The 144,179-nt window shown below is 36.6% G+C and overlaps 1 protein-coding gene, 1 long non-coding RNA gene and 2 other non-coding genes across 4 annotated transcripts; 1 reads left to right on the forward strand and 3 right to left on the reverse strand.

Moving 5' to 3' along the window:
• Positions 1 to 2,740: 2,740 nt before the first annotated feature.
• On the reverse strand, positions 2,741 to 118,931 carry LOC141717396 (uncharacterized). Its single transcript, XR_012573632.1, has 3 exons — positions 118,629 to 118,931; positions 116,592 to 116,641; positions 2,741 to 2,923 (listed from the first exon to the last, which is right to left on the reverse strand). It is a non-coding gene; the product is annotated as an uncharacterized LOC141717396 (long non-coding RNA).
• Positions 33,870 to 33,976, reverse strand: LOC141722890 (small nucleolar RNA R71). Its single transcript, XR_012575888.1, has one exon. It is a non-coding gene; the product is annotated as a small nucleolar RNA R71 (small nucleolar RNA).
• LOC141716741 (uncharacterized) lies at positions 83,935 to 85,634 on the forward strand. Its single transcript, XM_074518928.1, has 2 exons — positions 83,935 to 85,076; positions 85,439 to 85,634. Exons 1-2 carry the CDS (start codon positions 84,015 to 84,017, stop codon positions 85,478 to 85,480), a joined length of 1,104 nt encoding a protein of 367 aa, XP_074375029.1. The 5' UTR covers positions 83,935 to 84,014; the 3' UTR covers positions 85,481 to 85,634.
• Positions 118,932 to 123,872: 4,941 nt separating the features above from the next.
• LOC141723155 (small nucleolar RNA R71) lies at positions 123,873 to 123,979 on the reverse strand. Its single transcript, XR_012576145.1, has one exon. It is a non-coding gene; the product is annotated as a small nucleolar RNA R71 (small nucleolar RNA).
• Positions 123,980 to 144,179: the final 20,200 nt, after the last annotated feature.

Consider the following 144,179-nt stretch of genomic DNA (forward strand, 5'->3'; position numbering starts at 1 on the left):
TAAAGATTGATTTTCAGATCTTAAACTGTTTGTATGTCAACAACATGCTCTGATATCAATTGTTAGGTCCGTAATCAATTATAGAGGGGGTGAATACAGTATATGTAAATATTTCGACAAAGCTTCAATAGAATCAATAGTTTTTATATTAACTGATAAAAACTGATTAAAACATACTCTCTCAAAAGGATAAACAAATATCCTTGACAGCTGCTAGGTTATGTGAATGATATAAAAATGTTCATAATGCTTATAACATGAACCTAATGTGTGCTTTATATAGAGAACAGTTACACAATCAACAAGGAATCCTATTCTATTACAATAAGAAAAGCTATTACATATCCATGTATGATTGCTTCTGAGATAAAGTCCTTCACCGCCTTGAATTCCTGTGTTCCTTTTCCTCCTCGAATATCTACTGAGGTGACAAATCCTGATGACATCATTTGCTGATCATCAAATACTGATATAAGTACTAATAACGTCATTTATCAATAAATATTGATATAAATAGACCTAAAAAAATGTGTCTGGATCCGAAGAACCGAACTGAAATTCATGAAACCGAGATCCGAATCATACAATCCGATAGTTATCTGAAAACCAATTTAAACCGATCTGAAAAATACACGAACCGAAAATTTAACCGAAAATTATCTGAAATACAAGATCCAATTATAACTTGGAACCGATTAAAACCGAATAATATATTACCTGAACCGAATATGACCTGAAATAAGCAAAATTTATACTTTAAACAATTTTATGTTTATGCTAACATACTTATTTAATCATATTCTTCTGTAAAAGTATATTATATTATTTAAAAAAGACAAAATTAAATAAAAAAGATATTTTTAAATCTCAAAAATTGAAAAAATAATTAAGCAATAATCCAAAAATATCCCAACCGAATTTAATACAAAAATTTTTTTATCGGATTTTAATCCAAATTAGACCCGAACCGAATCACATCTGATCCGAATGGTCTTTAAATATATCATAATCCGAAAGTAGATCTGATCTGAAATTGATCTGATCCAAAACTGAACCGGTTATCCGAATTTCCAGGTCTAGATACAAGTCCTGATAAGAATTTCTGATAGTTTTTGTCCAGATATCAACAATTATATCTAAAAGTATAGCACATACAATGCATTAAAAGTACTATATGAATTCAAATTTACTAGTTGACCCATTTCCGCGCTTTCCACATCAAGTCATAGTGAAAGAGCAAAACATCCAACCTTCGTTAGTCAATCTAAAAATAAAACACAATTACTAGTTAACAAAAATTACTAATTAAATAATAAATTTTTAATTAAACACAATTATTAATTATCATAGGTTGAAGGATCATATGCAATCTCAGTGCCATAATCATTTAGAATATTAACAATAAAGCGATCGTTGCCCTTATTGATAAACATTACAATTATACCATATTTTCTTTGGTATTTCTGGAAAAATACCCCGAAATTCTTAACATTCCCTATTCCTTATCAAATCTGATACATGTCTGTTGACCATTAATAAGCTCAAAAATTATGAGTTCCGGAATCTCGTCTCCATACTCCACTAAAATTCGCGGAGGTAAGTTTTGCATAAAATTATATAAGATTATACATCTTGTATTTTACTACTAACTATGTGCATATATCATATTACTATTTCATACAAATTTATTGTGCATTGTAGCAGCACCAGGTAATATCGGTTTGATAAAATGCAGAATGTTGTGATTTTGAGCATTTATCTCTATAAAATAAATAAAATAAATGTTAGATACATTTTTTGCATACAGTTAAGTTTTATTAGATAAGTTTGAACTGTTATTTTGTACAATTCATTGATATATTTGTTCCATTAATATTTCATTCTTATCATACTCAAGTTTTCAAAATCAAAGGCGTTATGAACTACCCCTACTCAAGTTTTCAAATATCCAAACACTACATTACAAATGCATCAAATCATTCATCAAATCTACAACCTCAATTAAAAAAATTTAACAAATTTGCATTTCTCCAATTTTATCTCAAATTATCGATTAAATCTAACTTTTTTAATAAAATAATATAAACTAAAATACAAACACTACACATATATTAATTAACTACAATATAAACTATACCAATGAAATATTATATTTATAACACAGTGCGTATAACTTGAATCCCTAAAACTAACATATATAATCCCTAAAAGTAGCATATAAACACTATATATATATATACATACATATAGAACATAGTGAGAGAGATAAAGAGAAATAACATAGTGAGAGAGATAAAGAGAGATTCACCGGAGTTAAATGGAGAGATGATAATGGAGTTTCAAAAGGATCTTCGAGGGTGAGAGATCCGAGCAATATCTATAATACAATTGATTTAAAAATATTAGAGAGATAACAATTATAGTTTCAACTTTTTATAGGCGCAGGGCAAACACTGATTGCGGATTCAATCTGTACTAAATGGTCAAATTCGGTTGGTATAACAACATTTGGTCGTTAATAAGCGATAGGTTTTGGACTATAACTTTTAAAAATTAAATCGATGGCTAAAAGAGTTTTAGCCCAGTGGTTCAATTTTTAAAATGTTAAAATTATTACAAACCAAACATCCAAATTAAATTTCTAAGTTCAAATTTACAAAACCAACATATAAATTACATAAATTTACAGAAACACGTCTCCATGATCATAACATATCCTGAGACTCATAATTTCCACGTGAGCATTCCTCACTTTCTTTTTAAGGGCCAGCTCCTTCACCTTCAACTCATCGATCCTTTTATGCACCGATTGACTTTCGATGACAAACTCACACAGCTGTCGTTCGAGTTTGCATTGACTGCCTTCATCTCCTGTAGTTCTTCGGCCAAACGTCTATAATAAACATTTATAGAACCCATGTGCCTACAATACCAAAATAATAAAGTATGTTACATTAACATTGTTAGATTATTTGATAATGTCATGACTAATATGATTTATGTTTAGTTTTCAGATCTTACTTAACAGGACAAATCAGTACTTAATTGGGAATCAGTATTTATACTGGAAGTCAGGACTTAAGGAGATCAGTACTTATATTATCAGGAGATAATCATCAGAAGATGGATATCAGAACTTAAGTGCTGAAGGACGTTCAGATAAGGACATTAGCTGATTAAAGGAAAGAAGATCGAGATAAACATAAGAAGAGATATGCATGAAGAAGGAATTCTATGAAGAATAGAATACTTGGAAGAAAAGATATCTGATTGATATATTTTAGGAAGCAGAATTATATTCCATATCAATTAGCGATTATCTTGTAACTGTGTAGTATATAAACACAGACATAGGGTTTACACTATAAGTGTTATCATATTCGAGAAGATTATTTATTTGTAACCCTAGCAGCTCTCGTGATAATTGTTCATCACTGAGAGGTAACAGTTCCATACTGTAACAGAGTTTATTATTTCAATAAAGTTTGTTTTCTGTTACTTAAGATATTAAAGATCGATTTGATTGTATTTTACACTGTATTCACCCCTTCTACAGTGTGTGTGACCTAACAAGTGGTATCAGAGCCTATCTGTTAAAACACATACAGTTAAAGATCCAAACACAATCATGTCTGACACAGATACTCCAACTAAGCCTACCAAAACTGAAGAACCTCCAAAGACACAAATTCAAAGTCGGTATGAAACCATCAGAGTTCCCATACAGAGACCATTTGAATATGCCATATGGAAGGTGAGGATGACCATGTTTCTGGAAGCTACAGATCCAGAATATCTTGATAGAATCAAGGAAGGGCCTCACAAACCAACCAAGCTCGCTATTACAGTTGCAAGTGAAGCAGCAAAGACCGTACCAAAGAAAAGAGTGATTATACTGCAGAAGATATCGCATCAATTGCTAAGGATGCTAAGGTACGACACTTACTGCATAGTGCCATTGATAATGTAATGTCAAATAGGGTAATTAACTGCAAGACTGCTAAGGAGATATGGGATGCTCTGGAAACAAGGTGTCAGGGAACTCATACAATTAAGAAGAACGGGAAGACAATACTCACTCAAGAGTATGAACACTTTGACTCAAAGGCTAATGAATCATTGACTGATTTATATGATAGATTTGTCAAACTCTTGAATGATCTGTCACTGGTTAATAAGGAGTATGATCTTGAAGATTCAAACCTTAAATTCCTGTTAGCTCTTCCTGAATGTTGGGATTTGAAGGCAACAACAATAAGAGACAACTACAGTCTTGATGAAACAACTCTTGATGAAATTTATGGAATGCTCAAGACTCGTGAACTTGAGATGGAACAAAGAAGCAAGAGGAAAGGAGGAAAGTCAAGGACAGTTGCTCTTAAGGCTGAAAAAGAATCCCCCAAGGCAGCTTTCTCAAGGAAAGACAAGGGTAAAGCTCTTTTCACAAAGTCTGATACTGAGTCATCAAGTTCTGAAAGTGATGATGACTCAGATTCTGAAAGCTTTCCTGAGAATGATGCTGATGAGGAGATGATGAAGCTGTGTGCTCTTATGGTAAAAGGGATCACAAAGATTGCATACAGGAAGTTTAGGAAGGGAAAGAAGTTTTCCAGGAAAGGCATAAGTTCTGATAAGAAGAATTTCAGAAGATCTGAAGGAAGAGGAGGAAAGTCTGATAGAGGAGATTATACCAATGTCAAATGCTATAACTGTGGTGAGAAAGGCCACATATCTCCTGATTGCAAGAAGGTAAAGGGTGACAATTGCAAGGCTCTTGTCACAAAGTAGAAAAGCTGGACAGACACCTCAGACTCTAAAAGTGAGGAGAACTATGCGTTGATGGCAAATGCTGATAAAGAAAGTGCTGAGAGCAGTTCTGAAGCTGCTGAAACAAAGGTACCTCAGACTACTTATGCTTTTCATACTGATGATATTAATGAGTTGAGAAGATATCTTAAAACCATGTTTGTTAGTTATAGAGATCAAACTTTAACATGTGAAAGATTAACTTCTGAAAATATTGCATTTAAGAAAAGAAATGATTTCTTAGAAAAAGAGTTAGTTATGTTCCATCAAACTCAGAAGGATAGAAATAATGCTTTTTATGTTAGGGATGAAGTGCTAAAAATGAATGAATCTCTAAAAACTGAGTTAGAAAAGGAAAGAGAGATAATCAGGACTTGGACTAACTATGGCAGAACAACTCAAAATTTGCTAAGTAGTGAAAATTGGAAAGAGGGCTTAGGTTATGGAGAGGATAAGAATGATAAAGGAACTGTAGAAATTAAGCCTGTTATTAAGCAAAAGGCAAAGTTAAAACCTTTTAAGTTTGTAACTGTAAAGTCTGATAATGAGAAATCAGAAGTTAAAGTGGAATTAACTTCTGACAAACTAAAACAGGAAAATACTGCTGAAGTAAACGTAGGCTTAATGACTAAGAAGCAGCTTAAGCATAATCTGAAAAATGTTAAGAATGCAAACAATGTTAAATCACCTAGGAAAAATAGGAATGGAAAGGAAGGTGCAAATAAAGGCAATGATTATAAACTTGTTCCTGATGCTCCTAGGAAAACATGTCATAACTGTGGAAGTTCTAACCATCTGGCTTCTTTTTGCAGGAAGAATAAGAACATAAACTCCTTACCTTCAAAATCAGGAGTTAAGAGTCAGTCTGTTAGATTTAAACCACAAAATCCTTGTTTTCATTGTGGTAGTTTATGGCATTCCATTTATACTTGTAAGGAATATCATAGTTTGTACTATGATTATTATCAATTAAAACCTTCTTTGAAGAAAGTTTCCATTGTTCTTTCTAGTGTAAATTCTGATTCAAAGTCTGATACTGTAAGTTCTGATAAGAAAAATGTTAACATAAATTCTGATGCTAAATCCGCTGTAAATGTTAATAAACTTGATAAGGCCAAAGGATCCAAGCAAGTATGGGTCCTTAAAACTAATAATTAATGGTCTTTGTGATTGCAGGGCAACAGGAAAAATATCCTAGTTCTGGACAGTGGATGTTCAGGACATATGACTGGAAATAAAGCCCTGCTATCAGACTTTGTGGAGAAAGCTGGCCCAAGTGTTTCTTATGGAGATGGCAACATTGGAAAAACATTGGGATATGGAAATATCAATCTTGGGAATGTCATCATTAAAGATGGAGCTCTGGTCTCAGGACTTAAACATAATCTGCTGAGTATAAGTCAAATCTGTGACAGAGGTTATCATGTTGATTTCTTTGAAGAACACTGTGAAGTTGTGAGTAAATCCAAAGGCAAAGTTGTTCTAAAAGGATACAGGTGTGGTAACATTTATGAAGCTAAGCTTTCAACAAGCATTGATGGTTCTGCAATCTGTCTGATGAGTAGAGCATCAATTGAAGAAAGCTAAAATTGGCACAAGAAACTCTCTCATTTAAATTTCAACAATATAAATGATCTTGTCAAGAAAGATCTTGTGAGAGGACTGCCAAAGTCAGTATTTGCTCCTGATGGCCTTTGTGATTCTTGTTAGAAGGCCAAGCAAAGAAAATCTTCATTCAAGAGCAAGACTGAATCATCAATTCTTGAGCCTTATCATCTACTACATGTTGATCTATTTAGTCCAGTGAATGTCATGTCTATTGCAAAGAGGAAATATGCATTGGTCATAGTGGATGAGTTCACCAGATACACATGGGTGTATTTCTTGCACACAAAAAGTGAAACTGCATCTATCTTGATTGATCATGTCAAACATCTGGATAAATTGGTCAAAGATTCTATGAAAACAATAAGGAGTGATAATGGCACTGAGTTCAAGAATTTGATAATGGAAGAGTTCTGCAAAAACCATGGAATTAAGCAGGAATTTTCTGCTCCTGGAACTCCACAGCAAAATGGAGTTGTTGAAAGGAAGAATAGAACTCTCATTGAAGCTGCACGTACAATGCTTGAAGAAGCAAAGCTTCCAACCTATTTCTGGACTGAAGCTGTGCAGACTGCTTGTTTTACTCAAAATGCAACACTCGTTAACAAGCAAGGAAAAACATCATATGAGATGGTGAAGAAAAAGAAGCCAAATCTGAAGTACTTTCATGTATTTGGATGCAAGTGTTTTGTTCTCAAGACTCATCCTGAACAGCTATCCAAGTTTGATCTAAAAGCTGATGAAGGAATATTTGTTGGTTATCCACTTTCCACAAAAGCCTTCAGAGTCTATAATTTGAGAACAAAAGTGGTCATGGAATCTATCAATGTATCTTTTGATGACAAGAAGATTACTGGTCTTGAAGATTTTATTGACCATGATCAGCTGAGATTTGAAAATGAAGACTCAAATTCTGATACTGAAAATCCTGACAGTCTAAGTCCTGATATTGTAAACTCTGATGGATTAAACTCTGATGTTATTGAAACTGTGGTGACTACACCAAAGGAAGATGCACCTATGTAGGGGGAGCATACTCAAGATCTTACCACATCTCAAAAAACATCAGAACATACATCTGGCTCTTCAAGTTCTGATTCGTCAAGTTCTGATAAGCCAAGTTCTGATAGTGCTGAAAATCTAAATTCTGAAGAATCCAACTCAGAGAGCATAGTTTCAGGGGGAGCATCAGAAAATGAAAATGAAGACAACATGGATCATGGGGGAGCATCCATTTCTAGAGAAAACCTTCCATCTGCAAGGAAGTGGACTAAATCATATACACCTGATTTGATAATTGGAAATCCTGATGCAGGTGTTAGAACTAGAACAGGTACTGTTAGGAATATATGTGCATTAGTTTGATGATATGTTTAACAAAACACTTAAGTAGAAATCTAGTGTTTGTAGCCTCAACGGATAAGACCATTTTGGCTATCCGTTGATGGTGTAGCTTTACTTAGAAATAAGTCTAGTGTTGTAGCACATTTCAGTCTCTGAATTTGAGATATAAATTCTTAAATGTTGAGGGAAATTATAAGTCATGTTGACTACTAGAGGATATGCAGATAGGAAGGCCAGTTGTAAGTATTTCATGCCTTGTAATTTTGTATAAATGAAATGGTGTCAACGGATAACTTAAAGACCTTCAACGGATGAGAAACAAAGCTTCAACAGATGTCTCTAAAGCTTCAACGGATAACATCCTTCAACGGATGAGTGCATCAACGGATAGAGCTTCAACTGCTAACACATCAACGGATAAAGCCATCAACGGATGAAGGCTTCAACGGATGTTCTGTTAAATAGCAGTTGACAAGTGGTAGTTGTACCTACAAACAGAGGCACATGGGTTGACAGAGACAACTGAGATGTGGTAGCCTATTTCAGGAACATCAGAAAAAGCAGCCGTTCTACTCTAGTACAAAGAGGCAATAGTCAACAAAGTACTTGAGTGATATGGAGAAGAAACAAGTGGAGAACTTATTTTATTATTGTATTTTTATCTTTGTCTTCACTTGTACACTTGGTGATATATAAACCAAGTAGCAGCTAGTAATTAGTAGAGAATTTTTCCAGAGCTGTTTAGAAAAATCTTGAGAGAAAAATTATCTAGTTTGTACTAGGACGCAGCTGTGATCAACTTCTTGAATCACAGATTTTCTGAAATACCATCTCTGGTGGAACAACAATCCACCAGAAAAGTTTTTAAGGTCTGTTGTGTTCTTTACATTAGTGCTTGAATATATATCTGTCTGTATTAGCTTAAAGCAATTCACACACTTGTTTATCTTGAACACAAAGCCTTTAAAACTGCTCAAAACTTGAAAAAGTTTTGAGATTTACATTCAACCCCCTTCTGTAAATCTCATTGTTAGTCCACTAGGAATAACAATTGGTATCAGAGCAGGCTCTTGACACACAAAGAGTTTAAAGATCTTGGAAACTAACAAAGATGAGTAAGAAAGATATTGGAGTAAAAATCCCAGTTCTTGACAAAGACAGTTATCACCATTGGAAGGTGAAAATGCACCTTCATCTACTCTCCCAAGATGAAGGTTATGTAAACTGCATTGAGAATGGTCCTCACATTCCCCACAAAGTAGCCACAGTTGCTATGACCACAATTGCTGTTGGTCAATCCATTCCAAAACCTAGAGCAGAATGGACAATGGAAGACACAGAAGAAGTCCACAAGGATAAGAAGGCTATGAACATTTTGTTTAATGGTCTTGAAAAGAATATGTTTGATAATGTGATAAATTGCACAACTGCCAAAGAGGTTTGGGACACAGTTCAGCTACTGTGTGAAGGTACAGAACAAGTAAAAGAAAACAAAATGCAGCTTCTCATTCAACAGTATGAGTATTTTCATTTTGAAGAAAATGAATCTTTAAATGACACATTCAATAGATTCCAAAAGCTGTTGAATGGACTGAAGCTGTATGGTAGAGTGTACCAGGTGAAGGATTCAAATCTTAAATTTTTAAGATCCTTGCCAAAGGAATGGAAACCCATGACTGTCTCCTTGAGAAACTCTCAAGATTATAAGGACTTCACTCTTGAAAGATTATATGGAATCTTGAAGACTTATGAACTAGAGCTGGAATAGGATGAGGTATTGGAGAAGGGAAGAAAGAAAGGAGGTTCAGTTGCCTTGGTAGCTGAAAATGAGAAAGAATGCAGACAAGAAACTGTGAGATCTACATCAAACTCCAAAGATGGCACAAGCAAATCAGAACCAAGCAAGGGTAAGGAGCAAGTTGTTGAGAATGAAGACAACTCCAGCCAAGATGACTCTGATGGTATTGATGAGCATCTTGCATTTCTGTCCAGGAGATTTGCAAAGATAAAATTTAGGAAAAACACTAGAGCCACTAAACCTCATAAGAACATGGTGGACAAATCCAAGTTCAAGTGTTTCAATTGTGGTATAAGTGGACACTTTGCAAGTGAGTGCAGAAAGCCAACTTCTGAAAAGAAGAAATTTGACCAAGTAGATTACAAAAAGAAATATTTTGATCTGCTCAAGCAAAAGGAGAGGGCTTTCATTACTCAAGAAAAAGACTGGGCAGCTGATGGAGAAGAAGAGGATGAAGATGTGGAATATGTCAACTTGGCTCTCATGGTTGATTCTGAGGAAAATGAAGTTAGTTCATCAAGCAACCAGGTAATCACTACTGATTTAACATAGCTTACTAAAGAAGAGTGCAATGATGCTTTTAATGACATGTCTACTGAATTGTATCATTTGCGTGTGTCTCTTAAATCTCTTGCTAAAGAAAATAGTAGGATTAAAGAGAACAATCTGTTTTTAAGTAATAGAAATGTTGTGTTAGAAGATAAGTTGATTGACCTAGAGAAAACTAAGCTACATTGTATATCTGTTGAAAATGAACTAGCTGAATCTGTTAAGAAAGTAGAAATACTTTCCAATCAATTAGAGAGAGAGCAAGAGGTGATTAAAGCCTGGAAGACATCTAGGGATGTTAGTGCTCAAATTTCCAAGGTCCAAGGAATTGAATCATTCTGTGAGACTGCCTGGGATAAAAACAAAAAGAAACTGGAATTAATTGATGAGCTGTCAACGGATGTGGAATCAACGGATGATGAAAATTATCCGTTGAAGGAAGAAAAGGAGCATCCGTTGAAGGTTCCTCAATTAAAACAGGCAGATGTTTCTAAAAGTGAAAATCTAAAGAAACTCAACAAAAAGTTTGGTTCAACTTCCAAGAACTTTGTCAAAGAAGAAGCAAACACATCCAAAGATTTCAGTAAGGTGAATATAGGACACATGACCTTAGAACAATTAAAGAATAGGCTCAAAGTGGTTGAGGATAAAAAGGAAACTAAAAGGAAATGTAATAGAAATGGGAAGGTAGGGGTTAACAAACATAACAATTACACACCTGATAAGTATGCTCCTAGAAAAAGCTGTGTGCATTGTAGTAGTGTTAATCATCTATCTGCTAATTGCAAATCTATTAAGAAAACTCCCATACCTGTGCCCTCTTCCATGCCTAATATGTCTGCATCACCTCTGCATGCTATGCCTGTTATGTCTCAACAGAATCCTTATGCGCATTTTGCAAACATGCCATATTTTAACAATCCTTATCTTGCTGCATTTAGTATGCCTCAAATGCCATACAATATGCCAATATGGAATAACATGCTTGCACAATCCATGCCTTATCAAATTCCAAATGTGCTAAATGATTCTGTGACTAACCCTACACCTCAACCAACTACATCTAAGATCAAGGTTGACTCAAAGTTACCTAAGTCTAAAGATGCAGGAGGAATGAAGTCTAGGAGAAAGGCTAACAAGAATGGACCCAAGGAAACTTGGGTACCAAAATCAACTTGATTGATTTTATGGTGTGCAGGGAAAAAGAAGAAATCTATGGTACTTGGACAGTGGCTGTTCAAGACACATGACAGGAGATTTCTCCCTGCTTACAGAGTTTAAGGAGAGAGCTGGCCCGAGCATAACATTTGGAGATGACAGCAAAGGGTTTACTATGGGATATGGCTTGATTTCAACAAGGAATGTCATAATTGATGAAGTTGCATTAGTTGATGGTCTCAAGCACAACTTACTGAGCATCAGTCAACTATGTGATAGAGGGAATACAATTTCCTTCAATTCAGAAGCCTGTGTTGTCACCAGTAAGAAAGACAACAAAGTGGTTCTAACTGGAGTTAGAAAAGGAAATGTGTACTTAGCTGACTTCAACTCTACATATGCAGAATCTATTACTTGTCTCTTCAGCAAAGCAAGTTCAGCTGAAGGTTGGCTATGGCACAAGAAGCTATCCCATTTGAATTTCAAGATAATGAATGATCTAGTCAAAAAGGACTTAGTTAGAGGAATTCCTCTTGTTGAATTCTCAAGGGATGGTTTGTGTGATGCTTGTCAGAAAGGAAAACAAAGGAAAGCATCATTCAAAAAGAAGCTTGAAACAATAATTGATGAACCATTACAGCTGCTACATATGGATTTGTTTGGACCAGTCAATGTATTGTCAATTGTAAGAAAAAGATATTGCTTGGTGATTGTAGATGATTTCTCAAAGTTTTCATGGGTCTATTTTCTTGGATCAAAGGATGAAGCAAGTGAAATCATTATCAATCACATCAGGCAAGTCAATAATCATCCTGACTTGAAGGTTAGGAATATCAGGAGTGACAATGGAACTGAGTTCAAGAATTTGACAATGAGGCTATTCTGTGAAGAAAATGGAATCATGCATGAGTTCTCAGCTCCAAGAACACCTCAACAAAATGGGGTAGTTGAAAGAAAGAACAGATCTTTAATTGAGGCTGCTAGAACAATGCTTGAAGAATCAAAGTTACCAACATATTTTTGGGCTGAAGCTGTTAATTGTGCCTGCTACACTCAGAATATTTCTTTGATCAATCAAGCTAAAGGCATGACTCCTTATCAGTTGTTCAAGAGAAGAAAACCAACTCTAAACTTTCTTCATGTCTTTGGATGTAAATGCTTTATACTGAGAAATTAATCTGACCATAAAGGGAAGTTTGATGCAAAGGCTGATGAAGGGATATTTGTTGGTTACTCAGCTGGAAAATCTTATAGGGTCTATAATCTAAGAACCAACGTTGTTATGGAATCTGTGCATGTTGTGTTTGATGATAAAAAGATTATGGACTAATAGATGAGGGACACCATGAAAGACTCAAATTTGACAACATTGAGATATATTGTGATGATAGTGAAGAGGAGATTGATGGAGATGACACTTCAAAAGGGATTCAAGATATGCCCTTGGATAATGCACAGAATTCTGCATCCGTTGAAAGAGGCAATGCAGTATCCGTTGAAAGACATAGTGCATCATCCGTTGAAGTACATAATGAAGCATCCGTTGATCATAGTTCATCAACGGATAATCGATTTACATCATCAGTTGATAGAACTCCAAGTTTCCTGCAAAGGACCAACAACTCAGGGGGAGTTTCAACTGATCAACACTCTATCTCACATCACGACAATACTGAGGCCACCTCATCTAGAGCACATCTTCCACCTGAAAGGAAATGGACCAAGAATCATCCCTTTGAACTGATCATTGGTGATGCATCATCTAAAGTGCAAACAAGAAAAGCTACTCAAAATGAATGTCTGTATAGTAGTTTTCAATCTCAGGAGGAACCTAAGAAAGTGGAAGAAGCCTTAATGGATCCAGATTGGATATTAGCTATGCAGGAAGAGCTGAACCAATTTGAGAGAAACAAAGTTTGGAAGCTGGTACCCAAGCCAAAGAACAAGAGTTCCATTGACACAAAATGGGTATTCAGAAATAAGATGGATGAAAATGGCATTGTCATAAGGAATAAAGCCAGATTGGTTGCTAAAGGCTATTCTCAACAAGAGGGAATAGATTTTGATGAAACATTTGCTCCAGTTGCAAGACTTGAAGCCATCAGAATCTTTCTAGCCTATGCAGCTAATGCCAATTTCAAAGTCTATCAGATGGATGTCAAGAGTGCATTTCTAAATGGGGAATTGGAGGAAGAAGTTTATGTAAGCCAACCTCCAGGTTTTGAAGATCAAAATTTTCCAGACCATGTGTATTATCTGTTGAAAGCACTCTATGGACTAAAGCAAGCACCTAGAGCCTGGTATGAGACTTTATCAAAGTTCCTTCTAGATAATCATTTCACAAGAGGTACTGTTGACAAAACTCTCTTCTTTAGAAATGTTAATGGCTCTAAGATACTTGTACAAATTTATGTAGATGATATTATATTTGGATCTACATATGATAAGCTTTGTAAAAAGTTTGCTAAATTAATGCAACGTAAATATGAAATGAGCGTGATGGGAGAGCTAACTTACTTTCTTGGGTTACAAGTAAAACAAGTTAGTAGTGGAATTTTCATTAGTCAAACTAAATATATTTATGATCTTTTAAAGAAGTTTGACTTAATGGATTGTTCACCTGCAAAAACTCCCATGGCCACTACCACTAAGCTTGAATTAAACAAGGCTGAAAAGTCTGTGGATATTACAAGTTATAGAGGCATGGTTGGCTCACTTTTATATTTAACTGCTAGTAGACCTGATATAATGTTTTCTACATGTCTCTGTGCTAGATTTCAAGCTGACCCTAAAGAATCTCACTTAGTGGCCATTAAAAGAATTTTCAGATATCTCAAGGGGACTCCAAATCTAGGAATTTGGTACCCTAGAGAGTCTGGTTTTGATCTAATTGGCTACTCAGATGCAGATTATGCAGGTTGCAAAATAGACAGGAAAAGCACAACGGGCACCTGTCAATTTCTAGGGAACAAGCTTGTATCATGGTTCAGCAAGAAGCAGAATTCTGTTTCCACATCAACAGCTGAAGCTGAGTACATTGCAGCTGGTAGTTGCTGTGCACAAATACTATGGATGAGGAACCAGTTATTTGACTATGGTATGACTGTTGACAAAATTCCAATATTTTGTGACAACACAAGTGCCATTGCCATTACTGAAAATCCAGTGCAGCACTCAAGAACCAAGCACATTGATATCAAGTACCACTTCATTAGGGAACATGTGATGAAAGGTACAGTGGAACTTCATTTTGTTCCAAGTGAACAACAAATTGCAGACATATTTACCAAGCCACTTGATGAATCCACATTCACAAGATTGGTAAGTGAGCTAGGTATGCTTAATTACTCTTAAAATTCATGTCCTTATTGCAATTTGAATTGAAGCCTGAAATGTATTAGCTGCAAGAACAAATTTGATTTTTAACACAGATTATTCCATCAACGGATATTCCCTATCCGTTGAAAGTCAAAATTGTTCTGTCAACGGATGTTCATTATCCGTTGAAAGTCATATACATTTCTGGAATTTTTATCCGTCAACGGATAAAACTGAAGTGCTCTTCAACGGATGACAGTTTACCTTATCCGTTGAAATATCACATCAGTCGATTCAGGTGTTTCACAGCCGTTGATTCTATTGTCTTAACCGTTGATACTCATACATACAGCTGTATGTATTTGTTTTAAAGGTAGTTTTTAGAATACTTACAGTTTATTCTTAAACGGCTGAAATTCACTTACATATATTTATTGTTTAATCTCTTATTTATGCTTTTTAATTTGAGAAAGTATATAAGCCCTTCTGATTTTTCATTTTTTACTTTACGCTTTCTTGAAATTTCAAAGCTTTTACCATTTTCTCTCTGCAAAACCTTCAAGTTATTCTCTGCAAATTCTACTCACAACAATGGCACCAGTAGTAAAGATTATGTCTCAATCCGGATTCATCTATGAGAAGAACAATTTCATAGCTTTGGTAGAAAAGAATGAAGCCCACTCCGATTATCACAAAATGATGGACTTCATCAAAAACTGTAAACTTAGCTATGCAATGCTGGAAGCCCCAACGATTTACTGTGAAGTAGTTGAGGAGATTTGGACAACTGCTGAGTTCAACTCAATAGATATGACTATCTCCTTCACTCTCAAAGGTAAAAATCACTGTGTTAACTATGATGATTTACTAGCATGTTTTAAATTACCTGAGAACAATGTCATGACACCACACACTGATAATGATGTATCCAGCATGTTAGATTCCATAGGTTATTCTCTTAACTCTGCTAGTTTAGGGAGTATTAAAAGAAAAGGCCTTAGGAAAGAATGGAGTTTTCTTGGGGATGCCTTTATCAAGGTTTTCTCTGGGAAAATTAGCAATTTTGATGCCATAACTTCATCTCTTGTTAATATGCTCTATATGCTTATTTCTGATAGGTATTTTAACTTTAGCAATTATGTTATGCTAGAATTGGGTACTAGATTAGGTAACAAAGCTAATAGACCTAATAACATCTATTATGCTAGATTCTTTATGTTATTGGCTAACCATGTTGCTGAAGGTTTGGTCATAACCAATGAGAATAACAAACTCAAGTGCTGGGCACAAGAGAAAAGAGTTCTTACAGATTTATTGATAATGGATCTCAACAGCAGTGTACCATTGGTATATTTACCAATCATGGATGCACCTCAGGTAAGTGAGGTAATTGTTTCTACAACTCCTACTTCTTCCAACCCCTCTATTTCTTTATCTTCTAGTGTGGCCATGGAATCTGTGATAATGCCCCAACAGATTCCTACCAAGGTCACCAAAACTAAACTTTCAAAATCAAAGACAAAGAAAACCACCTCTGTTGTTTCTCAAAAGACAATAGTTGTAACACCTACCCTTAACCCTGAGGGGAGTGAACAGGGTGTGAGTGGTGAGGGGAGGGGTGAACATCAAAGAAACCCCCAGGATAAGGAAGGAGAGATAAGTGTTTCCCAAGCTAGCCAAACCATAGTTTCTCAAAAAGCTGTGGTGGTTGAAAAGGTTACTAGCACATCCCTAGCTGCATTCTCCCAAAAGGATGTAACTATTAAAAATAGTTCCCAACCAGGAACACAGAACAAATGAGGGAGGGACACTAAAGCCAAACACTCACCAACAAAAGCCTTTATTAGAAGAAAGAGAGCAAGAACCCAATCTTCTACACAGGGTGCACACACTTCACAGATACATCCATCTATATCTATGCCTTCTCAAACTCAGTTTGATGTGGCTCCAACAAATGTGGAGTCACAGCCCCATTCTCTCACAATTAACACACATCAATCACCACACACTTCTTCACCATCTCTAGATATGGATATGTTATTCCCATCAATTTCTGATTCTCCCTCTTTACAACTCAGGGAGGAGCCCCACTCAAATACAGGTGATCATCATCTTTTAGATGATTTGTTGGATCACCCGCAAATTCTTTCAGATGTAATTGAAGGATCTGTGTCACCAAAACTCAAATCAATCCACACAGATTCAACAGTTATATCACTTTCAATTTCTACTTCTTTTCCTTCTTCAACGGATATCACTCATTCGTTGACAAGTGGTTGTTCTTCAACGGATAAGCTTAACAGTAGTTATCCGTTGATACCATCAGTGTCACCTTCAACGGCTATTTCATATCCGTTGATAGTCTCTACATACACAACTGAAACAATTCCAAGTGTAGAAGACTTGATTACTGTACAATCACTTCTAGGACTGAGGGAAGGGAGTGACAATTTGAGTGAGAGGCTGGGTTGCTCCCAGGCAAAAGGAGAGATTGAGAGCTCAAACATGCATGCTATTTTTTCCAGCATGGCAAAAGTAAGTGAGAGGAGTACCACCTTAGTAGGTGAAGGTGAGGGAGTGAGTTGTGTGAGCCAGGGGGAGCCCCTGATGCAAGAACATAGAGAAAATGAGAGAAAGGCAGGTACAGCAGAAATAAGGATGGATCCAACCATTGCTAGTGAGTCAATGATTGTGAATGATGCTGAAAAGGAAAGACAATTTCAGCAACATTACAAAGCTGTTATTGATAACATTTCCTTGGATGCTGACACTTTTACTCATCCTGTTTCAGCCTATCAATTATTGGCTGCACAGGGCAATGTGGAGGCAGACAAGACACTACATCTAGTACATACAACAGCATCTCTTCAAAGGGACAAAGCTGCTATTAACAAGATGCCTTCAACAGCTGGTGAGTCATTTGAAGAATTTGGAGTAAATTCTGATGATGATGACTTTATTTCTTCTGATGGAAGCATGAACTTAGGGGGAGAAGAAGGCCCTAGTTCTATTCCAAATCTACCTGAATGGGCCTTCACAAAGGAGTCTACAACAGGGCAATTCAATGTCTCCTTAGTCAAACAAATCAGTACTATCAAACAGGCCATTCAGAAAACTTCTCATGCTGGTATAAAGGCTATCCTTACAGCTCACTTGGACTCACTGCATCTCATGAAGTTGCAGCAAGTAAGACAGAATCTGAGTGTGGATGAACTCAGAAAGGATATTGCTGACTTGAAATCCTACAATTCTGAAAAATTGGATTCAGTCATGCCCTATGGTACAATGCAGGACATTTTGTTGAGATTGAAAAAGGAATCACATACTGAAAAGAGGCTGGCCAAATTGGAAGACAGAGTTCAAGTTATTGAAGATTCTGTGGCCACCATTCTTCACAACCAACAATCTCAAACAAATCTACTTATGCAGCTGGCAAAAGCACAGGGCTTGACCCCTCTCCTTGATGATAACAAAAAGGGGGAGAGTAAAAGGGAAGGGGAATGAGAGCCATCTACAAAAATCCAAATATCTAAAGTGCTAGTTCCTGCCATCACTACTTCTCCAATCATTCAAATCAAAGGAAAGCCTGATGGAATTGATTTAATCCAGCTAGCAGCAGCTGAAATTCAAGTGAAAGAGCAAAGGAGGAGAATTGATGAAAGGATGCAACAACTGTTTGGCTCTACACAAGATAAATCAATATCTGTGAAATATAGCACAAAGGTTGAACCAATCAATATGGAGCACAAGCCAGAAAGGAGAAATAAGGTTGGAGAGACTTCTTTCAAGAATCTAAAACCTATGGTTCTCAAGCCCAACACTAGATCCAGCAAGGACTCCACAAAGAACCCTCTAGACTTTGCTCAGATGAAAGAAGTGGACTTTCCTCTTCCAAAGCCTGATGAAGACAAAGTTTTGGGTACTAGCATCATAAAACACAAGGAGACCATGGATGAGGCAGTAAGGAGAAACATGGCTATTATCTTTAGAGAGGGAAAGAGCATATGTGTGATGCAAGGACATCCCAAATTCTCAATAGCCAAGAGGGAAGAAACCAAAAGGTTAAAGAAAGAAGCTGAAAAACTCAAGGCTGACAAAAGAGCACAAGCAAAGCTTGAACAAAAGCTAAAGTCAAGTCTAGTTGAAAATGAGAAAGGAATTGAAGTTAGGGGTGAAGACAAGATTGCAAACTTAGATGAGGTTTTTGGGAGTATATTTGGTGAAAGTATGGAGGAAAAAGAGGAATGGCAGAAGGGAAACAGAAGAAAGGCCAAGGCACATAGAAGGAGTGAAGGCAACACTGAAGAAACTAAATCTCTACCTTCCATACCTGAACCCTTTGTTGTTGATCCCACTATAAACATCCATGGTGAACCAATCATCCCAAAAGAGGAACCTATTGATTGGGACACCATCAATTTGCCTACCTTTTTAACCACTCTTCCACTACCAAAGAAACAGAAAAGAAAATCCAAATCTACACCTCCCCTAAACTCTAAGAAATTCACTCAAAAACATAAACCTAACCCTAAGCCACCCATTTCTAAAGATGATTATGTTCACATCTGTGACATAAAAGAAATTTCAGACATTGAACTCTATCTGGATGAGCTGGAGGATGTAAGGGGAATTGCTGCTTACAGACAGCTACCAGAGAGATTGGTGTTCAGATACAAAGGAGCTGGGGAAAGAACATGGCCTCTCTACAGGATTCTGAATGAAGGCTACTCTACCTTGATCAGAGTCTTTTCAGCCATACAAAAGGATTCTGGCTTTACTAGGACTGCCAAGACTGAAATTCTCAACAAGATTGCCAACATAAGGAAAACTTGGAGGGAGCCCAATGCCTTGCCCATAACCTTACTTTTTCAAGAAAGGGGAACTACAATTCACAAATCACCTCATTGGTTGATGGAATTCAGAGATGATGAAGGAGTCAGAAGATTTTTCAGACTTGAAGACCAACTCAAGATTGCCAGCAATGAAACTCTCAAAGAAATGCAATCTAAGTTGGATATCAGTGATGAAGATGAAGCTGAATTCTTCAGACAACTCCAACTCCAAATTGAGGAAAATGACAAAGGGCTAGGAAAGAAAATCAGGGATCAAAGAAGAAAAAGATGATTTGCTCAGGCTAGAGGAGCATCCTTGGAAATACTGTAAATCTTCAATTACCTTCTAGTACATACACTTTTGCAGCACTTTTGAATTTCTACTTAGTTTCAGTTCATATATTTGTTAAGTGTTTTGTTATCATCAAGTTAACCTTGAATTTATGTCTACAATTCTTATAGACATAAATAGGGGGAGATTGTTAGGAATATATGTGCATTAGTTTGATGATATGTTTAACAAAACACTTAAGTAGAAACCTAGTGTTTGTAGCCTCAACGGATAAGACCATTTTGGCTATCCGTTGATGGTGTAGCTTTACTTAGAAATAAGTCTAGTGTTGTAGCACATTTCAGTCTCTGAATTTGATACATAAATTCTTAAATGTTGAGGGAAATTATAAGTCATGTTGACTACTAGAGGATATGCAGATAGGAAGGCCAATTGTAAGTATTTCATGCCTTATAATTTTGTATAAATGAAATGGTGTCAACGGATAACTTAAAGACCTTCAACGGATGAGAAACAAAGCTTCAACGGATGTCTCTAAAGCTTCAACAGATAACATCCTTCAACGGATGAGTGCATCAACGGATAGAGCTTCAACTGCTAACACATCAACGGATAAAGCCATCAACGGATGAAGGCTTCAACGGATGTTCTGTTAAATAGCAGTTGGGAAGTGGTAGTTGTACCTACAAACAGAGGCACATGGGTTGACAGAGACAACTGAGATGTGGTAGCCTATTTCAGGAACATCAGAAAAAGCAGCCGTTCTACTCTAGTACAAAGAGGCAATAGTCAACAAAGTACTTGAGTGATATGGAGAAGAAACAAGTGGAGAACTTATTTTATTATTGTATTTTTATCTTTGTCTTCACTTGTACACTTGGTGATATATAAACCAAGTAGCAGCTAGTAATTAGTAGAGAATTTTTCCAGAGCTGTTTAGAAAAATCTTGGGAGAAAATTATCTAGTTTGTACTAGGACGCAGCTGTGATCAACTTCTTGAATCACAGATTTTCTGAAATACCATCTCTGGTGGAACAACAATCCACCAGAAAAGTTTTTAAGGTCTGTTGTGTTCTTTACATTAGTGTTTGAATATATATTTGTCTGTATTAGCTTAAAGCAATTCACACACTTGTTTATCTTGAACACAAAGCCTTTAAAACTGCTCAAAACTTGAAAAAGTTTTGAGATTTACATTCAACCCCCCTTCTGTAAATCTCATTTTTAGTCCACTAGGAATAACAGGTACTTCAAACGAATGTCTTTACAATTCTTTTCTCTCTCAGAATGAGCCAATGAAAGTGGAAGAAGCTCTTCAAGATGCTGATAGGATGCAAGCAATGCCGGAATAGTTAAATGAATTTGAAAGAAACAAAGTCTGGACCCTAGTGCCAAGACCAAAGAATAGATCTGTTGTTGGTACAAAGTGTGTATTCAGAAACAAAACTGACAGTGATGGTATAATTACAAGGAATAAGGCAAGGCTGGTTGCAAAAGGATATTCTCAACAGGAGGGATTTGATTATGATGAAACATTTGCACCAGTTGCTAGGTTAGAAGCCATAAGGATATTTTCGGCTTATGCTGCTCACAAAAAGTTTACTGTCTTTCAAATGGATGTGAAAAGTGCTTTTCTCAATGGTGAATTGGAGGAGGAAGTATATGTTGAACAACCTACAGGCTTTGTAGACTCCAAACATCCAGATTATGTCTACAGGCTTGATAAAGCACTTTATGGACTTAAGCAAGCTCCTAGAGCATGGTATGAGACTTTAGCTCAGTTTCTTCTTGAAAGTGGATTCAACAGAGGAACAATAGACAAAACACTGTTCTACCTCAACCATGCAAAGGACTTACTTTTGGTCCAGATTTATGTTGATGATATCATTTTTGGGTCTACAAATGACAGACTTTGCAAAAAGCTTGCCAACCTGATGCAGTCAAGGTATCAGATGAGTATGATGGGGGACTTAGCTATTTTCTGGGCCTTCAAGTCAAGCAGAATGAAGAAGGCACTTTTATTTGTCAAACTAAGTACACCAGAAACTTGTTGAAGAAATTTGGAATGCAAGATTGTTCAAGTGCATCCACTCCCATGGCCACTGCAACAAAACTGGATAAGGATACTAGTAAATCAGTAGATATTACTGATTACAGAGGTATGATTGGCTCTCTACTCTATCTAACTGCTAGTAGACCTGAAATCATGTATGCTACCTGTCTTTGTGCAAGATTTCAAGCAGATCCAAGAGAACCTCACTTAACAGCTGTGAAAAGAATTTTCAAGTATCTTAAAGGAACAGCTGATCTGGGATTGTGGTATCCTAGAGAATCAGATTTTAAACTAATAGGTTACTCAGATGCAGATTTTGCAGGTTGCAAAATTGACAGGAAAAGCACAAGTGGAAGCTGCCAATTTCTTGGAGGCAGATTGGTTTCTTGGTTCAGCAAGAAACAAAAGTCAATTTCCACATCAACTACAGAAGCAGAGTATATTGTTGCAGGAAGCTGTTGTGCACAGATTCTTTGGTTGAAGAATCAGTTACTGGATTATGGGTTAACATATTTCAAAATCCCTATTTACTGTGATAATCAAAGTGCTATTGCTATGACAGGTAATCCAGTTCAACACTCTATGACAAAGCACATCAGCATCAGGTACCACTTCATAAGGGAACATGTGGATGAAGGTACAGTGGAATTGCACTTTGTTCCAACAGATCAACAACTAGCAGATATCTTTACAAAACCATTGTGTGAAGCCACTTTTACAAGATTGGTAAATGAACTTGGAATGGTTTCAGGTTCTTTCTCTAAATCTGCTTAGTTTTGTTCAGTTATATCAGACTTTATGATCAGTATTTACAGAATTTAATCTCTTTGTGTATTTTGTGCTTAATTGACAAATGTGTTTAAGTACTGACTGTTGTCTGATATATGTTTCTAAACTCTGATAAGTGATATGTCTATTTAAGTAACTATTCAATCCTATGAGGATAACTGTGCTAGATGCTGACCCAGTAGTCTTCAATAAACAAGGGATCCCATGTAAGAAGTAATTATTTCTGTGGACATCTAATGACATAAGCAAATTCTGATAATTGAGCTTAGTTGAGTTTACTTTGTCTATCTTATTACTAAGTCACAAACTAAAATAATGCTACTCATCTGTTAAGTTCTGATGCTAGTAAATCTATTAAATATAGTAAGTGCTGATAAACCTCACTAATCAAAAGAAAAAGAAAAAGAATCAAGGATTAAAAATCAGGTACTCCTTTGAGATCTAGAGTAAAAATGTGGAAGGGAAGACCCAAGTGCATTGCTGGTATTAAGTAATATGCATCAGAAAAGCAACTAAAATATTTTCTTGGTGACTTTTCACACTCTATGATTACTGGAGAAATACTCTGATAATAGCATAAATTCTGATAAGCAGTCGTGACTCACTTACACTGAGAAGCCACTGTAAAATGGAATTCAAAAAGATGCATAAAATTAGCACACAATAGTTGAGGTGGACTCATGCATGAACTCATTCAACAGTAGGTTTCAGAATAATGACAGCTCTTTAGCAAAGTTTTAGTTATGCCTTATTTCTAATATGTATTAAAGTGAATCAGACTTTACTCTTTGTCTGATATTTTAGGTTAATGTACACACTAATCACTCCATATGAATGAAGAAAATTACTGTGGTGATCTATGTTGTTTTAGAGGAACAGTCATTGTGTCATATTGCACAAATTCTGAGGACAAGTTCTGGTTGCATGTTCTGATGATTAAGTTCTGAAGAATATAAATCAGAACTTGTATGAGGACTTACTAAGATAGGCATTCCTTTTTCGAGTTAAGAAATTATGTTCTGATGACTGTTAAGTTCTGATATAAGTCTAAGTTCTGATATTACAGTCTAATTCTTTACTTGACTTATCTGTGAATAAAATTTGATAACAGTCTCGGTTCAAACTAGAATATGTTGAAGTGGAAGATTAATAGTCACTATGGTTAGGGTTAGTGGTACTCGTACTTGAACAGCCAACTTTTACTTGCTTCTTGTGCGCATTAAACCATGTTTTCTCTTTCCAATGAATGTTTTTTCTTTTTCCAAGTCTGGGGAGACGAGGTAGAATTAATTCTACCTGTCAACATTAAATTTCTTTGCGTCTCCTGGCATTCTCCTGCCTTTATAAGCAACCACTTCACATCAGCCTTCCCATCAAATCTTTTCTCACAAACTTACCTTCATATTTTTTCTATCAAAAACACCATGGTCAGATACAACATGTTTTTGAACTACGAAACCTTCAATATGGAGCTAAGCTCTGCCGATTGGCAGCAGGAATGGTACGTCACTGCCATTCCTGATGAGATATGGGACTATGTCCCACAGGAGGTACTCACCCACCTCCTGTTCTTCTATATGGATTACCATCGTCATCTGGAGCGATTGGAGGAGGAAAGGCTGGAAGCTCTCCGCCAGCAAGAGCGAATCATTCGACTCGCTATTCTGTTTGTCGAGAGTAGGAAGAAGAAATGATTTATTTTCTTCTTCCTGTTTTTTTTCATCATCAGCCTTGCCCTGCTTCTTGAGCTAGGACTAAGGCTGTTGATGTTAGGTTTAGCAGCTTAGGGAAATCTTGTATAAATTCTGATGTAATTTCAATTTCATGAATGTATTATCTTGATATATTAATGAAATTTGTTTTTGTTTCAAGATTTTATCTCTGAGATAATTTGTAATGCACTGGTAAATTCTGATAAATAATCATATTCTGATGACCACGTAAATTCTGTTTTAATTTAAGTTCTGATTTTCCTTTATCAGTACTTACTCATCTGATTTATTTTGGTCATTTTCACTCAAATTTATTTTCAGAATATTGATGTTGCAGTGAGAAATAATTAAATAAGTGGGAACAGTTTCAATTTTGAATTAAAACTGTTTCACCTTGATTAATGGAATATCTGGGTAAGTGGAACGGTTTTTCCTTAAAAAATGGCAAGTGGGTAAGTAATGATTACTGTTTTCTCGTGCCCAGTAACTATCCGTTATTACTGCATGTCTAAGAGGTGTCCAACGGTTACATTTTTTTTAAAGAGTATAAGTAAGACAGAGAGAAGATTTTCTTTAATCTTTTATTTTCTTTCATACTTTTTCTCTACTTGCTTTTACTCTCTTTCTTCTTCTCACGTTGGTTTTTCATACAGATATTTTATCAAACACCTAACAGGCACTCTTAAATCTCAATTTTTCACATGGCACCTAAGGATTTAATAATTGATGGAGCTAAGTTTGTTCCAAATAACTATGCTGCAATTCTTGATCATGTTGAAGTTTCATCTGAACTGCATTTTGTGCAAGATCTTCTTGCACATAGTGAAATTGGGTATGCATTGACCCAACCTTCAGTCTTTTCAAGCCAACAAGTTCTGACGTTTTAGCGGACTGGGCACTTTGATAATGGTGGTACACATGGTACTCCTAGTATTGTTTTCAAAATGGGTGATTCTTCATACGCAGTCACTCCTGGTACAATACGCAAGGCTCTACATCTCCCAGAAGGATGTACTTTTTCAATTCCAGAGGAATCAGCTCTTCAGGAGTTAATGGCCAGTTTGGGGTATGAACAGAGTTTGGCAAAGCTTGGGCAGTTGAAACGGGCTCATATCAGAAGGGAATGGAGCTTCTTTTTCGACTGCATCACTAAAGCTTTTGGGAACAAGTGTTCGAATTTTGATGCTATTCCTATTATGAGTCAGCACATCGGGTATGCAATTATAAACCAAACTCATTTTGATTTTGCAACTGCTATAATTGGTTTTATTGGGGATAGGATGACAGAGGATAGGAATGTTGTTTACTTTGCTAGATTCTGTCAACTTATATATAATTTTTGTACTGATGAACCTCAATTAGTCAGTTCCTCCACTCCACCTTTTAAGGTTGCAAAATGTTACTTTAATGACCTGATAAATGCTGACACTAAGAAATCAGTGGTTAGACCTTTACAGATTCCTCAGTCTGTCAAACAGATCTTAGTAAATGCTGATCCTGATATTTATAGATCTGTTTATTCTGATGTCCAACCAACAACAACCTCCCAAACACCACAACAACCATCAGCACCTACCACTCATTCTACTCAACCTACCCTCAGACAATATATCAAATCCTATCTCTCCACTTCACAGACAGTTCAACCCTCATCCTCAGCACCTACTGTGAAGCCTTCATCTTCCAAACCTAAGAGGACAAAGACTGCTCCTCAAACACCTCCAAAGAAAAGGAAGATTGCTTTAAGAGATGAATCTGATACTGAGGAACAGGTTCCTTCTTCAGAACCTGTTGTTGAAGAAGCTGAGAAAGTGACTTCTCAGAAGGATTCTGGAATTGGGGGATCTAGGCTTCTCAAGAGGCTTAGAAGAATGAATGTTCCTGAAACTCCCAAGGAATCCAAATCTACAAAGAGATACAAGAAACAGAGGGCAAAAAGACCTGTTTCAGATGATGAAGAAGCAGCAACACAGGAAGGGGATCAGGAATCTCTGATTTTACAAGAATAGGAATTTGCTAAAGTCACTTCTTCTCCATCAACTCCATCTCAGGAAACTGTTTCTGAAAAGGTCAACACACCATCTGTATCTCCTGTTGATCCAGGCACAAGTGCTGATATTGATGTTCAAAACTTGGTTGTGCCTGAAATAATTCTCTTAGAAGCTCCAACAGCAAATAATTCATCAACAACACCTATTACTGATGTTGTTCAAACTTCAGAGTTATCTACTACACCTTCTCTGCATCTAGATGCTGATGATCAGAATACAGGTGAGCATCAGGATATGGCTGTTGATCAGAACTTTGAACCAAATTAATTCTAAGTAAAAATTGGTTGCTCTAGTCCTGACTAATAGCTTGTCCGGACTAGTGGCTGCTTTTAGTTAGAAAATTAATTCTAAGTAAAAATTGGTTGCTCTAGTCCTGACTAATAGCTTGTCCGGACTAGTGGCTGCTTTTAGTTAGAAAATTAATTCTAAGTAAAAATTGGTTGCTCTAGTCCTGACTAATAGGTTGTCCGGACTAGTGATGGTTTTTGAAAAATATGCAAGTTAAAAAGAAAGCTTTTCATTGATCATTCATACAATGTAGAAGGAGAAACATTTTGGTTGTTTGCCATATTGGCTACAAGTTTTTTGGTTGCTTTGTTTGCTTTACTACTGGTAGAATTTCCTTAGCCTTACTCCATGCCAAGTGTTTGGGACTTCTTAGTCATCCATGTTCAAGAGCTTGTAGGTTCCTGGCCTGAGAACTTCTTTGATCTTGTATGGTCCTTCCCATTTGGGCATTAACTTTCCGGTGTTTGTGGGATCTGATGCTTCAGTGTCTCGAAGGACTAAGTCTCCAACTTGGAAGTTTTTGACTCTTGACTTCTTACTGAAGTGGTCTCTTGTTTTCTCCTTGTATTTTTCCATCCTTTGTACAGCTTGTTCCCGGACCTCATCAATTAGTTCCATGTTTGTTTTGAGTCCTTCTTCGTTTGCTTCTTCTTCAAAGTTTATTGCTCTGTGTAAAGAAGAGCCCACTTCAATAGGCAGCATTGCTTCTATTCCAAAGGCTAGTTTGAATGTAGTTTCTCCTGTGCTTGTCCTTGGGCTTGTCCTGTAAGACCAAAGTACGCTTGGTAGTTCTTCTGGACACTTACTTTTGCTTTCTTTGAGTCTTTTCTCGATACCTCGGAGCAGGATTCTATTCGTTACTTCTACTTGGCCATTTCCTTGGGGATATGCCACTGATGATTTTTTGTGCTTGATCCCGCGCTCCTGGAGGTAGGACTCAAACTCTGATCCAATGAATTGAGGTCCATTGTCTGATACTAGGACTCGTGGTATCCCTAACCTCATCAAAATGTTGTACATAAACTGTGTGCAGTCTTGTTGATTGATTGTCCTCATTGCTTTTGCTTCAACCCATTTTGTCATGTAGTCAATAGAGACTAGTAGGTACCTGAGGTCTCCTTTTGCTCGAGGGAAGGGTCCCATGATATCAATACCCCAAACAGCGAAGGGGATAGGTGATAGGACTGAGGATGGTAGGACTGGGCTTATCCGGGACACATTGCTGAAGAGCTGGCACTCCTTGCACTTCTTGACGTATTGTATTGCATCCTGATGAATTGTTGGCCAGTAGTAGCCTTGTCTTATGATCTTATGAGCTAGGGCTTTTGCAGACATGTGGTCTCCACATATTCCTTCATGCACTTCTGCCATGCACTTCAGGATAGGAGATGAGAAGGTCCTGCGGTAGAGTACTCCTTCTTCGAGGAAGAACTTGGCTGCTTTTGCTTTCAATCTTTGAGCTTTTCCTTTATCTTCTGGGAGCTCCCCTTTGTCCAAGTAGTTTATGAAGGGAGTCATCCAATTTTGAGTGCTTTCTATTTCCAAGACCTCTCCGGATTCAATGGATGGTTTATGTAGTTCTTCGAAGTAGACTGAGCAGTCCAGATCTGATGAATTCCGGACTAATTTGGATAGGATATCCACTTCTTCATTTTCTTCTCGGCATATCTGAATGACTTGGTGGCTTGGGATTGAGGCTAGGTAGCTCTGAACCAGTGCCTGGTACTTCGCTAGAGTAGGGTCTTTTACTATGTATTCTCCATTTGTTTGCTTGACCACTATCTGGGAGTCGCTGTAGATTTTTAAGTCCTGGACCCTTAGAGTCTGGGAGAGCTTTAGTCCTGCGATCAACGCCTCATATTCTGCTTGATTGTTTGTTGCTGGGAAGTTGAAGGATATAGCTGTCTGAATTTTGAATCCTTCTGGACTCCTGAGTATGAGTCCGGCTCCTGACCTCTCGGTTGTTAAAGAACCATCTACCTTTAAGGTCCAGGCTCCCGGACTAATTTCCTTTTTTGGCTCTTGATCCGTGTCCATTGTTTGTTGGTCTTCTTCCGGGAAGTTACATTCGATTATGAAATCTGCAAGAGCTTGAGCTTTGATTGCAGTCCTGGGAATGAAGCTTAGGTTGAACTGGCTCAATTCCATAGCCCAATTAACAAGTCTTCCCGAGATATCTGGCTTGTGGATTATTTTCCTTAGTGGTTGATTTGTCACTACCCTGATTTCCCTCCCTTGGAAGTAGTGCCTGAGTTTCCTTGAGGTTGTAACCAAAGCGAAGGCAAACTTCTCCAATCTTGGGTATCTTGTTTCTGCATCTTTTAAGACCTGGCTTACATAGTAGACTGGTTGTTGTGTTCCATTCTCTTCCCTGATTAGGGCAGCTCCTACGGCTTGTGCTCCCGCTGACAAGTATAAGTAGAGAGGCTCTCCTGGCTTAGCTTTAGTTAGGACTGGTGGCTGAGAGAGGTAGTTTTTGATTTCCTCGAATGCTTTCTGGCACTCCGGATTCCAGTTTACCTCTTTCTTGTCGGTTGCTCCTTTGAGTAAATCAAAGAAGGGTAGGCACCTCTCTGCTAGTTTTGAGACAAATCTCCTGAGTGCTGCTAGTGATCCTGCTAGATTCTGCACATCTTTTTGGGTCCTGGGAGCTAAGTTTGAATAAATGGACTCTTTGAAGAGTTTGTTGATGAAGATGAATCCAGGGGCACCGAGACCCAAGGATGGAGACCCCTCCTTCTAGCACCAAATGTTAACTCCTGGTGGCGGGGCTGCTCCTTCGTCGTTGTGCCTGGATCCTTCGCTGTTGTGGTGGTGTAGCTGTTGTGGGGCTCCTACAAAACAACACCGGAAGGGGGGTTTGGTCACGCGGCGCCTCCGGCGTGAGAGTAAGAACTCGCTCTTGGGGAAAATGAAGATAGTAAGGAATGAGATATGGCTGAGTGTATATGTCAGTATGTGAGAATGATTAACCCCAAAACCTCACCTTCTTGGGCTATTTATAGCCCAAGGATAGGGTTTTGGGGTTGGTACCTTCTAATCGTAGCCATTGGTTCTGGGAGCGGAGGACACCTGGCGGGAGTGGATGCTTTACACGTGTCAGCGCGGGACTGGTCGAGGAATGTTCTGAGGATCCTCTGACACGTGCCCTGATTATTCCCATAATTGATGTGTGATAGTTGTCCCCGTCACGTGCTTGGGCCAGCGTCTCACGTGCTGGGGTTTATCAGGGTTCTGCTTGCGGGACTGCTCTAGTCGGGAGTGGTGCTGCGCGGGACTACTCCTTCTAGGAGTCGCGTGGAGTTAGGGGCTTAGGAGTAGTCCTCCCAGGAGCTGTACGGGGTTGAAGGCCTAGGAGTGGCCTCCCAGGAGCTATATGGAGTTAGGAGCTTAGGAGTAGTCCTCCCAGGAGCTGTGTGGAGTTGAAGGCCTAGGAGTTGCCCTCCCAGGAGCTATATGTACTATCAATGGTATAGTGGCTTTATATCACTTGATAAAACTTACTATATCCTGAGGTTACATGAACCATCCACCTATATTTTTTTGAATGAGTCGTCCACCTAAATTCTTGGCTCATCCAGCTAACAAAAAAATTTATCGAACAATCTGAACAGGTGATTCAAGCCTCGTCCAGTACTTTTGGTATGGTACAGGGTTAACAAATGACCCCCTAAATATTGGCATTTTCCAATGTCCAACTACATAGCAGGGGAAACAGAACGTAGTAGTTTCTTCCCTTTAGCTCTTAAGTAACCTAAGAGGCATGACCATACATGTTACTCTTTACTTTTTCAATATCTCAATCAATTTTATATATTTTAAAATTTATTAAAAAAATTATAATATAAAAATTAACTACATCCATTTACATTCACTATTTTTTTCCACTACATTAGTTTTATATATTAAAATTGATCGGTCTCACTACTGCACCCACTTTTCTTATTTTTTGTCACAATATTTCATTTTTTCTTAAAAAATAAAATAAATCCTGATTGCGTAATTAATATCGTATTAATTATACCCAGTTTAATTAGTATACAACGAGGAAATTAGTTATATTAATATCACAATTGTGCATGGTATTAATTATATTAATATCACTACTTTTTAGATAAATTGTTTTCAGTTTAATCCTGATTGTGGTCCTTCCTTCTAAAGTTGTAAAAATAAATGAATATATGTAAGTTGAAATGAATTTATGTCAGTGGAAAGTATTGACAGCTCTAGGGCATGCATCAATGGAAAAGGCAAAATATCGCATATTTATGTGGAGACATGTATATATTTGGAAAAAAAACGGTGGGAGCGTCGAAAATATATAGTTTCCTTTGAATACATATAAAGTAGGAAATTGAGAACTTCTCAATAGTAATGTGGCTAATTCAAGTGACCCATATATGTCTTTTATATATATATGGGGCGGTTCCCGTCATGGATAGAAAATATTGTTGGTGCAATATTGAAATATCGAGGTAGCACTAAATTGTTGTAATGAAATATTATGGCAGCCAACATCATTGAGGCAAGTGTATGCCAGCCAACTTACACTACAAGAAAAATGTTAATACACATCACACATTAGACATCGGTTATGTTTGCCACTGATATTAAAAGAATTTATAATATCATCCCGTATTTTTCTGAGGTCATTGTAATTCGAAGACAACAATTATTTTAAAACCGATGTCTAAAGTTACCTAAAAAAATTTAATTCGCGCCCATCTTTATATTCCCCCCTTATCAAAATTTTCACCCATTATCCCAAAATTTCACCCCGCTCATTAGTCAATATTTTGGTTCATCCATTATTTTCCCTCTTCGGACATAACAATTCTTCACCATTTCTCTCTTAGCACTCCTCTCTCTCTCGACTAAACATTCCTCTCCCCCATTCACTTTCACCTCGATAGCTGACTTCACCATCTGAATTCCACTCATCTCACCTCTTCTCACCATCTCACCTCCGCTCACCATCTCTCTGTGTTCATAATCTCAATTTAGCTAAAGCTCGGTTGTTAAGCTTTGTAAGCTTATCTCATCTCTATTCTTAAATCGAACTAGTCTTCTCTACATGACGACAAAGTTTAAAAATTGGGATTTTTTTAATCAAAACCCTAATTTGTTAAATTGGGGTTTTTTCAAATCGGAACCCTAATTTGATTATATGTCCTATGTATAGTGCTTTCATTTAATTCAATGTATTTTGGAGTTATTAATTCTTCTCAATTTACTGTATATATATGATAAGTGGATTTTATATCCACTTGGAACGCTTTATTACAGCTTAAATTGCTGTTTTGGACTCAAGTTGTTGGTATTTTGATGTGTTTTTGTGTTATTGCATTTCAGGTATCAGTTAAATGAAGAAAGGAGTTTTTAAAGGAAATATGATGCAAAATTATTAGATTTAGAAGCCAAGGCCATTGTCAAGTTGTAGAGAATCTCGTTAGTTTCGCGTGGGCAGTTGAATCGCCTAATTCTGACGAGTAGAACTCAAGTTATGGCCAAAACAAGATTCATCAGAATTTTTCCAGACAGGATTTAGGCGCCCGCCTGCTGGTGGAGGCGCCCGCCTGCTGGTGGAGGCGCCCGCCTGCTGGTGGAGGCGCCCGCCTCTGCTGCCGCGCGGCCGCGTGCTGATGCGCGGCTGATTTCGCTGAAAAAGCCTTTTTTGAGTGGAATTTGACGATTTTAAGGGTCCAGGTCCAATATGGGCTTATATATACTTTAAAAAAAGGGTTTTCATCATCCGGGAAGATTGAGATACCAAGAAGAAGACCTAGAAGCACAAAACAACTCCGAAAAAAAGATCTTGTTTTCAATTTGTGATTCTTTGAATTAGTTGTAACTTTGGATGCTCGTTTTCATTCTTGTTGAACCTAGATCTCGTTTATTCGTACTTTAATTGTTATTCAGTTTATTAAGACCTTGTTTAAACAATGCTTTCATTAGAACCCATGGTGAGGATGAGTTCAATTATGGGCTAATCGTTATCATGGGATTCTAGCGGATTTACTTATGGATTTCAATAGTTAATTGTTTCGATATCTTGGTGTATGGTGATTGATTGATATCCTAGTATTGGTTGTGCTTATTCGTCTTATGTGCGTAGCTAACATATAAGATAGCGTGTTAATCTATATTAAAGCCACAATGAATATAGAGGTTTATAACTTTCCATGCTAGCATAGGTTCATGTATTTGTTATGCATGATTCGTAGGTAATTTTAACCATCTTATTTGCCCTATGTAATCATGATAGATAAGTTGCGCATTAAACCGTTATGTTTTCAATTCTTATAGACATGTAAGGACTAAGCATAATTGGTGTCTATTCAACTTCTATCTCTTTTGTGGATGCTTGGTAGTAGGGTATTCGTACAACGAAAGTTGACGTTTATTAGTTTCGTGTTATCTGATTAGTGTCATCACCATCACATGCTAAGTTTAAGAACGAAAAGGCTATTGAATGAAGTATTTAATGAAGTTAGGATCTCATATTTGTCATATATATTAATTCAACCTCAATTCTCTTAGTTAATGTTATTTAGTATAATCTCTTAGTTTGATAAAAACCTAATTTGTTATTTGTCTTAGCATTGAGCGATAACCATACATTGTTGCATAGGTGCATAAATTGAACTTAACCTAAACCAGTCTCTGTTGGAACAAATCTGATTTATATCTTATACTACTTGTGAACGCGTATACTTGCGTGAATTTTAGCGCGTGTTTTCGCCCTAACAAGTTTTTGGCGCCGCTTCCGGGGACTCGGTGTTAATTTTTAGTTTATGTGCTTGTCGTCAGTGGTCGTTAAAGTTCAGTGACTCATATTCTTTTACTCTCACGGTTTAATTGTTTATGTTTCAGGTACTCATTACAATGGGAGATCCAATAGCACGAACGAAAGCCTTGATGGATTTTTTAGCCCAAGATCAATGACATTCAATCTAGCATTGTTTGGCCAGCTATCACAACTGATACCTTTAAGATCAAGCCTGGCATAATTCAATGGGTGCAGAATTCAATCCAGTTTGGGGGTTCTCCAACTGAAGATCCCAATATGCACATTAGGGATTTCATTGAGATCTGCGACACCTTCAAGTTCAACGGTGTTTCTGAAGATGCTGTGAAGCTGAGACTGTTCCCAATCTCTATGAGGGATAAGGCTAAGAGCTGGTTACACTCTCTACCAGCTGGTTCGATTACTACTTGGGAAGATCTTGCTCAGAAGTTTCTTACTAAATTCTTCCCTATGGCGAAGACAACTGCAATCAGGAATGCTCTTACTCAATTTGGGCAGCAATCAGGAGAATCTTTATATGAAGCTTGGGAGCGCTACAAGGAGATGCTTAGGAAGTGTCCTCATCATGGAATGCCTGATTGGATGATCATCAATTATTTTTACAATGGGTTGGGAGCACAGTCTAGACCCATGCTCGATGCAGCAGCAGGCGGAGCATTATGGGAAAAGAGCTATGAGGAAGCTTATGATCTAATTGAACTGATGGCTGCTAATGAATATCAGTATCCAACCCAGAGATGTCCACAGGGCAAGGTAGCAGGAGTTCTTGAAGTGGATACAGCTAGGCTATCACTGCTCAACTAAAGGCGTTGTCTATGAAGATCGATTCTCTGGCTAACTATGGTGTTAACCAGATAATTAGTGTTTGTGAGCTGTGTGCAGGTCCGCATGTTACGGAGCAATGCGCTATATCTAGTGACTCAGCTCAGTTTCTGAGCAACTTTCAGAGATCGCAGCAACCATTTCCAGACACTTATCATCCTGACAACTGGAATCATCCTAACTTCAGCTGGAGCAATAATCAGAATGCGATGCAACAGCCATTCCAGCAGTTTGGAAATAAGCTATTCAACCCTCCTGGTTTTCAGCAACAAATTACACCAAAACAACAAACATATGGTGCATGTCTATCTTCGAATGAAAAATCTGAATTGGAGGAGTTGCGACTTATGTGCAAAAACCAGGCTCTTATATTCCAAAGCCAGGTTGTTTCTATCAAGACTCTGGAGAACCAAATTGGGCAAATTGCTAATGCCTTATTGAATCGACCACCAGGAACGCTTCCTAGTGATACAAAAACAAATCCAGGCAAGAGGGAAGTTGAAGAACAGGTGAACGCCATCACCTTAAGGTCTGAAAAGGTCGCAAGCCCCCAAATTCAGCAAGACGAAGAGCCTGAAAAATCTCAAGTTTCAAAAAATATAGTTGCGGCTGAAGAAGAAGTGCCGAAGGAAGCTGAGGTGGAACCAAGGAAGACTACTGTGGAACACACTCCTTCTGAGGGTAATACAGGGGAGAAACAGATCTATCCTCCACCTCCTTCTCTCAAGAGGCTGTAGAAGAAAAAGCTGGATAAGCAGTTTGAGAAGTTTTTGGAGGTGTTCAAGAAACTTCATATCAACATACCTTTCCCTGAAGCTCTTGAGCAGATGCCTAGCTATGCGAGGTTTATGAAAGGTATTCTTTCTTAGAAAGTGAAGCTCGATGACTTAGAGACCGTTGCTCTAAAGGAGGAATGCAGTGATGTGCTGTAACAGAAGTTGCCTCCGAAGCTTAAAGATCCTGGAAGCTTCACTATTCCTTGCACCATCGGAAACTTGTCGTTCGACAAGTGTTTATGTGATTTAGGAGCTAGCATCAATCTGATGCCCTTATCTATCTTCAAGAAGCTTGGTCTTCCTGATCTGAAACCAACATACATGTCATTGCAACTAGTTGACCGTTTCATCGCTTATCAACGAGGTATAGTGGAGGATGTCTTGGTCAAGGTGGATAAACTCATCTTTCTTGCTGACTTTGTAATTCTTGATTTCGAGGAAGATAATAAGATTCCCATTATCTTGGGAAGACCATTCTTGGCTACAGGCCGAACTATGATCAATGTGCAAAAAGGAGAGCTTTCGATGAAAGTTTATGATCAAAAGGTTACATTTAATGTGTTCAAGGAAATAAAGTTACCCCAGCTAAAAAGGAGGACTTTAAAGTAGAGTGGGTCGACTCTGTAGTAAATTCAAAGCTTGAGCAATTGCCAAAGTCAGAGCCCTAGAGAGATCCTTAATGGGCAAATCAGTTATTGATGACAAGGAAGGAGCAGAGTAACTGCAAGTTTTGAATGCACCTTCATGGATGAGGAAGTTGGATATGCCATTCGATTCTCTTAGGTTAGCAGAACTGAAAATTTCTCAGGAGCGTTTTGAACCATTTCTTCAAGAAGCTCCCACACTTGAGCTCAACCGAAAGCCAAATCACTTGAGTTATTCATTCTTAGGTGCACCCCATGATAAGGGGTTGGGATATATTTTTCATGATGTAGATAGTGGCTGGACGGATCTTCCAGTGCCTGCAGAGGGTTCTTCTCATGCGCCACAGACAGTTGATCGATTTGGTCTTGGTGATGAGCAGTACAGGCGAGTGACTAGGCGTATGGAGGCCATGCATGACATTCACCATCGTTTTGCTGAAGATTTGACACACGCTTTCGGTACTATTGTCTGAGACACTAGTGGCGAGGTTGATTGGCCACCTGATCCTCCACCCGACGAGGGTGACTCTCGCGCTAATTAGGTATTCCTGAAATCCTTATTATTACCTTCAATGAGGACATTGAAAATTTTAAGTTTGGTGGTGATAATGTAAGGATTAGTAGTGTGTGTCCATGTAGATTCATATAGATTCATATTGCAAGTTTAGTTGTAGTTCATTCATAATTTTGCATAGTTTATTTATTTAGGATATATTTGTTTGTTTTTATGTGATTTCATATAGTTACATTTGCAAGCATATTTAGCATGATCCCTGAAGATGAACTATGATATTTGATAAGTTAATGCTGATTGGAGTGTGGTGATGACGAATAGAGGGATGTTTAAGTCCTAATGAATTGATTTGTATGCCAGAAATAAATATTTTTACGAAGTCTTATAAGTTTGCTTTTGATCTAGATCATGATCATACTTGTTTGTTGTTGAGATTTAATCACTTGGTTATATTTAGAATTTGTGATATTCTCGTAATGACATAAAAACACTAATTTTTTTATTTGGAGAAAAACTTGGATTTCATTGCTAGTTGTTGTAAGGCTAGGCGTCAAATGGCTAGTAGCCGGCTCATATTTTTATGAGTAGTCTAGGGTTGAATGAGATGGAGCGAAACACACTCATTCAGAAATTATTGAAAAGAAAATGAAAAAAGAGAAAAAAGAAAAAGAAAAAAAAAGTATGTGTATATGCATAATTGATCAAGAGTGAGCTCTTTAATACTCGGGTTATTAAGTTCTAGGGGACTTTGTGCCTAGTAACCTAAGGCTTTTATAGTCTTGGATCCACTAACCTAACGCTCGCTACATGGGTATTATTGCATAAGTCTTTTGGGACCTCATTCATTTCACGGTCAAATAAGCATCTTTGTTATGTGTTCAATAATAGTGTGAATCCTTGTATAACTCTAGTAGAAAGGAGGTGTTTTGAGTCATAATGCATTTATTATCTATTCCGTTTATAAACTTTTGATTGTTTCGATGATAGATAAGTTATGGTTATTGATCTAGTATCGAGAGATATCTATTAAGCATTCCACACACGCACGTTTCGGGTTTGTGAGTTGGTTTATGGGATTTATTCGAGCTCTGTTTAAAGTCATTGCATTCTTAGAGGCATTGGCTTATTCATTTGGTTATGGTTATTCTGAGGGGATCGATTGCATTATCATTTAGTTGCATTCACGTAGTTGCATTCATGCATTAGGTTTGTTTTGTAGTTTTGAGTCTGTTTATGCTTGAGGAAAGGCATCGATTCAAGTTTGGGGGTGTGATAAGTGGATTTTTATATCCACTTGGAATGCTTTATTACAAGCTTAAATTGGTATTTTGGACTCAAGTTGTTGGTATTTTGATGTATTTTGTGTTATTGCATTTCAGGTATCAGTTAAATGAAGAAAGGAGCTTTTAAAGGAAATATGATGAAAAGTAATCAGATTTGGAATCCAAGGTCATTGTCAAGTTGTAGAGAATCTCGTTAGCTTCGCGTGGACAGTTGAATCGCCTAATTCTGACGAGTAGAACTCAAGTTATGGCCAAAACAAGATTCATCAGAATTTTTCCAGATAGGCTTCAGGTGCCCGCCTGCTGGTGGAGGCGCCCGCCTCTGGTGCCGCGCGGCCGCGTGCTGATGCACGGCTGACTTCGCTGATTTCGCTGAAAAAAGCCTTTTTTGAGTGAAATTTGACGATTTTAATGGTCCAGGTCCAATATGGGCTTATATATACTTAAAAAAGGGGTTTTCATCATCCGGGAAGATTGGGATACCAAGAAGAAGACCTAGAAGCACAAAACAACTCCGAAAAAGAAGATCTTGTTTTCAACTTATGATTCTTTGAATTAGTTGTAACTTTGAGTGCTCGTTTTCATTCTTCTTGAACCTATATCTCGTTTATTCGTACATTAATTATTATTCAGTTTATTAAGACCTTGTTTATACCATTCTTTCATTGGAACCCATGGTGACGATGAGTTCAATTATGGGCTAATCGTTATCATGGGATTCTAGCGGATTTACTTGTGAATTTCAATAGTTAATTATTTCGATATCTTGGTGTGTGGTGATTGATTGATATCCTAGTATTGGTTGTGCTTATTTGTCTTATATGCGGAGCTAACATATAAGATAGCGTGTTAATCTCTATTGAAGCGACAATGAATATAGAGGTTTAGAACTTGCCATGCTAGCATATGTTCATGTATTTGTTATGCATGATTCGTAGGTAATTTTAACCATCTTACTTACCCTATGTAATCACGATAGATAACTTGCGCATTAAACCGTTATGTTTTCAATTCTTATAGACATGCAAGGATTAAGCATAATTGGTGTCTATTCAACTTCTATCTCTTTTGTGGATGCTTGGTTGTAGGGTATTCGTACAACGAAAGTTGGCGTTTACTAGTTTCGTGTTATCTGATTAGTGTCATCACCATCACATGCTAAGGTTAAGAACGAAAAGGCTATTGAATGAAGTATTTAATGAAGTTAGGATCACATATTTGTCATATATATTAATTTAACCTCAATTCTCTTAGTTAATGTTATTTAGTATAATCTCTTAGTTTAATAAAAACCCAATTTGTTATTTGTCTTAGCATTGAGCGATAACCATACATTGTTGCATAGGTGCATAAATTGAACTTAATCTAAACCAGTCTCTGTGGGAACGGATCTGATTTATATCTTATACTACTTGTGAACATGTATACTTGCGTGAATTTTAGCGCTTGTTTTCGCCCTAATAATATACATGACCTTTTTTTGCATACAGTAGTGGATTTAATCTTTAGGTATTCACTTGTTTAAAGTAGGATTAAAAGTTGCGTTGTGTTACTCATTGGTTTATATTTTTCTGTTGGCTAATTATGTGATTATGTTGTTGTAATTTTGGTTGAATGTGATATGGAACTGCATGACCAAATTTCAATCCGGAAGGATTGACACACGGTGCTCCTGAAGATAAAGTCTGTCATGCAGGTGACATGGGAAACATTATTGCTAATGCCGATGGTAATGGACTATTCAGTTGCTCTGCTCAGATTGGTTATTACGGACTAGTATTGATAATATGCATTCGACAGATTAGTGTATTTAACCTTGAAATAGCTTTGAGCAAGTCAATTACGTGCCTTAATTAGTATTCCAATATTGCACTTTATTCCTAGAAATAAATAATAAGAATCTTTCCAGGGCTCTCCATTGTGTGAAACTAAGATGATAAGAATTATGCTCAAGATTAACATTGAGCACTCAACTTTGTAATATCCAGGATATCGCGTGTAATGATTTTATCAATAAATGATTATTATGTGAATATTTGGTGAATTATCTATTGGTTGATATTGATATTTAGATGTTTAAATGTGATAAAAGGCGCATTAGTTAATTTTAATATGTCCAGAATAAAATACAGATAAGTGTGGTATTTTTCTGGTAATTATAAGGATTGTTATATGATTTGATATTAATTCACGAATTTATTAATTATTTTCTGAATAATTACAAAACTATTTTATAAAGCCGGAAATCGTCCAACCTCAACCTTTTTTACGTCTTTACAACCCGAAACTCTTCCGAAAACTCCTTTCTAACCTAATCTGGTAATTCCGGATATTTTTCGTGTTTTGACTTTTTCGATCCGGATTACGGTTTGACCCGTATGCGTCCCGGCGTAAATTTTTTGATACGATAATCATTTCGATAAATCAACAAAACCCGTATTCTCAAAAGACGGGATATTATAACATTATTTTCATATAAAATATTTTATAAGAATCCCGGTTTGGATAATTATTCATTACGGGTATCAAAACGGATCGTTTTTGTAGTTACTTAGCGGCGAAGTAACTAATTTATCGATCCAAAACGATCTAACATGAACCAATATTCCATAAATATATATAGTCCTTTTATTATTACATTTTATTCGTATAATCATAAACAACCAGTTAAACCTATTAATTTAAAGAGAAAAACCCTAAAAATGTTGCGTTCTTCATAATTAAACCCACGAGCAAAGATGTTATCGAACTCCGATTCAAGCGTGCGATATATCAAATCGAAACTCTCGAAAAAATCTTTCTGAATCAACAATCCATTTTTGTGCAGAAATCAAGGTATGTTCCTTACTTAATTATTTTATTTCGAATTATTTATGGATTAAATTGTGAAATTTTGTTCTTGATGTTGTTGATATGATTTGATGCTAGAATCATGTAGATCTTTTCTTCATGGTCAATTTAGTATATTATATGTCAAAAATAGAGTTCAATGACATTTAGAAAGTGATGTTTGATTCTGGAAAATTGAAATTAGGGTTTTAGTGGTTTGAATGTTCTTAATTCGAAATTGGGGGTTTTAATTTCATTGATTCTGGGAAAAATCTGTTACCGCCACTGCATTCTGGACATTCCCAGGAATCGAGTCATAATTTTTATTTGATTTAAGGAGTCTTATTCGCACCCCTGTAGTTTGGGAAAGATACAGTTTTGACACCAAACTTTTCCAAACTTGCGATTTACACCCTCGTATAAACTTTTAAATATTTACACTTTACATCTTTTGTAAATTATTTGTTGTTATTTATTTATTTTAAATTCAAAAATACTTTTTAAATTATTTTTAATTCTTAAAATAAATCTTAATTATTTAATTAAATAATATTAGTTGATAATTAATTATTTAATTAGTCAATTAATTTAACTATTAATTGATTAATTAATTTAACTATTAATTGATTAATTAATTTAATTATTTTATTAATTATTTTTATTTGATTTAATAATTAGATTTAATTATTTATTTGAATTTAAAAATTTCCAAAAATAGTTTCGGGCTTTCAAATATTATTTAAAATTATTTTCAAGACTCGATAATTATTATAAAATTATTTTAAGGTCATATTGGGTGTTCGAACTCTATTATTTAATTATAAAATGATTCGGAGTCTCGTTTAAATTCTGAAAAATATTCAAAAATTCGTATTAAATACCTGAAAAATCATTTTAACCCCGAATCTTCTACAAATAATTATAATTGAATATCTTAAATGCTACGTGTTATATGTGATTTGATTGATGCATAATATGGTTGTACGAGCATTGTTTGACTGTTTTATTCATAACTTTCAATCCGTACGTCGGATTTGGGTAAAACGAAGGGTAATTAGAAGCTTGTAATGAATAGAATGAGATGAGAATGAGTATTGATGTATACATGTGAGATTTAACAGAGGAAGCGAGACGTAGAAAGGGAAAGCAAGTGATTGATGAGTGGGAACCAACTGACAAGTGTTAGTAAAGTAAAAGCGGATTGATAATGCAAGTATCCCTGAACTTTCTTGTACTATAATCGCAAGTATTCTCAAACTCTCTTCATTATGTTACAATTATTCCAATTAGTTCTTATTCTATATTATAAGTACTTTGAAATACTTAACCCTAAACTCTAATTCTTATTGATCTTGAGCCGCAAGCCCGATCTCTTGTAAACCACTGATTATTGGATTCTTGGATACGAGCCATACCTATACGATACTACTCCATAAATACATATCTGCCACATAATGATTCTTGATATGAGATTGCTTCACATACCAACCTTTATGCCTTGTATAACAGAATACCAATTCTTGTAACCGTTGAACTCTCGGTATTCTACTTTCTGATTCTTTACTTGATTAAAAGTTAATCTTTATGATTTCCTTGTTATACCTTCATGGAATTATATATCACCCTATGCTTCGAGATAAATGTTGTTTATGATTCAGTTTATTAATTCATATTGTTTATCATATTGTTATTCTAGAATTGGATTATTTTAAATATGGACCAGATTCGTGGTCGGACCAGATTCGTGGTTGTAATAGGCCAATGTGTGCCTTGGATTCAGTATATAGAGCAAAACTAGGAGCCTTGCTCGGGGTTAATGCGTGATTGATCAGCAGTTTAACCTTGGTTTTTAAAATAAAAGTGAATATCCAATTCCAATCATTGTTTATCAGAAAACTTGATTCCTTATATCATTTCAATTGATCATTGTTTAATCTCAGTGTTGTCATTGTGACTTGCTGAGCTAGTTAGCTTACTCTTACAAATCTGTTTATATTCTTTTCCAGTGAAAAAGGATCCCCAGACAAATGTGCAAGCTAGGTATCCAGGTTAAGATGGAATAAGCTAACAGATGATGTTTGGCTTAGTTTGTGTCGATAGTTTGTAATAAAGTTTACTTCTGTTGTAAGATAAATAAACTGGGATTTGGAACGTTGTAATAAATAAGGTTGTGGCTTGTGGGCATACTTTAAACTGCTTTGATCCGTGGATAATGGTAAGTAGGGTCATTGTATATATATATTATTATATTCATAAACAGGTTTAAATACGGTGTGTGTGCGTGTGTGTGTTGTGGACCCCAAACTTCTGACCCGGGTTTGGAGGGCGTTACAATTAGGGTCCATATTGTGGCTGCCATTCAAATTTTTGTTTATAAACTTATCCTTAATGATACATTTGCCTTCTATGTAATAAATGCAAGTGTGGCAAAAGCAACAATTATCGACACACGGGTATTTCTCTAGACCTTGGTAATTTTATACTTTGATATGTTCTAATTCATTCTTAGTTATACGTGAATGAGATATGTAGATACCACTTAGTGGGCCAAATGCAGTAATTAGAAGAGCCTTGGTTGTTCATGAACTTAAGGATGACCTCGGAAAGGGTAATATTTTATTTTTCTCATTTTGAACTTCTACTTTGCATGCCTGATATAATGATATGTGAATATTATGTATAGGAAATTAGGAACAGATTCAATATACCTTTTGTGTGCAAAGATTTGTTTATTCCATGTTCTCACTTGCATTTGTTTATTCCATGGGCTAAATCGAAGGGACGTTTATTAACGCGATGTGCATATTCAAGGAGCTATCGGCTAAGTCTGTTATAATTATAGTTTATTTTTCACAAAAAATCAGGATTTTTTTGTACTTTATTCTGACCTTATAATTTAAAACAAATATTTTTAAATGAGCCATTGAACTGTGAAGAATACCAAATATATTGATATGTGGATGTGACCAAGTTTAATGAGGATAATACACGCATCAAATGCACATAGTCATTTGCCTTTGATCATATATATGCTTTGAATCATCCCTGATTTATTAATGACTTAATGTATATATGTATACTAGAGCTCATCCATTCAAAAGTTTTGGGATGAATGGTTATATCTTATTTGTGTTGCAACCAGAGTTATTTACTTGTTCTTGATATTCTGCGTTTGTCAAATGTTGCAGGGTTGTAGAGTTAGCAATACCTTTAAGCCTTACTGTTATTTATACTAAAACAAATATATTTTGTTGGTCTAGGATGCACACTGTATGTAGATAGCATGTAACTTTTGTCAGTAGTGTCATAAACTATACTTTCTAAGTTATAATGTAGCCCTTGTTCCTACATCAAGCCTGAGTTTTGATTTTATCATTATTTATAAATGGCAAGAGTTCAGTATGATGTCTCTAAAGGTCTATGATTTATCAACATGACTTTTTCTAAAGTTCCTCAACAGCTGTCCTTCATCTCAGTAGTGGGCCTGTTGAAAAGGCTCTCAGCTCTCATATGGAATCAGTCATCTGGTAGCAAAGCGGCTTATTTTTTCTCCTGCCACTATAATGTGGAAGGGGATTACCATATTCTCGGTTATATAAGACATTTAGCATGGTAAAAGATTTCTTTACCCTCCATATAATTGGACCTCGTCATCCTTAGTTCCTCCCACACCAGTTGTGAAGGCTGATATTAAACCCCGTTATTAGTTTGGTGCTTCATTAGATATTCTTGATGTTGAGATGATTTGTAGACGTTAATCATCCCAAGTCCCTAAACTAACAGTTCTTGTGCCTTTATATCAGTAATGGGCTTGTTGGACAGAGCTCCCCTGGATTTAGGCATATTAAACAAAAAGTTTATATATATTTTGTGTTTGTATGTTATATGATTTAATTTGTAAGTTAAATTGTGTTTGTCAATTTGGGGATACTACAAATGGGTGTATGTCCACAGGTTGGATTTTTTATGTTTTTGTAGCTTTGATTAGGCATTTTTGTGTTTTTTTGTTGGCTAATTATGTGATTTTGTTGTTGTAATTTTGATTGAATGTGATGTGGAACTGCAGGACCACATTTCAATCTGGAAGGATTGACACACGGTGCTCCTGAAGATGAAGTCCGTCATGCGGGTGACTTGGGATACATTATTGAAAATCTATTTTATTTTCGTACTGAGGTTTCTTTACAGTAGACTTTATATCTGGATTGCACATGTACTGAGGTTTGTAATGTGTTGCAAAACCAGCTTACTAGTGCACACAACTTTGTATCAAAATAGGGGAAACTAGTGTGACTCGTGATTTGGTTGATCTGATCTTGCTAAAAATCCTTTAAATATTTCGTCAAAGAATCCTTGTAATTTGTACTGGCAGTGTATAATTTCAAATATATATTATTCTCAGATCTCCCATTGCAGCATCCTATTCAATAACAGAAATAGTGTTGAAATACTCAGATGCAAACACGCACTTTAATGAATTAATACTGATATCAAAAAAAACAATTGTACATGACTTTTAATAAATAAATATTGATATCTCAAAAGCAATTGTACATCACTTTTAAAAAAGAAAAACTGATGTCAAAATAGTTAATGTACATCGTTTTTTTATAAAATATTGATGTCAAAGACTGACATTTTCAACTCTAAATGATATATAGACATCACTTTGATTAAGATAAAACTGATGTCTATTTTCCAGTATAGACATCACCCTTTACTTAAGAAATTGATGTTTAATATCTTATTTTACATCACAAAAATGAAATTATTCGATGTCTATGTGGAAAAAACATAGCTCATTATATGTTTAATATTTTGTAATAGGTGTAATTTATTTATAAAATTATTTATTTCTAACATTTTTTGTAAAAAAAACAATGTATGGACATCAGGTTTTTTCCAGAGGTGATGTCTAATCGAGTAAAGACATCGGATTTTAACCGATGTCTAGAATAGACATCACCGACATCAACATCGGTTGCTAAACAACATAGACATCAGCCAAAAACCGATGTCTATTGACATTTTTCTTGTAGTGTTAGTTGGGGATAATTTGTCATATATAGAAATATGAAGAGAGATTTTATAGAAGGTTAGATCTTAGATGGGTTTCCTTTTTTGTGAAAGGGACAGGAGGAGAGTAATCTTGGTCGAAAGGAAGGAACATTAGCTCATAGGTTCATAGCCACAAAGAGTAGGCCTCTCACTACTATGATCGTCTGTAATTTTTTATCTCCTGGATAAAATAGTTGTCCTTTTGCCTCTAGGGCTATACATGCCTATGAGTTTAATGTACATCCGAAGCAATTTAAGAAAATATGAGATAATGTACATCCGAAGCAATTTAAGAAAATGTCTGATGCTTATGTTAAATTAAATAACTATATATTGCTATATAAATTATGAAATTATAAAAATGAATTTTGATATTAAAATGTGGACTTATAGTATGAATAATAAGTTTAAAATTTACCAAATAATTTCAATATAACTATATTTCAATTTTCTAATTTTAAATCAACAAAAGTATAGTACTTTATTTACTCACTCCTATTCATTTTGGTCCGGTTAGCCATATTTATATATCATTTTTTTGTATTTTAAAATCAAGTTTATCATTGCATCTCAAATGAACAAAACTATTTTAGTATTGCATCAAAAATGTTTTAGCTAATAATTCGCTATTGGTGTGTTCAAAGGGGGACTCAGCAGAGGACGACTGGGGGCTATAACATCCATTGAGATTTTAAAAAACGTTCAAATATTTTTTTTTACACATACAAAATTTTCAAAAAAAATATTTTAGCCCCTACTAATTTTAAGAAAGGAAGTTAAATATTTAAAATGCCAAACTTTTAAAAAATAATAGATTTTCTATTTAATCTATTATCTTTTTGTATTCTTTAATTATAATAAATTATGTTTCCAATTTATATTCTTTTTTAGTTTATTGTATATATTCTACTTATATTTTATTAGGATTGTTTGAACTTGTACATCAGTTTCTAAAGTTAGGTGTAGTTTTAAATACAAAACATAAATATCCATCTTTCTTCCCTGTCTTTATTCGAATATCCCTTTTCTTCCCGTACAAACCTAAATCCAAACAAATCAAGTTTGGTAACTAACAAGATTCAAGAGTGAGATTCTAAGAAGACTTAGAGAGTATCAAGTGCCAATATCATTGCATGAAATCTTCAGTAACACGTAAATTACACCTCTCAATTTCCCCCATTTTTTTCAGATTTGTTTCTACATGAATTGATGCTCTATTTTTCTACTTGCTAACTAGGTTAAATTAATTATTTTCTTAATATTCTTTATGTTTACTTTCTAAATGAATGATTGTTTAGTTGCATATATTGAAAAAGATGTAATGAGTTCAGTTAGTGTTGATGATGTTATTATAAGGTTACAGAATATATGGCACCTAGGAAAATGCTATTGTAAAGAAATATTGATATGGAGGCATTGTTAATTTGTTCCTTTTACATTTTTTTGCATTTTAATTTATTTTCTTGCACCTGTGAAAAAAAAATTCACTTAGGTTTTAAGATAGCCCCCTTTGAACAAAATTTCTGGGTCCGCCTCTGGGTGTGTTGTACAGTGTTTTAAATCATTTTTTCGACATATTATAGTTATGGGTGAACAACGCGTCGGAACCGAACCGAACCAGAACCGATAACCGAAATAGGAATATTTTAAGAACCGAACGGTAAAATTCGGTTCAGTTCGGTTCTGAACCAAAAGAACCGAATTTATATTTTTATTTCATATATATTTATTTTTGCAAATTATTTTGCATTCTAACTTTTGAAATTTTGACTAGTTTTTATTATGTATTCACAATGACTTAGTAAAAGAAGATTTTTATTAGTGGCATATCATTTTGAATTCGATTACTTTCTAATATTTAAGAAGAAAAATATTTATAAAAATATTCAAAGTCCATAAATATTTAAAGAAACGAGTAATACAATAAAATTTATATTTTTCTTAAAATTTATTAAAATATTATAAATAAGAAAACATAATACATAATATAAATACATATATTTATATATATTTGTATTTATTCATTTATATACGGTTCGGTTCGGTTCTTACGGTTCTAGTATGTTAAGAACCGAACCAAGAACTGAAATTTCTAGAAAATCAAAAACTGAACCGGATCTGAATTAGTTAAGAACTGAACCGGAACCGTAATTTTTGATCGGTTCAATTCGGTTCTCAGTTTCGAACCGGGAAATACTCACTCTTAATTATAGTACCTAGAACCTGTTAAGACAAGCATGAGTTCAGACAATGCTACTGGCATCAGATAATATCTCCAATAAATAGAAGACCGGGTGAATATAACTCTCGGATAGTTGTGTAAGATAACTATTGTTTAGTTATAGAAGATAATTTTGAATGTATAGATAAATAATAGAAGTAGTTAACCGTTGAATTAGGAAACAGACCATATCATAAATGAGAGGAAGAGGTATATATGTATGATGGAAATATCTTATTGAGGAAAATAAACTTAAGCATCAAACTTAATTGTTCTTATATGGTATTAGAGCCCCAACGGTTTAACAACCACATACGTTAAATTCTGAATCACTCATCTGCACCACGTTACGAATATTACCATTGAACCGACTTTCACCATCAAAACTGAAGTTATTCCATTGAGTGTAGCTACCCACTTACCCACCAAACTCAATGAATAAAATTTTAATGTTTGGAAAAAAAAAATTAGAAACATGTCTTTTTGGCTACAACTTGATTGGCCACATCGATGGCCAACTTCTCCGCCTATCAAAGAACTTGACTGATAAAACCGAAAATCCTGCATATCATATCTGGAATCGTCAGAATCAACTTATTTTGAACGCTATGTAGGGTAGTTATGCGGAAACTATCCAACCACTTATTTTAACAGCTGAATTTTTTTAGAGAGACATGGTTGAGTCTCCAAAAGATGTATGCAAACAAGTCTAGATCGCGCGTACTCTCTCTAAAATCCAACCTAATACAGAACCCTCGAAGAAATCGCCTAGTTCGCGAATACATTAAGGATATAAAGTCTGTAGCTGATGCATTGGCTCTCACTGACAACCCAGTATCTGACGAAGATTTCTTTCTGAACATTATCAACCAACTTGGACCAGATTACAAAGATCTCGTTTCTACATTACGAGTTCGAGAAACACCCATCTCTCATGATGATCCCTTTGACCAGTTAACCGCAGTTGAGGCACAACTTAAGAAAGACACTTCTCCTGTGATGGATTCTCCGGCTCCCTTGGCAATCCCTACCACTAACTATTCCAATCGCAAACCCACTCAATATCAAACGTTTCATGGATCTGAGCATCCCAACAATCCACACAATTTGTTCAACACAATCATTGGTGTCAAAGCAACAATATGACACCTAATTTTGGGCATCTACCAAGAACTTCCGTATCAATTCAAAATTGGAACCAATCACGTCCATTTTGTCAGTTTTTTAATAGGCCCGGTCATTCAACAAAAGAGTGCCTCTAGTTGGCGAGATTTCTTTTAGATAACGATGTCCAACCTATAGCAAACTTTGCTTCCGTTCATCAAGCACCTGCACAGCCTTGGCTCTTTGATATAGGCGTGTCCCATCATGTAGCATCCAACCCCTCTAATTTGTCTGAGTATGTTGATTATAGAAGTCCAGATAAGATAAATCTTGGTAAGGGTACAAGTTTATAAATTACAGATACTGGCTCTGCAACCTTGCAGTCACTACCCTACACATTCATATTAGATAACATTTTGTGTGCACCTGAGCTAAATAAAAATTTAATTTCTGTTGCAAAATTTTGTAAGACTAATCATGTCTCACTTGAATTTTTTGCTTCTCATTATGTTGTCAAGGATTTATGCATGGGGGCGCCTCTTCTTCGGGGAAAGAATTTAAATGACGTTTATTATGGACCTTATTCAAGCTTTCCACAAATAAATCATACTTCAACAACTTCTATTCATACATGGCACAACAGACTTGAACATCCTTCTGAACGCATTCTACGACATGTTATTTCCTCAACTAAATTATGTCATGTTCTTCGTATTTCTCATTATTTTTCTTGTAATTCTTGCCAGTGTAATAAAAGTCACAAACACCTGTTTGGACCAAATTCTTTAGCTAGCAATCATCCACTTCAGTTGATTTATACCGATGTATGGGGTCCTTCAGAATTAACAATTAACAAATTTCTCTATTATTTAATCTTTGTTGATCACTATTCAAAATATATTTGTTTGTATCCTATGCGAAAAAAATATGATATTGCTATACTTTTCCCGCAATTTAAATCCTTGGTTGAAAATACTTCCAATTACCAATTATTGCTCTTAATTCAAATAACAGGGGAGAATTTGAAGCTCTAACCAACATTTTTAAATCACATAGCATCTCACACTTCACCACACCACCACATACCCCTGAGCCAAATGGCACAGCAGAACGCCGTCATCGCCATATTATTGAAACATGCCTTGCACGCATGCACCAAGCCTCATTGCCTCATTCATATTGGACATACACTTTTCAGACCGCAACTTATCTCATTAACCGACTACCATCACCAATATTGTCCTATAAATCAACTTTTGAAATATTGTTTAACTGTAACCCAAATTACCAAAGACTTAAAACTTTCGGGTGCTTGTGTTATCCGTGGTTAAGGCCATATTCATCCTCAAAGTTACAACCTCGCTCCCATCCATGTTTATTTTTGGGATATTCCACCTCTAAATCAGCTTACATATGTTATGATTTTTCCACAAAATGAAAATATTTTTCTCGACTCAGTTGATCGCTACAAGGCAAGATTTGTCGCCAAAGGATTTAATCAACGCCCAGGTGTAGATTTTACGGAAAAAATTTCCCCGGTCACTAAGCCGGTAACGGGCAGGACATTTTTGTGCCTTGCGCAATCAAAAAATTGGGATATTCCACACCTAGATATTAATAATGCTTTCATTAATGGCACCCTTGCAGATGAGGTTTACATGATTCAGCCACCTGGATTTATGGATTAGCGATACCCAAATCACATATGTCATCTCATAAAGTCCATATATGGCCTTAGACAAGCCTCATGGACTTGGCATCAAAAAATTCGCCAGTTTCTAACTGATTTTGGGTTTATTAATTCTACTGCAGATGCTTCACTGTTTGTTTATAATTGTGCAGGCATTGTCATACATTTTCTGGTTTACGTGGATGACATACTCATCACTGGATATAATCATTCAGCCATCGCTGATTTTATATGGATACTCAACAACCGTTTCTCTCTCAAAGATTTAGGAATACTACAACATTTTTTAGGTGTTGAAATCATCCACACTCCTGATGGTCTTTTTCTGAGACAACATAGACACATCTCTGATGTCTTATTAGCATATAAAATGGATGGTGCAAAATCTGTTTATACCCCTCTAAGCACAACTGATAGCTTAGTCTTGTACGATGGATCACCTCTTGCAAATACTACTTGCTTCCAAAAGATAGTAGGTGCTTTACAATATTTGTCAGTTACAAGACCAGATGTATCATTTACGGTTAATCGGCTTTCACAGTTTATGCATCGACCTTCCATAAAACACCTTGAGGCTCTAAAACGTGTTCTTCGTTATCTAAAATATACTATTCATCATGGTCTCTATCTTCATCGCAACCAACCTCTCACATTGACAGCCTTCAGTGACTCTGACTAGGGAGGCTGCAAAGAACTTGGAAGGTCAACCACATGATATGCTTTGTATCTTGGACCCAACATTATTTCATGGAAGTCAGCTCGTCAAAAATCTGTGTCCCTCAACTCTACCAAAGTGAAATATAAGGCTTTAGCTTATGCATCAGCGGAGATTATGTGGGTATAATAACTTCCCCTTGAGCTTGGCGTCAAATCTTCTTCAATTCCTCGCCTCTTTTGTGATAATACAGGTGTTATATATCTCAGTTCCAACCTTGTGTTCCACTCAAGAATGAAGCACATTGCTCTGGAATATCACTTTATCCGAGAACAAGTGCAGAACAATGCTCTTCAAGTTCATCATATCACCACCAGGGAGCAGACAGCTGATATTCTTACTAAACCCATCAGTAGACAACAATTTGAGTTTCTCAAGTCCAAGATTGGAGTCACAAATGGTACCTCCATCTTGCGGGGGCATGTTAAGAAAAGCACGAGTTCAGACAATGCTACTGGCATCAGATAAATATCTCCAACAAATAGAAGTCCATCTAAATATATACTCTCAGATAGTTGTATAAGATAACTATTATTTAGTTATGGAAGATAAGTTTGAACATATAGATAAATCATAGAAGTAATTAACCGTTGAATTAGGAAACAAACCATATCATAAACGAGATGAAGAGGTATATATGTATGATATAAATATCTGATTGAGGAAAATAAAATTAAGCATCAAACTCTATTGTTCTTATAGAACCACGGTTTAAAATGTAAAATTGTATTTATAAACGCACAGTTCAACCACCCAATACAAATACATCATTGTTTTCCTCACTCTTCACTCCCTCCAAAAATATATATTGATGCTATGGTGTAGAGGATATGCAGGGGGAATGTTATTTTCAAAGTGAATGGTACTTCACTTCAAAAACTTCAAAATCAAGAGTCTAAAGCATTCTATTTTACAAAAAAAATTATGATGAATAATTTATTTATTATTATTTTATTAAAATTATGAAATTCTACTCACCTATTTAGAAGATGTTATTATTTATCCATGTAATTTTTTTTTTACTTTTATGACGAATATGTTCAATTCAAATATTAATGTAGTGGAATTCCTTTAAATTAATGATAATAAACTGATCATTTCTACAATTGATTTTGTTGATCATTTCTCACTACACCAGATCCCATTACTACCGTAAAAACATAGTCATTTTCACTTAATTACAATGCATTTAGGTCATTTTTAGTTTATGCAGTTCAAATCTATGAATTAATGAAAACATCCAAATCCTTATGTAGTATAGCAAAATAGTGTCTCCTCTCTAATGTAACAATATAATTAACAATGTCCAGGGGCTCATTTGTTTTCTTTAACAAAAAGGGCTCATTTGTTTACTCACTAGAATTTTTGGACAATATTTATCATCTCATGCTAGGACTATACTGATAATCCGCTCAATCACACCAATCGCTCGCACCGCTCATAAGCGCACCGCTTGTTGAAGATAATCGCAAAATGCAGATCGAATGTGAATTGAAGATATAGGAATAGCAAATCCGTGGATTGACTGTAGATTTGATTTTTAAATAATCATAAAAATCGAATCGCAACCGCAAACTGCTCTATATATATCAAAACTATAAATATATAATTATATATTATAAAACAATGTATATAAAAATTATAGAACTAAATGTTTAGGCCTTTGGGGTATTGGACTTTGGAGTACTATTTTTTTATTTTGTTGTAGTATAGTATTGGATGTGTTTTATAGTTTACAGTACATTTTAGTTTTATAAAAAATCTAAGATTTGACATGTATATTCTAATGAACTATTTTATTTATGATTTATCATATAAGTCAGTGGTTGAAGCACAAGTCGATCCGCATCAACCGCAAAGTTACGATTGAAAAAATCGCGAATAACCGCAACCGCAATTGCGACTGAGATTGAAGATTTAAAAAAACTGCTATATGTGGTTTGATACGATTTTGACCTTCCAACCGCACCAAACCTAACCGCATACACCCATATCTCATGAAGTTCAGATTGTTTAATTAATTAGTAAAATATCTTGATGATAAGAAAAATTGCTGGACGCACCGCCAAGAAAAGTTACAGCTACCAAGCTAATGATTACTCCATTTTGATTTGATAATTGGAGTTTATAAATTTTTCAAAAATATGTTTGTTATTTATTTGTTTATAAATTTTCATAAATTTGTTATATATTTATTTATATATTTGAAATTATAATTCACTACATTCAAAGAAAATATTGATAAGTTGATCCAAAAATATTAAGCACCGAGATATCAAAATCACTGAGAAATTTTGGTCTTGTCAAAAATTTAGGTTCAAATTTAACAAATGATTCATAAGTAATATTTTCTTAGTTGAATGAACAGTACTACCTTCAATCGGTTTATGCCGCAATGCTGGGATTTCGGGGATTAACTATTAGTTCAATGGTTCTTTGATTTACCTGGCCCTGTATGTGGGCGATATATTGATAGCTGCAGAGAACAAGTCTGACATTCAAAAATTGAAGGGTCTTCTTAGTGCTAAGTTTGAGATGAAAGATTTGGGTACGGCTCGAAAAATTCTGGGAATGAAGATTTATAGACATAGAAACAAAAGAAAACTCTTCTTGTCATAAAAGGAATATATTCTGAAGATTTTATGAAGGTTTGACATGTATGCAGCAAAGCCAACAGATACTCCTAGTGCTGCAAATGCACATATGCCTGTTGTATATGCACCAAAGTTTGCTGAGAATAAGGAGTACATGTCTCGAGTTCTCCATGATAGTGTAGTAGGAAGCTTGATTTATGGGTGATCTAGGAAAGGAGTATTGGAAAGTTGTGAAGAGGGTTTTTCAATATATAAAAGGTACGTATGATGTTTGTCTCATTTATAGAAGTGATATCAAGTGTTTGATGACAGGATTTTCACACTCTAATTATATTGGAGATGTTTACAGTAGAATATTTATGATTAATTATGATTTCACTCTAGATAGTTCAATTGTCAGTTGAAGAGCAATTTTGCAACCTATAGTGACTTTGTCTACTACAGAAGCAGAGTGCATGGCATTGACATAAGCCGCAAAAAGAAGGAATCTGGTTGAAAGGTCTATTAAGTGATTTGGGTCTTCATCATGATCAGGATATATTTTATTGTGACAGTCTCGGTACAATCTGTTTAGTCAAGGATCATGTACATCATGAGCGGACTAAGCACATAGATGTAAAATATTATTTTCTGAAAAGTGAGAAGAGAATCAAGGTGAGAAAAGTGGATACTACTAATAACCCAACTGATATACTTACCAAGCCGGTTCCACATAGCAAGTTACAACATTATTTCAACTTGCTAAATGTTCGGAGTTGTTGATTGCCCTTTCCGGGTAGTATCCGAGGCAGGAGAGTTTTTTCTAGAACATCTGGCATAATAGCATTATTATTATGTATATGCTATATCTGTTTTTGTGAGAGGATTCAAGTCAAGGTATAGATTCATTATAAAATGCATTGAATCGCGTATAGAGTATAATTATATAAACTCTATACGACACTTATACGGCATAACCTAAAGTATGTCGTAATCTATATCCTCAAAATCAATAAAAAAAATTCTCTTCTGCCTATTTGTATTCTTTTTTATAAGTTTATTATAATTTTTCTTGCTACCGTTATAATAACTACAAATTAATTTTGAATAAAGTTAAAGGGGTGTGAAAATTTACCTAAGATACACTTTGGGATGATTCTACACTGAATCTAGATGTTACATACTTTTATAGACTATCAAGTATCCCAGGTGATCTTTTCCATCAGTATATTCACAGGCCGTGCCTAAATTTTTTAAAAAAGATTTTAGGAGCATTTACAACTACATTAAAAGCTATTATATATAAGACATGGGTCATTATTTTAATTCAAACTTGTATTTAAAATTTACATATTTTAAAACTTAAGTAACTAATTATTTTTAAAACATGTGTTTAGCCGAACTAATTATACTAAAAAGTTGTTTTTGTTAAAATATCTTAAAACTATTCTAATGTAAATTAACCTACATATTTTTAAAAACAATTATTAAAAACTTAATATGTAATTGAATAGGCCTAATTATATTATAAATATATTCATATCCCGAACATAAAAATAACTATAATTTATAAAATTATTTTAGGTTAAACGGGTTACTATGCTTTGTTAAAAAATTATTCTAAATTGATTTAACACAACAATTAGAAGTTAAATCAACAATTACTAGTAAAATAAATGAGAATATAAATAAAAAATTACATAAACCTAATCGAGTAGAAACTATTAAAATAAACAAGTGCTAAATATAAGCTACTTACACAAAATATATACAAAAATCCGACCGTGTTTAGAAACCATTATAAACTCCATTTAAATGAAATAAAATTAAAAAATACATACTACCCTACCCTCACAAGTTATAGTTATATCATGTACAATTTTTATATGTGTTCTTTGGAAAATTTTGTAAATACCTTATATATTTTATGTTGTTGTCATCAATAAAATGGGACATGAATATAAAAATTATTTTAAATATTATTATTATTAATTAATTGGATGCTTGCTGTTATGGATTAAAAACTAGATCGTATTTTTTCTAGGGTTCGTGATCTTCGAGACTCGATTTGACTGTTCTTGTGTTTCGTGACTCAATCTGCCTTAACAAGATGCCTACGTACCTCGTTGTATACCAAGGATCAAGTCAAAAAATGTAGTTCGGATGGGAGGGGTGAGACCCCTTATATAGATATTGGGAGTCCTTGTATTGGACTAGGGTTATGAGACTTGGGGGACAAGTCTCAGAATTTGGATAGACTTTGGAGTCCTATAACAAAGGAATCAGACTCCTTGTTGGTTTAGATGCCCTCTAGGCTATCTATCATAGAGTTATATTACTGATTGTACTCATTTAATGAGCTGTTAATCCTCCCTATTTATTAATTACAAAATTAATTAATATTCAAGGCTATTGGGCCTTCTTTGTTCCATCAGGCCCGATCAATGTGTTAACCTTCTTGGGCCTGATCAATATGTTAACCTTCTTGGTCTGACCGTCATACACAGCTTTAATGGGCCTTGCATCCCTAGATGTAATTAATGCAACATTAATTAAGGTTTATTTTATCCCCTATCATTTTCCCCCAACTTCTGAAAAATCGTAAAATATTTTACAGAAGTTAAGTTCATTTAATCCCTTACAGGGTATCATTTTCTGCGTAAAGTGTGGAGCGACCTACACATTTACAACGATTTTCCTTGGCTTTAGGATATCTCTTGAAACCTCCCTATTATTTTTCTCTCCTTATTCCTATTTTTTAGGAATTTTCTGGTATTTTTCCTTGATTTCTGGATTTTTTTCGTAATTTCTTAGAAAATACTTACGATTTCTCTGAAATTTCCTTATTTCTGCCCTTTTCGACCATGACCCTAGTCGTTCAAATGAACTGGATTCTAGTCAAAATTTTGGCCAGCCCCTGGGGTCTAGTCTAACATATTAGACCAGGATCCATGACCAGGATTTCTGCCTTTTTCGACCAGGATCCTAGTCCTAGAAATTACCTGGATTCTAGTCGAAATTTTGGCCAGCCCTTGGGGTCTAGTCTAACACATTAGACCAGGATCCACGACCAGGATTTCTGCCTTTTTAGACCAGAATCCTAATCGTAGAAATAATCTGGAATTTGGTCGAAAGTTTGGCCAGCCTCTGGGGTCTAGTCTAACACATTAGACCAGGATCCACGACCAGGATTTCTGCCTTTTTTGACTAGGATCCTAGTCCTTGAAATGACCTTGATTCTAGTCAAAATTTTGACCAGCCCCTGGGGTTTAGTCTAACACATTAGACCAGGATCCACGACCAGGATTTCTGCCTTTTTCGACCAGGATCCTAGTCCTAAAAATGATCTGGATTCTCGTCGAAATTTTGCCCAGCCCCTGGGGTCTAGTCTAACACATTAGACTAGGATCCACGACCATGATTTCTGCCTTTTTTGACCAGGATCCTAATCCTTGAAATGACCTAGATTCTAGTCGAAATTTTTGCCAGCGCCCGGGGTCTTGTCGAACACATTAGACCAGGATCCACGACCAGGATTTCTGTCTCATTCGTGGTCTTATGCATGGTCTATTTTAGGGCCTTTAGTCGAAGTTTTTTGACTCGGATCCATGACCTGAATTTCGCCCTCAATCCTGGTCTTATGGATGGTCTAGTTTAGGACCTCTAGTCGAAGTTTTTCGACTCGGATCCACAACCTGAATTTCAACCTCAATCCTGGTCTTATGCATGGTCTATTTTTGGGCCTCTAGTCAAAGTTTATTGACTAGGATCCACTGTTATTCGCTAACAATACAATAAGAATTACAGAAGGGGGGGTTGAATGTAATTCTGGCTACTTTTTAAGATTTTAAAAAATGTTCTAACTTAATACATATAACAGTGTTTGATTTGCAGAAGTACGCAATGGAAAGATAGTTGAAATCAAAACACTAAGTAATAAAACACAAGGCTTTAAAACTTTCTGGTGGATTTGAATGTATCCACCAGATATATATATATATATATATATATATATATATATATATATATATATATATGAAATTGAGAACTCTATGAAGCTTTGAATAGCTCACAGCAGCTTACAAGTTTGAACAACTAAACTTCAGAGAAATACTTACAGAATACAGCTTGATATGTTTCTCTGGAAAAATGTATTTATTTAGTTAATTGTTCTACTTGCTACACTTGGTTTAGATATCACCAAGTTTACATGACAATAAGACAAGATAATAAAACAAAACATATCTAGTTTATCTCCATGCTACTTCATTACTCTATTCCAACATCTTTGAATATCTTCACAATTACATGGAAATGGTAATGCTTCTTTGTTCTCGAAATCCTGCTTAACAGGCTGCCACATTCCTTTTACAAACACCCAACACATGTGACTGTGTTGTCACTGTCAACAACTATTTGAATTTGATCATCCGTCGGGACTATGTTTGTCATCCGTCGGGAGCTTTGTTGATCATCCATGACTTAGAAAACCTTACGAAATCTACTTGACTAATACATGTTGTTTGCAGAAATGTGCTACAATATTTATTTGTTACATAAGCTACTCACTCGATGGATGTCAATTTGTCATCCATCGGGACTATAAAGTTCATTCGTCGGGACTATATTAGATCATCCGTCGAGTGCTACAAAATTCACTAAGTTAAATCTACTAAGGTGTTTTGTTTAACTTATCATCAAGTTCACGACATATTCCTAACAATCTCCCCCAATTTATGTCTATTGGAATTGTAGCCATAAATTAAGAGAAACTTGATGATAATAAAACACCCTGAAAATACAGATTAAAAAGTAGTAGATAAAACTGATAAATACTACAAAATTTATTGAAAATTGAACAAAGCAAAGTGTACAAAGAGTTCTCACAATCATTTTCAAGGTGCTCCTCTAGCCTGAGCAGATGATTCTATTTCCTTGATTGTCCGGATTTCTTCCCAAGCTTCCTATTGTATTCTTCTATTTGATTCTGGAGTTGTCTATGGAATTCAAGTTCATCAGCTTCAAATAGATCCATCATTTCTTGCATTTCCAATAGAGTCTCATTGCTAGAGATACTCAATTGATCATCCAGTCTAAAGAATCTTCTTACTCCTTTATCATCCATGAATTCCATCAGCCAATAAGGCCTCAAATGCACTCTCTTTCCTGTGAAGGGGATTGTAAGAGTTCTTAGAAGTGCATCCTTGGTTTTATTACTCCTCAGTTCTTCTATCTTCTTTAGAACCAGTTTCCTTGCAGTTACATTGAACCTAAAGTTCTTCTTGAAGGATGAGAAGACTTTTATCAGAACAGACTGGCTTTCTTGAAGAATCCTATGATGTGGCCATGTGATTTCTTTCCCTCCCTTGTACTTGAATACCAGCCTTTCAGGAAGATATCTATGAGCATCAATCCCTCTTACTTCCTCCAATTCATCCAGGTAGAAGTTTATTTCAGAAAATTCCTTGATGTCACAGATGTATAAGAGATCCTCCTTGTTGACTGTGGGTTGAGATTTGGTTAGGATCTTGGATCTAAGAGTCACAGGCTTCACTTTCTTGATTGCTCTAGTTTTTTTTCTTTGTCTTGTTGAAGATAGGTAAGTTGAGTTCAGGAATTGGAAAACTTTCCCAGTCTATTGGCTCATCCTTGGGAACTATGAGCTCACCATAAAAGTTCTTTGTTGGATCTACCTTGAATTCTTCCTGTACCACTGGTGGCCTGGATGACTGAGTTGTAGATGTAGACTGTTTGGGAAAGTAGTCTTCCATTTCCTCATCACTAAAGTCCAATTTTCTCTTGATTATTTGCTTGTACCTTGGTTTCTTTATCTGTTGGGGTGCATCTTGCACTTTCTGATCTTTAGCTTCAGTAATCACAGATGGTTGTGCAGAAATCTCTATTGTAGTCTTCACAGCTTGAAGTTTGGCCAAGATAGCAACTTGCTCCTTCTTTTGTTTGAGCTTCTTAGCATCTAGAGTAACCTGCTTCTTTTCTTGTTTGATCCTTTCTTTTTCTTCCTTATTAGCTTCCATAAATAGAGGGTGTCCAGCCACCACACAGATTTCCTTACCATTTCTGTAGATTTTGGCAATTCTTCTTTTAAGTATTGAATCAGTTAGATCCTTGAAAAATGCAATTGACCTAGCCAACAGCTTCTGTTCATCTGGTCTAGGTGTCTCAAACACAAGATCCACAGGATTTTTTTCTGAGAACTTTGAGTAGTTTCTTTTAGGATTCAAGACCATATTTGCCTTTGGAGATTTGATGCAAGACGTTTGGCCTTTTTCCAAGTTGCCTATACTCATTTCATGTACTGAGATGTGTTTGACTTGAGAATGGTGATGAAAGGTCTTGTCTGGCTTCTGTAGCTGGCCAAATTTCTCCTAAATAGCTGTATCAATATTCTTCCATTTATCATCTAGTTCCTTCTCAATATCTGCAATATCAAGCATCTTGGAGTTTATCTTTGACTCAATTTTAGCAGCTACTATTTGGATCAGATCAATAATGTCCAATACTGGTCGTTTTGGCAGAGTAATTTCTGGAACAATTACTTGACTGATCTGAACATTTATCACATGCTCCCCTCACTGGTTGGCTCTGCTTGACTGACTTGAATTGTTGATTCTTTCTCCCCCTTTCTGTTATTATCAAGTAGAGTGGAGGTAGAAGTTTGTGCGGCCACCAGGTTTTGTAGCAACTGAGTTTGCTGTGCTTGATGAAGATGAATGGCTTTTAGAAAAGGCTTCCACAGCTTTTAATCTCGTGTCCAAGGAATCCACTTTAGCTTCAAGATTTGAATTTCTTCTCAACTGTCGATTGATGTCAAGCATTGTTGTATTTGGAAATGTAGCATCCAATCTTTCAGAGACACTCTTCTTGACTTGGTCAATCTCTATCTTGATGGAAGTGACATCTTGGTTGTGTTGAAGAACTTGGATTTGATGGAGTTGCAGAGAGTTGAGATGTGATTGTAGAAGCTTCTTGGTGCTAGCATTGGTAGTAGCTTGAAGAGCAATTTTTGTCTATTGAATGATGTGAAAAAGAGTTGTCTTGAAATGATGCTCATCACACTCTTTAGAAAACACCCAAGAAGGAATGTTTGATCTAGAGCTAGGGCCTGCTTCTCCCCCTATGTCCATGAGCTCCTCACTATCATCACCATCATCTCCAAAGAAATCTGCAGACTCGCCAGTACCATAGTCAACATCATCACCAACTCTAGGTGGCATGGCTGTGATTGCATCCTTTGCTCTTTGCATTGATTGAGTAGTATGCACCAAGTTCAACATCTTTTCTGCATTTTCATTGCATTGTCCAGCCAAAAGTTGATATATTGGAACAGGATGAGTAACGGTCTCCGCATCCAAAGAGATGGAATCTATGACAGCTTGATCATGCTGAGATAGTTTCTCTCTGTCTACATCATTGACATTCATTGACTCACTAACAATGATGTCCATCCTTATTTCTCCTGTACCTCTATTTCTCTCATGATCTCTCTTTTCTTGCATCAAGGGCTCCCCTTGGCTCGCCACCCTCACCTTCACCTACTAAGGTGGAACTCCCATCACTCACTTTTGCCAGACCTGAAGAAATGGTCTATATTTGATCACTCATTTCCTCTCCTTTTTCCTGGGAGCAACCCTGCCTCTTACTCAATTCACTCCCTACCCTTAGTCCTAAGAGTGATTGTACTACTACTAGGTCATCTGCACTTGTGACAATAGTTGGGATTTGAAGTTGTGCAGAGAGTACCGATGGATGAGGAACATCCATCGGGATAGTAGTTTGGATAGCCGACGGATGACTGCTGTTAGGCACATCTGTCGGGATACAATCACTACTCGACGGATGAACAATATACACCAGGATAGAAGAAATGAATGAGTTTGAAGTGGAGACTATTGTAGACTCTGTGCAGGTTGATGAAAATTTGGGCACAGATGTCTCAATAGACTCAGAAAGAATTGGAAAGTGAGCCAACAAATCATCTAAAAGATGGTGCTCACTTGCTTGGATTTTTGGCTTCTCCAATAGAGCTAAAGATGGAGAATTTGGAAGTGATGTATGAATCATGTCTACATCTAGTGAGTGTGTGGGTGAATTTGGTGTTTCAGGTGCTTCAATTATCAATGATTTTGGCTGTGACTCCACATTAATTGCAGCCACATCAAGCTGACTTTAAGATGATGCAATGACTGAGGCTTTAGCTCCAGTTTGCACTGTGTGTGTTCCCTGTGCATCCCCAAGGGTTTTAGATCTTTTCTTTCTGGCATAAGTCTGTGGTGAACTTGTGTCCCTAACTCTCTTGGCCTGTACTCCTGGTTGGGAGCTTGTTTCAATAGTAACATCCTTTTGTGAGGATGAAACTAGAATTGAGCCAATTTCCTTATTAACAACCACAGTTTGTTGGGAAACTGTAGTGTGGCTAGTCTTGGGTACACTAATCTCACCAGCCATATCCTTAGGGTTTCTTTGATTTTCACCCTGTTCCTCACCTAACTCACTCTCCTTCACACTCCCCTATTTGTGTTTGATAGTTTTTGCAACTGGTTTCTTTTGAGAGAAACCAGAGGGGGCTTTCTTAGCTTTGGATTTTGAAATTATTGTTTTGGTAGCTTGGGTAGGCATCTATTGGGTCATTAACACAAATTCCATAGCTACACTTGAAGGCAAAGAAATTTGTGAGGTTGGAAGAGCAGAGACAGTGGTGCTTACCTCACTTACCTGAGGTCCCCCCACGATTGGAAAGTAGAAGAGGGGCACCTCTTTGTGGTGACTTGCTCTGTTGAGATCTTCAATGATTCTCCTTTCTTCAACCCAATAATTCAGTTTGTTGGTTGGGTTCTCAATAAGATGGTTAACAAGCATCATAAAGAATCTAGCATAATAGACACTTTTACCTCTCTTATTAAGTTCCCCTAACTTATAACCTAACTTAACCATGATCATGTCACTGAAGTTAAAGTACTTATCAGTAACTAGCATATAAAGCTTGTTGAGCATGGCAATGTTAACAGAATCAAAATTACTCACTTTACCAGAAAATACTTTGGTAACTACATCACACACATAACTCCACTCTTTTCTAAGACCTAGTCTCCTAATCTCACTTAATTTAGAGGTAGGGAGAGCATAGCCAATAGACTTAAGCATGTTAACTAAATCAGTATCTATGTGTGGAACAGTAGTAGTGTTTTTAGGAATTTTAATGCAAACTTGAATTGTATCACTGTTAATACAGAACTGCTTACCTTCAAGAGTAAAAGTTATGGTCTTGTCAGAAGATTGGTACACAGCAGTTGTCCATATCTCCTCCACAACTTCACAGTAGATTGTGGGTGATTCCAGCATAGCATGACTGAGTTTACAGCCCTTCACAAAGTCCATCATTTTTTGAAAATCTCCAGATTGTTGAATCTCCTTGTTCACAAGAGCTACGAAGTTGTTCTTTTCATAGATGAATCCAGACTGGGACATGATTTTGACTACTGGTTCCATTGTTAAAGTATGGAATTGATTTGAGAATGCGTTGGAAAAGAAATGATTTAGAGCAATTGATTTGAGAATGATAAAAGAATAGAATAAAATTGAATTCTGTTTTTATACTATCTCAGACATAAACTGTCAAAAATAATAAAGTGAAATAAAGTAACCAATCAAAATAGCCCAAAATAGCCGTTTAAAATAAATAAACTGTCAAAATTCTGTCAATTACCCGCCATGTTGTACTTACAAACTGTAAGTATACCCGATGGATAATGTTCAGAGTTTTAATGGCTAAGATTGAGACAATTCGACGGATGAGAATAAAACAATTATTCGTTGGGTTATAAAATAATCCAGAATAGTAATTGATTTTTAATAATAAATACAATTCCGACGGATGATCAAGTTCGATGAATAAAGAGCATCCGTCGGGATGTAAATTTTGAGTTAGCCAAAATTTCATCCAAAACAGAAAAATCAATTAAGTTTTTGGCTACATTATAATCTTGCAAAAATCTGAAATGATTCAATAATAATTAAGCATACCTAACTCACTTACTAACCTTAAAAAGGTGGATTCATCAAGTGGCTTGGTAAAGATATTTGCATGTTGCTTTTCACTTTGAACAAAATGAAGTTCCACAGTACCATTCATCACATGTTCCCCAATGAAGTGGTACTTGATGTCTATGTGCTTTGTTCTTGAATGTTGTACTGGATTTTCAGTGATGGCAATTGCACTTGTGTTATCACAGAAAATGGGAATTCTGTCCACTTGTAGACCATAGTCCAACAATTGGTTTTTCATCCACAAAATTTGTGCACAACAACTACAAGCAGCAATATATTCAGCTTCAGCTGTAGAAGTAGAAACTGAATTTTGCTTTTTACTGAACCAGGACACAAGCTTGTTCCCTAGAAATTGACAGGTTCTTGTTGTACTTTTTCTATCTATTTTACAACCTGCATAATCTGCATCTGAATAACCAGTTAGATCAAAACCAGAATCTCTAGGGTACCAAATGCCAAGTTTTGGTGTTCCCTTGAGATATCTGAAAATTCTCTTTATAGCTACTAAGTGAGATTCTCTAGGATCAGCCTAAAATCTAGCACAAAGACAAGTAGCAAACATTATATCTGGCCTACTAGCTATTAAGTACAGAAGTGAGCCAACCATGCCCCTATAGCTTGAAATATCCACAGACTTTTCAGTAGTGTTTAATTCAAGTTTAGTTGCAGTGGCCATGGGAGTTTTTGAAGATGTTCAATCCATTAGATAAAACTTTTTTAAAAGATCATAAATATATTTAGTTTGACTAATGAATATTCCATCACTAACTTGCTTAACTTATAAACCAAGAAAGTAAGTTAGTTCTCCCATCATGATCATTTCATACTTACTTTGCATCAATTTGGCAAACTTTTTGCAAAGTTTTTTATCTGTAGAGTCAAATATAATATCATCTACATAAATTTGAACAAGTATACTAGAGCCATTAACATTTCTAAAGAATAAATTTTTATCAACAGTACCTCTTGTGAAGTGATTTTCCAAAAGAAATTTTGATAAAGTGTCATACCAGGCTCTAAGTGCTTGCTTCAGTCCATAAAGTGCTTTCAAAAGATAGTAGACATATTCTGGAAAATTTGGATCTTCAAACCAGGAGGCTAACTAACATGGACTTCCTCCTCCAGATCTCCATTTAGAAAGACACTTTTGACATCCATTTGATAGACCTCGAAATTGGCATGGGCTGCATAGGCTAAGAAAATTATGATGGCTTTAAGTCTTGCAACAGGAGCAAAAGTTTCATCAAAATCTATTCCCTCTTGTTGACGGTAGCCCTTAGCAACCAATCTAGCTTTGTTCCTGACCACTATGCCATTTTCATCCATCTTGTTTCTGAATACCCACTTGGTGTCAATTGGATTCTTTCCTTTAGGTTTGGGTACCAGCTTCCATACCTTGTTCCTTTCAAATTGGATTAGCTCCTCCTGCATAGCTAAAATCCAATCAGGATCCAACAAGGCTTCTTCTACCTTATTTGGTTCTTCCTTCGAAAGGAAGCTGCTATATAGACATTCTTCTTGAGTTGCTTTCCTTGTTTGAACTCTAGATAATGCATCACCAATGATGATCTCAAAAGGGTGATCTTTAGTCCATTTTATTTGTTGAGGTAGATTAGCTCTAGATGAAGATGTTAAATCTATCAAATCTTGGCCCTGTGTTTTATGATATTAATTAAAATAGTACGAATAGAACATTAACCTTAATCGCTACGGCGCAAGCGATTCAAATCCACGTCTTCTACTGTATTCCCTTATTCTCCTTGGACGAAGTGTGGGCTTCGATTTCCCTAATTCCGTAAATTAATTATTTAATCGGCTTCCATATTAATTGCTTATAAATTCCCCATGTTTAAGATATCGCATGTCCATTAATTAAATTAATTTCTCACAATTAATTTAATCAATATCTTTTATCCTTGATCATCCACTCAACCTTATAATTATGCAAGAATAAATATGCCTGTAGGACTAAAGCATAATTATCTTTATGAGCTTTCAAGAGGACATCATCACCCGAATATATTTTTCGGAAATAGTTTCCTTTTATAGTTAATATCCCACTCTAAATATAATGTCATTGCCCAATACATAAGTTCGTAATTTAAAATAAATTACTTAATGTATGAATCAAGGCATGTACATTAAATACAAGTGTCAATTACTACATCCATATTAAGAACCTAAGCAATAATAATATTGTAGAATCTTAGTTCTTCTTTATTGTCAGAATAAAAGAAACAAATATTCTACTATTTTGATCCCGTTCAATATACACAAAGTATACAAGTATTATTCAATAGTCAAGATAAACTATTTCTAAATAATACTTCATCCGTTTCAGTGGTTTTTCTAATACAACTTAGACTGTGAACCTTTATTATATTATATAAGGAGTTTGACAATCTAATCTTCTGCTATCCCATTGGATACTAGATTGTCTATAATATATAATATACAGACTATGTGAAAACATGCATTCAAGATTCTCAAATAATTTATTATTAAAGTATATACTTCAAATGAATATTTCAGTATAAACCCTAACAATCTCCCACTTATACTCAAGATATTCTTTGAGTATATCAGTGTTTATAATAAGCAATCCACTACCAACTATATAACTATGTGACCAAGTATCTGACTCCTATCGCTTCCACGTGCTCCTGAAAAGCCTTAGCTGGTAAGCTCTTCGTGAAAGGATCTGCGCGGTTATCCTTTGATGCTATATCAGCCACAATGATATCTCATCGCTTAACGCACTATCGTATGAGGTGATACTTATGCTCTATGTATTTTGCTGCCTTATGGGCCCGTGGTTCCTTGGTATTTGCCACAACACCAGTATTATCACAATAAATCGTGATTTACCGTGGCAAATTAGGAACCACATCCAAATCCAGCAGGAAGTTTCGGAACCATATAGCCTCTTTGGCTACCTCAGAGGCTGCCACATATTCGGCTTCCATAGTTGAGTCTGCAATGCATTTCTGCTTCACACCCTCCATATTACGGCTCCACCTCCCAAAGTAAAAACACATCCCGAGGTGGATTTTCTCTTATCCTTATCTATTTGGAAATCTGAATCAGTATATCCCAAAGGAAATAAATCAGGGGACTTGTAAACTAACATATACTCCTTAGTCCTTCGCAGGTACTTGAGTATTGTTTTTACTGCATTCTAATGTTCTTGTCCTAGGTTTGACTGGTATCGGCTAACCATGCCCACGTCAAAGCAGATATCAGGCCTCTTACATAACATAGCATACATTAGGCTTCCACATGTCGAAGCATAAGGAATTGCCTTCATGTTCTCTATCTCCTTAGGTGTCGAAGGGCACTGACTCTTTAATAGAGAAATTCCATGTCTGAAAGGTAAATTACCCTTCTTGGAGTCCTGCATTTTAAAACGAGCTAATACGTCATCTATGTAGGGCTCCTGAGATAAAGCCAACATCATTTTCTTGCGATCTCCTATAACTTTGATCCCAAGGATGTATGCTGCTTCACCTAAGTCCTTCATTTCAAATTGTTTGAACAACCATGCCTTTATTGAAGACAACATCTTAACATTATTTCTAATGAGTAAAATGTCATCAACATATAGTACTAGAAAAACCACTGCATTTCCCTCACATCTCTTATACACGCATGCTTCGCTTGGACTTTGATCAAATCCTTACGACTGGACTACCTGATCAAAATGAATGTTCCAATACCTAGAAGCTTGTTTAAGTCCATAAATAGACCTCTTAAGCTTACATACAAGATGCTCTTGGCCTTCTTTAATGAATCCCTTTGGTTGCTGCATATAGATGGTTTCTTCAAGACTTCCATTAAGGAAATCTGTCTTGACATCCATTTTCCAAATCTCATAATCGAGATGAGCTGCAATAGATAAAAGAATACAGATTGACTTAAGCATGACTACCGGCGAAAAGGTTTCCTCATAATCGATACCTTCTTTCTGAGTATACCCTTTTGCAACAAGTCTTGCTTTCCAGGCTTTCACCTTTTTATCTAATCCCCTCTTTTTCTTATAGATCCACTTACATCTAATAGGTTTTATACCTTTGGGTGGTTCCACGAGCTCCCAGAACTGATTAGAATACATTGATTCCATCTCAGATTATATCGCCTTTTGCCAAAGATCTGCATCTTTGTCTTGTACTACCTCTTCGTATGTATGGGGATCATCATCATGTTCGCCAAATGAAGACTCTCCCAAAAACATAAATCTATCAGGCTGTTGAACAACCCTCCCACTACGACGAGGCACTGGTGCGGTATTAGTGACAAATTGTACATTTTATTATGGTCGTTCTACATGTACTACAGCTTCATGGGTATTATCTATCCCTCTCACTAGTTCTTCAAATATGACACTACTCATGGGTTTGTGATTCATTATATAGTCCTCCTCTAAGAATCTTGCATTGGTGCTAACAATGACATCTCGACTCTTCGGACTGTAAAATAAATAACCTTTAGTTCCCATGGAGTAGCCTACAAACAACTTTACTTTTGTACGAGATTCTAACTTAATCGCGTTCTTGTTCAGCACATGTGTTGGACAACCCCATATATGAATGTGTCTTAGACTCGGTTTATCCCTGGTCCACAATTTTAAGGGGGTTTTAGGAACCGACTTAGAAGGTACTAAGTTCAGAAGATAAGCTGTTGTCTCTAAGGCATGTCCCCAAAACGACTTGGCTAAATCCGAATAACTCATCATCGATCTCACTCTCTAAAAGAGTCCGGTTCCTTCTCTCTGCTACACCGTTCTGCTGGGGTGTGCCTGGTGCAGTTAATTGGGATTCTATCCCATTTTCTGATAAATATTCCCTAAATTCTCCAAGCAAATATTCGCCACAATGATCTGATCGTAGTGACTTGATACTTTTATTAAGTCGCTTCTCCGTTTTAGATTTTTACTCTTTGAACTTATCAAAAGCACTCAGAGTTACGGCGCAACAAATAAACGTACCCATATCTAGAATAATCATCAATAAAAGTGACGAAATAATCATAACCACCTCTTGCTTGGATATTCATGGGTCCACATAAATCAGAGTGAACCAATTCTAACACTTGTTTGGCTCTATTCCCCTTTCCCTTGAAAGGCCTATTAGTCATTTTACCTTCCAAGCAGGATTCACAAGCTGGAAATGCCTCCACTTCCAATGAGCTTAAAGGCCCATCTACTACCAGTCTTTGAATCCTCCTCAAGTTAATATGACCTGATCTCAAGTGCCAAAGATATGTTTGGTTCAAACTAGAAGGTTCTTTTCTTTTAGTAGAGATAGAAGATGTGTTGTTCAATTCCCTATATTGCAGTTGCAGTGCAGGCTGACTAGGATTAATTATATACAAATTGTCTTGCAATGTACCAGAACATATAATTCGTTTATTTATCATAACAGAAACATTACGATCCAAACAAACATTATAACCATCTAAAGCAAGTTTAGAAACCAAAATTAAATTCCTTCTAAAAGAAGGTACATAAAGACAATTATTCAAAACCAAAATCCTATTAGAACCAAAAGATAAATGAATAACTCCTACTGCAACTACTGCTACTTTCGTAGCATCTCCCATGAACACGTATATCTCACCATCTCTAAGCATTCTGGATAGTTGGAACCCCTACATAGAATTACAAACATGATCAGTGGCTCCTGTATCTACACACCAAGTGCTTGTAGATAGAGCCGCTATAAATGTTTCTGTAACTAGAGAAAAAGACATACCAGTATTGTTTGTCTTCTTAGGAAGAGGACAATCCTATTTCCAGTGACCTGACTGTTTGCACCTGAAGCACTTTCCCTTAGGTTTTTTCACACCACCTTGAACTCCCACTACCTTCACATCTTTCTTTGTCTGAGCCTTTTTCTTCTTCTTAATACCTTTTGGCTTAGAGGAAGAACCTTTCTCAACCACATTCACTTGAACACTCTGCCGAAATAATCCTTCAGCTGCCTGAAGTTCTGTCAGCAATTCCGCGAGACTATACTGCCTCTTGTTCATTTTGTAATTCAATCAGAACTGCTCAAAACTCTTGGACAAGCTCATAAGGATAATGTCAATCTGGGTTTCCCCGTCAAGTTCAGCACCAAGGATCTCTATCTCATTCAGATGTGACATCATCTTGAGAACATGATCCCTTACAGGTGTTCCTTCATCCATCTGAGTGTTCATTAAAGCCTTTATGGCTACTTTCCTAGTAGCCCTATTCTAATCTCCAAAAAGTTCCTTGAGATTAAAGCGCATATCTGAAGCAGTGGCCATAGACTGATGCTGATGCTGTAAAACACCCGACATTGCTGCCAGAATGTAATATCGCGACATCTCATCAGTCTTAATCCACCGCTTATAATACTCTTTCTCATCTTCAGGAGCATCAGCAGCAGGCTGATCATGCCTGGGTTCATAAGTGCAAAACTTGTACTCCTCAGCAGTCAACACAATGTCCAAATTTTGTTTCCATTCAATATAGTTAGGTCCGGTAAGTTTATTATCCTTAAGTATGGTGAATAGTGGATTAAAGCCCATTTTATCCTGAGAATCATGCATAAAAAAAACATCATATTACACATAAAAAGGGTGCATTAATATTAAGACCTATTGATTCCTCTAACAATTATTAAAATTAAATGCACTAACATCTAAACACCATAAGTTTCTGGTACGCCACGATGTGTGACATGTATACCACCTAAATTTGTTTAAATGTTACTTCGGTCCTATTACTAAACAATATGCCACGTTGGGGTGGTCTATATTATTTTTCATAGCTAAGTGTATACCATCATCAAATCTTAAATTATTCGAAATCTATGGAACTGGTACGCCACGATGGGTGGCGTGTATACCTTCCAATATTCGTAATTTTTCCTTGAATAGAATACTTCAATTCAATATTCATCATTGGTTTAATTTCCACGTAGTGGAGGAGGCACATCGGTCTCACTTAATACCCACAGCCTTACATACTAGACATATTAATTTAAGAAGTTTGTTCAAGTAATTTCTATAACATTCTAGACACCATAAATTACATGCCATGATGGGTGACGTATATATAATTTATATTCGTCTTTATGTTAAATTACATATAAACAATAATGGAGACCATGGGATTTAATTTCATATTAATTCCCTCTCCCACTTAGTATTTACTTTGAGGATTTAATCTAGATGCATCGTCCTATGTTATTTCTTCGAAGTCCACATATATTATAACAACACAAAGAACACATAACATAGCAGCATACTATCATGATTAAAGCATTAATAAAAACATCCCTATGTCCATGTCATTCTAGCATGCTAAGGGTTAGTATCACATGGCATAACAACACAGACAAGAAACACATAGTAGCAATAACCAAGAGAAGCAGAATTTATATATAAAACATAATAAAACACATCCACTATTATGGCCCTATAAAAATAGCTTCGAATTCATCCTTCAAAAAATTCTGGAAATCTTCGAGAGCCCGGTTGGAGGCCTTGAAATAATGGTTCAATGGTATTTATAACCTTTGATCCCTGATCGTCTCGTTATGCCATTTCTGAAAAAGTATCGTATGCCCAAATTGGACATCGTATGCAAAATCTGCAGCCAAAACAGCGAAGCACCCCGAAAACAGAATGCAACAGCGGAAAATCTCTGTTTCTTGCAGCTTCGTTGATCAAACAATTACATACAAAATAATACAGATGAACCAGCCTATTCTATTACATCAGATCATAATCTAAAACAATTACAAATTAATTTACAAGATTACAAGATTACAAGATCAGAATAGGAAAAAACAAAACTTTCACGATCAACCCTCACGATTTACAACAAAACCATGATAAACCGCGTAGAATCCAATCATAACAAAATAACCACGACTAAACCACGTGGGATCCAAACACATAATTAAAACATGGCCATAATAGTGAATAATAACCTGCACCACAGAATCGATACAAGCATACCACTATATACATACATATATAATCATGACATGGACAACATATCATAAAACGCAGAACCTAGAACCAGGCTCTTGATACCAGTTGTTGGATCTATCAAATCTTGGCCCTGCGTTTTATGATATTAATTAAAAGAGTACAAATAGAACATTAACCTTAATCGCTACGGCGCAAGCTATTCAAATCCACGTCTTCTACTGTATTCCCTGATTCTCTTTGGATGAAGTGTAGGCTTCGATCTCCCAAGGTGTACCTCTCCCAAAGATCCAAAATTCCAAAACCCTAGCAGGCTCCTTGAGAAAAATGGTTGCCTCTCTCAAACCCTAGGATATGATTTCATTTTATGTGTGTTAACCCTAGCTTTAGGAGAATGAGAATATTTATAGGCTACAGTAGGGATCATGGACCATTATGTCAGGCCTTCTAATGACATTCCGGGCCAAGCCCAATGTCATTAAATATTAATTCAATCCACTAAAAAATTAATTTTTGCACTACCTTTCCTAATTCCGTAAATTAATTATTTAATTCGGCTCCCATATTAATTGCTTATAAATTCCCCATGTTTAAGATATCGCATGTCCATTAATTAAATTAATTTCTGACAATTAATTTAATCAATATCTTTTATCCTTGATCATCCACTCAACCTTATAATTATACAAGAACAAATCTGCCTGTAGAACTAAAGCATAATTATCTTTATGAGCTTTCAAGAGGACATCATCGCCCAAATATATTTTTCGGACACAGTTTCATTTTCTAGTTAATATCCCACTCTGAATATAATGTCATTGCCCAATACATAAATTCGTAATTTAAAATAGATTACTTAATGTATGAATCAAGGCATGTGCATTAAATACAAGTGTCAATTACTACATCCGGATTAAGAACCTAAGCAATAATAATATCGTAGAATCTTAGTTCTTCTTTATTGTCAGAATAAAAGAAACAATTATTCTACTATTTTGATCTCGTTCAATATACACAAAGTATACAAGTATTATTCAATAGTCAAGATAAACTATTTCTAAATAATACTTCATCCGTTCCAGTGGTTTGTCTAATACCACTTAGACTGTGAACCTTTATTATATTATATAAGGAGTTTGATAATCTAATCTTCTGCTATACCATTTGATACTAGATTGTCTACAATATATAATATACAGACTATATGAAAACATGTATTCAAGATTCTCAAATAATTTATTATTAAAGTATATACTTCAAATGAATATTTCAGTATAAACCCTAACAGAAGAGACTTCATTGTTGTCTTGATGTGTGACTGAGTTTTGATTATGAGAAACTCCCCATGAATTTGTGAAACTTTGATTTGAGAAAGGGGTACTTTCTGTAGGAGATCTATTCTGACTCTCAGCTTCTCTCGTTGTTCTGATGGATGATGCACTTTGTATCTTAACAGATGAAGCTGGTTGTCTCCCAACGGATAAGGCAGATTGCCTCTCGACGGATGAAGCATTTTATAACTCGACAAATGTTGAATTATGTGCTTCATTAGTTATAGATTTTTCTGCATTATCCTTAGTCACTATTTCTTGATCACTTTCATCATCACTGTCATCAATAACCATCTCCACATTATCAAACTTGAGGCTTTCATGGAAATCTCCATCTTGCAGTCCTTCAATCGTTTTATCATCAAACACAACATGTATTGATTTCATAACAATGTTGGTTCTTATATTGTAGACTCTATATGCTTTTCCCACAGCATATCCAACAAAAAATCCTTCATCTGCTTTAACATCAAACTTTCCATGTTGATCAATTTAATTCCTTAAGATATAACATTTGCAGCCAAAGACATGAAGAAAATTTAGAGTTGGCTTCCTATTCTTGAACAATTGGTAGGGTGTCATGCACTTTTCTTGATTAACCAAAGAGATATTCTGAGTGTAGCAGGCAGTATGCACAGCTTCAACCCAAAAATATGTTGGTACCTTTGATTCTTCAAGCATTGTCCTTGCAACTTCAATAAGAGATTTATTCTTCCTTTCCACTACTCCATTTTGTTGTGGAGTTCTTGCTGTAGAAAACTCATGCATAATCCCATTCTCTTCATAAAATGATCTCATTACAGAATTCTTGAACTCAGTTACATTGATACTCATGATTCTTCTTACTTTAAAGTCAGGATGATTGTTGACTTGCCTTATGTGATTGATGATAATTTCACTAGCTTCATCTTAAGACTTTAGAAAATATGTCCAAGAGAACTTTGAGAAATCATCTACAATTACTAGGAAATATCTTTTTCTTGAGATATACAACACATTGACTGGTCCAAATAAATCCATGTGTAACAGTTGCAAAGGTTCTTCAATTTTTGAATCAAGCTTCTTTCTGAATGATGCTTTGATCTGCTTTCCTTTCTGGCATGCATCACACAATTCATCCTTAGTAAAATCCACTTGAGGAATACCTCTAACCAGTTCTTTCTTGACAAACTCATTCATGGTCTTGAAGTTTAGATGGGACAGCTTCTTGTGTCATAGCCAACTTTCATCTTGACTTGCTTTATTGAGAAGACAAGTGACTGATTCTATATTTGATGAGTTGAAGTCAGCTAGGTACACATTTCCTTTTCTCACTCCAGTGAGAACCACTTTGTTGCTCTTTATGTTTGTCACAACACAGGCTTCTAAATTGAAAGTAACTGAGTCGCCCGTATCACAAAGCTGACGGATACTCAACAAATTATGCTTGAGACCATCCACTCGAGAAACCTCTTCAATGATGACATTTTCTTTTAAAATCAAGCCATAACCCCACATTATAACCCTTGCTGTCATCTCCAAAAGTGATACTTGAGTCAGCTCTTTCCATGAACTCAGTGAGCAGGGTAAAATCTCTAGTCATGTGCCTTGAGCAACCACTATCCAGATACCAGAGATTCCTTCTGTTTCCCTGCACACATCAAAATTAAATCATGTTGATTTTGGTACCCAAGTTTCCTTGGGTCCTGCCTTGTTAGCTTTCTTCTTTGGTTTCTTAGGTTTGATCTCATTTGACTTGGGAATTTCTTATTCATCCTTAGTCATTTGAGTTAGACCTTTGAAACCAGTCATTAGAACATAATTATCATGCACATTTTGATTAACAGGAAAAGGTATGCTATTTGCCAACATGTTATTCTAGTAAGACATGCTAAATGGCATTTGAGGCATATTAAATGCAGCATAATAAGGATTAGGTGCAAATGGCATATTAGCAAATTATGCATTTATATTCTGAGTAGACATAGCATTCACAGGCATGGTAGGTATGGCAGTCATGTTGGGAAAAGAAGAGGATGCAGACATGGAAGTAGGCATAACAAGTTTGTAATTAACAGATAAGTGATTAACACTACCACACTTAACACAGATTTTTCTTGGTGCATATTTATCAGGTGTATAGTTGTTATGTTTGTTAATTCCTACTTTCTCATTTCTATTGTTTTTCTTTTTAGCTTATATTTTAATCTCAATCTTTTCCAATATGTCATTCAATTGCTTGATAGACAGATGACCAATATTAACTTTCTTTTCCTTCCTGACTTGACTTGAATCTCCTGGAATAAAGTTCTTAGAAACTGATCCATATTTCTCATTCAACTTATCTAGATTAGCTTTGCTAACTAGTTTACTCACAGTCGACGGATGTGGCTCCTTGTTACTCGACGAATAATCCTTTTGATTATCCGACGGATGATTTTCATCATCCGTCGAGTCCACATCTGTCAATAATCCTTCAACCAAATTGGACTCAAGCTTCTCTTTACTCTTCTTCCATGCTGCATCACAAAAGGACTCAATACCTTGAACTTTAGTGATTTGAGCATGAACATCTCTGGATGATTTCCATGCCTTAAACACTTCCTGTTCTCGTTCAAGCTGCTTCTTTAAAATCTCTTCTTTCTTCAAGGACTCAGTTAATTCATCCTTAGCAATCTTACACTCAATTCTCAATTTCTCAAATTCAATAAACCGAGACTCTAGCACATTATTCCTCTCACTTAAAAACAAATTGTTTTCTTTAATTTTAGCATTTTTCATAGTGAGGGACTTAAGTGTAACACGTAGGTGATATAATTCCGTGGACATATCATTTATTGCATCATTACACTCAGCTTTAGATAAATGTGCTAGGTCAGTGGTGATTACCTGATTGCTTGAAGAACTTGTTTTGTTTCATCAGATTTGGCCATTAGGGCTAGATTGACATAACTTGTTTCTTCATCTTCATCCACTCCATCTGCTGCCCAATCATTCTCATGTGTAATGAAAGCCCTTTCCTTTTATTTGAGCAGCTCAAAGTATTTCTGTTTATAATCAACAGACTCAAACTTCTTTTTGGTGGAATCAGACTTCCTACATTCACTGGAAAAATGACCTGCCAAGCCATATTTGAAACACTTAAATTTTGACTTATCAACCATGTATTTGTTTGGCTTAGCTGCTCCAAAATTCTTCTTGAATTTGAGCTTGGCAAATCTCTTATATAGGAATGTTAGATGTTCATCAATATCATTCATGTTATCTTGGCTCAACTGATCTTCATTTTCAGCTACCAGCCCTTTACCCTTGCTTTCACATACCTTTGATGTAGACTCGACATCTTCCACCTTCATCAGTGCTATGGACCCTCTTTTCTTCCTTCCTTTCTCCATCCTTTCATCTTGCTCTATTTCAAGCTCATAGGTTTTCAGGATGCCATACAGTCTCTCCAAGGTGAACTCCTTGTAATCCTGTGAATTTCTCAATGAGACTGTCATTGGCTTCCACTCCTTTGGAAGAGATCTAAGGAACTTGAGGTTAGAGTCTTTTGTTTGATAGACTCTTCCATGCAACTTCAGAGCATTTAGTAGCTTTTAAAATATACTAAAAATATCGGTGAGAGGCTCACTTTCTTCACAGTGGAAATGTTAATATTGCTGAATCAGTAGCTGCATCTTGTTCTCCCTTACTTCCTCAGTACCATCACAAATAATCTGGATTGTGTCCCAAACCTCTTTGGTTGTTTTACAGTTAATGATTTTATCAAACATATCACCATCAACTCCATTGAACAATATATTCATGGCCATCTTGTCCTTCCTGACTTGTTCATTGTCAGGATCTGACCATCCATACCTAGGTTTTGGAACAGATGGTTCATTGCTAGTTGTAGCTCTCATTGGTACATGAGGACCTCTCTCTATGCAGTCCATATAGGCCTCATCTTAAGAAAGAAGATGTAGGTGCATCTTCACCTTCCAGTGGTGATAGTTGTCTTTGTCCCAAAAATGGGATCTTCACTCCAACATCCTTTTTGTTCATCTTGTTGTTTGTTGTGAACTTTATACTCTTTGTTCTTCAAGAGCTTGTTCTGATACCAATTGTTATTCCCTAACAATACAACAAGAATTACAGACAGGGGGTTGAATGTAATTCTGGCTACTTTTCAAGATTTTAAAAATGTTCTAACTTAATACATATAATAGTGTTTGATTTGCAGAAGTGCGGAATGGAAAGATAGTTGAAATCAAAACACTAAGTAATAAAACACAAGGCTTTAAAACTTTCTGGTGAATTTGAATATATCCACCATATATATATATATATATATATCAAATTGAGAACTCTGTGAAGCTTTGAATAGCTCACAGCTGCTTACAAGTTTGAACAACTAAACTTCAGAGAAATACTTACAGAATACAGCTTGATATGTTTCTCTGGAAAAATGTATTGCTTAGTTAATTATTCTACTTGCTACACTTGGTTTATATCACCAAGTTTACATGACAATAAGACAAGATAATAAAATTAAATATATCTAGTCTAACTCCATGCTACTTCATTACTATATTCCAGCATCTTTGAATATCTTCACAATTGCATGGAAATGGTAATGCTTCTTTATTCTCGAAATCCTGCTTAACAGGATGCCACATTCCTTTTACAAACACCCAACACATGTGACTGAGTTATCACTGTCAACAGCTATTTGAATTTGATCATCCGTCGGGACTATGTTTGTCATCCGTCGGGAACTTTATTGATCATCCGTCGAGAGTCTTGTAGATCATTCTTCAGGAGTCTATCTGCCACTTGACTCTATTTCACTTATACATAATTACAAGACATCTCATATTTACAATTAATCAACATATTCTACATATCAATCTAGTAGTCAACATGACTTAGAAAACCCTACGAAATCTACTTGACTAATACTTGTTGTTTGCAGAAATGTGCTATAGTATTTATTTGTTACATAAGCTACTCACCCGATGGATGTCAGTTTGTCATCCTTCGGGACTATAAAGTTCATTCGTCGGGACTATATTAGATCATCCGTCGAGTGCTACAAAATTCACTAAGTTATATTTACTAAGTTGTTTTGTTTAACTTATCATCAAGTTCACAACATATTTCTAACATCCACGACTAGGATTTTGACCTCAATGCTGGTCTTAGCTGCTCTGGAATTTATTCTCCCAATTTTTATTTTGATTGGGCCTACGGGCCTTTATTATTCCAAATCCCATTTGGATTGGTCCAACGTGCCTTTAATTTTCCAAATTCAACTTGGATTTTGGAAGCTTCAAGAACATTCCAGAAAACGGGCCTCATTTTTGGCTTATCGGCCTTTGATTCACTTTTCTTCACTTCAACTCAGGAATATTACTTGGTCTTTCAAATCTTAATAAAACTTTAAAGAACATAACTTAGTCTTTCAAAACCTTATGTTAAAATGGGCCCAACCCTTACAGTTCTCTTCATAAATTGGAATATAAATCCTAGGAAATTGGAATATAAATCCTATTGGACTAACACTCACGATATTTCCCGTTCAGTATGGCTGCTATACGTAGTAAACCTTTAAGCTTTGTGCATGCCAAGTTCTTGGCACCTCTCCTCTTTCCATTGTCTCTAATCTGTAAGATCCTCGTCCTTGAATACTTCTAACCTTGTACGGCCCTTCCCAGTTTGGGGTTAGCTTTCCTTTCTGCCCAACTTCTAATGTTTCAACGTTTCTTAGAACCAGATCTCCGTCCTTAAAGAACCTTTCCCTTACTCTCCGATAAAAAGAAGTCTTTTAATGATATTCCACGATCTTTGCATGTGCATTATACCGCACTTCATCTATTAAGTCCAGGGTTAACCTTTTCCCGTCTTCATTCTCTTCGGCATTATATGCTTGGATCCTTGGAGATGAATGTGATATCTCCACTGGAACGACGCTTCTTCCCCATATGGTAACATAAATGGTGTTGCTCCTGTAGTAACTCTACATGTGGTCCTATAGGCCCAAAGTATTGGAAGTATTTCATCCACCCAACTACTCCCGGACTTCTCAATCCTCTTCTTTAATCCATCTAGTATAATTCAATTTGTAACCTTTGCTTGCCCATTGGCTTGAGGAAGGGCCACAGAAGTGAAGCGCAGATCAATCTCATTCTCCTTATAGTACTTCTTGAACTCATCATTATTGAATTGTGTTCCATTATCAGTCACCAAGATTCGGGGAATTCCATATCTGCATATGACATTTTCCCACAGGAATTGAGCAACTTGCTTAGTTGTAATCTTGACCAAAGGCTTGGCTTCCACTTAGTAAAGTAATCGATTGCTATAATTAAGAACTTCCTTTTAGCAGTAGCCATCAGAAAAGGCTCGAGAATATCCATTCCCCACATAGCAAAAGGAATGGGAGAATTGATGGAAGTCAGCATCTCAGGAGGCTGTCGAACAAAGAGTGCATGTTTCTGACAACGATCATATTTCTTCACTTATTCTTTGGCATTAGCCATCATTTCTGGCTAATAAAAGCCTAAACGGGTTATCTTATGTGCCAGTGCTCTGCCCCCAAATGTTGCCCACAAATACCTTCATGTACTTCTTCGAGAGCCAAAATGTGCCTCATCAGGTCCGATACATCTTAAGTAAGGAACCACATAAGATCTTTTGTACAGAATCCCATCGATCAAGGAATATCACAATGCTCGAACAACCAATTTTTGTGCTTTAGTCATATTGTTTCACAGCAAACCAGTTTGAATATGGGCCTTAATGGGATCTATCCATGATGTCCCTAGCCCTATTGGGGCTACAAGCTTAACATCAATGCTTCGTGTTTTCAAAATGCGGAAGTATACACTTCCTGAACTTTTCTTTATCTCTGATAAAGCAAACTTAGATAATGCATCTGCCTTAGCATTATCCTCTCTTGGAATGTGCTCAACATGGCATACATCAAATTGAGTTATCACAGCCCTTACTATGCGGACATACTTAGCCATTGTTTCATCTCTTGCCCCGAACTCTCCCTTGACCTGGGATATGACACCCTCTAAATCAGACTCATCGAATGTCATTGTTACTCATGTCCTAGCCCTCTTTGGGGCTTCTCCGACAATATGCATAACTTCTCTAGTATATTCTTTCATCGAGTTTTTAGATGAACTCGCAGTAGTCGGTCCTCCGAAGATTGTATTTATTACTAGCCCTCGAGGTCGTGGTCCTTCTAAGATTGCGTTTATCACCGGTCCCCTGGGTTGGGGATTTCTCCCCTAATCATCCTGATCCCTTTTTTGATCATCGAAGTTCCTTCTTCCATTATTACTTCTATCTCCTCCATCTCCAATATACTTGCTCAGCCTTCCTTTTCAAATGAGGAATTTTATTTCATATTTCAGTTGCCTACACTCATCGGTGTCATGACCAACATCCTTGTGAAATCTACAATATTTGCTCTTATCAAGCTTAGTAGGATCAACCTTCAGGTGTTTAGGCCAACGAACATCCCTATCTCTTTAGATTTCCATTAGGATCTGGCTCCAAGGAGCATTCAGTTTAGCATATTCGGTAAACTTTTGTCCTAGTCCTCCCTTTTTCGGGGTTCAATCAGCATTTTGCTCAGTTCTTGGATACTTGTCCTTAGCATTATATTCTAGATCAGTCTTTCGCTTCTTGCCACTAGTGGGCTCGTTATTCACTGCCGTCTTCCTCATGCTTTCCTCCACCTTGATATACTTCTCGGCCCTATCTTGGAGCTGCAACATGGTTTCAAAGGGACGCTTGGCTTTGGACCGTCCAGGTCTATGATTGGAGGAGGGTCTCTCCACCTAAGAGCAAGTGGGGGTCTTGGGGTCAGGTGCGCCTCCAGGCTGTGCTTCAGCCTTTGGATCTCAGCTTTATCAGCCCTGGTCCTCTCATGTACTTCTTGGGGATTCGTCAATCGGGTGCTCCTGGGAAGTTGATTAGCATCAGGCATCGGTTCTTTACCAGCACGCCTCCTTCTCGGAGCCACATTATCATCCAAAGATTCAGAGCCTCTTTCAGTATAAGGTCCATAAAATTCTTGATCCTCTGGAATAAGAGCCAAATCGCGTATAATGGGGCGTCTGCCCTTGTGCTGCACTCCTATTGGAGTGTCCACTTCCTCCAACCTTGAGGTATAAGGGCATCCTGTAAGGGGGGTTAGTAGTCATAATTGTTGAATACTCATACCTAACGGGTTGAGGATTCACAGGTGCATGTAGCTGCTGAAACTGAGCATTCTTCCCTTGAGGAGACGGGGGATTCGTCCCTTGTGGCTGAGGCTCAGTTACTCCTACCAGGGTTTCTCCTTGGTTGGAAGTCTAGGTTGAGTGCGGGGGTATGTCCACCGTTGATGAAATTGTTTGGGTCGTCACAGTAGGTGTTCCTTCTGGGGTGTTATTTCTGCTCTGTGTGTTCATCATGTTTGTTGTTATACTTTCTTTATGTTCTTAATGAAAGATTAAGGTTCCATAACCAGGAATCTTTCCAGCATTGGCCTTGATTCCTCACTCAGAGATGTGGCCCAAAAATTTCCAGATCCTTGGGAATGTCGTCCTTATAATTAGCTTACTATTTTGTGGTTTCTCTCCTGTCAAGGGCAAAAATTCCTCTTCATTTTCCTCCCTATACTCCGGCTACCATCATTATCGCGTTTATATGTAACCAACTTAAGATCAAATCCAAGCTTATCATCTTATTTGTTTTTTCAGGTGACAAATGGATATGAATCATATCTGCTGTTGGATTTTCTCATTGCTCGTCGGTCTTTCAGAAGTCCATGTCTTCTTTTTGGGAGGACCTGCCCCCGACTCAATCAGGCCTTTAATCGTGGCAATATATCATAAGGCAAGTTGGGAATCAGCGAGTCCTTACATGGTTAGCCGGATTACCGACTTCATCATACACTCAGACGGGGTACCTTAAGCTTCCTCGAAATATAGGTATTCATAATTTCTCTCGTGGAGTTGTAGGTTGGATCATTCAGATCTTCAAGGGGCATCAAATCTTTGGGATCAACCCTTGGAATTTCCGTCTTCCTTCTTCACCGGAGGCCTTTAGAACCAACTATATTGGGGAATCGACCCTTAAATTTGAGGATTCTATCTTTTAAAATTGGGGATCTTAAATCGTCCCTTCGGGTTAAGATCGGGTTTTTGCCTAACACATCTCAAAACTTGTTAGATCTTGTTGATGTGCTCCTCATGAGCTCAAATTCTTTTTCGCAATGGTTTGAGGAATTATCCCTTTGTGTCCTCGAGAGATTGAGAACGTATTCTGACAACGGGCTCTTTGTTTGGCCATCTCCTTCTTGGCTCGGTCTCCCTACTAGATGGATGGTCACTCTTCTAGGTATTGGGATAAAAGAAATCTCAGACTTATTTACGAATGGGGCTCAACCTTCACAAATATTGATGTTCGTACTCCTCATGTACTCGACGTTGCATTCTTCCTCAAAATTATACATCCCATAAGGTAGATGATTATTCAACCTTGAGGAAAGCACAATTATTAACATCTGAAATTCGGGTGCTCATTAGTGAGAGCACCATCTATAGTTTTGGACTCTTCCCTTAATTATTTATCCCCTGAGGTTGGAGACCATTCTTTGGATCAATAATTGGGTAATGAGGATATTCATCCCTGAGAGATCAGTCCCTCAGATATTGAGGTTTAAATGTGGTGGAATCTCAACATTGGATGCGAAGTTGCGCATCGCAACAGGTGGTTTCTCGGTGCTTCTTCGTGCTTTCATGGTTGTCATCTTTTTCTCACAGACGGCGCCAAATGTTATGGATTAAAAATTAGATCGTATTTATTGCTAGGGTTCGTGAGTTTCGAGACTCGATTTGACTGTTCTTGTGTTTCGTGACTCAATCTGCCTTAACAAGATACCTACGTACCTCGCTGTATATCAATGATCAAGTCAAAAAACGTAATTCTGATGGGAAGGGTAAGACCCTTATATAGATGTTGGGAGTCCTTGAATTGGACTAGGGTTATGAGACTTGGGGGACAAGTCTCAGAATTTGGATAGACTTTGGAGTCCTATAACAAATGAATCAGACTCCTTGTTGGTTAGGTGCCTTCTAGGCTATCTTTCATAGAGTTATATTACTGATTGTACTCATTTAATGAGTTGTTAATCCTCTCTATTTATTAGTTACGAAATTAATAAATATTCAAGGCTATTGGGACTTCTTTGTTCCATCAGGCCTGATCAATGTGTTAACCTTCTTGGGCCTGATCAATATGTCCTTCTTGGTCTGAACGTTATACACAGCCTTTTTTAGTGGGCCTTACAATCCTAGATGTAATTAATGTAACATTAATTAAGATTTATTTTATCCCCTATCAGTTGCCATCACCGTCTCTATGCAAAATGTTCTTTCATTCTCATTATCAGAAATTAACGTCTGCCATCACGTGAAGTGGCACAAAACAAGTGCTTCCAATCCACTCACTTTCCACAATACAGCTGATTGTTTCTTTAGGATGGTCCCAAGGACCCAATAAATAAACAGAAGCTGAAGATTACAACAAATAAACCGAACTGATCGGCAGAGTAATTCTTTTATGCTTATAAATAAACCGAAGCCGAAGATTACAACAAAATCCAGATACAGGGCTCCAAATTTTCAGCAATAAACTCATTCATCTGTCTGCCTATTCTTCTACTCTCTCTTCCTCCCTCAAAGAAGGTCTTTTCTTTTACTCAATTTCTTCCTACAAACTTTACTCCATTTATATCCAAGGCATTTGCTAATATAGGGGTTGTCATTCTCATTCTTCAAGTAGTACAAGCACTGCCTTAACCTTTGAAAAGCTACAAATCTATATATTAGTACTGATTCAGGCATGCAAATAAATTGAGCAAAAAAAAAGAGGGCAGTCCTTTTCAAATCTATTCGGTTTTCTTCATATAGACCTTAGAAATCAACATCTAAACAGCTAGCTGAACAGTACTGTAATGTACCTCTCGCTGTGTAAATTTTAGAAGATTACAGCTAATAACATGTACCCCTCAAACGGCTATGTAAATAGTACTACTTTCCCAGATAATGACTTTAACCCGAATTTAGAAATCCAAGATCTCTCTTCTTCTTCCTCTTCTTTGTTCCATTTTCCTTCTCCATTAAATCAATACGAAGACGAGGCAATTTACCTTCAGCACTTCCATGCTATTTTATGTCAAAATGACCTAGAGAAGAATGGAGCCACAAACGAAATGACTGTCCCCGAAAGCACACCAATTAATTCTAGCCAGAGTAATGCCGATATGAAGGTACATGTTTGTGTAGGAGGAAGCAATGATCAGCCAGTTGCAAAAAAGAAAATGTCTAAGAAAGACAGACACAGCAAGATCAACACTGCTCATGGCCCTAGAGACAGAAGAATGAGGCTTTCCCTCGATGTTGCTAGAAAGTTTTTCGGACTGCAAGACATGCTGAGGTTTGATAAGGCTAGTAAAACTGTTGACTGGCTGCTCAAACAGTCAAAAGAGGCCATCAGGGAACTTATTGGTGAGTTCCCTCAGACAAACACAGGCTCTGCTATATTTACCGCTACAACTTCAGATTGCGAAGTTTTGTCTGGAATTGACGAGTACTCCGTGCCAGAGACTGCATCCACTAAAACTGTGTCACCTTCAACTCACAGTAAAAATAAGAGAATTAGAAGAGTTAGAAAAAGTATATTTTATCCCTTTGCCAAGGAATCAAGGAAAAAGGCTAGGGAGAGAGCAAGGGAGCGGACAAATGACAAGAAAAAGCAGAAGCAGCAGCAGCAGCAGCAGCTTGATGATCAACAATCGACAAAGTTAATGACTTGGAGCACAACTGGAACCGGCAAAGAACTGGCGGGTAGCAATCATAACACCATCTGCTACAACACTCCACCTTCATTAATGGACGATATTGAAGAAATAAAAAATGTTTATCAGCAGCAGCAGATGAGAAGTCAAAGGATCAGAGAGGAAAACATCAATGATTCTGATCCGAATTTGTTCGTAATAGCTGGAAACTGGAGTCCGTCGGCTCTCTTCAATTATCAGCAAAGTTCTGAAATTTCTGAAGAGGTATATATTTTGAAGTTCTAAAGTACATGCTTTAACAACTTATAAATATACTTATCACTAGCGATCAATTAGGTTCGGAAGAATGGAACTGAAATGGTAAAATGAAAGCAAAATTATAGGAGGAAAAATTGATGCCTAGGAGATAAGTGTGGAAGAAAATAAATGGTGGGTGAAAATATTAAAGATATGATCTGTGAAGAAAATGAGTAGATGGACTCTATGTAGAATGAAGCATCCCTCTTTAACCTTTACCCAGAAAATAGTGTATATATATATTCATCCCAACAAAGTAAATTTTTGATGCAACAGAATTTAAATGCTTTCTCACTAATTAGAGCTTGTATATATGTTTGATGTATCAGTTTGCAGACTTACAGTTTTATGGATATCACAACAAAACCTAGTAACGGGGACTTTAAATCATCAGCAACCCAATTTTCCCTAAAAGGTTTTTTCTCTCAGCTCATTATAGCTTTGCATTTGAATGAAATTATATATGCATGGCTATTATACTTATGTTTGAATAATCGAAACAATTTTTGTTTAAGTATGCTTGAAATCTTTCAATTCCTAGTAAATTTAGTTATTCTAATTGGGTTTTTATGATTTATAAAGATAGCTGATATATTTTTGCATAACCATATATGCATCTTCAAATAAGTCGAGTATGCATGATCCCGTGCATGAGCATATATATCAAAAGACTTTTATAAATTTGATTTTCTTTGCTTTTGACTATTATATAAATATATCCTTCAGGCTTCAGATTCAATATTATAATTTGCTTTTTCATCGGCGGTTCAAATGCTTCTTATTTAATTTCAAAGGCGCTAAAATAATTTTACTCGTTATCAGATTTGAATCCTAAAGATGATAATTAAGATGGTTTCTTATTTGTATGGAAATCAAAACAACACTGTCCTTAATTATTTCTTCAAAAAACACTGTCCTTAATTATCAAACATAAGATACATGCTCAAGTTAAGATTTTTTGCTTATTTAGAAATTCAACTCGAACCTATTTCAGTGTCCGGATTATTACCAACTTAAAAATTCAGTTAAAAACCTGCTGAACCCTTATCAAAGATTATAAATTCACATGCAACATTATATATCATTAAATCTTCTTTTGAATCACGGTTAATATAGTCGATCAGTAATAGCTTCTGCATGGGACACAAGGTCCACATCACAATACACTAGCAGAAGTTAGACTATTGATTGGGTTAAATGTATAGAAAAGAAAAAATAACCAACGTTATTATTTTGCCAAGACAATTTCAACTAATTGTAACCAAGAGGACCAATTTTGATCATGTCGATTTCTCTTTTCGGACAATATTTAAATTTAAATCAACCGTCTTTGTTACTTAGTCGTGTGTCGGTCTAATAAAGATTGTCAATAATTTGTTCGAGAGCATCGGATTAAAACCGATCTTCATCATTGCGGCAATAAACATCTCCAATTCTCTTGCAACAACCACGAGTACTCTTCTAACTCTTCCAACTCATGAGTACTTAATCCATACTTTATCAATCCTTCGGCCTCTAGAAGCATATTGATAGTGATGGTATCATTCAAATTATTTACATGATAGATGAAGCCATTAAAACAACTTTGATGATCTCTTCCATCTTCTATTCGAATCCGAACAAATCCTTCTTGAGAAAAAATTTAAAGAACATAATAATTGTTTAACGGTGCAAGGGACAATGGATATACCGCACGTAACTTTACCTCTTCCCATGTTAGTAGGCTTATTATCAGTAAATAAATCATCTTACTATATCATATCAACTGAAGATCAAAATTTCGTTCCACCCTTCCATCATGAATTTTGACTGTGAGAGTACTTGTAGGAGGAATACACACAAACACGAGATTCAAACAACTGAGAGCGTGCGCACACAAAATATGATGTAAGAAAAATCACCCAATTTGTAATATCAATTCAAATAATAATCAATAATATAATTATCATGGATGTCTAATGCTAAATATATTTAAACATCGGATCTCAAGTAATACTGAAGTTTACTTCTTAAATACTTTTTATTTCCTGGCATCTTTATTAAAAAATATAACTTGTAGATATTGCCACCTCAAATTTGACCACCAAGAGTTACCACATTATTGTTACACACGCATTCTCATACTTATTGTACAAGTATCATACTTTCTGTACAAGCCTCATTCCTACTGAAACTTTGTGGTTATACACAATCTCACACTATTATATTGAGTTGAACCTAACAATACGTACTTCCACGCTAATTCAAAAAATCTAAAAAATTATGACCAATTGATTAACATTATTAAAAACTAATAAATTTCTAACTAACACTTAATTTAAAGCAAGGTCTATTGGTCGGTAGTCCATTGGTTATGGATGTATCTTGCCTCTTTGATGTGATATTGGGATAACACCACCCAACAATCCTTTCTCAAATCTATAAGTACAAATCTCGTGGTCCTTTTTAATTGCGATAAATATATCAACAAATTGTATCGCAATATTCATGTATGTACATAAAATTTGTGTACATCTTGCATCACGACATTCACATGCGAAACCTGCCGCTTAATTACCATCAACAAGATTTTCTACATATGGCATACTGAAAATTCTCCATACACATTTTCACATTGAGAAGAATTCACACTGAGAAGCTCCCACATAGAACAACCATAACTCATTACATCTGAACCATTGGCTTTAAAATAAACAAGGAAGAAAAGGGAGTGCTCACTCAATTTTTAATGACATTTTCTGTGTCCGCTTCTGCATCTCAATTTCACTTTGACAATGAATTGCCATTGTTATTTAAACTTTTTTAGTCAAGATAATGATCACCTTTTTCAAAATCTACAAAAACTTTCTGAAGTTCAAAATGTGGAACAATTCTTAACTTCCATGCTAGACAGGTGCATTCTGAAATATTAGTTAGCAAATGACCAACGTTTATATGTACATAAGTTATGTTTCTTATAGTTCTCGTGGAGAACAAAATCCATCATCCATAAATGAACTAGATGTAAATTTCACTCAAAGAAAATAGGGTCATTATCGACCGACGACACATGACCAATATTAATCATTCGAAAATAATGACATGATAGACTGTCTTTTGGCGACCAACATAATAGTTAAGTTTATCCTTAGCAAAATCGGTTGATGTGGCTGCGCCGTAAATGCCAAGTAGGCAAAACTAGGATCAAGCAATGGTGACATGTAGATGTAAAAGGGACCAATAAGTCGGTGGTAAAATGGCATGTGACTCACACATGCTAAATAGCTTCCACGTTATTGGCCAAAATTCAAGAACTCAAAATATCATTTACGATCGACCTTTCGGTAGGTAATAACCACGATTACCGATCAAAAAGTCATTTATGATTAGCCTGTTCCGACCAAGCATTTTGGTCGTAAATGACCTCATTTTCGACCAATTCGTCCGGTTTAGAAATGAGGACCTCATATTTGATTAAATTTATAAGTCGATAATACTCATTTTACTTGTAGTGCTTCTCAAAGTAAATCATTTTAATTATGTCCAAGAATAATAAACATAGACCAAGGTGTTATCATCTGTTCGTCCAAGCATTAAAACATGTATAGCATTACTACTATAATTTCTTTATGACATTCAAGGAAGTTGAAAACAATATCTCAACTAGTAACAGCCTACATGAAGATGAGCAACAAAAGATTATTTAAAAGATGGCTAGGTGTCGAGTAGGTTCCTTACTTATCTAAAGTATCAAAGTTAAAGGACAGTTGAGATATTATTGTTGAGTGATTACTGTTTGGGCATAAGGTTTCAAGTACTGGATTTTCGAAAATTGAAGTTTTTTATGAGTTTGATAAAATTTAAGCATCTGAATATAAGCCACCTTTAACTCAGTGTAGGGCCAAGAATATAGGCCCCGTTTAACCGAATTTTGACCGGATTGGGTCGGACCAGATTTTCGGATCCAGACTTTTTATGCATATTTAGTGTATGTCATACGTGTACACTTGGTCCACTAGATTAAGGGACCCAAAAATATTAAGGTCGTGCGTACATTGACTTTTATATGTTATAATATATATAAATAAAAAACCAAAACGAATAAAAATTTGCATTGGGCCTAATAAAACTCAGGACCCGCCATGCATCTGAATTTGCACAAGTGGCATTCAATCTCTCAAAGGACTTTAGTATTGATTAAATGAATGCATGTTAACTATATACATATATACCTAGGATGTGAGAGCTAGCAGTGTGAGAATTCAAGTTTCACTAGAACGACAAATGAAAATGAGGGATATTTAATGAACGTGATCGAAGAGAAGAAAATAACTAACCTCTATAATCAGAACACTTCCAATATTAGGGAATACGTTTAAAGCATCTGCCGCTATTGCTTAAGTTGTGCTGAAAATGTATAATTAAACTAATTATAGTAAACTAAACATATATTCCAAAGCAGAAATTAAGGAACATTAGTAATTAAGAGCTCTGGTATTACTAAATTAACATGCACTTGTTGCATATAGTAAATTATGGAACTAAACAAACACTCGGAAATGTCGATCTTCAAGCTTCTATTGATGCCGTGAGTTACCATTCTCAATATTGGTGTAACATAATCATTTAAATATTTTTTTCTTTTTTGGAAATTAGGCGCCATGTAAGTTACTTTTAGCATATATAGATTGGTGTACTGCATACGCAAAAATAAAAAAACTTGTATTGGTAAATGTTATAAGTTCTAGCTATTCGTTTGTCTTCCAGTTATACATCCTGCAGAGAAGATAAACTGTATCTTCTGTCCGACAATGCTCTTTTTTCCTTTGGACTTATGTTACGGCAGAGTCCTTGCTTAAAAGATACTAGTCTGAGTATTTTTGTTGTCCACATTATGCAGGCACTTATTGTTCTTTATAATAATAACACTTCAACTAAGCCTTTTACAAGATAAGAGGTTTTACTGCAGATCTTACTAAACCTTACTTCACACATTTGCAATAATTTAAAGTAAAACTGAAAACTATCCTATTTTCTACACTCTAGATCTCCAAAGAGTAATAAAAGCTGAATGTTGACACTTGATCTTTCCTTGGATCTCTATATGAGTAACTGGTAAAGGCTAAATACATACACATTGGAACACAAAGTGCAGGAAAAATCGAAAACTCAAAACCTTAATTAGGACCAACAAAGTTTCGGAAGTCAGACGAGTAATGGAATTAGGCCATAAAATAGTAGAACCCGGCAAGAGGAGGTATAGGATTCATGATAGAATTGTTAGCATGAAGTTCGATTATAGTATTTCTTTTGTTTCTCAGCTATGGTTCAGTTTTCATGTTTCAAACTTCAGAATCTGTTGTCTGTATTGCCAAACTTCCAAACTTTTCATAGTTATATATTGCACTAAAGATTCCGATATAAAAAAAAAGGATCTTTCAAGACATGGATGCTTTAGTTCTTTTTAATAGAGACCTTTTCATGTACATGTTTGTTGATAAGTTAACATTTCTTCCTGAATGATAGTAGAATAATTATTGTACACCAATTTCTTCTATTAAAACCCAAAAACAACATGACATTGTTACTTTTCGTCCTAGTTGGCATGCATTCAAGAGGTTTCTACTTGTTTGAATGGTTCAATTCCCTCAGTTCCTTCTTAGTTCAATTTTTTTTGACAATATATTAACGTCTATATATAGCTCAGTAATAAATTTTTACCTGCCTCGATTTTGTGTTCTCCTCCAATTTAGGGAAATCCTCCAAATTACAAAAGGTACACTGATTTCAACCAATTTAGATCCTTGCCTACCTCAATTATATGCACAGAGAACTGCAAAAGCCATTTGACTCAAATTGTTAGTGCATTTTATATTTTCCAAACTTGGATGATGAACTTTGTTGAGTAACACCATTTTTGCCTAAGCTCTGATACCATGTTGAGTAACCAGCTCATCTAAAACCTTAAGGTGTTAGAGAAATGCCTCAATAGGATCATATATTTAACATTATAGGAAGGCCCCAATAGGATCATATATTTAACAAACTTTACTTGAAAATAATTTGGACAGACACGTTTGTCATTGTCCCTTCCACCTTTAGAATAAAAGGGTTACATCAATTCATGTTTTCTAGTTTAGTCCAAAATGGTTAGGCATTTATCCTGAAACTTTATTAAATTAGCCAACAGGGTCTCATATATAAGGCTGTCCAATCATAAAAGGAGCTAGAATGTTTATTGTTTTTTGAACGAGACAGACGAGACGGTAATGGACAACCAAATATAAGCTACTTATAAGAAGAGTACTGTTCGGGTATATATATGCTGATGCCGCTTGCTAATTGAGGTTAATTTGTTAGTATCTTCAGGGATTGTGTATATATTAATGTGGATTGTAGAGATTAGAAGAGGATTATGTATTCATCCTATCCTGTTCACCGCGAGGGATCATGAGTCTTTTAGCTACCAAGTGGAGAAAAACACAAGAGAAGCCGGCCCTAGATATCTTCCAGTCAATCTTTCTGTTGGAATTCTACCAGATTAATCTTGTTACACTAAATCTGTTATTCGTTGCAAAATATAAAGAGAAGATGAACCAATTCTCTTGCTGATAATATATGGATTGTAATTCTAAACATGTGATTATTTTCTAATTCTAAAGCAAAAGAAACACATAGATATGGTAAATTGGAAAGAATAAGATGGAAAAAATGGAAACATCAAACTTAGTAAGCTTTTTTAGCATTACTCTAGTCTATATAGCTGACACTGCTTAACCACATTGTTCTTGCACATTGTTAGGTGTGAAAAACAAAATGAATTCGGCAAAATTAATTAAATTTAAGGCTCTTCCCCAGTGTATATACATTTAGTGTAGCCCTCATAAATGGTTGTCAAATTAGGGGTGACTGTTGCCTAAAGAATCTTTATAAACCTTGAAAGAACCAGCGGTGACCGTGGCCTGCACCTCAGTACGTATAAGAGCAGTCAGCAGTTTATTGTAAAACAAAAGCACTCCTTCATTCACCAATTATATATCTACACACTGTATTTTGTATTTATATGCAGGAACCCTAAACAAAATCAATGTTTGTGCATAATCTATATGAAGAACTAATATGTGAGATAGATAACAGTAGTTATATAGTAATAAGGAAAGTATATACAGATCTATGTTTAAGCTACTTCGGTTGAATTTCCCATCTTATAACAACATAGCTAATTAATATCATGTGGTCCAGATTTTTAGGGCACATATATTCAGAGTTGTATTTTTCCTCCGCATATAGGACAAAGAAAAGGTGAAAACAGAGAGATAGAGTCATAGAGAGAGGGAGGGAGAGAGAAAAAGGTGAAAACAGAGAGAGAGACTTTCGCCCAGATCTACCCTATATATTACTGCTATAATTTTCATATTGCCGATTGTTATGCGTTGTCTCGAGGATGCACATTGTACAAGTTCTACAAATCAACAAGAACCTAGATCCATTTCTGTGTTACTTATCCGAGTCCTTACTAAGCACGAAAAAGAAGATGTGTATGAGCTGAAAGAACCCTAACTGAACCTAGAGAACCCAATCAGGCAGAGAGATCAGAGATATGGCTCCCAGAAGCCCTAGTGATAGAAAGAGTAAACACCAAATTTAATTAGAGAGGGAGGGAGCGAGAGAGAGATAGAGAGAGAGAGAGAGGTTTGCAGTGCTTGTTTATGCTACCTGAAACATCAAACATCAATATTACTTGGAAAGCAGAGAATCGGAACTAGATGATATAAAGGCGTAAAGTTACTATATCTGTAACTCTAAGCTCCGGTCAGCGGGTCGGGATATAATTAAACACTTAAATTTATCCAGCAAACCAGATAAGAGAAGGCAAACACTTAGGGTCGTTTGGTTCGCCGGGTGTTATCGAGTTTGAATCGGAAATCGGGTTGAGTTGGAACTTGATAGTTATATCACCTATTTGGTTCAAAAATAGGATGAGAATTTATCTAATTGATAAATTAATTGGAATCAAAAATCAAAAGACATTAAAAAAAAATTATTAATTTATTATTTTAATATTAAAATCTAAAATTATACACGATCACTTGATTTAATCAGAATTAGTAAGGCTAAAAATATAATTTTTTTTAAAAAATACCTAAGGCTAAAGATATTTTTACAAATATACTATAATTTTTAAAAAACATTTGCAAAAATACTTTTTTATTTTCAAAAATGCTATTTTCCAATTTTTTTACAAAAATACTATTTAATGCAACTTGATTCAATTAGACGCAACTTTCGACGAATTTATGCCACTCCATGTAACTCAAATGCAATAAAAAAAATCGATTCAACTTGTTGTATCTGCTTGATTTTGGTTAATTCTATATTTTTGCAAAAAAAAATTAAAAGATAGTAAAATCGCAAAAAAATAAAAAAAGCTAGTATTTTTGAAATTTTTCTTATTAAAATATGAGTTTATAAATATTTTTACGTAGTATTTAAGAAAATAAAATATACATTCACATTTTTTATTCATCAATATTAAAATTAGAGCTAAAAAAAAAATTATACATTAATTAAAAAGAAAGACTAGAGAAAATAATAAATCATACCTAAGAGTTTGATTTACCTCATGCCCACCTTTTCACATGAGTTTCTAAACCCCATACCTCGTGGGATAAATGGGTTTTAAAACAAAATTTTTTTAACCATGTACCAGTTTTATTTATTCCAATCCAATAATTTATACCTACATTTGTTGAACCAAACACCTCGTAAACATATATCTTGACTGATGCAAGAATGTCATGAATATAAATAACTTGGAACAACCAAATACAAACAGACATTAGTCAATAAGTTACTAACTGGAACATCCCCTGGCCCGTGAGCTAAGGCTATCACATGGGAATGTATATTACAAGGAATCAAATAACTGAAATTTCTGACTCACCTCATCCGTACACGTGTCTGAATTTTACCACTTGTGTATATACATGAGATGATTTGCAGGTAATTTGTAGGGTGTGTTTGGCATCCACGGGACAATTATCATGGGAAAGAAACACAACCAATATATTTTTCTTTTAAATATGATTTAAAACTTATTAAATAGACCTTATAAAATGGGTATTTGTTCTAAATAATATTTGGTCGAAAGCGTGAATCCTGCCCAAAATATTTCGAGCAGACACCCGAAATTAACGGATAAAAAATGATGGAATTTACGAATGAGCGGAAGCGTGAAATAACATTTATTCCGTAAAAACCATATACCGCACATATAGAAAAAACGTATAAAAGGGAAAAACTGAGGAATCGAAACCATACCTCGTGAATCGAAACTTTATAAAATTGAAGTGCTAGCAGTTGCTCCTCAGTGTGTGAAGCACTCTACCGGTATCTACCAAGAACGATCCTCTTCGATGAACCTTTTTATAAAACTGAGCTTTTATAAAAATGGAGTTTTTGAAAGAGAGAGAGAGAGGAAGAAGATGGAGACTAGGGTTTTCACAAAACCAAAATTGTGTGTAAAAAAAATGAGCCATCCATCTCATTCTATTTATAGGGCTCTCCTAGGGTTTTATAATATATCTTTATATATATTAACCCCCACATTTTATCTTCATAAAATGCTTTAATAATAATTAAAAATATTTTAATCATTATTTCTTTTTCTTAACTATTTAGAAAATAATTCTCTCTCTCATTATTTCATCAAACAAAATATTCTTTTATGGTGTGACCCTGTAGGTTCAATATTATGCCGGTAGTAGAAATAAATAATAATAAACTTTTATTAATTATTTACATGAATACTAAATTTACTAAATATAATTAACTGATTAATTATATTTATTCTACATCGTGAGTGATGCTTCTCAACATATCGCGACTATCCGGATAATATGAATTCACTGCTTAGAATATCAAAAACCTGTCAGTGACTAGTTACCGTACAATGAATTCCTTCTACCCTTATAATATCCCGAATAAATACAAGGCATGGATCTCGTGTCAAGCCTATCAAATTTAATCATATGATTTCTTATTCATAATGCAAAGTTCATATTAATGCAAATTAGAAACTCCTTTCTAATTTCATACACTCTGGCCAGAGATTCCAGAACTCGCATACTAAGAATAACATAGGATATTCTCTTCCTATACTGGAAGGGGTAGATCCTCTATTGACATTAACTATCTCTATACACAAATCCATATGCCCAGAATAGACCTAATGGATGTCCTTGAGACTAAGGACTAAACCAAAGCACAGTTCATTATATATAAGATACCTTTAACGATCTCAAGTCTAAGGACACTTGTACAACTATCACTTAGTGAATAACTATTGACACGTGAGTAATCTCCATTAGTTGTTCAACTTATCGAGTCATGTTCAGTGAACTTATTCCCTAATAAGCACCTACATACTAGCTATAGTGTCACCACACAAATGCCTATGAGAACAGACATCCTCCTGAAGGGAGCAAGCATAGTATGTACCAATCTTTGCGGATTATTAATTACCAGTTAGTAATCCTATGACCAGGAACTATTTAAGTTTAGAGTTATCATCTTTTAGGTCTCACTTTTATGATCTCATCATAATCCATAAAAAGCTTTACTCTAAACTATGGTATATCTTATTTAAATACTTAAATAGATAGAGCCCGTAATAAAAACAAAACAAGTCTTTTATTAATTATCAATGAAATCAAAACAGATTACATAAAATTTATTCCTAAATCCTCATACGTGATTGGACTTAGGACATATCTCTTTCAATCTCCCACTTGTACTAAAGCCAATCACTCTGGTATCTAATACCCATCTTGTCTTTATGACGATCAAAGTGACTTTCAGAAAGTGGCTTTGTGAGTGGGTCTGCTATGTTGTTATGTGTGTCAACTCTCTTTCAATACAATACAAGAAATGTTATCGCGTTCCCACTAACCCTTTTGTAGACACATGGTTCATCTACGTTTTTGATAAAACCAAACTCTTTGATTGTCTCCTCAAAACGGATGTTCCATCTACGAGAAGCTTGCTTTAAACCACATATGGTTCACAGCAGCTTACACACTAGGTTTTCATTTCCCTTGGAAAGAAAACCATCTGGCCATTTGCCAGATCTCATAGTCGTAGTAAGCAGCAATAGCAAGCAAAATCCGAACTGATTTTAACAGGGCTACAGGTAAAAGGTTGCATCAAAGTCAATCCATTGCCTTTGTTTGAATCCTTTTGCCACAAGCCTGGCTTTAAAGGTCTCCACCTGGTCATCTGCTCTAATCTTTCTTTTGTATACCGTATACATAGATTCCATTTTGGATTTCATGGCACTTTGGTATTTCTCTGAGTCAACACTACTCATAGCCTCATTATATGTCACAGGGTTGTCATCATCAATGATTGACAACTCATTGTCATTCTCAATGACAAGGCCATAATACCTCTCAGGTTGGAGAGACACTCTCTCTGACCTACAAACGGGCTGTTCCACAGAAGGTTGTTCAGTCTGAACAGGTGTTTCCACTTGATTCGTAGTTCTTTGTGCTTCTTGAACTTGATCAAGTTCAATTTTGCTCCCATTGTTTCCTTCAAGGATAAACTGCTTTTCCAAGAAAGTAGCATGTCTGGAGACAAACACCCTATGATCGGTGTAAAAGTAATACCCTAAAGTCTCTTTAGGATATCTCACAAAACTATATTTTACGGATCGAGATTCCAGCTTATCTGGGTCAACTTTCTTGACATAAGCTGGACATCCCCGAATCTTAACGTGTTTAAGACTCGGTTTCCTTTCTTTCCATATCTCATATGGAGTTTTAGGGACAGATTTGGAAGGCACCTTATTCAGTAAATATACTGAGGTTTCCAATACATAACCCCATAAGAATACTGGAAGATTCGCATAACTCATCATGGACCGAACCATGTCTAACAAAGTTCGATTTCTCCTTTCAGATACCAATCTGGAGGAGTCCACTGGGAGACTATACCCTTTTCTTTGAGATAATCCAGAAACTCTCCATTCAATTATTCACCACCTCGATCTGATCGAAGAGTTATAATACCATTTTTGGTTTATTTCTCCACTTCATACTTATACTCTTTGAACTTTTCAAAGGCATCAGACTTGTATTTCATCAAACACATATCCGAATCTAGATCTATCATCTATGAAAGTAATGAAGTATGAAAATCCACCCATGGCTTGTGTAGACATTGGTCCTCATACATCTGTGTGTACCAGTCCTAGCAAATCTGCAGCCCTCTCTCCATGTCCACTAAATGGAGATTTGGTCATTTTACCCAATAGACAAGACTCGCATGTAGGATATGATTCAAAATCAAAAGGGGTCAAATAACCCTTCCTTATGCAATGCTTGCAGTCTATTTTCACTAATATGACCAAGTCTGCAGTGCCAAAAGAAAGTGAGATTTTCATCATCCCTTTTCTTTTATTAGTTTGTTCAATCTGAAGTAAATTATGTCACATACATACAGACCATTATTTAAAATACCACGTCAATAAAGAATATTATCTCTAAGGATAGAACATTCATTATTCTTAATAATAAAATGAAAAACCATCCAAATCCAACATAGGAATAGAAACAATATTCCTTACAATCGAGGAAACAAAATAACAATTATTTCAAACAATAGTCTTGCCCGTAGGCATATGTAAATGAAATGATCCTACATCTTCAGCAGCAACTCTTGCTCCATTTCCCATCAGTAGAATCACCTCCTCTTCCTCAAGAGTCATACTTCTCCTTAGTCCCTGCAACGAATTACAGATGTAAGAACCACAGGCGGTATCTAATACCCAAGTAGAAATTTGACTTAATGACATATTCATTTATATCATGAACATACCTGAATCAGAAGCGGTAGTCTCACTCCCCTTCTTCTTCTTCAACTCTGCAAGGTAAACTTGCAGTTCCTCTTCCAGTGCCCCACCTTATTACAGTGAAAGCAAACAACTTTGCTCTTGGGGTCTTCAGCTTTTGGTGGAACCGGCTTTTCTTCACCTACTTTCTTCTTCTTGGAAGGATTCCTCTTCCTTTTCTTAGGATTGGAACCTTCACCAATTAGAAGAACAGAGCTCTTCTTAGGGGGGAAATTCGATTCCGCAGTCTTCAACATGTTGTGGAGTTCAGCCAGGCTGACATCCAGCTTATTCATGTGAAAGTTCACAACAAACTGTGAAAATGAACCCGGAAGTGATTGCAAGACCAAGTCTTGGCTCAGCTCCCCATCCATGGCAAAACCAAGTTGTCCAAGACGTTCAATCAAATTGATCATCTTAAGTACATGGTCATTCACGGATGATCCCTCAAACATCCTACAACCGAACAGCTCCTTCGATATCTCATATCGAGTTGTCCTCCCTGCCACATCATACAACTCTTGTAGATGCATAAGGATAGTGTGAGCATCCATATGCTCATGCTGCTTCTGTAGCTCAATGTTCATAGAAGCTAGCATGATGCATTGAGCAACATTTGCATCATCTATCCACTTACGATACACAACATGTTCATCATTATGTGCATCGTTAGCAGGTTCAGTAGGCTTAGGTGAGTCAAGCACATATTCTAGCTTCTCCACCCTGAGAACAATTCTCAAGTTTCGAAGCCAGTCAGCAAAATTAGGACCAGTCAACTTGTGAGCATCTAGTATACTCCGGAGTGATAGTGCAGAAGACATAACGTATACAGTAAATCTGTAAATGATAAACACATAACAACACTTAGCAAATATTCAATTTTATTTCAAAACACTATATGAATCGGGTCTTTATTCATAAGTGGCTCCCACTAGTTTATCTAATTTATACACCCCCTAAGTGAAAATTAGGCATTCATAATGCTAATGGGAATAGGGATCCTACATTCCATTACACAACCTCGGCTGTAGCACGAAACGTCATGTGATGTTCAATAGGCAGACAACTCTTGTCAATTACATCTTATATTATTCCCTAATATAATTTTAGCCTCTTGAATAATTGAGTCACGGCTGTAGCACGACAAACTCAATATTCTAAGTCAAGTCTAACCCAACATTTCGTACAATTGAATCAGTCTCCAACGGCCCACGGCTGTAGCATGTAACGACCTTTAGATTCTAATTCAATATACACATCTCTATATAATAGACAAGTATTTCTTATTTCGAAATCAAAGCCCTCGGTTGTAGCACGAAACGACAATGATTTAAAAATAAAAACCACTTTCTATCATGTTGGAAGGCTATGACCGACACAAGCCCGTTGTGTCATTGGCCAATTACTACTTGATATTAATTAATTTTAGAGGGATTATATTACGTTACAATCATAATCATATTATAAAGAGATTCTTCCTTTTAAATTAAATATTTTAAATCAATAATCGATAATCAGATGATTCCCAGATCGGGTGGAGCATTGTCAAGAGGCGTCACTTAATAACCCTTTCTTACAGATAGAAATCTGTTGTTGACAGAATCATCCTTTCTCTCAAAATTGAAAATTCATATTTAATTACGTGTTTCATAAACACAAGAATCTCATGATTGTATTCATAATATTATTGTCAAGGCAAGAAACGATTCCTATTCTAGATTTTCTAGAGCACGCCTTATATTGATTTAAGTTCACCTAAATCTATTATCGCATGGTAAACACAGGCATATATCTCATATATAAAAATAAATAAACAAGTAAGCATGCAAGTAATATCATGTCACACATTGATATAATGATGTATGGATTTATTATAGCATTTAAAACAATTAAAACAATTAAAACATGCTTTAAAACACTTTCGGGAATATAAACAGTTCAAAAACTTTTATATAAAAAATATTTGACCACTCCATTAGATCCGTCTCGGAAAAACGAATCCAACGATATATTGCACGCCCAAAACGGAGTTACGAAACTCCCTAAAATCAAATTTTAAAAAAACAGATGGGCTGTAACGCATTACAGGATTGCGTTACAATACCTGTAACGCATTCAGGTAATGCGTTACAGCCCTTTTAAGCCATTAAAGGGTGTAACGCATCCCGGAAATGCGCAACAGGGTGTAACGCATTCCGGGAATGCGCAACACCCCCCGCGCGTGCGTCTCACGCGCCTGCAGCAGCCGGACAACAGTTTTCTACTTCTTCTTTTTTTCTTGTTATTACTCCTGCCGTTTCCTTTTGCTGCTATTACAAAAAGGATGAAACCCTCTTCCATTTACTCCCTTATTAATAACACTTCATTAATTTATTATTTTAATTTTATTATTAATAAATTAATTAACATTTAATTAATAAATTAATAAAAATCAAAATAATATGATTTCTTAAATCAGGGAGTAGCAGAAAAATACCAAATCAGCCATGGATCCTTGTGCAAATTTTAATCATAATTATTCACATGCATAATTATTTCATGAATTTTATTTAAAACAATTTTAAAAAATTTATAACAAATAATCTACACATCACAAAATTATGAAAAAAATACCTAGATGATCTACAACACTTGTAGAACCCAGATCAGTAGTCAAAATCTCATGCAAAAATTATTTCGAATTAATTCATAATTAAATCCAAATAAACTTAAAAAATCATAATAAATCCATACATGCATAAGAAAATCTGAATTTTTTATATGAATCTCTATATGCAGAACCTACCTCTGATACCAATGATGGAATTTACGGATGAGCGGAAGCGTGAAATAACATTTATTCCGTAAAAACCATATACCGCACATATAGAAAAAACGTATAAAAGGGAAAAACTGAGGAATCGAAACCATACCTCGTGAATCGAAGCTTTATAAAATTGGAGTGCTAGCAGTTGCTCTTCAGTGTGTGAAGCACTCTACTGGTATCCACCAAGAACGATCCTCTTCGATGAACCTTTTTATAAAACTGAGCTTTTATAAAAATGGAGTTTTTGGGAGAGAGAGAGAAGAAGAAGATGGAGGCTAGGGTTTTCACAAAACCAAAATTGTGTGTAAAAAAAATGAGCCATCCATCTCATTTTATTTATAGGGCTCTCCTAGGGTTTTATAATATATCTTTATATATATATTAACCCCCACATTTTATCTTCATAAAATGCTTTAATAATAATTAAAACTATTTTAATCATTATTTCTTTTTCTTAACTATTTAGAAAATAATTTTCTCTCTCATTATTTCATCAAAGAAAATATTCTTTTATGGTGTGACCCTGTAGGTTCAATATTATGCCGGTAGTAGAAATAAATAATAATAAACTTTTATTAATTATTTACATGAATACTAAAATTCACTAAATATAATTAACTGATTAATTATATTTATTCTACATCGTGAGTGATGCTTCTCAACATATCGCGACTATCCGGATAATATGAATTCACTGCTTAGAATATCAAGAACCTGTCAGTGACTAGTTACCGTACAATGAATTCCTTCTACCCTTATAATATCCCGAATAAATACAAGGCATGGATCTCGTGTCAAGCCTATCAAATTTAATCATATGATTTCTTATTCATAATGCAAAGTTCATATTAATGCAAATTAGAAACTCCTTTCTAATTTCATACACTCTGGCCAGAGATTCCAGAACTCGCATACTAAGAATAACATAGGATATTCTCTTCCTATACTGGAAGGGGTAGATCCTCTATTGACGTTAACTATCTCTATACACAAATCCCTATGCCCAGAATAGACCTAATGGATGTCCTTGAGACTAAGGACTAAACCAAAGCACAGTTCATTATATATAAGATACCTTTAACGATCTCAAGTCTAAGGACACTTGTACAACTATCACTTAGTGAATAACTATTGACACGTGAGTAATCTCCATTAGTTGTTCAACTTATCGAGTCATGTTCAGTGAACTTATTCCCTAATAAGCACCTACATACTAGCTATAGTGTCACCACACAAATGCCTATGAGAACAGACATCCTCCTGAAGGGAGCAAGCATAGTATGTACCAATCTTTGCGGATTATTAATTACCAGTTAGTAATCCTATGACCAGGAACTATTTAAGTTTAGAGTTATCATCTTTTAGGTCTCACTATTATGATCTCATCATAATCCATAAAAATCTTTACTCTAAACTATGGTATATCTTATTTAAACACTTAAATAGATAGAGCCCGTAATAAAAACAAAACAAGTCTTTTATTAATTATCAATGAAATCAAAACAGATTACATAAAAGTTATTCCTAAATCCTCATACGTGATTGGACTTAGGACATATCTCTTTCAAAAAAGACCAGAATTCAGGTCAAAATCCAGGTCGTGAATCCTGCCCGAAATCTTTTGAGCGGAGACCCAAAAATAACGGGAATAACAGGACTGGATTTAGGTCGAAACTTCGACCAGGAATGAGGTTGAATGAACCAAGCATTTTTCAAGAATGGAGTTTAAAAACCTAGACTAAAACCCAGGTCGAAAATCGACTAGGATCCTGGTCGAAAACGAGGTCGTGGATCCTAGTCGAAATCCTTCGACCAGGAAGCATGAGAAACAGAGAATTTTCGAACAGGATTCAGGTCGAAATGTCGACTAGGATTCTGGTCGAAATCCTAGTTGATAAGCTCAAGACCAGGAATTTAAAAAAGGGTAAGTTTTCGACCTAGATCCAGGTCGAAAGTTCGACTAGGATCCTGGTCGAATTCCAGGTCATGGATCCTAGTCGAACTCCTTCGACCAGGATTGCAAGGCTGACCCATATCTCGACTAGGATCCAGGTCGAAATTTCAACTAGGATCCTGGTCGAAAAAGGGCTGCAAATCTGAAAAATCCCAGAAATAAGGATAAATCCCGGAAATTAAGGGAAAAATCCAGAAAAATAAGGATAAATCCCAGAAATTAAGGGAAAAATCCAGAAAATTAAGGGAAATCCAGAAAATTAGGGAAAAATCCCGGAGTCAAGGAAAAATTCATGGAAATTAAGATAATTCCTGAATAAAAGGAATAGAAGTAGATCGCTGTAAACGTGTAGGTCACTCCACACTTTACGCAAAATGATACCCTGTAAGGGAATAAATGAACTTAACTTTCGCGAAATCTTATACAGTTTCCTAAAAGTTGGGGGGCAAATGATAGGGATAAATAAATCCTGATTACATAATTAAATATTACAGTTTGGGCGGCAATGCCCAATAAGAAGATGAATGATATTGAGACCAGAAAGGTTAGCATGTTGATCAGGCCTGATGGACCAGATCAGGCCAGATGGAACAAAGAAGGCCCAAAAACCCTGTATATTAATTAATTTCGTAATTAATTAATAAAGAAAAAATCAGCTATTGAGAAGAGTCCCGATAAGGATATAAATCCTTGCAGATTAGCCTCAAAGGGACCTAAAAGGATAAGGAATCAGTTTCGTACTATCTAGGACTCCAAAGTCCATTCTAATTATGAGACTTGCCCACCAAGTCTCCTATACCAAGTCCAATTTCAAGGACTCCCAACATCTATATAAGGGGCCTCACCCCACATATCAGAACTATGTTTTTTGGCTTGATTCTCTAATTCACAGAGATACGTAGGCATCTCGTAAAGGCAGAGTTAAGCTACGAAACACGAGAGTAACCAAATCGAGCCTTGAAGCTCACGTTCCTTAATACTAAATACAGCAATCATATATATTAGTTTCTAATCCATAACAACACCAAAAAATCATGATCTTTTGGGGACCGAGTTTATTGTTTACCCAAGTTGGGTGCATTTAAACTAGTAGGCTTCGGCTTATCTTTAACTCGGAATTGGGAATTGATTCGGTTTTAAAAAAGGCTCAGGATTTGACTCAGCGTGTCACATATATATTAGAGCCGACTCTAAAAAATTTGATGTGTAAAATTACTTGAGCCGGGGACACGAAGGCTCGTTGTATTATCCCACTATGACAAGAGGTCCGGAAGTGGGGACTTGTAGCAAGCCGGTACTATCCCACAATGCAAGAGAGGAACGATCCGGAATATGAGACGTCTATTTAGGCTTAATGAGGACATCATTAAGTGGATGTCATGTAAACATCAATTAAATCAAACTTGACTGATGACTGGTATTTGGAGTCAGCTATATAGATTAAGTATCGATTATTGATTGGTATTTACTTTAATGCTATGATGGATTGGATCAGTAAGTCAGTATTGTCCCCTATTTCATTCGGGTTGATATTACGGAGGTCGGAAAAACTTTTTTTACTTATAATGTTACCATTCTATAAATTTTAAATAGTTTGCTTTTATTATAAATTAATATACATAAAAAATAAAGATTAAAATATATAAGACTAGTGATATGTCAATACATAAGCTTTTTTAATATATATATATATAGGGTGAGAACTCTAGTATTGTGAGATATGAGATTTAATCCTATCCACTCATTCAAATACAACATATTCATCTCTCACCGTTGATTTAATATTTAATATTTATAAATTTTAATATTCATCCATCTTCTATCTAATTCAACCACCCCATAAACCACCACCACCTCCGGTAACAACCATTTTCCGACCACCACAACCCCTCGGTGACCATAAGAAAATCATCACCGTCAAACATAAAATCACTACTGTCAAATCAAAAATCACCACCGGATAATGAAAAATCACCACCAGAAATGATAAATCACTGCCGGAAACTAAAAATCACCACATTCATCCATTTTCTTCCCATCAGATCCGGCCACGGTCAGCAACTTCGACACTGTACAACCATAAATCACCACCAGATCATCATCAATCACCACCAATCACCAACACCATACCACCACCACCAACAACAACAAACCCTCCATATCATAAAAATCGCCAATTTCAAACAAAGTCACTGGAAATTGAACAAAAATGAATAACATGCTACCTGATATTGAATCAAAACAATTCAAATAAAGAAGGAATAAAATCCGACTAAATCGTCGGAAAAATGACGACACTCCGGTCGGTACGACGGAGACACACAATTATTTGGCCGAAAAGCGGCGAATGATGATGATGCGGTTGGAGGGTGGGGGGAGAGAGAGTCTGAGATGCGGGGGCGGAGTAACAGCGGCGGGAGCAACGGCTGGAACGTCGTGGTGATGGGTAGTGGTGGTGGGTAGTGGTGGTGGGTGTAGTGGGCAGGTGGATGAAAGAAATGAAGTGTAAAATTAAAATGTATGTGTTATGGATAAAATACTAAGGTTATTATTTGCTGTATTTAATAAAAAGGAACGTGAGCTCTAAGGCTCGATTTGACTGCTCTTGTGTTTCGTGACTCAATCTTCCTTAACAAGATGCCTACGTACCTTGTTGATTGCCAAGGATCAAGTCAAAATACGTAGTTCTGATCTGTGGGGTGAGACCCCTTATATAGATGTTGGGAGTCCTTGAATTGGACTTGGTATAGGAGACTTGGTGGGCAAGTCTCATAATTAGAATGGACTTTGGAGTCCTAGATAGTAGGAAACTAATTCCTTATCCTTTTAGGTCCCCTTGAGGCTAATCTGTAAGGATTTATATCCTTATCGGGACTCTTCTCAATAGCTGATTTTTCCCTTATTAATTAATTACGAAATTAATTAATAATCAGGGTTTTTGGGTCTTCTTTGTTCCATCAGGCCTGATCTGGTCCATCAGGCCTGATCAGCATGTTAACTTTTCTGGTCTGAATGTCATACATCTTCATATTGGGCCTAGAAGTCCACACCTTGTACAATTAACGCAGTATTTAATTAAACTATCATAATTTATTTATCCCTATCATTTGCCCCCCAACTTTTGGGAAACATTGATTACGTTTCGCAGAAGTTAAGTCTATTCGTTCCCTTACAGGGTTTCATTTTTCCGTAAAGTGTGGAGTGACCTACACATTTACAATGAATTTTTCTTTTATTCAGGAATTATCTTAATTTCCAGGAATTTTTCCCTTATTTCCGGGATTTTTCCCTAATTTTCTGGATTTTTCCCTAATTTTCTGGGATTTTCCCTTATTTTCCGGGTTTTTCCCTTAATTTCTGGATTTTTCCCTAATTTTCTGGGATTTTTCCCTAATTTTCTGGGATTTTATCCTTAATTTCCTGATTTTTCAGATTTCCAGCCCTTTTTCGACCAGGATCCTAGTCGAAATTTTGACCTGGATCCTAGTCGAAATAGGGGTCAGCCTTGCCATCCTGGTCGAAGGAATTCGACTAGGATCCACGACCTGGAATTCGACCAGGATCCTAGTCGAACTTTCGACCTGGATCTAGGTCGAAAACTCCCCCACTTTTTTAGCTCCTGGTCTTGAGCCTATCGACTAGGATTTCGACCAGGATTCTAGTCGAAATTTCGACCTGAATCCTGTTCGAAAATTCTTTGATTTCCTTGCTTCCTGGTCGAAGGATTTCGACTAGGATCCACGACCTGGAATTCGACCAGGATCTTAGTCGAACTTCGACCTGGGTTTTTAATCCCCATTCTTGAAAGATGCTTGGTTAATTCGACCTCATTCCTGGTCGAAGTTTCGACCTCAATTCAGTCCTATTATTTCTGTTGTTTTCGTGTGTCTAGTCGAAAAATTTCGGGCAGGATCCACGACCTGGAATTTGACCTGAATCCTGATCTTTTTTACCCGTTATTTTCGGGTGCCTGTTCGAAAGTTTTCGGGCAGGATTCACGACCTGGATTTCGACCTCAATCCTGGTCTATTTTACCCGTTTTTCCGGGTGCCTGTTCGAAAGTTTTCGGGCAGGATTCACGACTTGGATTTCGACCTGAATCCTGGTCTTCCACTAGCGTTCTTCATTTGGCTTTAATTTAAGGTATTGTATTTTCCAAATCCTAATTGGATTTGGGTCGGGCCTTCTTTTTTGGGCCTTATTGGGTTTTTCCAAATCTTACTGGGCCTCTTTTATTGGGCTTTTCCAAATCTTACTGGGCCTCTTTTATTGGGCTTTTCCAAATCTTAATGGGCCTCTTTTATTGGGCTTTTCCAAATATTACTGGGCCTCTTTTATTGGGATTTTCCAAATCTTACTGGGCCTCTTTTATTGGACTTTTCCAAATATTACTAGGCCTCTTTTATTGGGCTTTTCCAAATCTTACTGGGCCTCTTTTATTGGGTTTTTCCCTGTTTAGAATCCTCTAGAATTCCTTGGAATATTCTGGAATATTCCTTTTTCTGGGCTTTTTCCCATGGGCCTTTGTCCTTAATGGGCTTTTCCAAATCTTACTGGGCCTCTTTTATTGGGCTTTTCCCTGTTTAAAATCCTCTAGAATTCCTAGGAATATTCTGGAATATTCCTTTTTCTGGGCTTTTTCCCATGGGCCTTTGTCCTGAATGGGCTTTCGTCCCTTCAACTTCCTTTTCCCCTTATATAAAGGACTGAGGAGAGGCTACTACTCCTTACCTTCTCATTTATAAGTTTTCTTCTTTCTCCTCCTGCTAAGATTCTCAGAGCAATAACAGTAAGTCGGAGCTCAAAGCCTTTTTTAGGAGCGTTTCTTCAGGTAAAATCCCTCCCTTTTTCTTTTCGCGTCTATTTTTCTATTGTGTGCCCTTTTAAGATATCCTGTATGTGTCCTTTTTTGCAGATGGCTGACAAGAAAATGACTCGCTTGGCCAAGATGAACGTGGCTAGAAAGTCCAATGAGTTCCCTATCCGATCGAGGTACACTTCTTTAATCAACATGATCAATACTCGAGGGGACGAGTACCCGTCTGATGCGCATCTGGACGCGCACGATCATATTAGTGCTTTAAGGGATCCTAAGGAGCTGGAAAAGTTGAGCAGCTGCTTCAAAATCAAGGAACCTTTTAAGCTGGTTCTTGCAGGTCCGACCGACAGGGCCTGTCAGTGGAAAAAGGACGCGCTATGCGTCTATAGGGATACTCTAAGGGCAGGTATCAGACTCCCTTTTCATCCATTCATTCCTTTGTTACTGGCTGATGTGGGCATCAGCCCTTGCCAACTCCCCCCTAATTCTTGGAGGCTCATTCTGTGCTATCTGTCGCAATACGCCAAGCACAATGTCCCCACTTCTGTCGCTGTCTTCAGAAAGATTTTTCAGTTCAAGAATAGTCCTGATAAAAGTCCGGGTTGGGTTTCTCTAAACCAGCGCCCCACTATTCCCCATATCGTGAATGGGAAGTCCATCCCCGACAACAACTTGGGGTGGAAGAAAGATTTTTTGTTCATTGTTTGGGAAGGTGGAGACTGGGGCTCCCTGTTTCGATCGTCCTTCGGGATGGCTGTGGATGGGAGCCCAAATGATATAACTTTGTCTGAGGAGGAGGCTAGAGCTTTCAACCTCCTTACGCAAGACAATGGGACTTCCCATTCTTGGGACCTTATCCGGGAGACCGTCCTGGTAGAACGCGGCCTCTCGCCCGTTCATAAGAAAAGTAAGTTCCCTTTCTTACCTCCTTTTTATTTCCTTCATTTTTTATTCCATTGTTTTTTCAACTGACTTCGTTTGTTGCAGTGGCTGAGAAGATTGAGGAGGCTACCAAGCCTAAGGACCTGGAGACAACCAGGATGAAGAGGACTGGGAAGGTCTTTAAAGACCCTCGCCTTGGGGACCGCTTCCCTGAGTTCCTCCTCCAGGAAACGGAGCCAAGCGAGGAAGGCCCCAACCAAGTTTTGCGCACCAAGCAGAGGCCAGGGGCCTATTTTCAACCTGCTTAGGGGATTCGGGGCAAGGATTCAATCGTGGGCAGCACGGCGCTGTCCAAGGAATGGTCTAAGTATTTCATCTCCCCGGTGGACTATCAAGACTTTGTCCTTCAACAGGACTTAGAGGGGAATGAGCTTTTTGGAGCCCAGGCTCTAGCGACGGTACGTCCTTTACCTATGCCCTTCATACTTGCCTTTTTATGTTTCTTTTCTCATACTTTTGCTGCTTCTCTTGCAGGCTAACGCCCATTTCCAAGGGGCAATTCACCAAGCTAAGGCTTGGAAGGTTGGCCTGGAAGATGCTAACAAGAAGTTGGAGGAGGCCAACCAAAGAATAGAGGCCCTTGAAGCTCAACTGGCCTCTTCCACTTCTGACCTGGAAACGGCCCGGGCCGAAAATGTTATTCTGAAGGCGCAGAAGGACAAAGCCTTTGACGGCTGGATGGATACCCAGGAATTCAAAGACTTGATGGTGGAGCATGATGCCCTTCTTCACCCAGTTAGCTATAAAGAGGGCTGTGATGCTGCAGTGGAGGCCATCCAGGATGATTTTCCAGAGGTCCTCGAGAAGTCCTCCTTTCCTTGCCCTGTGCGAGTTCCGGAGCTTGGGGGCGTTACTAACAAGCTAGCTGATATGATCAAAGACAGCCCTTCAGGAAGTCCAGGCCACAAGAGGAAGGAACTGGAGTTTAGCTCTGGGGAGGAGGAGGCTTCATCCGAAGAAGACCCTGCGCCTGCTGCGAAGAAGATCAGGGTGGAAGAGCCTCCAAGAGCTGCGCCTCAGAATCCAGTGTCTCCCGCATCCTCCAAAGCATTTGAAGGCAGTTCTGACGGAACCTCTGCAGGGACTTCTGAAGGGACCACTGAGACGTCCGAGGAGACCTCGGATAGCGGTTCCGAAGAATCTCAGCCTTCCGAGGCCTAAGTTTTTTTTTTGTATATCTTTTTTCGGGACAATATGTGAATTTAGTTTATGTCAGAAGTTGTTACCCTTCGGGGCTATATTAGATATGTTGTTTTCCTTATTTTCCTCTTTCTTCTTTACAATACTTAATATGCACTTAAACTTTAAGCATCCTTAGATTGAGAAATAATTTCAAACTCTTTAATACGAAGTCCTTACATAGCATGGGTTCGACCCTAATCAATAATAACTTGACAATGTAAACTCTAATAGAATATAAAGTCCTACGCAAGCAAAGCTTCAAGGTGCTTTTAAACCTGCTTGTCATAATGACAAACAAGAATCGTACTTCGACTATCTTACACATAGTAAACCTTCAGGTTTTGTGCATGCCAGGTTCTCGGGACTTCAAAACCATCCATAGTTTACAGCTTGTAGGTTCCTCTACCCTGAACGCTCTTGACTTTGTACGGCCCTTCCCAATTCGGGGCAAGCTTTCCTTTTTGTCCGACACCAGAAGCTTCTATCTTTCTCAAGACTAGGTCACCTTGTTTGAAAAACCTCTCTTTAACCCTTAGGTTGTAGTAGAATGAAGCCTTTTTCTGATATTCTACTATCTTTGCATGTGCCTTATCTCGCACTTCATCGATTAAATCCAGGGTTAACCTCTTCCCTTCTTCATTTTCTTCTGCATTGAAAGCCTGAATCCTTGGAGAGGAATGTGATATCTCTACTGGAACAACTGCTTCTGCCCCATATGCCAACATGAAGGGAGTTGCTCCTGTCGTGACTCTACAGGTAGTCCTGTAGGCCCATAATATTGGAAGTATTTCATCCACAAAATTATTTCTTGACTTCTCGATCCTCTTCTTTAGTCCATCCAGTATTATCTGATTTGCTACCTCCGCTTGCCCATTGGCTTGCGGGTGAGCCACAGAGGTGAACCGTAACTCAATTTCATTTTCTTCACAATACTTCTTGAATTCCTCATTGTTGAATTGTGTTCCATTGTCATTGACGAGGATACGGGGAATTCCATATCGGCACATAATGTTTTCCCACAGGAATTGTGCAACCTGCTTAGTTGTGATTTTGGCCAAGGGCTTGGCTTCAATCCACTTGGTGAAATAATCAATGGCTATAATCAGAAACTTCCTTTGTGCCGTGGCCATAGGGAAAGGCCCTAGAATATCCATCCCCCACATAGCAAAGGGAATAGGCGAGTTGATAGAGGTCAGCATCTCGGGGGGTTGTCTAACAACTGGTGCATGCTTCTGACAGCGATCACACTTCTTCACATATTCTTTGGCACCAGCCATCATTTCTGGCCAATAGAAGTCTAAACGGATTATCTTATTAGCCAAGGCCCTGCCCCCCAAGTGTTTCCCACAAATACCTTCATGCACTTCCTCAAGAGCCAAGCGTGCCTCATCGGGCCTGAGATACCTTAAGTAGGGAATCACGAAAGATCTTTTGTAAAGAATCCCATCTATTAAAGAGTACCTTAGTGCCCGAACAATTAACTTCCGTGCTTCAGTTGCATCACTTGGCAACCAACCGGTTTGAATATGAGCCTTAATGGGATCAATCCAGGACGTCCCCAGGCCTATAGGAGCCACAAGCTTAACATCTATGCTTCGTGTCTTCAAAACACGGAAGTACACACTTCCTGAACTTTCTTCTATCTCAGATGAAGCAAACTTTGATAGCGCATCTGCTTTAGCATTTTCTTCCCTTGGAATGTGTTCAACAAGGCATTCATTAAATTGGGTCATCACAGCCCTTACTAGGCGGACATACTTAGCCATCGTATCATCCCTTGCCTCAAATTCTCCCTTTACCTGGGATATGATCAGCTTCGAGTCTCCACAGGCCTTTAAGTTTTTGACTCTAAGTGTCCCAGCTAGACCAAGGCCAGCTATCAGGGCTTCATACTCTGCCTCATTATTTGTGGTTGGGAAGTCTAGCTTCATAGCATACTCAATTAAGAACCCATCAGGACTTTGCAAAACCAACCCTGCTCCACTGGAATTTGTTTTTGATGCTCCATCAAAATAGAGAACCCAATATTCTTTCTCCTTATCATCCTTCTCTCTGTGTCCATTATCGACTCCCTTGTCTTGAGGTATGGTATCTTCCTGCCCCCCGACTTCTTGGTTGGGTATGGTACATTCCACCACGAAGTCCGCTAGTGCCTGGGCTTTTATGGCCGTACGTGGCTTATACTTGAGATCGAACTCTCCCAACTCTATTACCCACTTAATCAATCTCCCACTTGCCTTGGGACTGTGAATGATATTTCTCAGTGGCTGATTCGTTAGCACCTCAATCTGATGAGCCTGAAAGTAAGGACGCAGTTTTCTTGAAGCCATTACTAAGGCTAGAGCAAATTTCTCAATAGTTGAATAATTTAATTCAGCACCATGCAGGATTTTGCTGACATAATACACGGGTTTCTAGACTTTTAGCTCCTCCTTAACCAACACCGCGCTCAAGGCGCTCTCTGAAACAGCCAAGTACAAGAATAAAACTTCACTCAGAACTGGCTTGGCCAACAACGGGGCCTGGGCCATATACTTCTTTAACTCTTTAAATGCCTTCTGGTTTTCCTCACTCCATACAAAGTCTTTGATGCTCTTTAGTGACTTGAAGAATGACAAACACTTGTCTCCTGACTTGGAGATGAATCGTCCTAGCGCAGCAACCCTTCCTGTGAGCTTCTGAACATCCTTGACAGTTTTTGGTGGTTCCATGTCCAGGATCGCCTTTATTTTATCCGGGTTAGCCTCAATTCCCCTCTTTGAGACCATCAGTCCTAAGAATTTTCCAGATCCTACTCCGAAAGCACACTTCGTAGGATTCAACATCATCTTGTGGTACCTCAGGACCTCAAAAGCTTCCCTCAAATGGGTTATATGATCAGTCTTTACTAGACTCTTGACTAACATGTCATCAACATAGACTTCCATAGTCTTACCAATAAGATCCTTAAAAACTTTATTCACCAACCTTTGATAGGTGGCTCCTGCATTCTTGAGACCAAACACCATAACAGGATAACAATAAACACCAAAGTCAGTGATAAATGATGTCGTTGGAATGTCATCCTTATGCATTTTGATCTGGTTGTATCCGCTAAATCCATCCATGAAACTCAGCATCTCATATCCAGCAGTGGCATCAATCAAAGTATCAATTCTAGGCAGCGGAAAACAGTCTTTGGGGCATGCATCATTCAGATCAGTGAAGTCTATACACATCCTCCACTTTCCATTAGCCTTCTTCACCATTACAGGGTTTGCTAACCACTCCGGAAATTGAATCTCCTCAATGAAACCACCCTCTAAGAGCTTTTCTACTTCCTATTTTATAGCCTCTTGTCTTTCTGGGGCAAAATTTTTTTTCTTTTATTTTACTGTCTTCCGGCTTGGATCTACGTTTAGCTTGTAAGTAATTAACTCCGGGTCTATGCCTGGCATATCAGCTGCTGACCATGCAAACACATCACTATTTTCTTGCAAAAATTTCACTAACTTCCCTCTAAGGGGCTCCTCTAATGTGGCTCCAATGAAAGTCATCCTTTCAGGATTTTCGGGGTCTAAAGGAACCGAAACCAATTCTTCTGCTGGCCTTCCTCTAGTCTCGTCATTTTCTCGAACATCCATATCTTCAATAGGAAGAACCTGCCCCCCGACTCCATCTGCCCTCAAAGAGGCCACATAACAGCTTCTAGCCATTTTTTGATCTCCTCTCTCTTCTCCAATCCCGTTTCGGGTGGGAAACTTCATGACTGAATGGTAGGAAGAGGGGACTGCCTTAAAGGCATGTATCCCTGTTCTCCCCATGATAGCATTATAAGTTGAACTAGCCTTTACCACCACGAAATCCAGCATCTGCGTTGCTTGCCTTGGTTCCGTACCTATGGTGGTCGGCAATTTGATTATCCCTTCCACAGGACATTCTACTCCAGTAAATCCATATATCGGCATGTCGGTTGGTGTCAACTGGGAGTCGTTATTCCCCATCCTTAGAAAGGTGTCGTGGAGCAAGATATCCACAGAAGCACCATTATCCACAAGGACCCTTTTAACCGGGCTATTTCCTATTATCGGTGTTATGACCAGCGGGTCGTCATGGGGAAACTTCACACCCTCTAGGTCGGAATCATCAAAAGCCAATGTTACTTCTGTCCTGGCCCTCTTCGGGGTTTCTCCAATAATATGCATAACCTCCCTAGTATATGTCTTTCTGGAATTTTGGACAATCCAGCAGCAGTTGGACCTCCAAAGATCGTGTTTATCACAGGTCCTCAAGGGCGTCGCGGTCCTCCAAAAATTGCATTTATAACCGGTCCTCTAGGTTGGGGATTCCGCCCCTGATCGTCTTGGTCCCTCCTACGATCTTCAAAGTTCTTCCTTCCATTATTGTTTCTGTCCCCTCCATCTCCAGTATACTTGTTCAATCTTCCTTTTCGAATCAAAAACTCAATTTCATCTTTCAATTGCCTACACTCATCGGTGTCATGGCCAACATCTTTGTGAAACCTGCAATACTTGCTCTTATCTAGCTTGGCGGGATCAGCCTTCAAAGGCTTAGGCCAGCGAATATCTCTATCTTTCTCAATCTCCATCAAAATCTGACTTCTAGGAGCATTCAGCTTAGCGTATTCAGTGAACTTTTGCCCAGGTCCTCCCTTCTTGGGGGTTGAATCAGGGTTTTGTTCGGTTCTAGGATATTTGTCCTTTGCAATATATTTTAAATCAGTTTTCCGCTTCTTGCCTCCAGTGGGCTCATTACTTACTATGGTCTTCCTCATACTTTCTTCAACCTTGATATACTTCCCTGCCCTCTCTTGGAGCTGCAACATGCTTTCAGGGGGACGTTTGGCCAAGGACATCTTAAAAAACTCGTCCCTAGTTCCTTGTTGCAGTGCTATCATGGCTACCTTATCATCAAGGTCCGGGACTTTTAAAGCCTCCTTTGTGAAACGATTCAGGTAATCTCTCAAGGATTCCTTAGCTCCCTGCACAAGACTCATAAGAGATGCTGAACTTTTCTCATGGACTCTTCCACTGATGAATTGCTTAATAAAAGCCTGACTTAATTCTCTGAACGATCCAATAGAGTTTGGGGGCAGGCGACTGTACCATCTTTGAGCCATACCCGACAGGGTTTGAGGGAAGGCCCGACACTTTATAGCATAATTCACGGGTTGCAGCAGCAGTGCATTAGAGAATGTCCTAACATGATTAGCGGGGTCTCCCGTGCCATCATAGGCTTTGATAGTGGGCATCTTGAATTTCCTTGAGATATGGGCATTCATTATATCTTCTGTGAAGGGTGGAGTTGGATCATCAGGATCTCCAAGGGGAAGGAGATTTCTTGGATCAGTTCTTGGGACAACAGTCCTTCTTCGTACCAGACCATCCAGGTCTATGACAGGAGGAGGATTTCTCCCCCTAGGAGGTATCTGGGGTCTGGTGACCAGGTGAGCCTCCAAATCACGCCTCAGCCTTTGGATTTCAGCCTCATGAGCCCTGATCCTTTCCTGCACTTCTTGGGGATTCGCCCCTGGGGTGCTTTGGGGGCGTTGCCTTCCATCGGCCATTGGCTCTTTTCCAGGACGCCTCTTTCTCGGGGCCACTTCATCATCCGAAGATTCGGAGTCTCTCTCAGTGTAAGGACCAAAAAATTCCCGATCCTCAGGAATAGGAGCCAAACCTCGTATATAGGGGGCGACTGCCCTCGTGCTTCGCTTCGCCCAGCATATCCACTTCCTCCAACCTCGGGGTGAAGGGGCATCCCATAAGGGGGGTTAGTAGTAACAATAGTTGAATATTCATACCTGACGGGTCGAGAATTCACAGGTATATGTACTTGTTAAACTTGAGGATTCGTACCTTGAATAGTCGGGGGAGTTGTCCCTTGTGGCTGAGGTTGAGTTGCCCCTATCTGGGCTTCCCCCTGAGTAGATGCATAAGTTGAATGGGGAGGAACCTCCACGGTTGACGAAATTACCTGGGTTGTCTCTGATGGTGTTCCTTCCTCTAGAGCTCTAATTGTTCTCCGTGTTCTCGCCATGGTTGTTGTTGTGCTTTCCCACAGACGGCGCCAAATGTTATGGATAAAATACTAAGGTTATTATTTGCTGTATTTAATAAAAAAGAACGTGAGCTCTAAGGCTCGATTTGACTGCTCTTGTGTTTCGTGACTCAATCTGCCTTAACAAGATGCCTACGTACCTTGTTGATTGCCAAGGATCAAGTCAAAAAACGTAGTTCTGGTCTGTGGGGTGAGACCCCTTATATAGATGTTGGGAGTCCTTGAATTGGACTTGGTATAGGAGACTTGGTGGGCAAGTCTCATAATTAGAATGGACTTTGGAGTCCTAGATAGTAGGAAACTGATTCCCTATCCTTTTAGGTCCCCTTGAGGCTAATCTGTAAGGATTTATATCCTTATCGGGACTCTTCTCAATAGCTGATTTTTCCCTTATTAATTAATTACGAAATTAATTAATAATCAGGGTTTTTGGGCCTTCTTTGTTCCATCAGGGCTGATCTGGTCCATCAGGCCTGATCAACATGTTAACGTTTCTGGTCTGAATGTCATACATCTTCTTATTGGGCCTAGCAGTCCACACCTTGTACAATTAACGCAGTATTTAATTAAACTATTATAATTTATTTATCCCTGTCAGTATGGTTGTAATTAGATTCAAGGATAAAAATGTATGGCTGAAATTAGATCTCATATCTCACTTTAATTAGGGTTCTCATTTGAGCAACTCCGTATATATATATCACTTTGAAAAAATAGTATATATATATATATATTATAGTAACAAATATTTGTTCTTTAAAATAATCATCGACTATGAATAAACGCATAAAATGTTCACATTTTTTCATTTAGTAAAGAAAGAGAAGAGTCGATCTAAAGGATCTTACCTTTTTATATGTTCCGGTGATTGGCCGTTTCATATTGCATAACTTAATTACTGCATAAAAAGGTTTATAATTAGGGTCAAAGGGTAATTAACCTGCAGATAAGTAGTTTATTTCACACATATTTCTGTACTTGGTATCAAAAATATCTGTTATAACTTGTAATATTTCTACAATACGTAAATTAAAAATGCTAAACACATGTGTGTATGATTCTTCATAATGACGAGACCTATACTCGTTCCCTTATAGAAGCTACAAATCTTGGAGTTGTTTTGATTTGTATGGTATACATTAGAATGGAATGGAACAAGATACTAAGAGCCTTCAAGAGTAATAGCTAAACTTGGTAGCTAAAATATAATTATTTAAAATTTTGTTGAATTTGTAAATAATTATATTCCAATGGTCTTACTGATATTCTTTAGATATATTTAAAATTTTATTTTTATTATATTTAAAATACTAGAATTATTATTTGGCTAACAAAAAGATAATCTTTATAAATAATTTTAGGTAATATGTTATATGTCATAAAAATTAAAAAAATATTAAAAGAGGACCAATATACAATGTGATAACTCCAATACGTGATGCCGTACCAAAACTCATCTTGCAATTTAAAACGATCCAGCCTTACCACTGTAAGGCATCCACTGGCGTTTGGCTTCCTGATCGACCGTACTAACCCATAAACCCTCGTCGGGTTATAAATAGTTCAAGAAAAATAATTTTAGGGGTTACTCTCTGTCCTACACAGTCATACACACCCACACCCTCCTTATATTTCTATTTTCATCGTTCAAAAGCGAGTTCTTACTCTCATGCACGAGGCGTCGTGAGGTTCAAACCCTTCTCTGATATTGTTGCTAAACCGCAAGGCGGCAACCGGTACGGTGTTAGAAGGACCAAATCGTATATTGGAGTTATCAAGATTAGGTTAAAATTAGAAGATATTTTAAATTTGGAGATGACCTGAACTGATTTTGATAGTGATATGAGAGTCAACAAATGTAACCTTTAATCTAAACTTATACCTAATTAATATGAGTAGTTAAAGTGGGCAATATTTAACATATAAGGTATATTAGACTGCTACCTAAATATTATGCCAAATAGATGACTAGCCTTGTACAGACTCACTCTTAACTTAGTTAATTGAGTGTTCCTCCTGTATTTTTATGAAGAAACAATTAAAGCACCTAATATTTAAGCAAAATTTACTGATATTACAAATTTCAAAAAACGGTATTGATGGATGCACGCAGATCTACTTAGGTTAGAGAAATATATTTTTGAGGATCTTATATTAGTATTATAACACTTCCCCTCACTCATAAGCCCATTTATGAGTCGAGGAGTAAATCACGGGCACCTATTTTGAGGCGTAACTTCTTCTTTCGTGTCTAGAAAAATTTGTTACAGTGTGTGAAAATCTGGTGGCAGATATCCCTGCATACTGAGAGAGTCAAACAAGCAGCTGTTTTACTACAGTATTTTTCTACTTGTTCTCTCGTCATCATCAATTTTCCCTAAGAAGCAACGCTAGTGGTACTGGTACTTGCTCGATCTCTAGGCTCTACCAAATAGTAATGCTGGCAAAAGGCAAGTCTGTTAATTAGTTAATTTAGCTTACTACTTATTAAAAAAGGCCGTTTAAGTGGCTTGACTCAAATCTAATCAATAAAAATTAACTAAATGCAAAATAAAATTAATATGCATGATGGTTAAATCATCTGGTATATATAGATCTATCAGACTTGGAATTGGAAGCCTTTTTTAGTTTCTCAAATAGATGAAACTTCAAACTTATTAAGCTTACAAGCTTATATTATCTACGTCACAAGAAGTTGATAATGTTTCAACAAACATTTTTGCCGAAAGAAGTATTATGTATTTATGTTGGTATTAAGTTTAAGCAGGGCTAATATATAAATGTTTATGCGCAGGTTGTGTTAGTGCTTAATTATGCGACTGCATACATATATACACATGAATATGTAGTAGACATAGCAATAATGAGATGTATAGCAAGCTAACCTTTTTGTTACTGCATTTCACGTCTTCATCTTTCCGGAAGCTATGCTTTTTTCAAAAAAAAACGAGAAATAACGAGAGAACTGGAAGCAGAAAGTTGAAGAAGACAGTTCAGGCACAAAAGTATATACAAGCAACCACAATAAGTACCTGGCTTTTGCGTATTGGGTTTTTAGAGAAAGGAACGTGTGTGAATTAGTAGAGGTCAATATGATGTCTGGGAAGTAATAATATAAGATCTCTCGACATATCCCGAACAATAGGGAACTGATATCTCCGTCTATTTTCTAATAGAATAACAGTTCATATTTGTATGAGATACAAATATATACATTCGCAATTCGCAAAGAGCAGCTCATATTTCTCTTCTAAGCAATAAATACCAAACAGTATGTTGCAACATGGATCTGAATCCTGTTCATATTTTTAGATGTATGAATTACAGTACACTGAGTACAGTAAGTGGAATGAAAACACTGCATTTTAGTTGGAATAGGTGTTAGATGCATAACTTGAAATCTGAGTCTACCTTTAGGGGGAAACTAATGGGATGTCATACAAAATACAGATTTAATCACCAGTACATAGTGATAAAGTCCATTGGAAAAGACAGAATTCAGTCTGGTGCAACTGTGCAAGTGATATATCTCATTCTCAATAATATTTTATTTTATACACTTTACTTTTTTAAAGTTTATTTCAATTTTTATATATTTCAAAATTTATCAAAAATCGTATAACGACTCGTATTTTTGTATTATTATAAGTGTAATTATCGAATAATTAAATAAATAAAATATGTGCATTGGTTATGTCAGTTGTGTGTTGCTTTATTATTAATTATGTGAGGCTTATTGGTGTTCGATGATTATTTGTGTAATTAATTGTTGAGCAGTATAGTGTTGTTTTTATCTTTAAAAGTGACTTTATTGAATTTTTTTTCATAAATACTTAAATTGTCTTAAAAATTATTTTTATGGTTTTATAATTATAATAATTATTTTTGGGAGTTTATAAAATTTAGTAATCAATATTTTATCAATTATTTAGTCTTTAATGATTTTCTGATTGCATTTAAGTGTAAATTCAGTATTAAATTTCAGGATGCTTCAAAAATTACGGAACTCATATTTTCTTAAGTTTTGAATATTTCGAGAATTTTAAAATTATTTCTGCAATTTTTCGGATTATATTCACCCGCATGTTTGTTCGTTAAATCGTTAATTGCGGGTATATCGCACGTTTCAAAAATATTTTAAAAATTACGAAAAAAATTATTTTATTAGTTCTATTTGTTCTGAGAATTTTGATATTTAATTGGTGATTTTTCGGCTCATTTTCACCCGCAGCTTTATTCAAATAAAATGCATATTTCGAGATAAAAAATCGGCCCTCGGGAATTTCAGGGACACGTGTCAAAATCTTACAAAAGAAATTGACACGTATCCATTTTCATTGATACGTGTAGTACAGTGGATTAAAAGAAAAAAAAATACACACAAACCCCCTACCCCTGTTTTCTACCCCGCACATCTATCTCTCTGTGTTCTCACTCTCCTTCGTTTCTCTCCTCTCTCATTTTCTCTTAATCTCACCTCCTCCCTCCCTCGTTTCTTTCCCTCCCGTTCTCTCCTTTTCTATTTTCGGTGCTCTCTTTTCCGGCTATCCTGTTTCCGGTAACTATTCCCGTCATTTTTTTCCCGGTTACTAGTTCGATTCGTTCTTGCTATTGTATATATAGATACGTGATTGTATATATATGTGTATTTGCGTGTATCTGTGTGTGTAGTGTGTTGTGTGTGCAGTGTGTTCTGCGTGCGTGTGAAATGGGTGTATGTTGGTGGCGCGTCTCGCGCGTGTGGGCTGTGTTGTTGGTGACTGTTACTTGCTGCTGTGATTTAGTTATTGCTAAAATTCATTTTTATTATTTTGCAGGTTGTATTTGATTAATATTCATGATATAAAAATGAATTTCGTGCGAAATTTTTTATTAATCAGTGGACTTTGCATTGGAAACCCGAAATTAATCGGGTACCCACAAATTTTACCGCCGTGGACGATGAGTTTCGGCGAGTCGACGGTGGACGGTGATAATTAATTTTGAGTCCTAAGTTTATAAAACAAATAAATTAGTTCGTAAAATTATTTTTCGGAATAAAAATATTTAATTATTTTTAAAAGTTGTATCGTTAGTTGAATGGTAAATTGTGATTGTTGGGTTGTGAATTGTGATTTGGTTGGGATTATGGAGTCGATTATATTTTCGACGGGTAGGCCGATAAATAGACGAGACGCTGCCCGATTTTTCGAGAAAATTAATTTCGGAAATACGGGAACTCATCTTGTAATTATCGGGAATATCAATCAGATATATATAATTGAATATTTATAAATAGTTTACGTAAACTACTTTTATATCGTGGTGAAGTATTTTACAGAATAATCCAATGAACCTGCTTTCCTGAAACAACGATTATATGTATTTTCTGAAAACAGATACCAAACCGAGTTTTGAGTACGTGGACCTCAGCTGTTATGTGTATTATAGTAATATGTATACTTACGAGTCAGGAATTGTTATCGTTTGGGTAGAAGTGATAATGAGAATATGTCAAGCTTAACTGATTGTCTAACATAGGGAAGTTCGACTCTGTAGGTTATAAACGGAGGATCGAGAGTTGACGTCGGACTAAAGATAGCCTAGTGATTAGTTGACAAGTTTAGGAAGGTTCCAATCGAAGGACCTGAGTGTTGAAGTCGGATCCAGGATAGTTTAATAGCCAGGCGATAAAGCCGAGCATCCAAGTCGGTCCAAGGTCAATTAGTAATAGTTGTAAAGCTCTTCCAGGCAAGTACCCCTGACCATATCTTTTATGGTTCAATAATATATGAATAACTATTGATTTAAATTTTGTACTGGAACCAAGCGTTTTAAGTTACATATCCCCTGTGTTTAAATATGTCTTGTTAACTTATATTTTGGGGAAAAGTAACTTCTGAAAATGCCTATCTCTAAATTATGAATAAATTGGAAAGGTTTTGAAAAGTATGCTGTGATAGAACTGTTTTAAAAAGAGATAGGTATAAGTGGTTTGAAAACTGGATAATATAGATCAGATAATTGGATGAGCATGCGCAAGGGGCCCGTAACGGCCAGGAAGATGGCGTAAGAGGCTAAGTTGGTTGCGCACTGATAAGTGGAATTTATATCCACTTAGAACGCTTTGTAAAGGCTCGAATTAGTGATTTGTACTCAAGTTATTTGTGCTTTTGATGTGTTTTTGTAGTGTTTTGCATTTTAGGGTATATTTGGAAGAAGGAATAGATTTTACATTATTTCTATACCAAAAGGGTGTTAGGATTGAGCCTCGGGAGTTAGCACGAAAGAAACCAGCAATTAAAGTCAAGGAAACAAGAAAAATCAGAATTTCCAGAGGGTCAGGGCGGCCGCGCTAGTCTTGGGAGCGGCCGAGCCCATTTGTCAGAAAGCGAGCGTGCCCGCGCCGGTATGCGAGGTGGCCGCGCTGGGTCGGGATTGCAGAATCCTGATTGCAATATAATAATGATTTTTCAGACTCCAGATCGTATTGGGCTTATATATCAAGCCTTTGAAGATGTTTTTGATAACAACGAGAAGAAGGAGAGAGTAAGAAGACCTAATAGCACAATACAACGAAGGAGAAGAAGATCTTGTTTTTACTTGTGATTTTTTGCTTAAGTTGTAACGTTAGATGCTTGTTTTCTTATTCTTTTGAACCTTCACTCTTGTTAACCTACTTTTGATTATTATTCAGTTTATAAAGATCTAGTTTTTATACCATGCTTTCATTGGAACCCATGGTGACAATGAGTTCGGTTATGAACTAATCGTTATCGTGGGGTTCTAACGGATTTACTTATGGATTTCTGTAGTTAATTTTTTTCAATATCTTGGTGTGTAGTGATTGATCGATATCCTAGTATTGGTTGTGCTTATTCGTCTTATGTGCGTAGCTAACATATAAGATAGCGTGTTAATCTCTATTAAAGCGAAAATGAATATAGAGGTTTAGAACTTGCCATGCTAGCATAGGTTCATGTATAATTGTTATGCATGATTCTTAGGTAATTTTAACCATCTTACTTGCCCTTTGTAATCACGATAGATAACTTGCGCATTAAACCGTTATGTTTTAAAATTCTATAGACATATAGGGTCTAAGCATAATTGGTGTCTACTTAGCTTCTATCTCTTTTGTGGATGTCTAGTAGTAGGGTATTCGTGCAATGAAAGTTGGCGTTTAATAGTTCTGTGTTATCTGATTAGTTGTCATCACTATTGCATGCTAAGGTTAAGAACAATGACTTTGAATGAAGTATTTAATGAAGTTAGAATCCCATGTCTGTCTCATATAGTTAATTCAATCACTTTTATTCTTAGTTAATTACATGATTGTTTAATATTAGTTATAAACATCTCAACTTGTTATTTTCTTAGCATTGAGCGATGCCATACCATCGTTGCATAGGTGCATAATCTTAAGTTAACTAAAAAGAGAATCTGTGGGTACGAATCTGATTTATATCTTATACTACTTGTGAACACGTATACTTGCGTGTAATTTTAGCGCGTGCTTTCTCCCTAACAAGTTTTTGGCGCCGCTGCCGAGGACTCGGTGTTTAATTTAGTTTATGTGCTTGACATCAGTGGTCGTTAAAGTTCACTGACTCGGATATCTTACTTACAAGGGTACTTGTTCTGTTTCAGGTGCTCTAGAGAGCGTGTATGCGAACACGTTCTCAATCTCGTGAGGAAAAAGAAGTTCTTGAAGAAGAAGTCTATGTTGAGGAAAAAAAGAAGAAGAAGTTTTTATTGCAATGGGAGAACCAGCAGCGAATCTGAAGGCTTTGATGGATTTTTCTCAATCGAAGATTAATGACATTCAATCTAGCATTGTCAGACAAGCCATCACGGCTAATACTTTTAAAATCAAATCTAGCATGATTCAGATGGTGCAGAATTCAGTCCAGTTTGGGGGTTCTCCAACGGAAGATCCCAATATGCACAATAGAGATTTTATGGAGATCTGCGACACTTTCAAATTCAACATTATTTCTGAAGATGTTGTTAAGCTGAGGCTTTTACCATTTTATCTGAGGGATAAAGCTAAGTGCTGGTTGCATTCTCTACCAGCAGGTTTTATCACTACTTGGGAAGATCTTTCTCAGAAGTTTCTTACTAAATTCTTCCCTATGGCAAAGACAGCTGCAATCAGGAACGCTCTTACTCAATTTGTGCAGCAATCGGGAGAGTCTTTATGTGAAGCTTGGGAGCATTATAAGGAGATTCTTAGGAAGTGTCCTCATCATGGGATGCCTGACTGGATGATTATCAACTGCTTTATAATGGTTTGGGAGCATGGTCTAGACCCATGCTCGATGCAGCATCAGGTGGAGCCTTATGGGCTAAGAGCTACGATGAAGCTTATGAGTTTATTAAACTGATGGCAGCTAATGAATACCAGAATCCAACTCAGAGACTACCTCAAGGCAAGGTAACATGAATTCTGGAGGTGGATACAGCTACTGCTATAGCTGCTCAGCTTAAGACTTTAACGATGAAGGTGGATTCTTTGGCTAATTATGGAGTTAATCAGATCACAAGTGTTTGTGAGCTTTGTGCAGGTGCGCATGAAAATGAGCAGTGTGCTATTTCTAGTGAATCAACTCAGTTTGTAAGCAAGTTTCAGAGGTCGCAGCAACCAGTTCCAGCCACTTATCATCCCAACAACCGCAATCATCCTAACTTCAGCTGGAGCAACAATCAGAATGCGGTGCAACAGGCTTATCAGTAATATGCATCAAAGCAATTCAACCCTCCTAGTTTTCGATAACCGCAATATGCACCAAGACAACAACTCCAACTTCAACAACTACCGCATGGAAGTACAAGTTAATCTAATAAAAAATCTGAATTGGAGGAGTTAAGGCTCATGTGCATGAGCCAAGCGATTTCTATCAAGACTCTGGAGAATCAAATTGGGCAGATTGCCAATGCTTTGTTGAATCGACAACCTGGTACACTCCCTAGTGACATAGAAGTTCCAGGAAAGAGGAAATTAAAAGAGTAGGTTAAGGAAATTACATTGAGGTCTGGAAAGTTGCAAGCCCTGAAAAATCTAACATTTCAGAAAATGAAGTTGTGGCTGGAGAAGAGGTGCTGAAGGATGTCGAGGTGGAACCAAGGTAGAAAGCTGTTATCAACACTCCTCCTGAGGGTAATACAGGGGAAGAACAGGTCTATCCTCCACCTCCTTTTCCTAAAAGTTTACAAAAGCAGAAGTTGGATAAGCAATTTTCTAAGTCCTTGGAAGTTTTCAAGAAACTTTACATCAACATACCTTTCGCTGAAGCTCTTGAACAGATGCCTAGTTATGTGAAGTTTATGAAAGGTATTCTCTCTCAGAAAGTGAAGCTCAATGACTTAGAGACCATTAATCTTATAGAGGAATGCAGTGATGTGCTGCAATAGAAGTTTCCCCCGAAGCTTAAAGATCCCGGAAGCTTCACTATTCCTTGCACCATCGGAATCTGGTCGTTCGACAAGTGTTTATGTGATTTTGGAGCTAGCATCAATTTGATGCCTTTTTCTATCTTCAAGAAGTTGGGTTTACCTGATCCAAAGCCTACATATATGTCCTTGTAGTTGGCCGATCATTCTATTACATATCCACGAGGCATTGTGGAGGATGTCTTGGTCAAAGTGGACAAACTCATCTTTCCTGCTGACTTTGTAATTCTTGATTTCAAGGAGGATAAAAAGATTCCCATAATCTTGGGAAGACCATTCTTGGCTACTGGACGAACCTTGATTGATGTGTAGAAGGGTGAGCTCACTATGCGAGTACAAGATCAGGATGTGACCTTTAATGTTTTTAATGCCATGAAATTCCCTACTGATGAAGAGGAGTGCTTAAAAGTGGAATTGTTCAATTCTATGGTTACTTCATAACTTGATCAAATGCTGAGGTCTGATGCCCTAGAGAAATCCTTGATGGGGGATTCAGATAGTGAAGATTATGAAGATGATGAGCAGTTGCAGTATTTGTATGCTTCTCCTTGGAGGCGAAGGCTGGATATGCCTTTTGAATCTATTGAATTGTCATAACTCAAAAATATTGAGGGGCGTCTTAAGCCATCTATTGAGGAAGCTCCTACACTCGAGCTTAAACCTTTGTCTGAACACTTAAGGTATGCATTTTGAGGTGATGCATCTACTTTTCCTGTTATTATTGCATCTAACCTTTCAGGTAGTGATGAGGAAAAGCTCTTGAGAATTATGAGAGAGTTCAAGTCAGCAATTGGATGGACTATAGCAGATATTAAGGGAATCAGCCCTTCTTATTGCATGCATAAAATTCTGCTAGAGAAAGTAAGTAAGCCGACTGTTGAGCAATAGAGGAGGTTAAATCCTATCACGAAGGAGGTCTTGAAGAAGGAAATTCTTAAGTGTCTAGACACAGGCATCATTTATCCTATTTCTGACAGTTCTTGGGTGAGCCTAGTTCAGTATGTGCTGAAGAAATGAGGCATTATAGTGGTTGCTAATGAAAAGAGTGAGCTCATCTGGACTCGAACAGTCACGGGGTGGAGAGTGTGCATGGATTATCAAAAGCTGAATAAAGCCATAAGCAAGGATCACTTTCCACTTCCTTTCATTAATCAGATGCTCGACAGGTTGGATGGGCATGAATACTATTGTCTTCTGGACGGCTATTCGGGCTATAATCAGATCTGCATTGCTCCAGAAGATAAAAAAAACTACCTTCACTTGTCCGTATGGTACTTTTGCCTTCAAAAGAGTTTCTTTTGGGTTATATGATGCACCTGCCACATTTTAGAGATGCATGATGGCCATCTTCTCTGACATGATTGGTTAGAATATGGAGGTGTTCATGGACGATTTTTTTGTGTTTGGAGTTTCTTTCAATGAGTGCTTACAAATTATTGCCATAGTTCTTAAAAGGTGTGTTGAGACAATCTGGTTCTCAACTAGGAGAAATGTCACTTTATGGTATAACAAGGCATCATACTTGGGCACAAGGTCTCTAGTAAAGGTCTTGAGGTGGACAAAGCCAAGGTGGGGGTCATTAAAAACCTTTCTCCACCAATTTCTATTAAGAGAATCCGCAGTTTTCTTGCTCATGCGGGTTTCTATTGGCGGTTCATCGGGGATTTCTCTAAAATCTCTAAACCATTGTGCAATCTATTAGATAAAGATGTTCCTTTCAAGTTTGATGATGAGTGTCTAGCTACTTTTGAGAGCTTAAAGAAGAGCTTGATCACGGCACCTGTCATAACTGCACATGATTGGAATGAGCCTTTTGAAATGATGTGCGATGCGAGTGACTATGCAGTTGGAGCGGTTCTTGGGCAAAGGAAGAACAATGTATTTCATGTGGTCTATTATGCTAGTAAGACCCTCAATGGTGCTCAACTGAACTACACCACAACTGAGAAAGAGCTATTGGCCATTGTCTGTGGTTTTGATAAGTTTAGATCTTATTTGCTTGGGACGAAGGTGATAGTCTTTACTGACCACGCTGCTATTCGCTATCTCGTCTCGAAGAAGGACTCGAAGCCTAGATTGATTATATGGGTTCTTTTACTATAAGAGTTTGAACTGGAGATCAAGGATATAAAAGGTACTGAGAATCAAGTTGCTGATCATCTCTCTCATTTAGAAGATCCAGGTACAATTTCACATGACAAGACATTAATAAATGAGTCTTTTCCCGATGAGAAGTTGTTTAGGGTGCAAGTAGAAGAATCATGGTTCGCATAAATTGTGAATACCTTGTGAGAAATGTTATGCCTCCGGACTTCAGTTATGCTCAAAGGAAGAAGTTTCTTCATGAAGTGAAGTGGTACATGTGGGACGAGCCATTCTTATTTCGATAAGGAGCAGATCAAATCATCAGGAGATGTATTCCGTATAGTAAGAGGGAGGGTATCTTACGAGACTGTCATTTGACTATTTATGGAGGCCATTATGGTGGAGAGAAGACAGTAGTTCGTATCCTTCAAGCAGGATTCTTCGGGCCTACATTGTTTAAGGATGCGCATCAGTTTATTTTGAAGTGTGATCGCTGCCAAAGAATTGGGAACATGTCCAAGAGGGATGAGATGCCTCTCACTGAGCTTCTCGAGGTTGAGGTCTTCGATGTTTGGGGAATTGACTTCATGGGGCCATTTGTCTCGTCATGTAACAATCTGTAGATCTTTTTGGCAGTAGATTATGTCTCAAAATGGGTGGAAGTTAAAGCTTTGCCGACAAATGATGCGAAGGTAGTGCTCAATTTTCTTCACAAGCAGATATTCACAAGATTCAGAACTCCAAGAGTCATAATCAGTTACGAGGGATCGTATTTCTGCAATTGCAAGTTCACTGCTATGATGCAGAGATATAATGTGAATCATCGCATTGCTACAGCCTACTATCCTCAGACTAATGGTCAAGCTGAGGTGTCCAATAGAAATATCAAGTGAATTCTGGAGAAAGTTGTATGTCCATCGAGAAAGGATTGGTGTTTGAAGCTGGATGAAGCTGTTTGGGCATATCGAACAACATTCAAGACTCCTCCAGGCATGTCACCATTTTAATTGGTTTATGGTAAAAGATGTCATTTGCCTGCGGAGCTAGAGCACAAGGCATATTGGGCTTTGACGAAACTGAACCTTGATCTGACTGTAGCTGGTAAGAAAAGGATAACTCGATGAGTTCCGATATCAAGCGTATGAGAATAACAAAATGTACAAGGAGAAAGTCAAGAGATAGCACGATAGGGGTCTAGTTCTCAAATCATTTGTGTCGGGGTAACAAGTTCTTTTATTCAACTCTCGTCTCCGTCTTTTTCTTGGAAAATTGAAGTCGAGATGGTCAGGGCCATTTGTTGTCAAAACTGTATTTCCACATGGAGCGGTGGAAATTTTTTAGAATAATACAGGACATGCATTCAAGGTGAATGGACAACGTTTGAAGCATTACTATGGAGATACGACAAACCGTGACGTGGTTAGTGTCATTTTATTATCAACTTGATCTCGGAATTCTACGTTAAGCTAGAGACGTAAATCAAGCACTTCTTGGGAGGCAACCCATGTTTATTGTACATTAGTAGTTGAGAAAAGAAGAAAGAAGGAAGAATATCAGAAGAAAATACAAAAAAAATCAAAAAATAGGGGACATTTTCCAGAAACACGGCGCGCCTGCGCTGGAAAGCGGGGCAACCGCGCTGAAACTCCAGAAGGTGCACGCGGTCGCTCTATGAAGCGGGGCGGCCACACTAGTTCCACAGAAAAAGGCACGCCCGCGCTCCCAAGAGCGGCGGCAACGCTGAGCCCCAGAAAAAGAACAAAAATAGAAAATTCAAAAATCAGAAAAAAACAAAAAGAAGTTTATACCCCTTTCTTAACCCCGATTTTCAACCCTATTTTCCCATACTCCCACTAGTCCCACTAACCTACAATCACTACCCCATAACCCTAATCTAACCCTAGTTCTCATTGAATATACATACACCTCCATACATTCATCTCCATCACTTTACATATACTCAAACTTTAAATTTCTCTACACACCTCTTTTATCTCAATTAACCTATTCCAATGGCACCAAAGAGAGCCCGTACTCAAGGGAGCAGCAGCACTAACCCCGCCTTTACCGATACGTTGAGTGTTGGGGGTGCGAGGCCTCTATTTGTTATTCTGGAGGCTGAAGCGGAGTACAAAAGGCTGTTATCAAAGCCGATTGCGAAGGAGAGAGGTTTTTTTCCTACTCCTAAAGATGGAAAGCTCTTTGAGATGATCATAGAGAGGGGATGGCTTTCATTTTGTGAGGCACCCAAGGCGGTGCCTATGAGTATCGTTTGCAAGTTCTATGCAAATTCCAAGGATGATAAGAATGGGTTCACGACGGTTCGTGGGTTGACAGTGGATTACCACCCAGAGGCTATTCGCAGGGTTATCAACCAACCTGAGAGACAGCCTACTCATGAGGATTGAATTGCTAAGACTGGGGAGGACTTCGATCTTGAGTTGATTGTGGTTACGTTGTGTGTCCCGAAGACATAATGGAAGTTCAAAAGGGGCTCAAATGATTATCTCAATTTGCTTACTTCATGCATGAACAGGTATGCCCATGCGTTGAATGCTTTTATTTATGCTAACATCATGCCTTCTTCTCATGTGCATGATATGACTGTGGATCGTGCGAAGCTGTTATGCGGGATTTTGCAAAGAAACTATGTGGACCTAGGTTCGATTATTTATCAGGTGATGCTGCGATTTTTGCATGGAGGCACCACAGGGGCTATCCCTTATGCCTCTATTGTGGGGAAGCTATGTGTTGCGGTGGGTATTCATTGGCTTGAGCACAAGCAGTTGCAGTTACTGGCTGCCCCTATTGACAGTACAAAGATCGCGATTATGCAAGAGTGGTATGGGGGAGCAGCTGACGAAAAGAGACTTGGGTACATCTATGATCATTTTCCAGGTGGCCAGCCAGCCGATCAGTCATATATTGGTGGTTCTTCTCATGCACATAGTGCTGGTTGGAAGAGGCAGTTGAGAGAGCAGCAGCAGCCGCAGGAGCCCGATGACAGTGCTGGTTTAGGTGCGACACAGTATAGGCGTTTGAAGACACGAATGGACGCGGTGTATGATGTCTAGAACAGGTTTGCACATGATGTTACTCAGGCATTGGGTACAGCTTTTAGAGCCAGTGGGGTTAATATACAATGGCCAGTTATTGGAGAGGATTCTGTGTACCCGCCTCCTGACAATCCACCCGTGGAGGGTGATGATCCTTCTTCTTCTGAGTAGGTATGCCTTGATTCCTTGCTATTACCTTCACTGAGGACAGTGAAATTTTTTAGTTTGGTGGCGATAGTTAAGGAATATTTGTGTGTGAGTCCATATAGATGCATATTCATGATAGTTTAGTTCATATAGTTTGCATATTTGTCATGTAGTTATTATTTTTTGTTTTTTTGCATATTTGTTATCATGTTAGTATGTTGAATATAGTTGCATTGGCATTATATCATGATCCCTTAGATTGCTTTTCCAATTAATTTGTGATGTTGATTCGAGTGTAGTGATGTCGTATAGAGGAATGTTAAGTCCTAACGAATTGATTTGCATGCTAGAAACAAGAAAATTTTCACTAAGTCTTATAGGTTGCTTGAGTGCTAGATCATAATCATGACTTGTTTGCTTGTCGAGGTTTAATCACTTGTTTATGTCTAAAATTTATGCTATTCTCTTAGTTAAAAAATAACATGGATTTTTAAAATTAGAGAAAAACATTTGATATCAATGCTAGTTGTGGCTAGGCATCAAATGACTAGTAGCCGGCTCATATTTATATATGTAGTCTAGGGTTGAGCGAGATGGAGCGAAACGCACTTGTTCAGAATATGAGAAAAAAAAAGAAAAAAGGAAAATAAAAAAATATGTGTTATGCATAATTGATCACGAGTGGGCTCTTTAATACTCGAGTTTTTAAGTTCTAGGGGAGTTTGTGCCTAGTGACCTAAGGCTTTTATAGTATGGGATCCGCTAACCTAACGCTCGCTACATGGGTATTATTGCATAAGTCTTTTGTGGACCTCGCTCATTGAACGATCAAATAAGCATGTTTGTGTTTTTTATGTGTTATCAATAAAAGCATGAATCCTTGTATAACTCTGATAAAATTGAAATGTTGTCAGTCATTTTGAGTTTATCGTTTATTCTGTTTATAACCTTGTGATTATCTTGATGAGAGGTGAGTTATGATTATTGATCTAGTTTCGAGAGTATATCTATTAAGAAATTACACACACACACGTTTTTGGCTTGTGAGTCGATTTATGGGATTTGATTGAACTTTGTGCTAATAATTGCATTCTTTGAGATGTTACTCATTAGTTGGTAAAGTTATTCTATAGGGATAGTTACATTCATGTTAGTTGCATTCTTGCATTTTTGGTTTGTTCTTTGAGTCTGTTAATGCTTGAGGACAAACATTGATTCAAGTTTGGGGGTGTGATAAGTGGAATTTTAATCCACTTAGAACGCTTCGTAAAGGCTCGAATTGGTGATTTGTACTCAAGTTATTTGTGTTATTGATGTGTTTTTGTAGTGTTTTGCACTTCAGAGTATATTTAGAAGAAGGAATATATTTTACATTATTTCTATGCTAAAAGGGTGTTAGGATGGAGCCTCGAGAGTTAGCACGAAAGAAACCAGCAATTGAATTGAAAGAAACAAGAAAAATCAGAATTTACAGAAGGTCAGGGCGGCCGTGCTAGTCTTGGAAGAAGCCGCGCCCATTTGTCAGAAAGCGAGCGCGCCCACGCTGGAATGCGGGGCGGCCGCGCTGGGTCGGCATTATAGAATCTTGATTACAATATAATAATAATTTTTCAGACTTCAGATCATATTGGGCTTATATATAAAGCCTTTTGAAAACATTTTTTATAATAACGAGAAGAAGGAGAGAGCAGTAAGAATACCTAATAGCACAATACAACGGAGGAGAAGAAGATCTTGTTTTTACTTGTGATTCTTTACTTAAGTTGTAACGTTGGATGCTTGTTTTCTTATTTGTTTGAACCTTATACTCTTGTTAACATATTTTTGATTATTATTCAGTTTATAAAGATCTAGTTTTTATACCATGCTTTCATTGGAACCCATGGTGACGATGGATTCGGTTATGAACTAATCGTTATCGTGGGGTTCTAACGGATTTATTTATGGATTTCTATACTTAATTTGTTTCAATATCTTGGTGTGTGGTGATTGATTGATATCCTAGTATTGGTTGTACTTATTCGTCTTATGTGCATAGCTAACATATAAGATAGAGTGTTAATCTCTATTGAAGCGTAAGTGGATATAGAGGTTTAGAACTTGCCATGTTAGCATAGGTTCATGTGTAATTGTTATGCATGATTCGTAGGTAATTTAAACCATCTTGCGTGCCCTATGTAATCACGATAGATAACTTGCGCATTAAACCATTATGTTTTAAAATTCTATAGATATATAGGGTCTAAGCATAATTGGTGTCTACTTAGCTTCTATCTCTTTTGTGGATGTATAGTAGTAGGGTATTCATGCAACAAAAGTTGGCGTTTAATAGTTCTGTGTTATCTGATTAGTTGTCATCACCATTGCATGCTAAGGTTAAGAATAATGACTTTGAATGAAGTATTTAATGAAGTTAGAATCCCATATTTGTCTCATATAGTTAATTCAATCACTTTTATTCTTAGTTAATTGCATGTTAGTTATAAACATCTCAACTTGTTATTGTCTTAGCATTGACTGATAGCTATACCATTGTTGCATATGTGCATAAACTTAAGTTAACTAAAAAGAGTCTCTGTGGGTACGAATCTTATTTATATCTTATACTACTTGCGAACGTGTGTACTTGCGTTTAATTTTAGCGCGTGTTTTCGCCCTAACACGCACCCTATTTAAACCACTTAGTCCAACGTGAAAGAGACCTAGCTAGTCTCTGACTTCCAGAACAAATTTATGGGATGGAAGATGGAGCCCTCCGGTGATTATAGCCTGATCAGCTGTCTCATCATTGATCATCCACTATATATATCTGAGCGAGATTTTGCGGTCCCCGTAACGGAACAAATGGTTTTACGGTCCCCGTAACAGGACAAATGGTTTTGTGGTTCCTTTAATGGAACAGATGATTTGAAAATGATAATAGCATGCTAAAAAAAATTGAACTCTGGTATTTGCACAGCACACGACTGATGTTATTGTTTTACAGAGCATGCTAGTTGTTGATATCCATTTTATACCCACATATTTTTCATAAACGAGTTATGAATTCTGTTCCTATAACTGTTTATCATAAACTATTTTATTTGTTATTCATATAGTGGTATTGCTAAGCGATTAATCGCTCACTCTTGCAATATGTTTTGTATATTCTTATATTGCAGATGCCCAGAAGACCCTTATGTCATAGGCAGGGCCAGATTCCAGTTCCTCCTGTATCAGGCTCCTCTGAGATGGTTGTGTCAGACCAGATGTGGTCTGTTGAGTTGCTGTAAAAAAATTAGTTGTGTCAGGTTATTTTAAGTAAGTTGGTTTGTATTAAGTGTGTAACCTAAATCATACTTGAACCTAGAAAAGATCTTGTGATGGGGTTGTGTTTGTATTGAAATAAGAATGAGTTAGTTGTATTATAATTGTGGTTTATCGATGTTCATGGCGTCAACTCCTGCGCTGGTGATGCACGCGGCCGCGGCAGGTCGGAATTCCAGATTCTTGTTTCAATTAGAAGATTATTTTTCTGGGCTTTTGGATTAATTGGGTTGCTATTTAAAGACAGCAAAAAGATGTTTTTCATAACGGAGCTTAAGGAGAAGACGACAAGAAGACCTATAGCACAATTCAACAAAGGAGAAGAAGATCTAGTTTATTCTAGTGAATCTTTGTTCTAAGTTGTAATCTTGGATGCTCGTTTCTTGTTTTGTCGAACCTCATACTCTGGATTACGTACTTTGTTTATTACTTATTTTATAAAGACTACATTTATTATACCATGCTTTCATCGGAACCCACGTTGATGATGAGTCCGATTATGGGCTAATCGTTATCGTGGGGTTTTAGCGGATTAATTTATGGATTTCTTTAGTTAATTTGTTTCGATGCCTTAATGTGTGGTGATTGTTTCGTCTTATGAGCGTCGCGAACTTATAAGATAGTGTGTTAATCTTTAATGAAATGAAAGTAAATTTAAGGGTTTAGAACTTGCCATGCTAGCATAGGTTCATCACTACTAGAAAAATTCCCTTAGACATCGTTTATAAACTGATGTCTTTTTGTTTTCAAACCGATGTCTTCACATGTGTAGAGAAAGGCAGGGGTCTTTAACATCGGTTTTTAGCCGATGTTAAAGATGTACATAGACATCGGTTTTCTTACCAAACTGATGTATAATTAGCCCTTTTTTTAATAACATGTTAAAACTAGATTGTGAAAAATGGTATTTAGGAGGTTAAAAAGCACTATAAACATATAACATGGAAGAACTTTTAACTGATAGACATCAGATTCTTAAAAAAACTGATGTCTTACTCTATATTTTACATCATTTTATTTACTCAACCGACGTTAAACATAACTTATAACATCGGTTTTACTGGAGGAAACTATGTTAAACTTCTACTTTAACATCGGTTTCTTAAGTTAAATCGATGTACATTGTTCTGGAAGACATCAGTTGTGACGACTGAGAATTTTATGACATAATTAAGTCAATAAAGTATGCTTTACGTTATATGATTATAATTATGTAATTAAGTGTTGGTTAATTGTCTTTACAGTATATTAGAATCTAGGAGCGTAAATAAAAGCGTTCCAATTTAAAGAGTCAGCTTAGGATTTAAGCTGTGTTGTCGGGCTGTCAAGTAGAACGGAACCCGTCATAAAAAGGGATTAAGGTATTTAAAATGTAAACTATGTGTTATTATGTGAAATGAAATGCTTGAGTAAAGTAATGCGTTCTAATGACGTGTCGGTCGATAACGATATTGTGAAGCGTAATTGAAACGCTGAGCATCGGGCCGTCACGCTGAATGTGACCCGGTACGCGTAGAAAGGAATAAAATTAAAGAAGGACAAATTTTATGATCAGACATGAGTTGTGAGGTGTTCGTATGTGTGCTTGCTTTTCTGTATGCATGATTACGTGATCTGTTGATATTTTTATGGATTTAATGGGAATTATTTGATTTAAATAAGGTTTATTTAACCTTCGCACATTTTTATAAAATTATTTGAGTAAGATAAAGGCATGAGATTTGTTCTGTTATCTTCGTAATAATCCTAGAGACTTTCTAAAAATGATGGACGGATTTATTTGGTGATTGTTGCATTATAAATTGATTTTTATGTAATAAAATGCTATTATTAGCACAAACTTGTGAAAATCATATAAAATCAACTGTTCTCTCACAAGTTTATTATGAGTAATGGTTGGAAAGCTAATTTCGAGATCTACATCTTAAAATTGTCCTTTGCAATAATTTTCGACTTTCCAAGAGGGATATATTCAATATTCGATTTATATCTTATTTAAGTAAAAAGAAAGGATTAATCAAACAAAAGGGATTTAGTAGATTACTAAAATACCCTTGGCCCTAATACAAATATAAACTCACTCTGCCCCCTTCTTTCTTCTTTCTTTTCCCGTTAGCATCCTCCCCCTCTCCCTCACTTTCTTTCTTCCTCTCTCTCGAACACTCTCTCTCTCTCTCGGCTCTCTCCCCATATCTCTTCTCTCTCTTGCATGCACCACCGAATACGCACTCAAATTTAAAGATATTACCATCTATAGCTTCTATTTTCGGTATACTACTCAAACACCATTTGCATGTAAGTGTTTATGTAAGTGTTTATGGTTCCATCTCTATGGTTGTGTTCAAGGAAATACGATTTCTTGATACATGATCACAAGAGGAGATTCAAGAGATTTTGTGGTTTAAAACTCAAGAAGAGACCCGTTATGGGCACTCTTAAGTTCGACCACCACCGGCCATGATCCAAGGAGAGCCGGTGGAATTTTAAGAAAATGATATGTTAATGTGATTTTTGAGTTTTATGCTCTTTAAAAATTTTATGTAGTTATTGCATGTCTTGGTTTCTTGAAAAGTTCAAAAAGGGTTTTGTACTTCCTTTGAAATTTAAGTGTGTGATTGATAAATGGATTTCTATGAATGTGTTAAAAGAATTTGGATTTGTGTAATTGATTTGATGCTTAAGGAATCGAATTTGAGGGTTGCATGTTGGGGACTTTGGTTCGGCTTTGAACTAATAAAAAGGGGAATTAGATTTGGTGACTTGAACTTAGTATAAACTAAGCTTATTCAGTGAGAAATGTGATTGCATGTTGGTTTAAAAGAAGAACTAGTGAATGCATGCATATTTAATTAGATAATGTGATTAAGGCTTGAGTCACTAAGTGATGCTTTGTTTGTGATTCAAAAATCGTGATGAAAATGAGTTGAATGTCTAAGATAAGGTGTAAAACAAGTTGAAATTGTGATTTAAAACCTTGCACGTGTGATTTCTTGAAAAACCCAAATAGGTCTGGTTAAAAAGAGAATTAGGTTGATTTTTGTGAGATTATATGCTAATTATCTTAGTTACTAATAAGAACTTGGTTGCATGTCATTGATTGGATGATGCTTGTGTTCGAATTTGATAATTAAAAGAGGGTGTTGATTTTTGATTCTTGATGTGATTATGATTCGGTTTTTGGATTTAAGAGAAAGAAGCTTAATTGCGTAAAAGACCTTTGTAATTTGCATACCAAAGAGGTTTATTGTGTTTGATTATATGAGATTGAAATTGAGTACATTTGGTTGTGTTTTAGGTTTATAGCCGAATGGTATATAAGTAGAAAAATGATTGATTTGGTTCCATTACCTTGCTAAGTGATTGCATGTGAAATTCTAGGAGATATGTGATTCATTTGTTTGATTAAATGATGTTATAGTTCAAATTAAGGAATAAAAGAAAAACGGAATTAAGTGGTTTGATATTAAAGAACTATAAGTGACAGTTATGGTCGCAAAAGATTTAGTTGTGAATAAATCATATACTCGTAGGAGTTATATTGGTGTTTTGAAGAATAGTTAAGGTTAAGCAAGTATGAGTCGATTGATGAGTATATAAAGATATAAAAGCTATGAGAAAGGAATGTGTTATGTGCTATGTGCATATGTGTATAAGCTATACTCGTATATTTGTTTCAAGAGTACAATCGAGCTATCGTATTGAGTGATCGTTCTAGGAATGAGAGTTGAGAATCCGATTAAAGTTTTGGTTTTTATTGTAGATTCAGAGCGTGGGGGCATTCAGGCTAGGAAAGGGAAGGGTATACTAGGTGGCAGTAGTTCAACCTTCAGGAAATTGAATTCAGGCCAGTAACTCTCATTACTTGTGTAAATGGTTATAGAGAGGTTATTGTTCATACCATGTAGAGTATTGAACTGTTAAAATAATGAACCCATGTTAATGATTTGAGATACCCTTTCTTGATCTTGTTAAACTGTTATTGACAAGCTTATTGATTCAACCATTTGGTAACCTGTCTTTCTTGTTCAAATTAATTGTCATACTATTAACTGTTATAAACCCTATAATTACCTTTATGAACCCATTGTAATGATACCATATTCCTTGATCACCATATTTCCTATTGATACTTGAAACAGATATTGATTCTTTTAACTTAAGTACCTTGATATCATTGATTCAAGATCCCTAGAATTGCTCTTTCCTATCCTTGATTCATTTCCTTAACTTTGATTTCTTGAAATTGAATCTAAGAATGAGTTTCGACTTGAAAGAGTCTGAAAGATTTCATATTCTTGGTAATGATAAAATGAATTTAGAAAACCTACTTTTTCCAACTCAAGATTTTCCAAACAAATTCCTGATGGATTGGATTGGACGTAAGAGGCTAGTGGGACTAGTCCAGTCATTGTAAGAGGCTAGCGGGGCTAGTCTAGTTTAAGGCTGAAATTATGTCGTATGGTACCTTAATAAATGGATGGAGGTCGGTACGGGCTGATCACCCGTATTATAATGAAATGAAAGATAAAGTGGTCCAATCAAGGGTTCTATATTGATTTTAAAAAGGAATGGAAACTTCCTACTCAGTAATGAATTCTTTGAAAATGAAAATGGTTTATATTGCGTTGAAAAAAGTTGATTGTGATATTGTAAAGCTTAAAGCTCGTGAACCCTGATTTTAATCTGTTGATCATATAATTGATTCCATATAATGAAAATATTGTCGCTTTCCTTTCTGAAAGATCTATTTTGATCCATCAATGATTTGTGATGAATGTCGGCTTTTACCCTGCTTTGAGCCTTGATCCATGAAAGCCCCATACTTTTCCTTCATAACCCTTCCTTAATACGAAAGATGGAAATCTGCCACCTAGAACTGATAAAGTAGAATGCCCTGAGTTTGGTAAAGTAAATAGTGGATTTCATATCATAGAACTGCTTTATAGTTACTTGATGAGTTTTATACTCATATGTTTTGTTTTAATCTAACCTTGACAGTTAAACAAGAAGATGGCCAGGCTTAGGCGCACTGCTCGTAAGAGCGTACCTGGTGGTCCCTATCGTGTTGAGGGCTTTCAGTTGATAGAGCAGGTAGAGATGTTTTTGAGTGAGAAAGCGCTTAGCCAGAAGGTTGTAAAGATACAATGGGTTATCTGTCGGTTCCAAGTCAGGATCGACTATGTATATTTTATATTATTTTGGGGTTGTAAGTTATATTTTATGGTTGGTAGTTGTAATCTTGTCTCATACTTTATCCTGTTTGATCCTGTTGGTAGTTAATCGAGGTTTATATTTATATAATTATTAGATTAAAGGTGTGTGGGTCCTCATTTCCTAACCCCGAGATTGAGGGCGTCACAAGTTGGTATCAGAGCTACAGGATCTAGTCCCTGAGACAAGTTAGGAATAAAAAGGGTATTGTGGCGATATATTTATATCGCGAGAGAGTTCGACTCATATAGAGTTGAGTTAGCCTATTTGGTATAGTCTAAGGAAAATATGTATTAGTTAAAGTGGAAACTAGAATTAGGGTGTGAGTTAGCTGGAAGCTTTTTTTAACCCTAACGTTGTTTCTTGGTTGCTGTTTTGTGTTTTCTCTCAGGATCCTAGTAGTGGTAGTGATTCAGATTCCGAGATTAGTTTGACCGGTACCCCAGTGGACCCCATTCCACCCTCGCCAGAGGAGCCTGTGTATGTTAGTTCAGACCCAGAGGAGGATCCCTCTGAGAGTAGTGAGATCCCTATGCAGATTACACCCTTTAGGCCAGATTCGGAGACCCCAACCCCTGAGCCAGGGTCTGAGATGCCTAAGACTGTACCTGTCAGTGTTGGTGGCAAGTTAGCCCAGGATCGAGACTTTGTTTACTCCCGTATTCCTGCGTTGGGAGCTTTGGTGGATAGGCTAGCCCGAGAGTCTAGGCAGAGCACTTCAGTTATGGATGATGAGTGGCGAGTTAGGGTTAAGATGGTGGAGCGGGTTGCCCGGAGGAGATTGGATGAAGGACCATCCACTAGTGATGCTGATGCTGAGGCCCAGAGGTTACATAAGATCATTCTCTGGATGTTGGTTGTGTTGAGAGAGATTCTGGATGACTAGCTGTTCGGCGGGACTGTTGGTTGAGCCCGTAGTTGTTGTTGTTTTTCAGCGTCAGTAGGCTTTGGGATACTTGGTCAGATGTCGGGATCCCTTTTTCATTTGTTATGTTGTATTTCGGAACTTTGTGGTAGTAGTAGTTGTTAGAAGTTAGGGGTAGATTGGGGGATATTTTCCAGTTTTTCCTCTGTTTAACCCTGCTATATTATTGTACCTTATTTTAGAACTTGTGGTAACCAGACTTTTCTTTATGTACCCCTTTGTTTAAATAAATCCATTATCTTGTTTTCCATTGTGCACCCTAAAGATCCGCATAAACTGTTCTAAATACCATGTTTTCGTATAACCATATTTAAAACTCGTAATACCCTATTTCGTGCCATGATAAAACAACACTGATATGAGAATTATGTAGTAATAGGATTGCATGTGCAAAACTGGGTAAAGCTTAAAACCCGCAAAAGAAGATTTTATAGTAAATTGTTGTTATATATACCATACTATCGTATTGATAAATAATTGCTCAATCAGGTTTGTAAGAAATGGCCAACTCACCAGATCACCAAGAAAAAGAAATTCCAACCCAAGACCCAGAAGTAAACCTAGAAACCACCATGATGAGCAGACTTGCTCAGCTTTTGCAACAACCTGTGGCCCCTAAAGTTGGAAACTTCAAACACTTTCCATCTGTTCATCCCCCAGAATTCCTAGGTTTTCTAGACCCGATTAAAGCACAGTCATGGTTAAGAGAAATGGAAAAAGCTTTTGAGTTAGCAAAACTTAAGGATGACAAGAAAGCTCAGTATGCGAGTTATTACCTTAAAGATGAAGCGAGTTTCTGGTGGGACTCTTCGAAAGCGTTGTTGGAAGGAAAGGACTTAACATGAAAGAAGTTCATTGAGATGTTTCTAGAGAAATATTTGCCGAGCTATATGCAAGATCAGTTGGAGATGAAATTTTTGGACCTTAGGCAAGAAGATATGTCGGTAGCGGAGTATGAAGTGAAATTTTCGGAGCTGTCTGGGTTTGTACCTGAGTATGTAAATACGGAGGCAAAGAAGGCTAAGAGGTTCCAACAGGGACTTAAGCCATGGATTAGGAGTCAAGTAGCGTTGTTGGAGATCAAGAATTATGCTGCCTTGGTACAAAAGGCAATGATAGTAGAAGGAGAGCATGAAGCTACAAGGAGAGAAAATGAAGGAAGAAAGAGGAAATTTGAAAGCTCGGAGCAAGAGCAAGGAAGCTCGAAGTTTAGAGGAAAGTTTGGAAGGAATGGTGGAGGTCAGCACCAAAAGTTTCAGAAGTTTAAACCCGGTAACGGAGCTCAGAAAAACCGTTTCCAAAAAGCAGGACAACTGGGGAAGGATAACAGACCTCAGATTCAAGAATGCAAGAATTGTGGGAAGAGATACCCGGGAAGGTGTAATAAGTTGGACGTGACATGTTTCAAGTGCAACCAAAAAGGGCATTATTCTTCAGAGTGTCCAAATGGAGCAAGGAAGCCTGACTTGGCTTGTTTCAAGTGTGGAAAGGTGGGCCATGTGGCCAGGAATTGCAAGGAGCCTGTTCAAAAGGCTAATGTTCTTAGGATTGTTGGACCGCCGTCTCTCCCAGAACTGTCAACTCAACCTAGAACTAGGACTTTTAGTATGACAATGAAAGATGCGGTGCAAGATGTGGACATGGTAGCAGGTATGCTTGTTATTAACTCAGTAGAAGTAAAAGTATTGATGGATTCTGGAGCAACTAGATCTTTTATATCTGAAAGTATTCTTGATAAGTTAAATTGTATTGCGTACCCTCTGGAACCTAATTTGATTATAGAGGTAGCAAATCAAGAGAAAATTTTTGTTAATAAGATTTGTCCCGATTGTGATGTGGTAATAGAAGGTCAGCACTTTTCTGCTGACTTAATTCCCTTTATGTTAGGAGAATTTGAGGTTATACTAGGAATGGATTGGTTGTCAAACCATGAGGCGCAAATAGAATGTAAGAGTAAGAAGGTGAAGTTAAGGACCAAGGATGGTGAGGAAGTGATATTCAAAGGAAAGAGGCAAGAGAAGAAATTCCTAACGGCTTTCGAGACAAGGAGATTATTACATCAAGGATGCGAAGTTTATTTGGCTCATGTTATGGATGTGGAGAAAGAATCTGTGAGGATCGAAGATATCCCATGTAATATCCGGGATATATCGTGTAATTATTTTTGCTATTATATAATTATTATGTGTGTTCAGTATCTATTCTGTGAGCTAATTGTTAAGTGTTATTTGTACTTGAATATTCAAAAATAATATTAATTGAGTATTTTAATTTTTATATGTCCAAAATAAAATATAGATAATTGTCATATCTTCCTAATTATTTTTATGTTGGTTTATGGATTTATAAGAATCATATGAAATTTCTAAAATCTTTTTCCGGGTAATTAAAATCTATTTTATAAAAACGGGAACCAACCGACGTCACCCGTTGTTACGTTTTTGGAACCCGAAACTCTTTTGAGAACTCCTTTCTAACCTAATTGTAATATTCCGAGCATATTCCATGTTTCGACTTTTTCGATCCGGCGTACGGTTTGTCCTGCGCGGGTCCCGGCACAACATTTTTGATACAATATTTGTTCCGGTAAATCAATAAAACCCGTATTTTCGATAAAATGGGAGCTTTTTATTAAACTATCACAATTATCACTTCGTAATACGTGTAACCAGGCGCTGAGACCAAGACCGCAGTACAAATTGTACTGATTTGGATAATTATCCCGAAAACCGATACCGTTTGGATCAATTTTTACAAATAAACGTACCATTTTATATCCGGAATGATCCAACGGGATCCTAATTTTCCGTAATTATAAATAGCCTTTTTACCGTATTTTATTTCGTATCAAAATCATTTGCAGACAGATAATTATATAATTTTCAGAGAAAAACTCTAATTTCCTAAAACTGTTCTAAGAATCAAACAAGCATTTGGAGGTGTTATTGAATTCAGTTTGGAAAGCTCGAGTAACCAATCTGAAGGTCTTGAAGAGCTCTACCAGATTCTGTAATCCATACACCTGCAGAAATCAAGGTTATTTTTCTAAAAATTTATTTATTTTCGAATTTATTTTATTAAAAATATGAATTTTTGTTCAGATGATTGTTTGTATGATTTAATAATTGCATGTTGTAGAGCTTGTTTTCCTGATGATTTTCATATGTCATACGTCTGATTTGGAGTTCAATAACATGTTCAAATTTGAGTTTGATTTTCGAATTTTAAAATTAGGGTTTATAACCCGTATGAATGTTCTTAATTGAAATTTGGGGGTTTCTTATTCTGTGATAGATTGATGTTGTGTTATAGTGGGTTGTGTTCTCTGTGAAATTTGCAATTTAGTCGTATTGAACCAACGAGGTCTGTAGAGAAGGGAGTTGTGTTTTGAAATTTTCCGATATTCGCCGGAAATTGCAAAACTTCACGGCCAAATTCCGGCCAACTCAGGGATGATTAGAATGATTTGTTGGTATGGTTGAGTTCCTGGTGATATATAGATGTGATCTGGAGGTGTTGGTGGGGTGAGGACGCCGAGAACGTGTTCTCCGGCCACTTCTGTGTTTTCCGGCGACGGGGTGTAAAATTGTAGTTTGGTCCCTGGACTTTTGGGGACGATACAGTTAGGTCCCTGAAGTTTCCAGACTTTGCAAATTTAGGATTCCTGTTTATAAAATGTTTAAAAATCATATTTCCTATTTATTTTTATTATAAAAATTCGTTTTTAATTTCTGAAAATTCTAAAAATTATTATTTTAATTCCGAAAATTATTTTTAATTCATAAATAAATCTGAATTAATTAGTTAATTAATTTTAGTTAATTTTTAATTGATTAATTGGTCAATTAATTCAAAAATTAATTGATTAATTGATTTAATTAATTATTAATTGATTTTAATTAATTATTTAATTAGATTTAATTATTTAAAAATGATTTAAAAATGATTTAAAAACTCTGAAAAATAGTTTCGAGCTTTAAAATATTATTCTAAATTATTTCCAAGGCTCGATAATTATTCTAAAATTATTTCGGAGCCAGAATTGGCCAACCGAACCCTATTTATTAACCCGAAATTGATCCAACGACCCGTTTTAATTCCGAAAAATGTTTTAAAAATCATTTTAAATACCAGAAAGCCTATTTATGACCCGAGACTTCTTTATAAATAATATATCATTGATTACGTGATGTATTATGTGTTATATATGACTTGTTAATTGACTATCGGTCTATATATTCGGTATTTACTTGATTATTGCATAACTTTCAATC

Source organism: Apium graveolens, chromosome 4 (assembly GCF_009905375.1).
Source record: "Apium graveolens cultivar Ventura chromosome 4, ASM990537v1, whole genome shotgun sequence".
In the NCBI taxonomy this organism is placed as follows: domain Eukaryota; kingdom Viridiplantae; phylum Streptophyta; class Magnoliopsida; order Apiales; family Apiaceae; genus Apium; species Apium graveolens.

Coding starts and splice junctions, on each gene's coding strand:
- LOC141716741 (XM_074518928.1), top strand. CDS start 84,015: ATGTACCCCTCAAACGGCTATGTAAATAGTACTACTTTCCCAGATAAT. Junction 85,077..85,438: donor GTTCTGAAATTTCTGAAGAG/GTATATATTTTG, acceptor TTGATGTATCAG/TTTGCAGACTTACAGTTTTA.